The sequence below is a fragment of the Pituophis catenifer genome, unplaced genomic scaffold (assembly GCF_029215685.1).
Source record: "Pituophis catenifer annectens isolate HBS135680 unplaced genomic scaffold, rPitCat1.0.hap2 SCAF_1, whole genome shotgun sequence".
In the NCBI taxonomy this organism is placed as follows: Eukaryota; Metazoa; Chordata; class Lepidosauria; order Squamata; family Colubridae; genus Pituophis; species Pituophis catenifer.
This window is the reverse complement of record NW_027256881.1, coordinates 341,660,765-341,770,701: the sequence shown is the minus strand read 5'-3', so window position 1 is coordinate 341,770,701 and position 109,937 is coordinate 341,660,765. Positions and strand designations below refer to the sequence as shown.

At 45.5% G+C, this 109,937-nt stretch overlaps 1 protein-coding gene across 1 annotated transcript; it reads right to left on the bottom strand.

Annotated features, from left to right (window-relative positions):
• Positions 1-39,971: 39,971 nt before the first annotated feature.
• LOC139312054 (granulocyte colony-stimulating factor receptor-like) lies at positions 39,972-99,478 on the bottom strand. Its single transcript, XM_070936580.1, has 16 exons — positions 99,380-99,478; positions 97,166-97,246; positions 89,653-89,731; positions 75,475-75,598; positions 72,922-73,103; positions 68,630-68,781; positions 66,229-66,409; positions 62,051-62,133; positions 60,220-60,442; positions 56,588-56,773; positions 54,280-54,381; positions 52,512-52,658; positions 49,577-49,720; positions 48,155-48,248; positions 44,514-44,595; positions 39,972-40,505 (listed from the first exon to the last, which is right to left on the bottom strand). The coding sequence occupies exons 1-16, from the start codon at positions 99,476-99,478 to the stop codon at positions 39,972-39,974; spliced, it is 2,493 nt and encodes an 830-aa protein (XP_070792681.1).
• Between the last annotated feature and the right edge of the window lie 10,459 nt (positions 99,479-109,937).

Below are 109,937 nucleotides of genomic sequence, written 5' to 3'. Positions count from 1 at the left end.
ACTCACCATCTCCTGGTGATGGGCCCTAAGTCACCCAACCAGCTTTCATGCCTAAGCTAGGACTAGAACTCACCATCTCCTGGTGATGGGCCCTAAGTCACCCAACCAGCTTTCATGCCTAAGCTAGGACTAGAACTCACCATCTCCTGGTGATGGGCCCTAAGTCACCCAACCAGCTTTCATGCCTAAGCTAGGACTAGAACTCACCATGTCCTGGTGATGGGCCCTAAGTCACCCAACCAGCTTTCATGCCTAAACTAGGACTAGAACTCACCATCTCCTGGTGATGGGTCCTAAGTCACCCAACCAGCTTTCATGCCTAAGATAGGACTAGAACTCACCATCTCCTGGTGATGGGCCCTAAATCACCCAACCAGCTTTCATGCCTAAACTAGGACTAGAACTCACCATCTCCTGGTGATGGGCCCTAAGTCACCCAACCAGCTTTCATGCTTAACTAGGACTAGGACTCACCATCTCCTGGTGATGGGCCCTAAGTCACCCAACCAGCTTTCATGCCTAAACTAGGACTAGAACTCACCATCTCCTGGTGATGGGCCCTAAGTCACCCAACCAGCTTTCATGCCTAAACTAGGACTAGAACTCACCATCTCCTGGTGATGGGTCCTAAGTCACCCAACCAGCTTTCATGCCTAAGCTAGGACTAGAACTCACCATCTCCTGGTGATGGGCCCTAAATCACCCAACCAGCTTTCATGCCTAAACTAGGACTGGAACTCACCATCTCCTGGTGATGGGTCCTAAGTCACCCAACCAGCTTTCATGCCTAAGCTAGGACTAGAACTCACCATGTCCTGGTGATGGGCCCTAAGTCACCCAACCAGCTTTCATGCCTAAACTAGGACTAGAACTCACCATCTCCTGGTGATGGGCCCTAAATCACCCAACCAGCTTTCATGCCTAAACTAGGACTAGAACTCGCCATCTCCTGGTGATGGGCCCTAAATCACCCAACCAGCTTTCATGCCTAAACTAGGACTAGAACTCGCCATCTCCTGGTGATGGGCCCTAAGTCACCCAACCACCTTTCATGCCTAAGCTAGGACTAGAACTCACCATCTCCTGGTGATGGGCCCTAAGTCACCCAACCAGCTTTCATGCCTAAGCTAGGACTAGAACTCACCATCTCCTGGTGATGGGCCCTAAATCACCCAACCAGCTTTCATGCCTAAGCTAGGACTAGAACTCACCATCTCCTGGTGATGGGCCCTAAGTCACCCAACCAGCTTTCATGCCTAAACTAGGACTAGAACTCACCATCTCCTGGTGATGGGCCCTAAATCACCCAACCAGCTTTCATGCCTAAGCTAGGACTAGAACTCACCATCTCCTGGTGATGGGCCCTAAGTCACCCAACCAGCTTTCATGCCTAAACTAGGACTAGAACTCACCATCTCCTGGTGATGGGCCCTAAGTCACCCAACCAGCTTTCATGCCTAAACTAGGACTGGAACTCACCATCTCCTGGTGATGGGTCCTAAGTCACCCAACCAGCTTTCATGCCTAAGCTAGGACTAGAACTCACCATGTCCTGGTGATGGGCCCTAAATCACCCAACCAGCTTTCATGTCTAAGCTAGGACTAGAACTCACCATGTCCTGGTGATGGGCCCTAAGTCACCCAACCAGCTTTCATGCCTAAACTAGGACTAGAACTCACCATCTCCTGGTGATGGGCCCTAAATCACCCAACCAGCTTTCATGCCTAAACTAGGACTAGAACTCGCCATCTCCTGGTGATGGGCCCTAAGTCACCCAACCACCTTTCATGCCTAAGCTAGGACTAGAACTCACCATCTCCTGGTGATGGGCCCTAAATCACCCAACCAGCTTTCATGCCTAAGCTAGGACTAGAACTCACCATCTCCTGGTGATGGGCCCTAAGTCACCCAACCAGCTTTCATGCCTAAACTAGGACTAGAACTCACCATCTCCTGGTGATGGGCCCTAAATCACCCAACCAGCTTTCATGCCTAAGCTAGGACTAGAACTCACCATCTCCTGGTGATGGGCCCTAAGTCACCCAACCAGCTTTCATGCCTAAGCTAGGACTAGAATTTACCATCTCCTGGTGATGGGCCCTAAATCACCCAACCAGCTTTCATGCCTAAACTAGGACTAGAACTCACCATCTCCTGGTGATGGGTCCTAAGTCATCCAACCAGCTTTCATGCCTAAACTAGGACTAGAACTCGCCATCTCCTGGTGATGGGCCCTAAGTCACCCAACCACCTTTCATGCCTAAGCTAGGACTAGAACTCACCATCTCCTGGTGATGGGCCCTAAGTCACCCAACCAGCTTTCATGCCTAAACTAGGACTAGAACTCACCATCTCCTGGTGATGGGCCCTAAATCACCCAACCAGCTTTCATGCCTAAACTAGGACTAGAACTCACCATCTCCTGGTGATGGGCCCTAAGTCACCCAACCAGCTTTCATGCCTAAGCTAGGACTAGAACTCACCATCTCCTGGTGATGGGCCCTAAATCACCCAACCAGCTTTCATGCCTAAACTAGGACTAGAACTCACCATCTCCTGGTGATGGGCCCTAAGTCACCCAACCAGCTTTCATGCCTAAGCTAGGACTAGAATTTACCATCTCCTGGTGATGGGCCCTAAATCACCCAACCAGCTTTCATGCCTAAACTAGGACTAGAACTCACCATCTCCTGGTGATGGGCCCTAAGTCACCCAACCAGCTTTCATGCCTAAACTAGGACTAGAACTCGCCATCTCCTGGTGATGGGCCCTAAGTCACCCAACCACCTTTCATGCCTAAGCTAGGACTAGAACTCACCATCTCCTGGTGATGGGCCCTAAGTCACCCAACCAGCTTTCATGCCTAAACTAGGACTAGAACTCACCATCTCCTGGTGATGGGCCCTAAATCACCCAACCAGCTTTCATGCCTAAGCTAGGACTAGAACTCACCATCTCCTGGTGATGGGCCCTAAGTCACCCAACCAGCTTTCATGTCTAAGCTAGGACTAGAACTCACCATGTCCTGGTGATGGGCCCTAAGTCACCCAACCAGCTTTCATGCCTAAACTAGGACTAGAACTCACCATCTCCTGGTGATGGGCCCTAAGTCACCCAACCAGCTTTCATGCCTAAGCTAGGACTAGAATTTACCATCTCCTGGTGATGGGCCCTAAATCACCCAACCAGCTTTCATGCCTAAGCTAGGACTAGAACTCACCATCTCCTGGTGATGGGCCCTAAGTCACCCAACCAGCTTTCATGCCTAAGCTAGGACTAGAATTTACCATCTCCTGGTGATGGGCCCTAAGTCACCCAACCACCTTTCATGCCTAAGCTAGGACTAGAACTCACCATCTCCTGGTGATGGGCCCTAAGTCACCCAACCAGCTTTCATGCCTAAACTAGGACTAGAACTCGCCATCTCCTGGTGATGGGCCCTAAGTCACCCAACCAGCTTTCATGCCTAAACTAGGACTAGAACTCACCATCTCCTGGTGATGGGCCCTAAGTCACCCAACCAGCTTTCATGCCTAAGCTAGGACTAGAACTCACCATCTCCTGGTGATGGGCCCTAAGTCACCCAACCAGCTTTCATGCCTAAACTAGGACTAGAACTCACCATCTCCTGGTGATGGGCCCCAAGTCACCCAACCAGCTTTCATGCCTAAGCTAGGACTAGAACTCACCATCTCCTGGTGATGGGCCCTAAGTCACCCAACTAGCATTCATGCCTAAGGCAGGACTAGAATTCACTGTCCCCTGGTTTTTGCCCTAATGCCCCTGAGCATTACACCAAACTGCCTTTCGGTTAATATAGCCTTATAATAAATTTATATTAGCACATCTGTATTTGCTTGAACTCTTTGTGGTCCACCTAAGAAGATTAAAAAGACACATTCATACTCTGTAATATTCTCCCTTCCTGACCTCACCTTTTCTTTCTGCCCTTTTTAAAAGGCGCTCCACCCAGTGAAAAATATTATCATTAAGCTGCTATTTGATGCAACCAAGGACTGCGTTGGCCTTTTTAGCTGCTGCAGCTCCCCGTTGACTCATATGAGATGGGAACGTCTGTCTGTAGAACCTCGCACAGCCATCCATCGAGGCCTGCGTCTCTCTTCCACTTTTCGAATGCAGAACTGATACTTGTCACAGCTGAACAGTCTCTGGTTTGATTTGGGCCAGGATTCAAGGCTGGCCCAAATTATCATTTTGGGTTGGGATTTCAGTCTTAAAACGGTCAGCCAATCTGTCCCACTTGGGAGTCCCCAGCAAAAAAAAACAACACATGAATTTAGCCCAGGAAAAAAAAGAAAGCGTGAGAAAGAAAACTCTTACGACCGGTTTTTCACACTTACGACCGTTGCAGCATGGCCACCTGATCAAAATTCAGATGCTTGGCACCTGGCATGTATTTATGACGGATGTAGTGTCCTGGGGTCATGTGATCCCCTTTTATGACTTTCCGACAAGCAAAGTCAATGGGGAAGCCAGATTCACTTAATAACGACGTTACTAATTTCATAACTGCAGTGATTCACTTAACAGCCGGGCCAAGAAAGGTTGCAAAATGGGGCAGAATTCACTCAGCTGTCTGGCTTAGCAATGGAAATTTGGAGCTCAATTGTAGTTGTAATTCGAGGACTATCTGTATTGCTTGCTGTTTCCTGGCCTGGCCTACCTTGCAGGGCTGACACCAGATCAAAGCAGAAGCATTTATACCAGGGGTGGGCAACTGTGGCCCTTTTACAACCTGTGGACTTCAACTCCCAGAATTTCTGAGACAGCCAAGCTGGCTCAGGAATTCTGGGAGTTGAAGTCCACAGGTCATAAAGGGGCCATATTTGCCCACCCCTGATTTATACAGAACCTGTGGATGTGGCTGTTCTATCATTTGCAAACTCTATGGATTTGCAATGTCCCCACATGTATCTGTCTCTCCCTTAAGAATATTGCTTTTAGCGAATCAAGATATACTGCATCCACAGCATTCCCTTGCTCTACTAAAGTACAAATAGCCCTTGACTTATAACAGTTCGTTTAGTGACTGTTTAAAGTTATAAGATCATTGAAAAAAGTGAGTTATGACTGTTTTTCACACTTAAGACCACTGTAGCATCCCCATGGTCACCTGATCAAAATCCAGACACTTGGCAACTGGATCATATTTATGAGCTTCGGTGGCGCAGTGGTTAGAGTGCAGTACTGCAGGCTACTTCTGCTGACTGCTGGCTGACTGCAATTTGGCAGTTCGAATCTCACCAGGTTCAAGGTTGACTCAGCCTTCTATCCTTCCGAGGTGGGTAAAATGAGGACCCAGATTGTTGGGGGCAAGAGGCTGACTCTGTAAACTGCTTAGAGAGGGCTGTAAAAGCACTATGAAACGGAATATAAGTCTAATTAAGTGTAAATAAGTGTATTTCGCTGTGCCCTCAAAACCTTGTTGTTCTGCCAGGCCGGGCTATCAATGTAAAGATTTTAATTGATTTTAAATATGGGATTTTAAATTTGGGGGTTTTATAATTGAGCCAATTATTTAATAATTTTAATTATTTTTAAACTTTGTCTGTCTTTGTGCTTTTAATCAGGCTGTACACCGCCCTGAGTCCTTCGGGAGAAGGGCGGTATAGAAATAAAATTAATAAATAAATAATAAAATAATAATTGCTATTGCTACTACTATGACAGCTGCAGTGTCCCGGGGTCACATGATCTCCTTTTGTGACCTTCTAACAAGCAAAGTCAACGGGGGAAGCCAGATTCACTTAACAACCATGTTGCCAACTTAACTATAGTAATTCACTTAACAACTGTGGCAAGAAAAGTCGTAAAATGGGGCAAAATTCACTCAATAAATATTTCATTCGGCAACAGAAACTTTGGGATCAATTGTGGTCGTAAGCCGAGGACTACCTGTAGCCCGTTTTATCACAGAAAAAGAATTGATAGCAAACAAGGACTGGAATGACATTAGAGTCTAAGAAGTTTAAGAATCCACTTTTGACTTGAATTGTTCCTGATAAATCCATATTGGCTTTGAGAAATGGCGGTTTTATGTGCTCCCAGACATGCTATTTAACAACCTGTTCCTGAATCTTAGTGTTGTGGTCCGCCAGCAGCCTGCGGAGCTGGCAGCGGAGTCGGACAGTGAGGAGGCCGAGGAAGAACATGGGCCAGTCCTGGAGGCTGGGGAAGGCCCGGATGAGGGCTCTGCGTTGGAGGCAGAGATGGGGCCAGGGCCATCTGGGAGTGATGTGCGGACTCCGGAGCCCCCAGAGTCAGACAGCAGAGAGGCAGAGGAACAGGAGGAGCCTGTTCCTAGTGCATGCATGCGCAGAGCTGCCAGAAGGCAGGAGCAGCTAAAGCAGAGAGGACGACTCAGGAGTAAGGCCAAGAGATGATTGGCCCCTCCCATAAGGCTTAAAAGACCAGCAACGACTCTTGGGCTCTTTGTCAGAAAACAACGTTGATGGATTTGTTTCTTGTCTTGCTGCATTTATTTCTTGTCGGCGTCTTCTGCCTCTGAACTTTTGCCAAGAAAAGCCTTTGGCAGTTTGCCACAGTAGACCAAGGTTGGTGATAAGGCCTCCAGAAGAATTGTGTTATGAATAATTTGATTTGAATTAGCTTGGACTACGCTGAGAATGAGTTAATTCTCAGCTATTCTGGGTCACAACACTTAGCACAGAAATTGTCTACCGTTTCTAAGGTCCTCCGTTACCTCTTTTTGAATACTGGGACTGTGTTTGCTCTTCACTGGTCTTCCAGGATTTCATTTGAGTTTATTCGTGCTTAAATCCATTGCTTCAAAATAACTTCATTAACAACTGTGTCTTGCCAGCCTCCAACAGCATAACAACTATTGTCAACCACCCAGAGAATACACAATAGTGTCAGAGGCCAAGTACATTTGAGAACAGCAGCTAAGAAAGCTTTATTCTATGCGCAGGTGTAGAATACGTGGCACCTGACTCAATAGTAGTAACTGTCAGAAGGGTGTTCGAGTCTTTAGTGGACAATCATTTAAATACGAGCCAGCCATGTGCTGCAGCAGCCAAAAAAGCTAACGCAGTTCTAGGCTGCATTAACAGAGGGAGAGAATCAAGATCATGTGAAGTGTTAATACCACTTTATAATGCCTTGGTAAGGCCACACTTGGAATATTGCATCCAGTTTTGGATGGCACCGTATTTGGATGGCACATGGACTGATGGGGTTTTAATTCTAATTTAATTTTAACTTGTTTAGTCTTAATTATACTTTTAACTTATGAGCTTTGGATTTAATTTTTTAACTTTTTATTAGATGTTTCTTAACTGTTGTGAGCCGCCCTTAGTCCGGCTGGAGATAGGGCGGCATATAAATCTAATTAATAAATAAATACATAAATAAATAATAATAAAAAGATGTTGAGACTCTAAAAGGAGTGCAGAGAAGAGCAACAAAGATGATTAGGGGACTTGAGGCTAAAACATATGAAGAATTGCTGGAACTGGGAATGTCTACTTTGATAAAAAGAAGGACTAGAAGAGACATGATAGCAGTCTTCCAATATTTGAGGGGCTGCCCCAAACAAGAGGGAGTCAAACTATTCTCCAAAGCACCCAAAGGCAGGACAAGAAGTGATGGATCGAAACTAATCGAGGAGAGAAGCAATCTAGAACTAAGGAGGAATTTCCTGACAGTTAGAACAATTAACCAGTGGAACAACTTGCCTCCAGAAGTTGTGAATGCTCCAATACTGGAAGTTTTGAAGAAGAGATTGGACAACCATCTTCTTAAATGGTATAGGGTTTCCTGCTTAAGCAGGAGGTTGGACTAGAAAACCTTCAATTCCCTTCCAACTCTGTTATTCTGTTATTCCTGCACAGGAGCAGTCTACCTTAAAGTTCTCAAGATCCATCAATGCGGGGGTAGGAGAAGCAATGTTTAGGCCCTGTTTGGGGGCTTGCTTAAGCATCTGACTGGACACATGGCACACTACAGTGGACGATTGTTTGGACTGATTCAATCAGCTTAAGGATACTGATTGATGTCAATTACACTATCAATCAATTACATTGATCAATCAATCTCCCAACCGCTCCAAGGAACTTTGGATTATAGTGACAAAGCAGGAAAGCTCAGTTCAAATATTTGCTCAGATAGCATCAGATTAGGCAACCCTACATTGGGGTTAAATAAATCACTTTTTTAAAAAGAAGCCATTTCTTTTTAAACTCTGCAAATTCCAACACTCCTCAGATTGCAATTTGCATTTCGAGAGTTATTTGCCTGAACAAGCCAGCGAAGAAGAGATGAGGGTTCAGACATTCAGAAGTGACCTGCTATATAGGTAGTCTTTCACTTACGACTGCAACTGAGCCCAAAATTTCTGTGGCTAAGTGAGACAGTGGTGAAGTGAGCTTTGCCCCACGTTACGACTTTTGATATCACAGTTGTTAAGTGAGTCGAGTGGTGCGGTGGCCCAGAGGTGGAGCCCTCAGCCTCACAATCGGGAGGCTGTGAGTTCAAACCTAGGTAGAGGCAGATATTTCTCTCTCTGGGCACAAAATGAGAATGTATCTGCTGAACAAAACTCCGCATTGGCGACAGGAAGGGCAGTAAACACTCAGCTCCATTCAGTTGCTGAGACCCAGTGGTGAAATGCTACCGGTTCGCACCGGTTCAGGCGAACCAGTAGTAAAAAAAAAAAAGCTACCAGTTTGTCTGAACCGGTATTTCCGATGATCAGCTGTGCCGCGCGATTTATATCCGCTAGAAAGCAGGAAATCTTGCTTTCTAGCGAATCTAAATCACGCGGCACAGCTGGTTCCCCCCCCCACACTGTTCTACTTACCTTCCCAAGCCTCCTTTTTCCATGCAGAGCATGTGTTTGGCGTGCAGTGTGCATGCGCCGGCAGCGACCCGGTGGCAATCCGTGGAGGATTTCACCACTGCTCAGACTCCACTCCGCAAGGGATTATGGGGTCAATTAAAAGAAGACGAGTTGCTAAGCGAATCACTGCTCTTCTTAGTCGAGCAGTAACATAGCTGTAGATTGAACCACTGCAGTTGTGACGAATAGTAGCATGGTTGTTAAGTGGATCTGGCTTCCCCATTGATTCTGCTCATCAAAAGGAGATCACACAAGAGCCTTGGTGGCGCAGCGGACTAAACTGCTGTGAAAGTAGCACTTAGCTGCCAGCTGCCTGCAATTTGTGCGAGTTCAAATCTCACCAGGCTCAAGGTTGACTCAGCCTTCCATCCTTCCGAGGTAGGTAAATTGAGGACCCGGATTGTGGGGGCAATAAGCTGATTTTGTAGAAACACCGCTTATGGGGGGGGGGGGGGGCAAAAGCCCTAAATAAGCAGGTATATACAAAAGAATGAAGGCTATTGCTATAAGTGCATTGTAAGCCACCCTGAGTCTTCGGAGAAGGGCGGCATATAAATTGAACTAATAAATAAAATCCGAGGATGTTGCAACCGTCATAAATACGAGGCAAGTGCTGAGCGCCTGAGCTTTGATCACGCGACCGCGAGGATGCTGCGACGGTTGTTAAATGTGAATAAATGGTCAGAAGTCACTGTTCTCAATGCTGTTTGAACTTCAAGCGGTCACTAAGTGAACGGTCGTAAATCCAGGACCGCCTGTAAAGAAACGGGAAGGAGCCAGCAATTTCCTGAGCCGAACATCTTCAAACATGGGACCCTTCTGCAATTACAGTTGTGTACTTTAAACCTTCCAACACACCTTTATTGAAGTGCGCCCTTAGCCTTTGTGCTAAAGTTCCTGCTGACCTCACTGAAAGTCACCTAACCGGTTTTACAGGCAAGATGGAAGAATTGCAACACAGGGGAAGAATTAATTTCCCTTTGATGTCCGACCAGAGAGAGTGAGAGAGAGAGAGAGAGAAAAAAATAGGTATTTATTTCTAATTTTCTGAGAGGCCTGCATGTGTGGGGCAGACAAACAGGATTTTAATCAGTTGCAATGAACAGCGCCAATATCAGAACGGGCCTTTCTTGCCTGAACCCCTAAATTTATGCCCTGCTTTGCGAAGTGTTGGAAGAGAGCCGAAATACACATTTTATACTGGGACAAAATTCAGCCTCCCCTCCTGAATGTTAAAAATGTATTCTTAGCTTTCCTGTATAAAATTTCATGTTGTTACTTGTTGTTTCTCAACCTTGGCCAATTTAAGAGGTGTGGACTTCAACTCCCAGAATTCCCCAACCAGTAGTGTTTCTCAATCTTGGCCATCTTAACATGTGAGGACTTCAACTCCCAGAATTCCCTGGTCAGCAGTGCTTCTCAACCTTGGCCATCTTAACATGCGAGGACTTCAACTCCCAGAATTCCCTGTTCAGCAGTGCTTCTCAACCTTGGCCATCTTAACATGTGAGGACTTCAACTCCCAGAATTCCCTGGTCAGCAGTGCTTCTCAATCTTGGCCATCTTAACATGTGAGGACTTCAACTCCCAGAATTCCCTGGTCAGCAGTGCTTCTCAACCTTGGCCATCTTAACATGTGAGGACTTCAACTCCCAGAATTCCCTGGTCAGCAGTGCTTCTCAACCTTGGCCATCTTAACATGTGAGGACTTCAACTCCCAGAATTCCCTGGTCAGCAGTGCTTCTCAATCTTGGCCATCTGAGGACTTCAACTCCCAGAATTCCCCAACCAGCAGTGCTTCTCAACCTTGGCCGTCTTAACATGTGAGGACTTCAACTCCCAGAATTCCCCAACCAGCAGTGCTTCTCAATCTTGGCCATCTTAACATGTGAGGACTTCAACTCCCAGAATTCCTTGGTCAGCAGCTTTTCTTAACTTTGGCTACCTTAAGACATGTGGATTTCAACTCCCAGAATTCCCCAGTGGGAATCCTAGTCCAATATTCTCTGTGGCTTCTCTCCATGCTGACCCAAAATGGAGGCTGAATGCAGGGATCTTTGGCCACTCTGCTATGGACTTAAGAGAACTCCAGATCTTGTGGCGAGAAGTTCCATAAGCTAAACTACAATCCCATGTATGCTTCCCAGATCTGTGGACGTGATGGGGTTTTATTCCCAAGACACCCCAAGAATATTTTCTGTTCTGGTTCTGTGCTGTGAAGTACAGGTATTTCTCGACTCTGGATCTCCAAACTCGACATTAAACTTTGAAATGTTATCTCTGTTTTCCTTTTAGGTTTTCTTACTGTTTTTTTATTGTTTTAATTGTTTTTAACCTGTAAAAATGAAGTGTTTTAATACTGTGTGTGACCAACCATACGCTAAATAAATAAGTTCTCGACTTACGACCACAATTGAGCCCAACATTTTTGTTTGCAAAATGGAACATTTATTAAGTGAGTTTTGGGCCGTTTTATAACATTTCTTGCTACAGTCCCTAAGCAAATCACTGCAGTTGTTAATTTAGTAACCCGGTTGTTAAGTGAATCCGGTTTCCCCGTTGACTTTGCTTGTCAGGAGGTCGCAAAAAGCCCTACTAAGCAGGTATATATAAAAGTATGACGGCTATTGCTTAACGCATTGTAAGCCGCCCTGAGTCTCCGCAGAAGGGCGGCATATAAATTGAACCAATAAATAAATAAATTAATTAATTAATTAATTAATTAATTAATTAAAAAAAAAAGAGTGATCACTTGACCCCTGGATGCTGCAATCGTCATAAATACGAATCAGTTGCCAAGCGTCTGTATATTTTGATCGCAGGACCACGGGGATGCAGGCAACGGTCCTAAATGTGAAAAATGATCAGAAGTCCCTTTTCCCAGTGCTGCTGTAAATTTTAAATAGTCACTAAATGAACTGTTGTAAGTCGAGGACTATCTGCCTCTTGATTCTCAGAAGTTGGCCACAAAAAGATATTTATAATTTCTTTCTCTCCCACAGAGAACCTCTGTGATTTGCTCTGCCCTGCAGGTGATTCCAAAATAGATGCCTCTTTCCTAAAGTGTGTATTTATATTTAGAGCCTGCATACGCATCGCACACAGGAAAACAAAGGAAATTCTAAGTTACAGGGCCATTTTAAGCTCTCCTTGGTGTACTAATCTGTTCCCTGACTAAAAATACAGATGTTCCAGATGTGGGTCTAAACCAAAACACTGTAATGTCACCCTTCACCCCTGATTGGAACCCAATTTTAGGTGGCAGGGGTGAGAAGTCCAGGACAAATGTGCAGCGGAGGTGGCCACTGCTGAAAATTAAAACCTTGGTGCTCTTTTTTAAAGGGCACTCTTAAAATTACGGAGTCGGAAACCACTATTTTGGACACAAGGCTGTTGGCTCTTTCCATTTTTTCCCCTGGGCGGAGCAGGTCAAAATTGGATTGTTTATGTGCGTGAAAGGGGTGGGGAAGAAAGAAAGAAAAAGGGAAAAAAAAGAAACAAAGAGAAAAAGAAACAAAGAAAAACAGAGAGGGAAAGAGAAAGAGACAGAAAGAATAAAAGACAGGAAAAAAAGAAGAAAAAGAAAAAAGGAGAAAAGGAGACAGCAAGTGAGAGGAAGGGAAAGGAAAAAGAAAAGAAAAAGAAAGAAATAGGGAGAGGAATGGAAAAAGAAAGGAAAGCGAGAGATAAAAGAAAGAGCGCGAGAGAAAGAAAGGAAAAAAGAAAAAGAAACAAAGAGAAAGAGAAACAGAGAGGGAAAGAGAAAGAGAAAGAATAAAAGACAGGAAAAAAGAAGATGAAAAAGGAGAAAGGAGACAGAAAATGAGAGAAAGGGAAAGGAAATAGGGAAAAGAAAGAAATAGGGAGAGGAATAGAAAAAGAAAGGAAAGCGAGAGATAAAAGAAAGAGCGCGAGAGAAAGAAAGAAAAAAAGAAAAAGAAACAAAGAGAAAGAGAAACAGAAGGAGAGAGAGAGAGAAAGAATAAAAGACAGGAAAAAAGAAAAAGAAAAAGGAGAAAAGGAGACAGAAAGGGAAAGGAAATAGGGAAAAGAAAGAAATAGGGAGAGGAATAGAATAGGGAAAAAAGGAAAGAGAGACAAAAGAAAGGGAGCACGAGAGAAAGAAAGGAAAACAGAGAAATAGAAAAAAAAAAGAAATAAAGTAAAACAAATAGAGAGACAAAAAGAAACAAAGGAAAAAAGAGAAATAGAAAAAAAGAAAGCAAGAGTGAAAGAAAAAAGAAAAAGAAATTAAAGAAAAAATATAAAATGACAGATGAGAGTGAACAAACAGCAAGCAAGCAAGCAAGCAAGAATCCAAGGATGCTTATAGCAAAAGAGGCTCTAAAAAGGCTATTTATGGTATCCAGGATGAGTTACCATTCTGGGCATCTCCAGCTGTGCAAAGAAAGATCCAATCAACTTGATGCATTAAAGGCAAAGGAGAAGAGACAGGAAGCAGCTTTAAAATACGAGCTGGATGCTAAATCAAGAAAGAGAAGAAGGACAGGAGCAAAGAAAGAAGGAAAGTATAGAGAAAGTAAAAAAAAAAACACCACCACCCAGGTTTGTTCATACATTTTAATGCGAGCATCTCCTCCCCACCCCAAAACCAGTATGTTCAATTTTTGGGGGGTCTCCTTGCTGTTGAAATGAACTGCAATACCGCCATTTATTTCATGAATGGATATCTTATGAACCTAATAATGTCTTCATGTTATTCCCTTTTTTAAAGTTTTGGGGACTTTACATACCCCTTTACGTAACTTCTCTTACATCTATAATTCTTAGGATCTTTAATTCTTTAGAGTTAAATAATGGAATGAATTATTTCATATACACACGTCTCCTAACACTGATGAGGTTACCTAGTTGGGTCATGAAATGTCTGCAAGAAAGCAGCCAAACGCAAAAAGCACCAAGAACCTTACAGTCCTCTTCCTCCTCTAACCCCGCTCCCACCTGACACTGATGCGGTTACCAAGTTGGGTCATGAAACGTCTTCAAAACAACCACCAGGACCAGAGAGCATCAAGGATCCTCCAATCCTTTTCCTTATCCACTCTACAAACCCCACTCCCTTCTATGTATTATTTCACATATCCACACCTTCTAGCACTGATGAGATTACCTAGCTGGGTCATGAAATGTCTACAGGAAAATAACCCAGCTCAGAGAGCACCTTAGGACCCCACCGTTCAACCTGGAGCTACAAATATTCTCTATCAGCAACACATTAATTGTATGTGCTGGTCCCACTTATATTATGTCTGAGGCATTCCAAGTGCAGTATTTTATTGATTTTTTTCCCCCCTCCAGCTCTCTTGGACAAAGAGGCAGCCGAAATTGGGTCTGGAATTGCTTACAATAAAAGTCTCCTTTACCACCGATTTTTCTTCCTCTGCTGAGAAATGATTCGGCTGCAACTCAGAGGTTGCTCCGAAGCCACGGTGGGTTTGCAGATCTGCCTTTTAAGAGGTTGGAAAAGGATTTCTTCTCAAAGCTGGGGAAGAATTTGTTTGCCTTTTCTCATTCAAATATGACTCATCCAACCTCACTCAAAGAAACCGAAGAGGGGCTAAAGAAAAAGAGAGAGAGAGAGCGCGGCTGATATACAGGAAGCCCTCGACTTACGACCACAACTGAGCCCAACATTTCTGTTGCTAAGCGTCTCGCTTAGTGAGTTTTGTTAAGTTAAGTGAGTTTCGGCCCATTCTACGACCTTTCTTGCCACCGTTGGTAAGTGAATCCCCGCAGTTGTTAAGTTAGCAACACGGCCGTTAAATGAATCTGGTCTTCCCCATGGACTTTGTTTGTCAGAAGGTCGCAAAAGGGGATCGTGTCATGTGACCCTGGGACACTGCAACCGTCATAAACAGGGGTGGGCTGCTGGTGGTTTATAGGGGTTCGGGAGAACCTCTAGCTAAGTTTCTGTGAAGTTCGGAGAACCCACAAATCCCATTCCTGGCTGGCCCCGCCCACCCTGCCCCGCCCTTCCCAGGAGTCTCCATGCGGCCTCTTTTGGATGCAGGTAAGTGCAGGGCACGTGCGGAGGCTCGGGAAGGCTGAAAAACGGGCCTACTGAAAGTTTCCATTTCTCCATTTCTGGCCTCCAGAGGGCCTCTGGAGCCTGGGGAGGCCGTTTTCGCCTTCTCGGAGGTTTGAGGAAAGCCTCCGGAGCCTGGGGAGGGCAAAATCCCCCACCCCCCCCGTGGTGCAGGAGGCCAACTAGGCCACGCCCACCATGATCACACCTACCCAGCAACCAGGCAGAGAACCCCTTGCTAAAATTTTTGAAGCCCACCCCTGGTCACAAGTATGAGTCAGTTGCCAAGCATCTGAATTCTGATCACATGATCATGGATGGATGCTACAAAGGTGGTTACTGTCACAAACGGCCATAACTCACTATTTTCAGTGCCGTTGTAACTTTGAACGGTCACTAAATGAACTGTTGCAAGTAGAGGACTACCGGTATACAGGCCTTTCAAAAGCAGCCACATTGCCAATCCAGATAGGGTGGACCTTGGCTAAGCTGTTATCAATGAATTAAACCTGGTTAGCTAAATCAAATGATGCCTTGGACCAATTCCAGTCTCTGGGCTGCCAATCCCGGAGACCAATTCACTGGCTGGCAATTCACTTAACCACGGTGGCAAAAAAAGGTCACAAAATGGGGCAAATGGTCGTAAGTTGAGGACCAGGCGTATTACGTTCCTTTCCTCTTAAGAATCAGTGCCTGGAGAAATCTAGAAAGTGCGACAACTTTCACCAACTTCAAAACAAAACCAAAATACCAAAAAAAATAATAATAATAATAAAAAAAAAAATGACATGATTGACAAGGAGGAAAAAAGGTTGCTCAATCCAGGTGGAATTTCTCCATTCCAAAGCTGCTCCATCAAGTGTCTACAAGAGCCTCTTAAATGGCATTTTCCGCAGCGTTATAAACAAGCCGCACCCCAACCCTGACCAGCTTTGACCCCCGCTCAACAAGCAAGATTTTCGACTGGAAGTTTTCTCTCCAAAGCTCACGTGGGGACGATGGGTTATACAGGTGGTCCTCAACTTACGACCACAATTGAGCCACACATTTATGTTGCTTAAGCGACAAATCGGTTAAGTAAGTTTGGTCCCGTTTTACGATTTTTCTTGCCGCCTTCGTCAAGCATTGGTTAAGTTAGTAACCTGGTTAAGTGAATCTGGGTTACAGCGGCACCGCAAAAAGTGACTTAGGACCGTTTTTCCACACTTACGACCGTTGCAGCATCTCCATGGTCACGCAATCAAAATACAGACGCTCAGCAACTGACTCATATTTATCACGGTTATTGTGTCCTGGAGACATGTGCAGAAATAGTATTCAGCCGGTTTGTGCCAGTTCATACCAGTTCGAGTGAATCGGTAGCGGAGATCATTGGTGGGCCCGCCCATCCGGTTCGTACCGGTTCGAGTGAACCGGTAGCGGAGATCATTGGTGGGCCCGCCCACCCGGTTCGTACCGGTTCAAGTGAACTGGTAGCGGAGATCATTGGTGGGCCCGCCCATCCGGTTCGTACCGGTTCGAGTGAACCGGTAGCGGAGATCATTGGTGGGCCTGCCCAGGTGCTATGCCATCCTATTTGGGCACGTTTGATGCCGGGGGCATGCATGGAAGGTGCGCACATGCACGAAGCGTGCGCGCGGCAAACCGGTGGTAACAAAATGTGAAACCCACCGCTGGTCACGTGATCCCCTTTTGTGACCTTCTGACAAGCAAAGCCAATGGGAGAAACCAGATTCGCTTAACGTCCATGGGATTCACTTAACAACAGCAGTGCTTCGCTTAGTGAGAGAGGGCAAATGGTTTGTAAAATTGGGCCTTGCTCGCTGAACAATTTCCCTCGTTTAGCAAGAGAAATCCTTGGCCCCAATCGTGGCCGTAAGTCGAGGACTCCCTGTACAAAAAGTGAAGGGATCAAACCTCAGGGCTCTGCCACCCATGTTCCCGAGTCTGTTGCCAAGGCTCAACGGCTCAAAGGTCAGTGGCTTCTGAGTCACCAGGCCCAGAGAGGCAGGATGAGATACGGTAATTAAATGGATGATATTAAATGGACAAAATACATTTACGCGCCTGAAAGGATCATTTTGAAAAGAGCTGGATGAGTGGCTTGAGAAGAGATCTCTCTGGTGCTACTTCAGGAGAAGATTTATTCTATGTTGTGACACTTTTTGGGGGAGACTTTGGGGCCCCAAATGACAACCCCCCCCATATTTTCCGTTGCTGAACGAGACAGTGGTGAAGTCAGTTTTGCTCCATTTTATAACCTTTCTTGCCACGGTTGTAAAGCGAATGGCTGCAGTTCTTAAGTTAGCGATATTGGTAGTTAAGTGAATCTGGTTTCCCCATGGACTTGGCTTGTCAGACGGTCGCAAAAGGGGATCACCTGATCCCAGGAGATTCCAACCGTCGCAAATAGGAACCGGTTGCCGAGCCGCCGATATTTTGATCACGTGATCACAGGGGTGCTGCAAATGGTTGTTAAGCGTGAAAAACGGCACTGCCGCTGTAACTTCAAACGGTCACTGAATGAATGGTTATAAATTGAAGATTACCTAAACTGTAGAACAAAGCTTAAGTTCAACCAATAAATCAGAATAGCGCTGGAAGGGACCTTAGAGGTCTTCTAATCCAGCCCCCTGTTCAAGCAGGATGCCATATACCATTTCAGACAAATAGTTGTTGAGTCTCTTCTTAAAAATCTCCAGTGATGGAGGCACCCACAACTTCTGGTGGCAGGTTGTTCCCCTGGTTAATTGTCCTCACTGTTAGGAAATATCTCCTTAATTCCAGGTTGCTTCTCTCCTGGATTAATTTCCATCCACAATATTCAGCCGTTAAAAATCAGCATTTAAGAAATTCAAAAACACAGTCAGCAGCCAATTCAATTGAAACGGCAAATACCGATGGAGTACAGGTACTCCTCGACATACGACAGTTCATTTAGTGACCATTCAAAGTTCAAAGTCACTTGAAAAAAGTGACTCATCATCGTTTTTCACATTTATGACCACCGCAGCATCCCCACGATTAGGTGATCAAAATTGGGAGGCTTGACAACCGACTCACATTTATGACGCTTGCCGTGTCCTGGAGCAATGTGATCCCCTTTTACGACCTTCTGACAAGCAAAGTCCAGGGGGAAAACCAGATTCACTTAACAACCGCGTTACTAATTGAAGAACCACAGCGATTCACTTAACAGACGTGGCGAGGAAATGTCGTAAAACGGGGCCAAACTCACTTAACAAATTTCCTCGTTTGGCAACAGAAATTGTGGGCTCAATTGTGGTCGTAAATTGAGGACTACCTGTTAAAAAAAAAATCCCTTGGATTGCCGATGGCAGGAGTAGAAAAACTGCTTGGCCTCCTTTAGCAGGGTCTAGGCACAGCCGTCGAGAAATTCTGCCAAAAATCTCAAAAGCTGGATGAGAACCGAACGAAAACTTCCTGGAACTGGGATGAGGAGCTTCAGTTCCTGGCATAATCCTTTTGTCCTTCGCATTAACCAGCCAAAGGGGAATAAATTAAGCTTTTTGCCAATGGCTGCTTGGTTAATCTTGTTCCCTTCTCGTCAACCCTTGTCCCAAAATACAGACGAACCCACTTCCAAATACAAGTTGTGCAGAAAAACCACTTTACCCGCGCATCCATTCTTTTAATGGATCGCCTCAAAGCCTTCCAATTCTGGAGCACTCTACCTTAACGGCCCACGCAACCCTAGGTATTTATAGAAGAATGTCTCCTCCGGAGTCAAAAATGTCTTAACTTTCCAAAATATATTTAACCCCAAAGTCATTTCCACCCCCACCCCCATTTCTCTCTCTATCCTGCCTCTGGTTAAAAGCAACTTAAGAAACTTAGTTGTGCAGCTCCAGATGTGTGGGAAACACAAATTTAATTCCAATGACGTGCCATTCAACGCTGGCAGGTTTTTGCCCCCCCCAAAAAAAACATCTGCACTATAGAAAATTGGGGGGGGGGAAAGTATTGTAACCGAATCAACAAATGTCCTGGAAAAAAGCTGGGCCAAGTTTACACTACCTAATACAAGCTGAGCGACAAGCACCAACATGCAAATTCACAAAATAAATAAATAAATAAATAAATATATTTATGGTTAGTGTCGGTTCACCTATTAATTTCCTTCTTCTCGTGCTATAGGGCAAAGATGCAAATCTAAAATCTCAAAGCCATCGTCTCCAGGAAGCTGAAAACAACACGGGCAATTAAAAACAAAGAAAAAAAAATCTGCCTTTGCCAAAGCACGTATTTTAATTTTGTGTTTCCTCTTTAAATATTTATATATATATATATATATTTGGAAAGGGGAAAATATTTTTACGTTTCTTTTGTGCAGTCCTCTTGTAAAGGAGGAGAGGAAAACTTTTGAGGAAGGAGATCCGAAGCTAGAAAAATTGGATCCCACGCACCGATTTGTTCGGTGCCAAGGTTTGAAATTTTTTTTCTTCGTTGAGTCGAATTAGCCATGTTGAGATGACTCATCGGCTGGCACCAGAAGGGCGTGGAAATTCAACTTTTATAACTGCCAGGTGAGGCCTGCGTGGCTGTGGCTTTCCTTCCTTTTTAGGGCCATAGTCAAACCCAGTTTTCTGAAAAACCAAGTTCTCCCTAGAACTAAGAGTTGGAAGGGACCTTGGAGGTCTTCTAGTCCAACCCCTTGCTCAGGCAGGAGACCCTATAACTGTGATGGCGAACCTATGGCACATGTGCCACAGGTGGCACACGGAGCCATAGCGGTGAGCACGCGAGCATTGCCCTAGCTCAGCTCCGCCGTGCACGCGTACGCCAGCCAGTTGATTTTTGGGCCTTCTGGGCCCACCGGAAGTCGGGAAACAGTCTGTTTCCAGCCTCCGGAGGCCCTCTGAGGGATGGGTGGGGAAGGCCTGTTTTTCGCTCTCCCCAAGCTCCAGAGGCTTTCTAGGAGCCTGGGGACTGTGGAAATGGCCTTCCCCACCCTCCCGGAGACCCTCTGGAGGCCGAAAATGGCCCATTTCTGGCCTCCGGGGGGTGGGGAAGGCCGTTTTCACCCTCCCCAGGCTCCAAGAAAGCCTCTAGAGCCTGGGGAGGGCAAAAAACGGGCCTACCATGCCATCATGTGCCAAAAGCGTGGGGAGCATGGGGGGGTTGAGCGCACATGTGTGGGGGGGCGGTGCAGATTGAATTATGGGTATGTGCACGACCGCCCCACGCTCCCCACGCTTTTGGCACACGACGGCAAAAAGGTTAGCGATCACTGCCCTATAACATTTCAGACAAATGGCTGAATGGCAATTTGAGCACTACCAGATGACTTACAACTTGTTGCTTAGCAACAAGTTACCGTAGACACACCTTGAGTAGAATGGAATGGAATATGGAATTGGATGGAATATGGAATAGAATAGAATAGAATAGAATAGAATAGAATAGAATAGAATAGAATAGAATAGAATAGATCATTGTCACTTTAAATGTACACTAATCAGCATACATTAAAATGAAATGATCCTAAAAAGGTTGTAAAATCAGGTCAGTCATGTTATTGACTTGCTTTATGACAATAGTGAGCAGGCTCCGTTACGGTCATAAGTCGTGGTGCACCCACAGAGAGGAGAAAAGCAATGCAACTTATTTTTTACGTTTTATCTGACATTTGTGGAGTTTGGGGAGGTGAAGATAAAAATGGGCTTCTCCTCGTCATCCCTGAATGGTTCAAGACCCCTGACCACTATCTCCATTCTGACATTTACAGGTAATTGATTTACGACAATTGAGCCTGAAATTCCCGTTGCTCAGCGAGACCTTTGTTAAGTGAGTTCTGCCCCATTTTGCGACTTTTCTTGCCACCGTTGTTAAGTGAATCACTGCAGTTGTGAAGTTAGTAACCCGGTTGTTAAGTGAATCTGGCTTCCCCCGTTGATCACATGACCATGGGAATGCTGCAAGGGTCGTAAGTGTGAAAAACGGTCATAAATCACTTGTTTTAATGCCGTTGTGATTTTGAAAGGTCACCAAACAAATTTGTTGTAAATCAAGGACTACCTGTATTCTACAAGGGAGACCAAATGTTTGCCACTTGTTTGGGACCAAATCACCAATTCAACAGAATCAAATCAGCATCTCTACCCAACTAAGACCCCTACAATGCCCAGGAATATTTCTGCAGGGATGGTCAAACAAGCCAAGATGGCGGCTTCAACCACATAATCCCAGGCCTCCTGCTTTGCACATGCAGGTATAAAGGCAATTGGGCTTCCCTCACGTACCGGTAGTGGCACGGACATTTTGACCTTTTTTGTTTTTTAAAAAATAGTTTTTATTGAATATTTTACATTTTAAAAACCAAAAACGTAATAGAAAAAGACAAAAAAAGAAAAAAGAAGAAAACATACACATACGCCAAATGGTAAAATACAAAACATGTATCACAATATTATATAATATTTTACAACTTTCTGCATTGACAATTATCTTTACTTTTAAATTCAATCTTCCTAATCATTCTCTTATTCTTGTAATAACTATACCGAGCATTCTTATAAACTAAATTGTTATATATACTTGCATCCTATTTATTAACATAGCATTTTGACTTTTTTGAGGCCCCTGAGGACAATTCCTGCAAATATAGAAGATATATTTAAGATGCGTGGACCACAACTTCCAGAATTCACCAGTCAATTCCTTCCTTCTTCCCTCTCTCCCTCCCTCTTTTCCTTCTCCCTTTCCATCCTACCTTCCTTCCTTCCCTCTCTCCCTCCCCTTCCCCTTTTTTCCTTCCTTCCTTCCCTGTCCTTCCCTTCTTTCTTTCCTTCCTTTCCTTCCTTCCTCCCTCCCTGCTTCATTTCTTCCTCTCTCCCTCCCTTTTCCTTGCTTCCCTCTCTCCCTCTTCTTTCTTTCTTTCTTTCTCTCTTTTTCTTTCTTTCTTTTTCCTTCCTTCTCCTCTCCCTCTCTCCTTTCCTCCCTTCCTTCCCCCTCCACTTCCTTCCTTCTTTCTACTCCATCCTGCTTCCCTCTCTCCCCTGCTTCCTTCTTTCCCATCCATCCACCTATCCATCCATCCCTGCCCAGGATGGAATATGTTTCCCGTGTTTGCCTGGGCTGCCCAGTTTTCATCCTACAGAACAAACAGATGTTGAACCTTCACACCAATGCATAATTGGACATCTGGAACTCACTGCCACAAGTATTAAAGGCGGGGATCAAAATGCTCAAGAAAAGGAATTTCAATCTCTAGTCGAATGAAATTGTCTATCAATGGGCCATTAGTCAGTTTAGTCAACAGAGCCATACTTAATAAGATGCTGGCCTTCCCACTCACATATTGATTAGGAGAGTCAAACACCCCCTTCCCATTTATATTGGGGCTATTATTTATATCAGCACTAGCTGCATTCACATCTCATTTCAGGCCAGTCTGTTTAGAAACCGTCAGGGTGAAACATTTCAAATTAGGAAGAAATTGGAGCTAGCATTCTGAACTAAATGCATAGTTTTAAAAAAAAATTAAACATACTCCGTGCCTTTTTTAAAAAGTCCTTTCTAGAATTTGGGTACCACTTGGGGTGGGGGGTGACACACCGAAAAGGGGCAGGGTTTGTGGCTGCCATCTTGACTTTTTTGACCTCAACACCCCTGGATTCAAAGTCACACTTGTTTAATAGAGGGCCCATCCTAATTTTCTCCACACCTGGACTTACTCCGTGTTCCAGTTCAGATGCCTAAGAATTTTGCTGAGTTTGGAGTGCAGGACAAACTCCCGCTGAAAATGATGCACGCCAAATCCAGAACCACAGAGCTTCCCATTGAAAATTCTGGGTGTGCACCAGTGATGGGTTTCAAAATATTTTACTACCGGTTCTGTGGGTGTGGCTTGTTGGGCGTGGCAGGGGAAGGTTACTGCAAAATCCCCATTTCCTCCCAATCAGCTGGGACTTGGGAGGCAGAGAATAGATGGGGCAAGTCAGAATTTTTACTACTGGTTTTCCGAACCACTCAAAATTTCTAATACCAGTTCTCGAGAACTGGTCAGAACCTGCTGAAACCCACCTCTGGTGTGCACCCCAAAACAAACCAGGTTCAAAACTCCACCCATATCTGTCACAATATCCTGCTTGTTCTGGCTAAAATGGCCCATCACACAAGATAATTCTAGAACAGTTCTTCCCAAATCTTGGTAAATTATTCCAAATTGGGTACAGGTAGTCCTTGAATTACAACCATTCGTTTAGTGACCATTGCAAGTTACAGCAGCATTGAAAAAAGTGGCTTATGTCCATTTTTCACACTGGTCATATAATTATAATTTAGGTGTTTGGCAACTGACTCGTATTTATGACGGTTGCACTGTCCTGGGATCATGTGACAAGCATTTGTGACCTTTTCCAGCCAGTTTCCAACAAGCAAAGTCAACTTAACTTAACAACCGTGTGATTCGCTTAACAACTGTGGCAAAAAAGTTTTAAAATGAGGCACAACAATCTGTTGTGAAATTTGTTAAGTTGCTGTTTTGTTGCTAATTGTCACTTAACAATTAGCAACAAAAATGTGGGGCTCATTTGTGGTCATAAACCAAGGACCACCTGCCAAAGTAGTTTTAACCCACAATTCCCATCACAACAGGGACATTAAAACTGACTTAAAGGTTGCCATGTAAGCTATGTTTGAAAATCTCCCAAAATATTCCTGCTTAAGACAAAAATCAACAAAATGACCAATGCTAATTCTCATTCAATGAGATTTGTTTTTATAATACAGTACAGGTAATCCTCGATTTACAACCACAATTGAGCCCAAAGTTTCTGTTGTTAAGTAAGACAGTCATTAAGTGAGTTTTGCCCCATTTTACTACCTTTCTTGCCACAGTTGTTAAGTGAGTCCCTGCAGCTGTTAATAACATGGTTGTTAAGTGAATCCAGCCTCCCCATTGACTTTGCTTGTCAGAAGGTCGCAAAAGGGAATCACATGACCCTGGGACGCTGCAACCGTCATAAATATGGGTCAGTTGCCAAGCGTCTGAATTTTGATTACATGACCGTAGGGATGCCACAATGGTTATAAGTCTGAAAAAGAGTTGTAAGTCACTTTTTTTCAGTGCCATTATGACTTCAAACAGTCACTAAATGTAAATGGACTGAAGGGGTTTTTAAGGGGAGTTTTAATGGTTTTTAACACTTAATATTGATTTTATCTGTTTTTATTGCTGTGAGCCACCCTGAATCCTTTCCGGAGAGAGGGCGGCATATAAGCTTAATTAATTAATTAATTAATTAATTAAGTAACTTGAGGACTACCTCAAGTTACAACCATTCGTTCAGCGACTGTCCAAAATTAAAACATTACTGAAGGAAGTGACTTACGACCGGTCCTTGAAGTTTGTTCTGAGCATGAAGGAAAAAAAATGGGGACTTTTAAAGACTGAAGCAACAGCTGGCTTCATGTAACCAAGCCATAGCTGGTCCAATAGTGGTTTATAAACAATGCACATTTGGCAAGGTTCACGGAACAAGCCAAAATCCAAATAACGCTGCTTGGATGTTGAAATGTTGCCTATGAGGTTCAAATCACACATAATATTTCAAACAGCCAACGTAGTCTAAAGAAAGATAGGCAGTCTGTTTTGGGGGGGCTGCAAATGCAGAAAAGTTGATTTTCTCACTAAACCATGATTCAATCAATTATGATTAAGCTTGTTGGGCTCCAAAACTGCGCTGGCTATTTCTTGAAAGAATGTCTATCGGGAAAGCCATTAAAATGGTGTTTGTTTTTTTTCCCCAGCCTTTTAAGATGGGTGGACATCAACATCAAGTCCACTTATCTTAAAAGTTCCTAAGATCGATATAAATGCTACCACAAAACTTTTTTCCAAATGTCTACAGTTCAGCCCCGAGTTCAGATCTTTTCCTCTGCCTGGCTGAGCATTCCCACAACCCACATGCCGTCCCTTCCCTGCAAAAGACAACTGCCCTTTGCACTAAGACAATTGCGACTTAAAGCTGGTTAGTCTTTCACCCAGGTTGCCAGTTCTGCATTGTCCCACATGCACAAATTCCCAAATGCACAAATTCACCCAGCCTGGGTCTTGGGTGAAGTCAGAAAAGGGGGTTCCTTCGGGAAAGCAGGTTAAGCGTGTCCTGTGAATGCAGCCCTTGGGATAAGGGGGGGGGGAGAGAAAGGGGTTTTGTTTTGTTAAAAAGGGATATCAAAGGGGGGACCGGACGGACACCGGACGGACATGAAGCAGCTTTCAAACCAGAAGAGCAGGGATGCTGAGTTTGTTTGCCCCCAATGCAAGGGGGAGCATCCCCCACCCCCAGGCCCAGCTGGTATCAATAAAAGAGGCGGCAGCAATAGAAGAAAATGACGAATAAGGCTCCACGGCAAATTGGTAAAGTATGAGTTTCTCAGAAGTTTTCCCAGGAGTTTTCTTGCAAAGTAAGGACCAAAGAGACAGGGAGTGGGGCAAAAAAACACATTTTACCAGGAAGAAAACTTTCCAATTCTGCAGAGGGGGGGGGCTCCCCAAAAGACAGGAAGGAAGGAAGGAAGGAAGGAAGGAAGGAAGGGAGAAAGAAGAAAGGAAGGAAGGAAAGGAAAGGAAAGGAACGAACGAAAGAAGAAAGAAAGGAAGGAAGGAAAGGAAGGAAAGGAAGGAAAGAAGAAAGAAAGAAAGGAAGGAAGGAAGGAAGGAAGGAAGGAAGGAAGTGGGGGGCTCAGAACAACTTTAAAAGGGAGTGGAAGGAAGGAAGGAAGAAAGGAAGGAAAGAAGAAAGAAAGGAAGGAAGGAAGGAAGAAAGAAAAAAGAAAGGAAGGAAGGAAGGAAGGAAAGAAGAAAGAAGAAGAAAGGAAGGAAGGAAAGAAGAAAGAAAGGTAGGAAGGAAGGAAGGAAGGAAGGAAGTGGGGGGCTTACAACAACTTTAAAAGGGAGTGGAAGGAAGGAAGGAAGAAAAGAAGGAAAGAAGAAAGGAAGGAAGGAAAGGAAGGAAGGAAAGAAGAAAGAAGAAAGGAAGGAAGGAAGAAAGAAAGTGGGGGGCTTAGAACAACTTTAAAAGGGAGCGGAAGAAAAGTGTTTAAACTTTTCCCACCCAAAGGTAAAGAAAAAAAGGCAAAGAAAAAAAAAGCAGGACAAACGATGGCTAAAATGGACCCAGACGGAAATCAGTTAATCAGGCCCATCAATCCATCCATCTGCCCATCAATCACCGAACCAACCAATCAGTCAGTCAATCAATCAATCCAATCAATTAGTCAGTCAGTCAGTCAGTCAATCAATCAATCAGACAGTCAATCAATCAATCAATGATCCGTCTTTTGGAGGAGACAGGCAAAGTAAGGAAGGGGAGGGGGATCTGCGTGGATCCCCCTTTCCTTCCCCCCCTCCAAAGATAAAGGCATTCAGGGAAGGTCCGAATTCGGAGCCAGGTGGGGGGGGGGGGCTGGTCCCGCGTGGAGGGGAAGAGGGAGTGGGGGGGGGTCCTTACCGACCACCAGGCACAGCACATCCAGCGCCACGAACAGCTTGGTGCGCTCCATCGCGCTGCGCCCGCCGCTTCTGCGATCCAGAGGCTCACATCGCGCAAGCAGCCGGACGAAAGGCGAGACCCAGCGCCGCCGCCGCCGCTGCAGCTTTGGAAGGGAGGAAGCCGAGAGGAGGAGCCGGCCGGGGGTTGGGTGAGATGGGCCGGCTGGAAAAGCACCGCCCTCGCCTCGCCTCGCCTGGCTCGCTTCTCTCCTTCGGGGCGAGGCGCAGGGCCGGGCTTAAGCGGGCTCTCCGAGCATGTGCAGAGTGCTTCGGTCTTTTTTTTACGACCCGCAGCTCAGGAGGGATCATCAGCTGACAGGCAGCCCCCACCTGTTGGAAAAAGACCGGGGAGGGGGGGGGGAGCGGAAGGAGCTTGAAGAAGCAGGATTCCTGAGCATGTCAAGAGTGAGGTGGATTTCAAGGAGGAGGAGAACGGAAGGATGGTTGTTTTTTGCACCCCCACCCCCCACCAGCAGCCTGATAGACCTGGCGGTCGTAGAGCGAGGACGGAGACCTGGCTAGGTGGCTCAGGGGCTAAGACACTGAGCTTGTCGATCAGAAAAGTCGGGGGTTCAATTGAATTCCCTAGTACAGTAGCAGGGGGTTGGGCTAGATGACCTCCAAGGTCCCTTGCAACTCTGTTGCTGTTACACTGAGGCAGTGGTGGGATTCAAATAATTTAACAACCGGTTCTCTGCCCTAATGACCAGCTGGGTAGATGTGTGTTGGCATGGCCAACTCAACTCACTCACTGTTACAATGTAATAAGGGTTAACCAGAGAGGCAGTTTCTGTAAGCAGGGCAATAAAGATTAGGCTAGAAACACCAGCAGAACGTTTCCTTCCTGCCTTCCTTACAGGATTAGCCCTGTAAAGTGGGAGAAAAACAAAATAAGATTTCTTCCAACAACCGGTTCTCCGAACTGCTTAGAAAGTTAACAACCGGTTCTCCCGAATAGGTGCAAACTGGCTGAATCCCACCACTGCACTGAGGCTTTCTCGTTCTCCCTTTCTCTCTTCTGCTTGGATTGTCGATTTTATTACAGGTAGTCCTCGACCTACAACCACAACGGAGCCCCGACATCTCAGTGGCGAAGCGAGACGTCGTGAATTTGGCCCTAGTTTTCGATCTTTCTTGCCACAGTGGTTAAGTGAATCGCTGCAGTTGTTCAGGTTGTAAAACGGTTGTTGAGTGAGTCTGGCTTTCCCCCTTGACTTTGCTTGTTAGAAAGTCGCAAAAAAGGGGTTTGTGTGAGACCCCGGGATACTGCAACCGTCATAAATATGAATCGATTGCTCGTCGGAAGGTCACAAAAGGGGAATTGTGTAACCCCGGGACACTGCAACCGTCATAAATTTGAGTCAGTCACTAACCATTCAAAGGACGTCAGTGTTTCTCAACCTTGAGAGTGCCGTTGTAATTTTGAACGGTCACTAAATGAACTCTTGTTAAGTCGAGGACCGCCTGTAAATTGAGAACGATGAGCTTTGAAGAAAAAGCTTCCCGCCTCCTTTCCCAAAAACATAAAATATAAATACAGAGCACCTATAACTGTGATGGTGAACCTCGGTGTGCCAGGGATGGCATGTGGAGCCCTCTCTGTGGGCACGCGCACCAGCCAGCTGGTCTTTGCGGGTGCCGGAAAATACCCTGAAAATGGCAAAAAAACCCAGCCAAAAAACAGGCATGCATGCGCCAGCCAGCTGGTCTTTGGGATTCCGGTGCTCCAGCGCACACGAAGACTAGCTGACTGGCACGGTCATGCACACCAGCCAGCTGGTTTTTGGATTTCCAGCGCTCCTGTGCCTGCATATGCCCCAGTGGTGGGTTCCTCCCGGTTTGGTCCGGTTCGCCCGAGCCAGTAGCGGTGACGATATGACATCACCGAACCGGTTCTCCCCCCCGCCCTCCTACCCCCCACCCCCCCCCATGTTATTCTTACCTTTTATTTGGTCCCACCCCCAATCTGTTGCTGCCTCCTGAGTCCCAGCTGATGACTAGAGGGAAAAAAACTGTTTAAACTCTTGCCGCGGGGCTTCAAAGGGCCGTCCTACAGCTGATCAGTGTTAAAAGCAAACAAATGAGTCGGGTCGTAAGTGCGAGTACTGGTTGTAAGTGCGAGGACCTTCCAGAAATGACTGACCGGATAGCCACGCCCACTTAGTCACATGACCTCCAAGCCACACCCACAAAATAAGCCACGCCCACAGAACCGGTAGTAAAAAAAATTAGAACCCACCCCTGATATGCGCACACATGCACACGCATTCCGGTTTGGGCATTCCGTGCCGAAAAGATTGGCCATCACTGGCCTATAACTTGGTGTGGGAATTAATTGTGTTTCCCTATTTCTTTAAAACAAAATGCACAACAATGCAAAAAACCTGCTTTCGGGGCCGCCTGCTTTGTGTGGGAAATAACAGTGAAAATAGCAGGTCAGGATTATTGCAGAGACAAAGGGGCCTGTGCGATTGGCAGGCAAGCTCAGAGCGCAGGCCATTCATATTGCATTTAATTGGTGGCCACCCAACCTCTCTGGCATGAGCCCATTTAGCTGGACGCTTTGGGCTTCCAAAACCCTTCTGATTACAGGCAGTCCTCGATTTACGACCAAAATTGAGCCCAACGTGTCTGTTGTTCAGTGAGACATTTGTTAAGCGAGTTTTGCTTAACATTTTTAGGACTTTTTTAGCCACCGTTGTTAAGTGAAATCACTGCAGTTGTTCAGTTAGTAACCTGGTCATTAAGGGAATCTGGCTTCCCCATTGACTTCGCTCGTCAGAAGCAGAATTCTGTTGCCAAGCACCTGAATTCTGATCACGGGACTGTGGGGATGCTGCAATGGTCATAAGTGTGGGAAAGTGTGAGGACACTTTTTTCAATGCTTTGCCCATTCACTAAATGAATGACTGTAAGTCGAGAGCTACCTGTAGTTCTTTATGGTTCCCAATTTGGCACCCGGTAAATGGGTGAAACTATAAATCCCATTCTGTCCAGCTAGCGAGGCTATGCTCTTTACCCAGTTTGTGTCCAATACTGATAGTCATCAACTTATGACTGTATTTTTTTTTTTAATTTGATTTATATGCCGCCCTTCTCCAGAGACTCAGGTCGGCTTACAATGCGTTAAGCAATAGCCTTCATACTTTTGTATATTTATACAAAGTCAGCTTATTGCCCCCACAATCCGGGTCCTCATTTTTATTTTTATTTTTCATTTTTAAATATTTTATTGTTAAGAAATTATAATAATACAGTTTTTGTCCATCCGGTTACATAGTATAGGAAAAGGAAATAAATAAGAATACAGATGTATGTACATATAGGTAATCTTTGCTACTCAATTACATAGTATATAAATATGTACTTATACTGATATGTGCTTATATCATTCTTAATGTATATATGTATATAATAGGCTGGGTCCTCATTTTACCTACCTTTGAAAGGATGGAAGGCTGAGTCAATCTTGAGCCTGGTGAGATTTGAACTTGCAGTAATTGCAGGCAGCAGATGTGAGTGGATGTTAATAACAGTGCTTTAGCCTGCTGAGCCATCAGAGCTCAGAATTATGGTTGTAAGTCATTAAAGGGTCGTCCTGTAATTGACCTGATTATATGGCATTTTTCTGGAGGATATTTAGTGACTCTGGCAGTCATTGAGCAAATACCATAGTCATTAAATGAATCCATTGTTTACCATGGGGCATTTTTTTGCAGAACCTGTAAATAAATACCAGTTTCCAGCAAAGATACATAATAAATATCACGGTCATGTGTCTGTGGGACTCCATGCCAGAAATCCTATTTTTCCCCCCCTGAAGACTAGAAAAATCCTTAAAGGTTGAGTAAATCATTTGGAGTTTCTTCCCTCCCCCCCTTCTCTTGGAAAATAAGTCACTTTGAACTGTAATTCAGCTTCAAAAAAAGAAAAAAAAAGTACACGCAAACCCATATTACAGGTAGTCCTCGATTTACGACCACAACGGAGCCCAACATTTCTGTTGCTCAGTGAGACATTGGTGAAGTGAGTTTTGCCCTATTTTCTTACTTGCCACAGTTGTTCAGTGAATCACTGCAGTGGATAAGTTAGTGATGCGGTTGTTAAGCGATTCTGGCTTCCCCCGTGGACTTTGCTTGTCAGACGGTCGCAAAAGGGGATCACGTCTCCTGGGGACGTTGCAAAGGTCATAAATATGAACCACCCAAATAATATGCAGAACCTTCCAGCCAAGCAATTATTGTCCATCTCAGCTTCCTCATGTCCAGGTAGTCCTCAACTTACAACCACCATTGTCCATCTCAGCTTCCCCATGTACAGGTAGTCCTCAACTTACAACGGCACTGAAAAAAAGTGACATGATCGATTTTTCATACTTATGACCGTTGTGGCGTCTCCATGATCACGTGACCAAAATTCAGATGTTTGGCAACTGGTTCATATTTATGACGGTTGCAGAGTCCCGGTGGAGTCATGCGATCCCCTTTTGCGACCTTCTCACGAGCCAAGTCAAAGGGAAAGCCAGATTCGCTTCATGACTACGTTACTAAATTAACGGCGCGGATTCACTTAACAACTTAACAAGAAAAGTCGTCAACTCACTTCATAACTGCCTTTACTTAGCAACAAAAATGTTGGCTCGGTTGTGGTCGCAAGTCAAGGACTCCCTATACTGGGCTAACTGGCTCACTGTTCTTACAGGCTTAACCACTTTATAATCAGGGCCTAACAAAGAAATGCACATCCTTAGATATGCATCTATACGTTAGATTCAAGTTTGCGGCAGTTTTGTTTGGTTTCAGCTTCTTGGCATATGCAAATCGATGCGGTGAGGTTTGCAAACCACAAGTTATGACTTAGTGGCATGCTAGACTCGGTTAAAGCTGGGTTGATCTCTGCAGGAAGAGATAATGATAAGGCACAACATGGTTTCTGCCTTTAGGCAATGTGGGCGATGGAGCAGAAGAATCCTGCTTTGTTATCCTGGCTTAAATCAGCAAAAATTTAGTTTCCAAAACATGGGAAGTCATTATTCTGTCTTCTACTATGGCCAGAATCCATCACAGGACCTCCTAATAATGCAGTGTGGTGGGATTCACCAGTTGGAACAACCGGTTCGCTTCGTGCGTCCTCCAGAGGCGAGAAAAACAGGCCTACTTCCGGTAGGCCTGTTTTTTGCCCTCCCCAGTCTCCGGAGGCTTTCCTGGAGCCTCCAGGAGGGCGAAAAAGGCCACCCCCAGGCACCGGAGGCCCTCCAGAGGCTGGAATCAGGCACATTTCCAGACTTCTGGTAGGCCCGGTTTTCACCCTCCCAGAGCCTTCACGTGCGCCCTGCACTTAGCTGGCATTCAAAATAGGCCGCGTGGGGATTCCTGGGAGGGTCGGGGCAGGGTTGGCGTTTGTCAGCCAGTCCTTGGAACAACCGGTTCGCCAAATCAGATTAACATTAACATCTCGTTTGCCCGAACCGGTGGAATCCCACCCCTGAATGTTTCTCAACCTGAGCCATTTTAAGATGTGTGGACTTCAACTCCCAGAACACCCCAGGCAGCAAGGTATTCTGGGAGTTGAAGTCTTAGCGATCTTAAAATCGTTAAGATTAGGCAAACATTGTCTAATGTGGCCAAGCTCCCACTTGAAGAAAGACTTAGAAAAATTGAAGGGGATTCAGAAGAGGGCAGTGTAGATCAATATTTCTGGACGGACCTCAATGACTTTAAGATGCGTGGACTTCAACTCCCAGGATTCCCCAGGCTGTCTGAGGAATCCTGGGAGTTGAAGTCCACGCATCTTAAAAGCTACTGAGGTTCAGAAATGTCGATCTACATGGCTGACTGGGGAATCCTGGGAGTTGAAGTCCACCATTGAGAAACACTGACATGAATAAGGAGAACAGCGGAAATTAAAAGCCATGAAAAAAGATTGGGAGGAGTAAAATTATTTAGCTCTGAGAAGAAAAGATGGACTTAACGCCCGAGAACATTCCTGAAGTGTCTGGAAGTTTAGCGCAAATTCAAGAGCTGATTTCTCTCATTCCAGACATGGAATAATGAAGTTAAAGGAAGATCCCAAAACATCAAGAACATTTCAATCTTTGGAAGCCACAAGCTCACAGAGATGGCAGGTTCTCCTTCGTTGGGTGCTTTCACACAACCATTTGTCAGCAATGCTTTAATATGGATCCCTGAACTAAGTGACCTCGTGGTCCTCACCTCTAGCATCTTATTTGTGTGGAAAGTGCTCAACAAGTTGGAGAATCCTAGACAGTGTTCAGAAAAACCTTGCTTGAAGGAAACTGTGGTTTGTGTGAACTCAGTCAAATACTGGAACGGGAAGAATGCAGAACCCAGGAATTCCTTCTGAACAGCTGACTTGAACTGACATCCATCTATGGAAAAAGCCATTTCTGTTTACTTCAACATTACACAGCAGTATAATTTTGGGCAGCGATCAGAGTTAAGTTGCTGGCTCTTTTCCCACGGATGTTAAACAATCAAGAGTCATCATACTTTGCAGAACTATAAATCCATGAAATATCTAAAGTTACCTATCCTCCGTTTTTGAAATAAAAGAACATCATTTCCTCTCCCACTCTTGATATTGTACTGGCTGGGTAGCAATTTCACTAATATTTACCTCAGCAGTGCTTTTATTATTATTGTTGTTGTAGTTTCTACAAATTAAACTTTGCTACCCAACGTTTACTTGTGTTGTGGTTCACCAACAGCCTGCGGAGCTGGTAGCGGAGTCGGACAGTGAGGAGGCTGGGGAGGAACATGGGCCAGTCCTGGAGTCTGGGGAAGACTTGGACGAGGGCTCTGCGTCGGAGGCAGAGATGGGGCCAGGGCCATCTGGAAGTGATGCACAGACTCCGGAGCCTCCAGAGTCAGACAGCAGAGAGACAGAGGAACAGGAGGAGCCTGTTCCTAGTGCGCGTATGGGCAGAGCTGCCAGAAGGCACGAACAGTTAAAACTAAAGGGACAACTCGGGAGTAAGGCCTGGAGATGATTAGCCCCTTCCATAAGGCTTAAAAGAGGAGCAAAGGCACATGGGCCCTTTGAAGGAAAGCAGCGTTGTTAATTCTGTTCCCAGTCGGCATCTCTGTTTGATTCTGGACTCGGTGTGGCTTTGCCAAGTAGGTCTTTGGCAGCGTGTCAAGGGAGATAAAGATTGGTGATTCTCCCGAAGGACTTCTCCCAAAGGACTTTTTGCAACTAATTGGGACTCAGCTGTGAATGAACGTAATTCACAGCTGTTGCAATAAAAGAGGTTTTTGGGACTACTCGTGTGTTTTAATGACTCAGGAAGCCGAGGTCACAACAACATGTTCCCCTTTTGTGACCTTCTGACAAGCAAAGTTAATGGGGAAGCCAGGTTCACTTAACGACCCTGTTCCTCATTTAACAGCTGCAATGATTCACATAACAACTGTGCCGAGAAAGGTTGTAAAAGGGGGCAAAACTCACTTAACAACGGCCTTGTTTAGCATTTGTGGTCAGCAGTGGGTTTCACATTATGTTACGACCGGTTTGCCCCATGTGCGCACTCTCACTTCGTGTGCAAGCGCCCGGTTCGCACATCTGCCTGCCTTCCACCCAGTGGTAGGATTCAAGTAATTTAACAACCGGGTCTCTGCCCTAATGATTTCTTCCAAAAACCAGTTTGCCAAACTGTTCAGAAAGTTAACAACCGGTTCTCCCGAAGTGGTGCGAACCGGCTGAATCCCACCGCTGCTTCCACTCATGCGCCCGGCCTTTCACGCATGCACTTTGCTTGTGTGCATGTCTTCCGCACCTATGCATGGCCTCAAAAAGTGCCTAAATAGGATGGCATAGAGCCGGGGGTGGGGGGGGTGGGCGGTGGGGGCCCCACCTGCAATTTCCATCTGAATACCACCTCTTATTGTATTCCTACGTCAAGGACTGCTTGTAGATGTTTTCCTTATAAATCAGGGGAGGATGGAAATTAAGATAGCTACAGACTTTCTGCATTGGCTTCCGGTGGTCTTCCGGGTGCGCTTCAAGGTGTTGGTCACCACCTTTAAAGCGCTCCATGGCATCGGACCTGGGTATTTGCGAGACCGCCTTCTGCCGCCGATAGCCTCCCACCGACCAGTACGCTCCCACAGAGAGGGACTCCTCAGGGTGCCGTCAGCCAGGCAATGTCGGCTGGCGACCCCCAGGGGGAGGGCCTTCTCTGTGGCAGCTCCTGCCCTCTGGAACGATTTGCCCCTGGAGATACAAAGGATACCAGATCTCCGGGCCTTTTGCCGTGCCCTAAAAACTTTTCTTTTCCATCAAGCACATTGTAAGCCGCCCTGAGTCTCCGGAGAAGGGCGGCATATAAATCAAAATTAAAAAAAAAAAAAAAAAAAAAAGCAGGGCTGGCGTGGAAACCCCCCCCCCTTTAGCTCTTTTTAAGCTCTTTTTAGCTTTTAAGTGTAAATTGGGTTTTAATTGGATTGTTTTAAATTGTGGGCCACAGCTGTATAATTCTTTTAATTGATTTTAAATTTTGTATTGGTATGTTTTTTATCCTTGGCTGTGCACCGCCCTGAGTCCAATAGGAGAAGGGCGGTATATAAATTGAATAAATAATAATAATAAAATAATAATAATATCCCTGAATTTTTCATGGCACTAAGCAAAAAGTTCCAGGAAGGTTAAAACAGCCAACCTTTGACAACAGGAATAATAATCATTTCATTGCTTCTAAATAAATAAAAAAAAAATGTAGGAGAATTAGGGGGAACCTGCCACGTTTCATTAGAGCAGGAGTCTCCAACCTTGGCAACTTTAAGCCTGGAGGACTTCAACTCCCAGAATTCCCCAGCCAGCTTTGCTCTGGGACTTGAAGTCTGCCAGGGTTAAAGTTGCCAAGGTTGGAGATCCTTGGATTAAAGTTTGGGATTTGGGGATTCCTTCAAAGAGGCAAGCTCGGGAAAAGCGATGGAACCACTTTGCCCTCTAGTGTTTAAAATGTACAATTGCAGCGTCAAACACTGGGTGAGTGGGAAGGAAGGAGGCAGAATAACAGAAAGTCCTTGATTTACAACCACAATTGAGCCCCGAATTTAGGTTGCTAAGTGAGAAATCTGTTAAGTGAATTTTGCCCCATTTTTCTTTTTTTTAATTTGATTTATATGCCGCCCTTCTCCGGAGACTCAGGGCGGCTTACAATGCGTTTAAGCAATAGCCTTCATACTTTTGTATATTTTTACAAAGTCAGCTTATTGCCCCCACAAACTGGGTCCTCAATTTACCTACCTTAGAAAGGATGGAAGGCTGAGTCAACCTTGAGCCTGGCGAGATTCGAACTTACTAATTGCAGACAGCTGGAGTTAAATTACAATGCATTAGTCTGCTGAGCTATCCGGCTTATCATTTATGATAAATGAATGAATAATAAATAAATGCCAGACTTGAACAATGAGCCTTATTCAACAAAATGAAATTGAAAGTGGAGAAAAGCTAGGTTTTACATCTGGGCAGGAAAAACCACAAAAGAGACAAGTACAGATCAGATGAAACCTGGCTCAGAAACAGTGACTGTGAGAGGGACCTTGGAGTCTTAGTGGATGATCACAGCAGCTAAAAAAGCTAATGCAATCCTTGGTTGTATAAACAGAGGCACAGAATCAAAATCACGTGAAGTCTTAGTACCGCTTTATAAATCCTTAGTAAGGCCACACCTGGAATGCTGCATCCAGTTTTGGTCACCACATGACAAAAAAGATGTTGAGACTTTGGAAAAAGTGCAAACTTAAGATGATTAAAAGGCCTGGAGACTAAAACATATGAAGAACGGTTGGAGGAATTGGGTATGACCAGTCTAGAGAAAAGAAGGACTAGGGGGGGACATGACAGCAGGATTCCAGGATTTGAGGGGCTGCCACAAAGAAGAGGGGGTCAATTTATTCTACAAAGCAACAGGAGGCAAGATGAGAAGCAATGGATGGAAACTAACCAAGGAGAGAAGCAACCTGGAATTGAGGAGAAACTTCCTAACAGTGAGGACATTTAATCAGTGGAACAGCTTGCCACCAGAAGTTCTGGACGCTCCATCACTGGAGGATTTTAAGGACAGCCACTTGTCTGAAATGGTAAAGGATCTCCTGCTTGAGCAGGAGCAGACGAGGAGATCTCCAAAGTCTCTTTCAGCTCTATTCTGATTTGTTAAGTGAATCACTGTAGTTATAGTAGTAACATGGTGGCTTGTCAGAAGCTCACAAAAGGCTTAGGGTTAGGCCCCCTGGGATACTGCAACTGTCATGAGTACATGCCAGTTGCCAAGCACCTGAATTCTGATCACGGGACTGGGGGGATTCTGCAATGGTCATAAGCAGGGGTGGGTTCTAAATTTTTTTACTACCGGTTCTGTGGGCGTGGCTTATTTTGTGGGTGTGGCTTGGAGGTCATGTGACTAGGTGGGCGTGGCTAGCTGGTCAGAGTCATTTCTGGAAGGTCCTCACACTTACAACCAGTCCTCGCACTTACGACCCAACTCATTTGTTTGCTTTTAACACTGATCAGCTGTAGGGCGGCCCTTTGAAGCCCCACGACAAGAGTGTAAACAGTTTTTTTCCCTCTAGCCATCAGCTGGGACTCAGGAGGCAGCAATAGATTGGGGGTGGGACCAAATAAAAGGTAAGAATAACGTGGGGGGTGGGGGGGGTGGGAGAACCGGTTCGGTGACGTCATATCGTCACCGCTACCGGCTTGGCCAAACCGGACCGAACCGGGAGGAACCCACCACTGGTCATAAGTGTGGGAAAGTATGAGGACACTTTTTTCAGTCCTGTCGTAACTTTGCCCATTCACTAAATGAATGGCTGTAAATCGAGGGCTACCTGTAGTTCTTTATGGTTCCCAATCTGGCACCCGGTAAATGGGTGACATTATAAATCCCATTCTGTCCAGCTAGCAAGGCTATGCTCTTTACCCAGTTTGTGTCCAATACAGACAGTCCTTAACGTATGACTGTAATTGAGCCCAGAATTATGGTTTTAAGTCATTAAGTGGGTCGTCACGTAATTGACCTGATTATATGGCATTTTTGCAGCGGATATTTAGTGAATCTGGCAGTCATTGAGCAAACACTATAGCTATTAAATGAAACCATTGTCTACCATGGGGCATTTTTTTGCAGAAACTGTAAATGAACACCAGTTTCCAGCAAAGATACATAATAAATATCATGGTCATGTATCTGTGGGACTCCCCTGAAGACTAGAAAAATCCTTAAAGGTTGAGTAAATCATTTGGAGTTTCTTTTTCCCTCCCACCCCCTCTTTCTCTTGAAAAATAAGTCACTTTGAACCATAATTCAGCTTCAAAAAAAGACAAAAAAAGTGCACACAAACCCATATTACAGTAGTCCTCGACTTATGACCACAACGGAGCCCAACATTTCTGTTGCTCAGTGTGTCAGCACTTCAAGCTGCGTTTACTCTAGTGCTGACATAAGAAGGAGAAGCGGAGGTGTCTGGAAAGGGACGTTTGACTTTTCACCTACTTATTTTCCCTGGAGATAATATCCCCTAGGAGATGGGATGGGAGGGGGGAAATTCCTTTGAGCTGGAGCAGTAGATTAGGGGTAGAGTGACTTGGAAGATGGCCAATGAGTGCAGGGGAGTGGGGAACGGAAAGGGAGGGTTTTGGGTCTGGAAGTCAGTGTTGGCTTCAATGAGTCGGAGGTAGAATGTCGTGCTTAATAAATGGGAATTTTTCTTCAAAGACTTTGTTTGAAATGCAATTTATTTGAGACGACCTTGAAACCTGACACAGTGAGACATTGGTGAAGCGAGTGTTGCCACATTTTACGACCTTTCTTGCCACAGTTGTTCAGTGAATCACTGCAGTGGATAAAGTTAGTGATGCAGTTGTTAAGCGAATCTGGCTTTCCCCGTGGACTTTGCTTGTCAGACGGTCGCAAAAGGGGATCACGTGACCCCTGGGGGACACCACAGCCATCATAAATATGAGTCAGTTGACATTCCTCTGAATTTTGATCACATGACCACGGGAATGCTGCAATGGTCGCAAGTGTGAAAAACGGTCGTAAGTCCCTTTTATCAGTGATGCTCTTAAGTTAAAGACTACCTGTACTTTGTCTGATATTCACGCTCGTCCCGCCCCCACCATGTCAATTAAATCTTGACCAGCTAAAGTTGGCTAGCAGAATGCCTTTTTAAAACTTTGCTCTTTATTCGAATATTTATTTATTTATACTGTTCACATGGCGATATTGGCAATGAACACCAGCAAACTCCAAAGCTGACATGCTAAACGAAAATGACAGATATAGATATATATATTTTGCAAATCTTAAAAAGAGGTGAGCTTTTTAGCAGCTCCGGTCAGCCAAAAAGGTTCTCTTAAAACTTCCCAAACGGTGAATTCTTGCCGTGTTGAAATTCTTCCCGCCGGCTGAAAATGGTCCATTGTGAGAATCCCCCGAAGAAGGATTTTTGTACAAGTCAACTTCTGAGTTGGCGGAGATCCAGGGGTGAAATCCAGCAGGTTCTGGAGAACCGGTAGCGGAAATTTTGAGCAGTTCAGAGAGACGGTAGCGGAAAGTTTGAGTAGTTCGGTGAACTGGCAAATACCACCTCTGGCTGGCCCCAGAGTGGGGTGGGAATGGAGATTTTGCAATATCCTTCCCCCTGGAGTGGGGTGGGAATGGGGACTTTGCAGTATCCTTCTCCCTGGAGTGGGGTGGGAATGGAGATTTTGCAATATCCTTCCCCCAGGAGTGGAGTGGGAATGGGGATTTTGAGTATCCTTTCCGCTAGAGTGGGGTGGGAATGGAGATTTTGCAATATCCTTCCCCCAGGAGTGGGGTGGGAATGGGGATTTTGCAATATCCTTCCCCCTGGAGTGGAGTGGGAATGGAGATTTTGCAGTATCCTTCCCCCAGGAGTAGGGTGGGAATGGGGATTTTGCAATATCCTTCCCCCTGGAGTGGAGTGGGAATGGAGATTTTGCAGTATCCTTCCCCCAGGAGTAGGGTGGGAATGGGGATTTTGCAATATCCTTCCCCCCGGAGTGAGGTGGGAATGGAGATTTTGCAATATCCTTCCCGCTGGAGTGGGGTGGAAATGGGGATTTTGCAGTATCCTTCCCGCTGGAGTGAGGTGGGAATGGAGATTCTGCAGTACCCTTGCCCTGCCACGCCCACCAAGCCACGCCTACAGAACCAGTAGTAAAAAAAATTGGATTTCACCACTGGTGAGACCTAAAGTCTTACGAGATCTGTTTAGGGCAGCGATGGGTTGCTACCGGTTCTCCCCGGTTCGGGAGAGCCGGGTAGCGGAAATGTTGATGTGAGAGTGAACCGGTTCGCTCCTACCGTCAGCTGGGCCCTCCCGCCCCACCCCTACGGTATTCCTACCTTTATTCCTTCGTTTTTCGCCCAGCTGAAAGGCCCGGCAGAGCGGATTGCCCTGCCTCTGCTGTTTAGCTAAATCAATGCGCGTCCGCGAAGTGAACCGGGTGGTAACACCGGTTAGAACCCACCCCTGGTTTAGGGATGTGACTTCTCCGCAGACTGTAGCTCTCCTCCATCCCTGGTCACCAGACTAACCAAGAGTGGAAATTCACCCACGGATCCAATGGTTGCCCTTTTATAGGACGCGACATCTAATAAAGTCTCGTAGGTCAAATTCTGAACCCAGAATTGTTGCTTAAAGGGCGATTCGGGGCGTGTTTTGGCCAGATCCCAGCAACTGGACCAGATACAAGGAGGAGGGCTCCAGGTTTCGCCTGGTCCTTGGCTGTTTTTGATCACCAACACCCGGGAGTATTCCACCTCGTTGCAAGTGGCCAGAGGTTTCTGGAGCTGCTGGTCTTCAGGTTCCTGGGATGATGCTATCCCGTTTTTGGTCATGGGGACGACCTTCTGCAAAGCCTTGGGAGACTCCACCGGCCATGGCGGCTTTCCCAGGAAGAGTTCCGGATCTGCATCCTCGGGTTGAGAAGGAAACACCTGGATGAGGTCACTGATGGTCACTCCAAGGTAAGCCTGGCTCCATTTCTCATTGCCATGAGAAGTGAAGTCCTAAGAGGTGGAGAAGAGGAGGGGAGGGGAGAGGGGGAGGGAAGGAGGGGAGGGGAGGAGAAGAGAAGAGAGGAGAAGGGAGGGGGGAAAGGAATGGGATGGGAGAAGGGGAGGGGGAGGGGAGAGAAGAAAGGAGAGGAGGGGAGAGGAGAGAAGGGAAGGGAAGGGAAAGGAAAGGAAAGGAAAGGAAAGGAAGAGAGAGGAAAGGAAGAGAGAGGAAAGAAGAGGAGAGGAGAAGAGAAGAGAAGAGAAGGGAATGGAAGGGAAGGGAAGGGAAAGGAAGGGAAGGGAAGGGAAAGGAAGAGAGAAGAGAAGAGGAGAAGGGAAGAGAAGAGAAGAGAAGAGAAGAGAAGAGAGAGAATGGAAAGGAAGGGAAAGGAAAGGAAAGGAAGGGAAGGGAAGGGAAAGGAAGAGAGAAGAGAAGAGAAGAAAAGAGAAGAGAAGAGAATGGAAAGGAAGGGAAAGGAAAGGAAAGGAAAGGAAAGGAAGAGAAGGGAAGGGAAGGGAAGGGAAGGGAAAGGAAAGGAAAGGAAAGGAAAGGAAAAGAAGAGAGAAGAGAAGAGAAGAAGAGAGAATGGAAAGGAAGGGAAAGGAAAAGAAAGGAAGAGAAGGGAAGGGAAAGGAAAGGAAAAGAAGAGAGAAGAAGAGAAGAGAAGAGAAGAGAAGAGAAGAGAAGAGAAGAGAAGAGAATGGAAAGGAAGGGAAAGGAAAGGAAAGGAAGAGAAGGGAAGGGAAGGGAAAGGAAAGGAAAAGAAGAGAAGAGAAGAGAAGAGAAGAGAAGAGAAGAGAAGAGAAGAGAAGAGAAGAGAAGAGAAGAGAAGAGAGAATGGAAAGGAAGGGAAAGGAAAGGAAAGGAAGAGAAGGGAAGGGAAGGGAAAGGAAAGGAAAAGAAGAGAGAAGAGAAGAGGAGAAGAGAAGAGAAGAGAAGAGAAGAGAAGAGAAGAGAAGAGAGAATGGAAAGGAAGGGAAAGGAAAGGAAAGGAAGAGAAGAGAAGGGAAGGGAAGGGAAGGGAAAGGAAAGGAAAGGAAGGGAAGAGAAGAGAAGAGAAGAGAAGAGAAGAGAAGAGAAGAGAAGAGAAGAGAAGAGAAGAGAAGAGAATGGAAAGGAAGGGAAAGGAAAGGAAAGGAAGAGAAGGGAAGGGAAAGGAAAGGAAAAGAAGAGAGAAGAAGAGAAGAGAAGAGAAGAGAAGAGAAGAGAAGAGAAGAGAAGAGAAGAGAAGAGAAGAGAGAATGGAAAGGAAGGGAAAGGAAAGGAAAGGAAGAGAAGGGAAGGGAAGGGAAAGGAAAGGAAAGGAAAAGAAGAGAGAAGAGAAGAGAGGAGAAGAGAGGAGAAGAGAAGAAGATCATGTTTAAGATAGATGTACAGGTAGTTCCACAATTGAGCCCAAAATTTCTGTTGTTAAGCGAGACATTTGTTAAGTGAGTTTTGCCCCATTTTTACAACTTTTCTTGCCACAGTTGTTAAGCAAATCACTGCAGTTGATAAGTTAATTACACTCTTGTAAAGTTGTGAAGACGCCAAAGGGAATCACATGACCTGGGACGCTGCAATGGTCATAAGTGTGAACCAGTTGCCAAGCATCCGAATGCAAATCATGTGACCATGGGAGAATGCTGCGAGTCATTGGTGTGAAAAACAGTCCTAAGTCACTTTTTTTCAGGGCCATTGTAACTTTGAACGGTCACTAAATGAACGGTTGTAAGTCGAGGACTGCCTGTATCTGCACCAACAACGAATACAGCTAGTCCTCAACTTACGACCGCAATTGAGCCCAACATTTCTGCCGCTAAGTGAGACAATTGTTTAAGAGAGCTGTGACCCATTTTACGATCTTTATTGCCACATTTGTTAAATGAATCATCGCAGTTATTAAGTTAGTAACATGGTTGTTAAGTGAATCTGGTTTCCCCGTTGACTTTGCCCGTCAGAAGGTCGCAAAAGCTAATTACGGGTAGTCCTCAACTTACAACAGCTCATTGAGTGCCTGTCCAAAATTACAATGGCACCAAAAAAAAGAGAGTCGTGACAATTTTTCACATTTATGACCTTTGCAGCATCCTCTAGTCACGGGATCAAAATTCAGTCGCTTGATAACTGACTCATATTTATGACGGTTGCAGTGTCCCAGAGTCACGGGATCCCCCTTTGCGACTTTCTGACCAGCAAAGTCAATGGGGAAGCCGGATTCACTTAACAACCGTGTCATTAACTTAACAACTGCAGTGAGTCACTTAACAACTGGGGCAAGAAAAATCGTACACAAGTCAAAATTCACTGAACAACTGTTGCATTTAGCAATGAAAATTTTGGGCTCATTGGTGGTCATAAGTTGAGGACTATCTGTACATGACCCTGGGACACTGCAACCATCATAAATACACGCTGTTTTGCCAAGCATCTGAATTTTGATCATGTAAATCATGTAACCAGTGATGGGATTCACCGGTTGTAACAACCGGTTCGCTTCGCGGGCCCGTTTCCGGACTTCCAGTACTTTTGGTAGGCCCATTTTTCGCCCTCCCCAGGCTCCAGAGGCTTTCCTGGAACCTCCAGGAGGGTGAAAACGGCTTCCCCTGGGCACCGGAGGCCCTCCGGAGGCTGGAAAGGGCCCCGTTTCCAGACTTTTTGGTAGGCTCTTTTTTCACCCTCCCAGAGCCTTGGCGCGCACCCTGCACTTACCCGGCATCCAAAATGGGCCACGTGGAGACTCCTGGGAGGGGGGGGGGTCAGCCAGTCCTTGGAACAACTGGTTCAGTGGACCAGATTAAAATCAACATCCGGTTTAACCGGATGCCTGGTGGCGCAGCAGATTAATAGCCTGTTATTATCATCCAGCTGCCTGCAATTGTTTGACCTCATATTCATGAGAGATTTAAGGAGCCTGTATAGCTCAACAGACAGAAGCACTGTAATTTAACACCAGCTGTCTGCAATTACTGCAGGTTCAAATCTCCCCAGGCTCAAGGTTGACTCAGCCTTCCATCCTTTCTAAGGTAGGTAAATTGAGGACCCAGTTTGTGGGGGCAATAAACTGACTTTGTATAAATATACAAAAGTATGAAGGCTATTGCTTAACGCATTGTAAATATAAATCATATAAATCAAATTAAAAAAAAAAAAACCGAACTGGTCCGAACCGGCTGAATCCCACCGCTGCATGTAACCATGACAATCCTATACTAGTTGGAAGTGTGAAAAAGGATCATACGCCCCTTTTTTCGATGCCACTATAACTTCAAATGATGGCTGTCAGTCAAGGACTCCCTATAATTTTCCATCTGATGGGTGGACCTGGGTCAAAATTGTCTCTCGTTATTAAGAGAGGTGATGGTTTTAGGGTCATTCAGCCAAACTGACACCATCCCTGGATAAAAGTTGGCAAGCTCAGGCCAAGATCTTAATGTGATGGAATTTCTTAAAGAAACAAAAGAAAACTGAGCATGCCCAGTAGCTGTAGAATTGGGGAGGCAGAAAAACACGCTGGCTGAGGCATTCTGGGAGTTGAAGTCCACAAATGACGCCGAAGGCATTCTGGGAGTTGAAGTCCACAAATGCCAGTTGAGAAATTTTAAAGTCCACAAATGTCAACTGAGGCATTCTGGGAGTTGAAGTCCACAGATGCCAGCTGAGGCATTCTGGGAGTTGAAGTCCACAAATGCCAGTTGAGAAATTTTAAAGTCCACAAATGTCAACTGAGGCATTCTGGGAGTTGAAGTCCACAGATGCCAGCTGAGGCATTCTGGGAGTTGAAGTCCACAAATGCCAGTTGAGAAATTTTAAAGTCCACAAATGTCAACTGAGGCATTCTGGGAGTTGAAGTCCACAAATGCCAGTTGAGGAATTTTGAAGTCCAGAAATGACGCTTGAGGCATTCTGGGAGTTGAAGTCCACAGATGCCAGCTGAGGCATTCTGGGAGTTGAAGTCTACCCATTTTAAAATTGCATTCCGGGTTGTCTTTTTTCCTGGGGAAAATACCCAACTGCCCCTTCCCCTGAGGCTCACTTACCAGGCACATGTTCTGTGGTATCCAAGTAGCCAAATTGCTTTTTCTTGGATCTGGAATCTGTGGCCATAGATACTTCCGAAGTCTGAAAATTAAACGGAAAACCACAACCTGTAAATAATAAGAACCCAGCAATCCTTTTGCGTTTTGTAAAAACAGCAAGAAGCTCTCAGTTATCCGTTTGAAAAATGAAACCAAATGAGTTTCAAAAGAACCAAGATGATATTTTGAGAGACCAAAATACAGCAGTGTCATCAATGTCTTAGTCTTTCTTCTACAGGTAGCCCTCGATTTACGACCGCTTGCTTAGCAACCGTTCAAAGTGATTGTGCATACTTATTTTAAAAAAAGCCAACACAGTTCTAGACTGCATCAACAGAGGGATAGAATCAAGATCACGTGAAGTGTTAAGACCACTTTATAATGCCTTGGTAAGGCCACACTTGGAATACGACATCCAATTTTGGTCACCACAATGTAAAAAAGATGTTGAGACTCTAGAAAGAGTGCAGAAAAGAGCAACAGAGATGATGAGGGGACTGGAGGCTAAAACATATGAAGAATTGCACGAACTGGGTATGTCTAGTTTAATGAAAAGAAAGACTATTGAGGACCCAGTTGTGGGGGCAATAAGCTGACTTTGTATAAATATACAAAAGGATGAAGGCTATTGCTGAGCACATTGTAAGCCGCCCTGAGTCTTCGGAGAAGGGCGGCATATAAATCAAATTTAAAATAAATAAATAAATAAAAAAAGACTAGGGGAGACATGATAGGAGTCTTCCAATATCTCAGGGGCTGCCACAAAGAAGAGGGAGTCAAGCTATTCTCCAAAGCACCTGAGGGCAGGACAAGAAGCAACAGGTGGAAACTAATCAAGGAGAGAAGCAACTGAGAACTAAGGAGAAATTTCCTGACAGTTAGAACAATTAATCAGTGGAACAATTTGCCTCCAGAAGTTGTGAATGCTCCAACCCTGGATGCTTTTAAGAAGAGATTGGGCAGCCATTTGTCTGAAGGTTTCCTGTCTAAGCAGGGGGTTGGACTAGAAGACCTCCAAGGTCCCTTCCAACTCTTTTATTCTATTCTATCCTATCAAATCTTTTGTCCACAATGGTACTTAATGGTATGACTTTATTTATTTATTTATTTATTTATTTATTCATTTATTTATTTAATTTATTCAATTTGTATCCCGCCCTTCTCCTAGTGGACTCAGGGCCGTGCACAGCCAGATGTAAAACACATATCAATACAAAATTTAAAATTTTTAAAAGAATTATATGACTTTGGCCCAAAATTTAAAACATTCAAACTAAAACCCATTGATAATTTAAAAGGCTAAAAAAAAAGGGGGTGTGTGTTTCACGCCAGCCCTGCTTGACTATAACTATAACTGTTTTACAATAATCATTTACAGATTAAAAATTAGTCCCCTAAGGGAGGTTTTGAGGATGCTTATGGTTGCATTTTCTCAAATGGGCTCCTTATAAAAGGATTGGATTACAACTCCCATCTCCCCCAGGTGGATGAGGAGAATTGGAGTTCATCCTTGAGTAGAAATGGGCTTGTTATTTGTAGTCCTCGACTTACAACCATTCATTTAGTCCTCAACTTTCAGCCATTCGTTTAGTGACCGTTCAAAGTTGCAACGGCACTGAAAAAAGTGACTTATGACCGATTTTCACACCTACGACCATCCCCATGGTCATGTGATCAAAATTCGGGGTATTTTGCAATCTTCTGACACATAAAAGTCAAATGGGAAGCCAGATTTCCTTAATAACCGGGTTACTAACTTTACAAGTGCAGCGATTCATTTAACAACTGTGGCAAGAAAGATCGTAAAATGGGTCAGAGTTCACTGAAGAACTATCTCGCTTAGCGACAGAAATTTTAGGGTCAATTGCAGTCGTAATTGCGCTTCCCATCAGCACGTCCTTTGAACAGAAACATGAACTGCTGATAAGATTTATAAAGAGAATGTCCTTATTATAATCTGCTTCTTTTCCTGTTTAAAAATCTTTTGCTTGTGCTTTCTGGATTATCGAACATCTCCTGCAGAAATTCATTAACAGTTCTGTTTATAACAATTTTCGGGCCAATTTTCTCTTTCTTTTGTGTTTCTTCTCCTCGTCCCCTTCCCATTTTCTGAGGTCATGTTGTTGACCATTTAACCCTGTTGCATAGATTTGCAGCTTTCATCCAACTCCTTCCCCCTTCCAAATAATGATTTTGCACTATTTTTGGAAATATTAAGAAACACGAATAAGTCAATAGGCTTCGTACACAGGTTTAAATCCTTCCAACCCTTCAATCTTCATTAAAAGAGCTGAAATTATTGTCTAATCCTATCCTGGGGATGCTAAATTTTCTGCTCTGGGGGGGCCAGGACTTGAAATATCACCCCAATTTTTTTTAAAAAAAGAAAGGTATACATACAGGCTGCAAGTGCATTTTGTCCTAATATATTTTTGTTACATATTTGTGCCGGTTCCCAATTCCTGAATCCTAAAAAGAATCCAATGCAGAATCTGCAGATACGAATTTGAGCACACTACAAAATTTTTCCTTAGTAGCGCCATCCACAAAGAGAAAGACCCCGCCTCAGAACCCAATAAGCCCCACCCCCTGACTCCTCCCTTTCTCCTGTTAAAGATCTACTTGATGGATAGATGATGATAGGTAGGTTATAGATAGAGACATACAGAGAGAGAGTTGATAGATGTTAGATAGATAGATATGTAGATGATATAGAAGATAGATATACAGATGATAAATAGATACATGATAGATAATAGAAAAAATGATAGATGAAAAAGATATATATATAAATAGATAGACTGATAGATCAGATGATAGATGATAGATACATGAGAGAGAGAGAGAGAGAGAGAGAGAGAGAGAGAGAGAGAGAGAGAGAGAGATATGGATGAATGGATGGATGGATGGATGGATGGATGGATGGATAGGCGGGTGGATGGATGGATGGATGGATGGACAGACAGACAGGCAGAGATGCAGGCAGGCAGGCAGACAGACAGATAGATGAGAGAGAAAGAGAGATGATAGAGACGGATGGATGGATGGATGGATGGATGGATGGATGGATGGATGGGCAGGCGGGCGGGTGGGCAGACAGATGGACAGACAGACGGACGGACAGACAGACAGAGAGGGAGGCAGGCAGGCAGACAGACAGATAGATAGATGAGAGAGAAAGAGAGATGATAGAGATGGATGGATGGATAGATGGATGGATAGATGGATGGATGGATGGATGGATGGATGGATGGATGGATAGGCGGGCGGGCGGGCGGACAGATGGACAGACAGAGAGGCAGGCAGCAGATAGATAAATAGATAGATGAGAGAGAAAGAGAGAGGGATGGATGGATGGGCAGGCGGGTGGACGGACAAGACGGACGGATGGACAGACAGACAGAGAGGGAGGCAGGCAGGCAGACAGGCAGACAGATAGATAGATGAGAGGAAAGAGAGAGAGATGATAGAGATAGATAGATAGATAGATAGATAGATAGATAGATAGATAGATAGATAGATAGACAGATAGATAGATAGATAGGCAGGCAGACATAGGGAATGACAATGATAAATTGAAAACACAGTACTTATTGACATACGATCGATGTCTGGAAACGCAGACCAGAGTTCCTGCAAGGAGAATGATGAACCCTATGCAAAAAACTGAGATCAGGATTTCAACTTCCCCGTAGTCTGGATTAAAAGAGAAAAGAAGGTTTAAGCGAAAGAGGATTTCAACAACTCACTTTAAAAAAAAAAAAAAAGGTACAGGTTTTCATTCACACAACACACTCAAACCAGGCTAAAATAGAGATGGTTGGATTTTTGTCTCAGCAGGCTATGCGAACAGGCCCACTGTTACGCCATCATTGGGCTGTAGATGATGGATGTTTGACAATTCAGGTTTGTTTATCTGGCTTGGGGTAAAACGTTTTGTGTGAATGTCACCAAGCTGGAGGATTGCAGAGTGGCCAGAAAAATTGCTTCTGGCTCATTCTTACATTGCCATTTTGTGCAGTGTTTTCCCAATCTTGGCAACTTTTAAGATATGTGGACTCCAACTCTCAGAATTGGTCTGTCTGTCTGACTATTTATTTATCTTTCTTATCTATCTGTCATCTATGCCTGCCTGCCTGCCTATGTCTGTCTATCTATCATCTATATCTATCTATCTATCTATCTATCTATCTATCTATCTATCTATCTATCTATCTACTTACCTACCTATCATCTTATCTGTCATCTATGCCTGCCTGCCTATGTCTGTCTATTTATCTATCATCTATCATCTATCTATCTATCTATCTATCTATCTATCTATCTATCTATCTATCATCTATCTATCTATCTATCTATCTATCTATCTATCTATCTATCTATCATCTTATCTGTCATCTATGTCTCCCTGTCTGTATATCTGTCTGTCTGTCTATTTATCTTTCTTATCTATCTGTCTTATCTGTCATCTATGCCTGCCTGCCTCTATCTATCCATCCATCCATCCATCCATCCATCCATCCATCCATCCATCCTTCCTGTCATCTATGCCTGCCTGCCTGCCTACCTGCCTATCTGTCTATCCATACATCTATCTATCCATACCTATCTATCATCTATCATCTATCTATATCTATCTATTTGTCTGTCTACCTATCTGATTTATATAGCTGCCCATGTCATAAATATATATATATATAACTCTGCGGGCTTGCAGAAATGACACATTATAAACATGTTCTCCAGATCATATTAAGTACCGGGCTGTAACTCAGGAGGGCCCGCGTGCCCACCACTCGCACAAATGGAGCTGTGTGTGCTCGCCCGCTGAGCGCCTAAGTGGACCTGCACTTGCGCCCCCCCCGTCCCCCACTGCTTCCAGAGCCCAGTTCTGAATGGGCCATGGTCCGGTAGGGAGCCACAGTCCCAGAATTGGGAACCCCTGACATAAAAGGATGCATTCATGGTCTCTCATCCAGTCTGAGCTGCCTTGAACCATCCTGCCTGTAGTCAACAATCCTTACCGTAGTTCTTGGTACGGATGGACAGCACGGATCCTCTGGTGTTTCCACCTTCATTGGCTGTCACCATGTACACCCTCACGGTTGAGCCGGGCGCCAAGCCGTTGATGACGTAGCGATGCACCAAGCCATCGAGCACCACGGCCCCTGGAAAAGAAGAAGCAGGGAAAGAGGCCAGACCGACAGTTGCAAAGACTCCGTTGACTTTGGCACTTCGGGCCTTTTCCACAGACAGTCCTCGACTTACGACCACCACGGAGCCCAAAGTTTCCACCGCTAAGCGAGACAGGTGGTTCCGCGAGTTTCGCCCCATCTTACAAGCTTTTCTGCCACTAAGTGGATCACTGCAACAGTTAAGCTAGTAACAACGGTTTTAAAGCGAATCTGGCTCCCCCCTAATGATTTTGCATGTCAGAAAGTCACAAAAAGGAGATTGTGTGACTCCGGGAACACTGCAACCGTCATAAATACCGTGTTTTCCCAAAAATAAGACATCCCCTGATAATAAGCCAAATCGGCCTTTTAAGCCCGCCCCAAAATAAGCCCCCTGAAAATAAGCCCTCCCCGAAAATATTTAACCGCACGTGCAATCGGTCCCTGCCATTTCCCCTGGTTAGAGTTAGGGAGACAGAGCTGGAAATCAGGTAAAATGGCAAGAGGATCCCCATCTTGCTCCATGCACCCCAAAATAATAAGATCTCCCCGAAAATAAGGCCAAGCGCTTATTTCGGGGTTCAAAAAAATATAAGACAGGGTCTTATTTTCGGGGAAACACGGTATGAGTCCGTTGCCAAGCATCTGAATTTTAATCATGTGACTGTAGGGATGCTGCAAAAGTCATAAGAGTAAAAAAACCGGTCCTAAATCACTTTTTTTCAGTGCAGTTGTAACTTGGTCACTAAATGAACTGTTGTAAATCGAGGACCACCTGGGCTTAGGTCACCCTTTCGGGTGCAGGTTTCAAGAATGAACTGCAGGCTCGGGACAGTCTGGCAGTGAAGGTGCTGGATTAGAAGTGGGGTGTGTGAGAGAAAGACCTTGAGAGACGGGGCAAAGCAATGTGGTCAGATAAGCGAGGACGTAGCCCAGACCTGCATAACGGATGGAGAAAGAGGCTCAGAAGGGACCATGCGTAGGTTTTTTTTTTGGGCTGTCAAAGGAGACAGTGGGGATATTTGCACTGTCAGGCTTGCAAGAATCTGTTGATGGAGCTTTACAATAGAGTAGATTTAGCTTATCTAGGTGGAGCTAGCTCGCCCCCTGTTGGGCACCAGAGGGCAGAACAAGAAACTGTTAAGAAATGATTTTACCTAACTTGTTGGGTTGGCAATATATAAACCATAAATATAGCTTTAAGATTGCTGTATTGCATCATACTGTGTCCTGATTGGTTAGCTTTGTAGCCAATGTTCTTAACAGGGAGCTAGAAACATGGTTTGTTTCTCTTTGATATTTTTGCTTCTCTTTGCTGATCTTTGCTCTTTGCTGTGTTTGCTACTGTTTGCAAATACAGAAGAACTGTTATTGTGTATGACTACAACAACTGGTAAGAAGACTTTGTTATTGGATTATCCCTGGACTATTGTTTGATATCTACTGCTTTATACGTGTATGACCCGGACTGTTTATTGGACTGTGCCTTATTACTATTTCCTGAAAGTAAACACAACTCAGTGTATCTGTGTGTTGGCTGTGTTATTGTTGTGGCTACGTTGCCTGAGCTTGGGCTATCGACAGATGCAGACTCTGAGAGTGAGGGAGAGGAGTTGGCAAGGCCTCCCTCTCCAGGACCCTCCTCTCTGGCAATGCCTCAGGAGGACACAGAAGGCCAAAAGATAGGCTCAGAGCCAAGCACGTCCCCGCAGCCACAGGTGGACAGCGACGAAGAAGATAAATGCTGGCTGGACCTTCGGCAGAGGCGCAGGGAGACGCGTGCACAGCAAAGGGGAAGGCGTGCCAGAGATTAGCTGAGTCATTGGACCGCACCCCACAGGGTATAAATGTGGGTGTGGTGGCCGGTTCAGTTTGTGACGAGCAAAAACTGGAAATAATCCATGATCTCTGCGTTACTGGACTTTGCCTGCTTTATCGGACTGCATTTGGATTAATCCTTGTATTGTTGAAACTCTGCCTGTTTTATCGGAATGCTTGCAGTCTAATCTTAGTTTTGTGTGAGTAAAGTCTGAATTGGCAGCTAGCCACTGGGTTGCTGCCAGCTTTATCTTCAAAGAGTTTTGTCGTGTGGCTTATTAACTCTGGGCTGTCTGTTGGGGTGCGTGTGTGGTATGGGGACAGAACAGTGCCTCCCCTGTGCTGTGTGAGCTGTGATTTGCTGCCTCCTGTGCTGGCCACGCCTACCCCCCTTCACTAGTGGTTATTTTGAGGGTAGGGCTTATATTAGGCACACACGTAAAAATCGGGCTAGGTCTTATTTTCGGGAAAACACGGTATATATTTGTGCCTTGCCTTCCACATTCTGCCCCTTACCTCTTTCCCATCATGTTCGTGGTTTAGCTAATTCGAGATGGGCGGCACATAAATTTACTAAAGAAATAAAAACGATGAGAGGGATAAAATTACAGGAGCCCCACAATTTGTCTCAACGGATTTCTGAGACCTTCAAGAGCATCCATCCCAGATTCCACAGCTGGAACTCACCTCCGAATGAGCTAGTTGGCAACTTGAAGATGGGTGGACTTCAAACTCCCAGAATTCCCCAGCCAGCAAAGAATTCTGGGAGTTGAAGTCCACGCATCTTCAAACTGCCAAGATTGAGAAACACTCGATTCTAGAAGCTTAAAAAACACACAAAAAAGGAAGGGAAAAGTTTCTGAAAGAATTAAATGAAACCTCTACTTCAACCCCAGGTGCTTTCCTGAGGCCTCCTTGCAAATTTCAAACCTAACTCTTTGCTAAGAAGCATAAGCTTTCTCCTTACGATAGTCATCCTTCTTCTCTTCCTTGTAGTAAAGGGTGTAGTTCTGGATCTCGCCACCCCTTTCTTCCAAAGGAAGCCTCTCCCACTCCAGCTCCACCCAAGATTTCCAGACTTGAGTGGGATACAAAGCCGGGGCCCGAAGTGGAGCTGGAAAATAGAAAGGAGAGATCTAAGCATCAACCTTGCCACCAAAAGTGGCAGAAGAGCATAACTCCAGAATAGGATGCCAATCACTTAGGTCTTTTAATGGAACTATCACTGCATCCAGAGAAGAGCAACAAAGATGATTAGGGGACTGGAGGATAAAACATGAAGAACGGTAGCAGGAACTGGGTATGTCTAGTTTAATGAAAAGAAGGACTAGGGGAGACATGATAGCAGTCTTCCAATATCTCAGGGGCTGCCACAAAGAAGAGGGCGTCAAGCTATTCTCCAAAGCACCTGAGGGCAGGACAAGAAGCAACGGGTGGAAACTAATCAAGAGAGAAACAACTTAGAACTAAGGAGAAATTTCCTGACAGTTAGAACAATTAATCAGTGGAACAACTTGCCTCCAGAAGTTGTGAATGCTCCAACACTGGAAGTTAAAAAACTGTTTTTATGCTTTTAATATTTTATTGTACCCCACACAGAATTCCTCTGAGAGAGAGATAGACGGTTCTTAAATGTTATCTATCTATCTATCTATCTATCTATCTATCTATCTATCTATCTATCTATCTAGGCAGCATCTCCCAAAGTCATTCTCACATTCCTTTAGAACAAGGGAGGGTCTCCAACTTTGGCCCTTAAGACTTGTGGACTTCAACTCCCAGAATTCCTCCGCCAGCCCATTCCTCCGCTAGCCGATATATTACAATGAAAACACTAAAACTGTTTTAAAACTCTAAAAATGAATCGAAAGTAAATACCCACAGCAGTCAAGATACTCCATGCTGGCTGGGGAATTGTGGGAGCTGAAGTCTACCACTCTTAAAGTCGCCAAGTTTGGAAACCCCTGCCTCACAATATGGTAGCAAATAAAATATATTTATACATGTACATCTCCATAATTGAGGTCACTCCAAGCCTACTGATACTTCCTTTTTCTGTATGAGTGGTGCAATAGCAAATAGCAATAGCACTTAGACTTATATACCGCTTTTCAGTGCTTTTTCAGCCCTCTCTAAGTGGTTTACAGAGTCAACCTCTTACCCCCAACAATCTTGGGTCCTCATTTTAGCCGCCTCGGAAGGATGGAAGGCTGAGTCAACCTTGAGCCTGGTGAGATTTGAGACTGTCAAATTGCAGGCAGCCGGCAGGCAGCAGAAGTAGCCTGCAGTACTGCACTCTAACCACTGCGCCATCGTGCACTTTCTTACTAAATAATAAGGTAAAGGTTCCCCCGCATATATGTGCTAGTCATTCCCGACTCTAGGGGGCGGTGCTCATCTCCGTTTCTAAGCCAAAGAGCCAGCGCTGTCCGAAGACGTCTCCATGGTCATATGGCCGACATGACTCAACGCCAAAGGCACACCTTCCCACCAAAGGTGGTCCCTATTTTTCTACTTGCATTTTTTACCTGCTTTCGAACTGCTAGGTTGGCAGAAGCTGGAACAAGTCACGGGAGCTCACCCCGTTACGTGGCACCAGGGATTCGAACTGCTGACCTTCTGATCGACAAGCTCAGTGTCTTAGCCACTGAGCCACCACGTCCCTCTACTAAACAATAGCCAGCCCCCAAATCCAGGAATATCAACCCCCAGGAGGTCTCACAGGTTCCGCTTACCGATTTGCTTGGAGTAACCCTGAGCCGAACCAAAGGCCCCGAGACGTCCATCTAAGAGTCCAAAGATCTTCACGGCATAAAGATGCCCAGGCTCGATGGCTTCTAGAGGAGGAGGAGGAGGAGGAAGAGGAGGAGGAAGAAGCGAGCGATTACAGAAACGATTTGCGTCCCTGAGGTTTGGTTTTTCTATCTCCCCCCCCACCCCCCGTTTGTTTGGCTCTGATAATTCTGGCACCTTCACAGCGAAGTTTTTGCCTGCAGGAAATCTCCCTTCGATTGAGCCCCCTCGGTTCTGGCCAAACTGATTTTCACAACGGAGGGGGGGCCTTGTGGGTGTGATTCCGAAGAGCATTCTCTGAGGATGCGCCGTGTAAGCAGAGGATCAATAAGTAATTTCCTGGCTGCCTTGGAAAGGCTGGGTGCAAAATCCGAAGGGTTGTTGTTTTTGTCGTTGTTGGAAGTTCACGGTGTGTGTGTGTGTTTGTGTGTCGACTTCAGTCTTGCAAGCCAGGCAAGGCAGCTGCCCAGATATGCCATTCCCATTTCCTCTTCATGAGAGGAGGCTGGTCCGTGCGACCTGGAGACCCGCTCTACGCCAGTTGCTGCAGCAAAGACATCCAAGCAGCTGCTTTTCCTCACCAAAGGGGCCTTGCAAAGAGTTGACGGTGCTAAAATCCCCGTAGGATCGTGATTCGTGCCTTATTCATTCTTTCTAGCCCATCCTTCTCTCTTATTCTTTTTTTTCCACCTTCCTTTTTCCTCTCTTCTGTCTTTCTTTGTGGCAACTCTTTCTTTCTGATATTTCCCCAGAAATATCCCCTTTTGTCTTTGAACTTCCTCTCATTCCTTTCCTTCCCACCCTTCTCTCTCCTTCCTTCCTTCCTTCCTCTTCCTTCCCTTCCTTCTTCCTTCTTTCCACCTTTCCTTCTTACTTCCGCCCTCCGTCCCTCTGTCCCTCTGTCCCTTCCATCCTTCTCTTTCCTTCCTTCCTTCTTTCCCTCCTCCCTCCCTCCCTTCTCTCCTTCCTTCCTTCCTTCTTTCCACCTTTCAACACTTTCTCCCTCCCTCCTTCCCACCCTTCCCTCCTTCCTTCCTCCCCTTCCTTCTTCCTTCTTTCCTCCTTTCCTCCTTACCTTCTCCCTTCCTCCCTCTATCCCTCCCTCCTTCCCATCCTTCTCTCTCCTTCCTTCCTCCCTCCCTCCCTCCCTTCCCTCTCTTCTTTCTTCTTTCCTCCTTTCCTTCTTACTTCCACCCTTAGTCCCTGTCCCTTCCACCCTTCTCTCCTTCCTTCCTTCCTTCCTTTTTTTTTTTTTAAATTTATTTTTATATGCCGCCCTTCTCCGAAGACTCAGGGCAGTTTACAATGTGTTAAGCAATAGCCTTCATACTTTTGTATATTTTATACAAATTCAGCTTATTGCCCCCACAAACCGGGTCCTCATTTTACCTACCTTAGAAAGGATGGAAGGCTGAGTCGACCTTGAGCCTGGTGAGAATTGAACTCGCAGTAATTGCAGGCAGCTGGATGTTAAATGCTGCCTTAGTAGGAGGCATAAGCCTCCTACGCCACTCAGGCTCCTTCCTTCCTTCCTTCCTTCCTTCCTTCCTTCCTTCCTTCCTTCCTTCCTTCCTTCCTTCCTTCCTCCCTCCCTCCCTCCCTCCCTCCCTCCCTCCCTCCTTCTTTCCTCCTTCCCTCCCACCTTCCCTATCTCCTTGTCTCCCTCTTCTTTCTCCCTTCTGTCAGCTTTGGAAGCCATATTAACCCTGGAAGCTTCTACGCTGCCACTTTCTTGTGCTTGGGAAAGTAGGAGCGGGGATTTAGTTGAGAGATTTTAGTTAGACATAATAGCATTCTTCTCTTCGGTCAAGGTCATGGCAATCCTGCATCTGGAGGAGGAGTGGTTGCAGAGGGGTCTCAAGTTGGGACGGATGGTGATTGGGCCACGTGATGGACTGATGGGTGCAGGGGCTGGATATGGGGTTTTGATTTATTGAGGGAAAACCCGGAACTCTCAGATTCGGGTTTTCCCAGATGTGCCAGTATACCTATTCCGATAAATGAAGATTTTGAGATGAAGATTGTCTTGGAGTTTTTAATTGGAGTTGGGTGGTTCTGGAATGCTGACACCTTCCTCCCTTCATTCTTCTCCCTCTCTCTTCTTCCTCCTCCCCCTCCACTCCCTCCCTCCCTTTCCTCCTCCTCCCTCCTCTCTCCCTCCCTTTTTCTCTCACTATGCCCCTTGTTGCTTTAGCAACTCTTTTTCCTGCCTCTATTCTCTCCATCCTCACCATTATCAACCACACTCACCCTTAATGACCGTACGGTTGACGTGTTCCGGCTGATATTGCCAGTGTGGGTCTCCCACTTCCTTCTCAGGCAGTTTGTTCCACTCCAGAACAAAGTCCATCTTGGGGTTGCTGGGAAGAGACCACTGTAAGAGGAGGGAGTGGTCCCCTGCCGAAGACACCAGGATGGACAGAGGGGAAGGCGGGACTAGAGACAAAAAAGAGAGGCAATTTATAGAGTTTCTCAACCTTGGCAGCTTTAAGTTGCCTGGACTTCAACTCCCAGAATTCCCCAGCCAGGATGTGTGAGGTCCATGCATCTTAATGTTCCCAAGGTTGAGAAATATGGATTTTGTATAATTTTAATGTTGCCATCTGCTTCTCATGTCCCAAAGGTGCTTTTTTCAAGAGGTAACTGGACTTTCTGGTTTTTCTTTGAAGGCGTTTCACTTCTCATCCAAGAAGCTTCTTCAGCTCTGACTGGATAGTGGGGAATGGAAGGATTTATGCTTCTTGCAGACAGCTGGTCATTTGCATCCTTTTTAGAGAGTCATTGAGGTTACTTGGAGGTTTATCTAAAATTGCAGGAACCATTTGCTCTTCTGTTTGAGATGCAGACAACACAGACTCATTGTTGTGGCCCGTTCGCAGCTAGTAGCTGATTCAGACAGTGAGGAGGCTGGTGTGGTGCTGCGTCAGCAGCCTTTGCAGCTGGCGCTCGAGTCGGACAATGAGGAGGCTGGAGAAGATGTGGTGCTAGAGGCGGGGATTCATCCAGGGCCTTCAGAACCTCCAGAAGCTCCCTTAAGTGAAGAGGACGAAGAGGAGGCGCCTCTTCTCGATGCACGGGTGCGCAGAGCTGCCAAAAGGCAGTAGTGGCTCCTTAGGAGGAGGTCTCCTTGAGAGTAAGGCTGGGGACTAATTGGCCACTTCCTTAGCCTATTTAAGGAGGAACGCCAACTGAAGCAATTTGCAGGGAACAACTTAGTTCACATACCTTCGTGTCTTGTCTTGCTTATCAGCTTCCTGCAAATTGCTTCTGGGCATTCTGCCAACCATAGTAAGCTTTCAGTTATTATTTTTTGAATTCTTTGGTGGCTGTTAATGCAATTAATTAACAGCCGTTGTTGTAAAAGACTGGTTTATTCAGTAAACTAAGGTTTGAACGGACTTTCTGTGTGTGCTGCGTTCTTTGGGGTCCGTAGCTGGGGCAGAACACTCATCCCCATCAGCCTGCGTCTGTCTTCAACAAGGAAGGGACCCAGGGCAGAAAACATCCTGCAGCCAAGAAGGCTCCACACCCATTTGTACCACTCAGGTGACTCTGAGGACACAGTAGTCCTGACTGTACTACTGTAATGCTCTCTACATGGGGCTCCCCTTGAAAAGCACCCGGAGGCTCCAACTGGTCCAGAATGTGGCCGTGCGGGTGGTTATGGGCGCAACTTGTTGTGCCCACGTGACACCCCTCCTGTGCGAGCTGCACTGGCTTCCAGTGGTCTTCCGGGTGCGATTCAAGGTGTTGGTTACCACCTTTAAAGCGCTCCATGGCATTGGACCTGGGTACCTTCGAGACCGTCTTCTGCCACCAGTAGCCTCCCACCGGCCAGTCCGCTCCCACAGAGAGGGCCTCCTCCGGATGCCATCGGCCAAATTATGTCGGCTGGCGACACCCAGGGGGAGGGCCTTCTCTGTGGGAGCCCCAGCCCTTTGGAATGAACTGCCCCCGGAAATGCATAAGATTTCCGATCTCCGTCTATTTCGCTGTGCCCTAAAAACCTTGTTGTTCCGCCAGGCCGGGCTATCAATGTAAAGATTTTAATTGGTTTTAAATGTGGGATTTTAAATTTGGGGGTTTTATAATTGAGCCAATTATTTAATAATTTTAATTATTTTTAAATTTTGTCTGTCTTTGTGCTTTTAATCAGGCTGTACACCGCCCTGAGTCCTTCGGGAGAAGGGCGGTATAGAAATAAAATTAATAATAATAATAATAATAATAATAATAATAATAATAATAATAATAATAATAATCCTCCAAGTGGCCTCAACAACTCTCCAGAAGAATGCAAATGACCAGCTGTCTGCAAGGAATATAGTATTGTGGCCTGCTGGTGGCCAGTGGAGCTGGCCAGTGGAGAGTCAGACAGTGAGGAGGTTGGGGAGGAACATGGGCCAGTCGTGGAGTCTGGGAAAGGCTCTGATGAGGGCTCTGCGTCGGAGGCAGAGATGGGACCAAGGCTGTCTGACAGTTATCAGCTGCCTTCGGAGTCAGACATCAATGAGGCAGACAAATAGCTGGAGCCTGTTCCCAGTGTGACGCAGAGTTTCCAGACAAAGGGAACAGCTAAGGCAGAGAGGGAGGTAGACAGCAGTGAGGCAGAGGAACAGCTGGAGCCCGTTCCCAGTGTGCACATGCACAGAGCTGCCAGAAGATAAGAACAACTCAGATAGCAGGGTCGACTTGGGAGTAAAGCCACACCTTGGAGGTGATCGGCCCCTCCCATAGGAAACAAAAGAGGAGAGAACGGGGAGTGGGCTTTTGCAGGAAACAATTTCTTCATTCATTCGTTTCAAGAGTGGAAAGTTCTGTTCGTGACTCTCAGAGACTCTGTGCCAAGTTTTGCCTTACTCTGCGTTTGGAACCAAGTTACGTGGCAGCTTGCCAAGCGAGATAAGGTGTGCTGATAAATATTCCTTTGGAAAATTGTTTGAACAAGCCTTGCTAACGGTGAATGGATGTAATTCACAGTCGTGTAAATAAAAGAGGTTTTGCCAGGACCAAGACTCAGCTTCCTGCTTTTTAAGGGAGCCTAGGTCAGAACACAAAAATCCTTCCATTCCCCACTATCCTGTCAGAGCTGAAGAAGCTTCTTGAATGAGAAGGGAAACGTCTTCGAAGAAAAACAAGAAAGTCCAGTTGCCTCTTGTAAAATAAAAGCACCTTTGGGACAACCATGGATGATTGAGAATCTCCATAGACCAGTGGTGGGTTCCTCCCGGTTCGGCCCGGTTCGGCCGAGCCAGTAGCGGTGACGATATGACATCACCGAACCGGTTCTCTTCGTTCAGGAGCTGGGCTCTCCCGCCCCCCGCCCCCATGTTATTCTTACCTTTTATTTGGCCCTGCCCCCAATCTATTCGCTGACCCCCCGAGTCCCAGCTGATTGGCTAGAAGGAAAAAGCTGTTTAAATTCTTGCCGCGGGGCTTCAAAAGGCCACCCTACAGCTGATCAGTGTTAAAAGACAGTGTGGGGGTAGACCGGTGCCTCCAAAAACAAATGGGTAGACCGGAACACTCCAAGAACAAATGAGTAGACTGGTACAGCTCTGCAAGCAGTTAAAAGCCTGGTAGACCAGTACCTCTGCTAAATCCTAAAGAATTGTCACATGACCATCAAACCACGCCCACAAAATAAGCCACGCCCACAGAACCTGTAGTAAAAAATGTTAGAACCCACCCCTGCCATAGACATTCTGCTTCTTACGTTGATCAAGGAGAGAACAAGATGGACCAACACAATTTCCCTTCCTCCCCAAATTTAGTTTGCAGAAACTTCTCTTCCTATTTTTGCCATCCGCCAAAAAGGGGTGGCGAAACATTTAAGCCAGTTTTTTTCCCCCCCCTTTTATAACGACTCTTGCAAATCTTACCTTCTGCGTTACGGAAGGCTGGAATCACCAGCCTGGTTGGAGGTGAGATGCCAACCGTGTTTCTGGCGGTGAGATAAAAGGTGAATTCTTCGCCAGCCGGGAGGAGCAGACGACAATTCAGGTGGTGAGAGGTGACGCACGCGGGCACCGTGAGCTCCCCTTTCCTCTGAGAGCGGAGGCTGTATCCCAAAATCTCGCCGTTGGCATCCTTGGGCTTCAAGGGCTAGCAGGATAAATGAAAAGGCGAGGCCTGTGATCAGGTTTCAGGGAGAGAAGAAGGCTAAGACAAGGAATGACAAAGGAAAAGGCAATCGACTGCATACTAGGGCCTGGTGGCTCAGCAGACTGATAGCATTGTGGTTAACACCAGCTGTCTGCAATTACTGTAAGTTCGAATCTAACCAGGCTCAAGGTCGACTCAGCCTTCCATCCTTTCTAAGGTAGGTAAATTGAGGACTCAGTTTGTGGGGGCAATAAGCTGACTTTGTATAAATATACAAAAGTATGAAGGCTATTGCTTAATGCATTGTAAGCCGCCCTAAGTCTCCGGAGAAGGGCGGCATATAAATCAAATTAAAAAAAAAAAAAAAAACTACGCAAAAGTCCACCACTAAGGAAACCTTATACATATATAGGGTTATATATAATATAATAGGGATACAACAGAGATACGGTGGCTCAGTGGCTAAGACGCTGATCTTGTCGATCAAAAGGTCGGCAGTTCAGCAGTTCGAATCCCTAGTGCTGCGTAACGGGGTGAGCTCCCGTGACTTGTCCCAGCTTCTGCCAACCGAGCAGTTCGAAAGCAGGTAGAAAATGCAGGTAGAAAAATAGGGACCAACTTTGGTGGGAAGGAAACAGCGTTCCGTGTGCCTTTGGCGTTGAGTCATGCCGGCCACAGGACCACGGAGACGTCTTCGGACAGCGCTGGCTCCTCGGCTTTGAAACGGAGATGAGCACCGCCCCCTAGAGTCGGGAATGACTAGCACATATGTGCGAGGGGAACCTTTACCTTTAAAAGGAAAGCTATGCAACCTGTGTTTGCCTATCTTAGATATTTCAGTTTCATCAAGGTTTATCCTAGTACTGTGTTTCTTAACCTTGGCAACATTAAGATGGGGGGAGGGGGGAACGGGACATGGACGGACGGACTTCAACTCCCAGAATTCCTCAGCCAGCTCTGGAAAGTTGAAGTCCACCCGTCTTAAAGTTGACAACGTTGAAAAAAATACTAAGCTAGTATGTTAAGAACTGCTCTCCTCAAAGGGACGGGGCTAAGCCTTCATGGCCTGGGAGAGGGATCCTGAAAAGTCAGGATATGGGTAGATCCTTGACTTACAGCCACAATTAGGATCAGAATTTCTGTTGTTAAACAAGACGGTGGTTAAGTTAGTCATGCTTGATTTTATGACTTTTTTTTTTTAATGATGGTGGCACAGTGGTTAGAGTGCAGTACTGCAGGCTACTTCTCCCGACTGCCAGCTGCCTGCAATTTGGCAGTTTGAATCTCACCAGGCTCAAGGTTGACTCAGCCGTCCATCCTTCCGAGGTTGGTAAAATGAGGACCCAGATTGTTGGGAGCAATAAGGCTGACTCTGTAAACTGCTTAGAAAGGGCTGTAAAAAGCACTGTAAGTCTAAGTGCTAACTGGGAAGGGAAGGAAGGAAGGAAGGAAGGAAGGAAGGAAGGAAGGAAGGAAGGAAGGAAGGAAGGAAGGAAGGAAGGAAGGGACAGTGATGGCACAATGGTGAGAATGCAGTACTGATCCCTCTTTTTACTCCATCCCCAGCTTCTGCCAGACCTTCTCCTATAGCTTGGTGTCTTCTCCTACCTTCCACATCAGGACAACCGCTCTCTCTTTGTCAGCAGTGGGGCTTCCTAGTTTTCTCCAGAACGCTGGCCCTCTGGAAGGAACTTCAGCATCAGCCACCATTCCAGGTAGAAGAAGGAGGAGGAGGAGGAGAAGGAGAAGGAGAAGGAAAAGGAAAAAGAGAAGGAGAAAGAGAAGGAGAAGGAGAAGGGGAAGGAGAAGGAGACGGAGAAGGGGAAGGGGAAGGGGAAGGGGAAGGAGAAGTAGGAGAAGGAGAAGGAGGAGGAGAAGGAGAAGGAAAAGGAGAAGGAGAAATAGGAGAAGTAGAAGTAGAAGTAGAAGGAGAAGGAGAAGTAGGAGGAGAAGGGGAAGAGGAAGGAGAAGGAGAAATAGGAGAAGGAGAAGGAGAAGGAGAAGGAGAAGAAAGAGGAGAAATAGGAGAAGTAGAAGGAGGAGGAGAAGGAGAAGGAAAAGGAGAAATAGGAGAAGGAGAAGGAGAAGTAGGAGGAAAAGGAGAAGGAGAAATAGGAGAAGGAGAAGGAGAAGTAGGAGGAGAAGGGGAAGGGGAAGGGGAAGGGGAAGGGGAAGGAGAAGGAGAAGGAGATGGAGAAGGAGAAGGAGAAGGAGAAATAGGAGAAGGAGAAGGAGAAGTAGGAGGAGAAATAGGAGAAGTAGAAGTAGAAGGAGAAGGAGAAGGAGAAGGAGAAGTAGGAGGAGAAGGGGAAGGGGAAGGAGAAGGAGAAATAGGAGAAGGAGAAGGAGAAGGAGAAGAAGGAGGAGAAATAGGAGAAGTAGAAGGAGAAGGAGGAGGAGAAGGAAAAGGAAAAGGAGAAGGAGAAATAGGAGAAGTAGAAGTAGAAGTAGAAGGAGAAGTAGAAGGAGAAGTAGGAGGAGAAGGGGAAGAGGAAGGAGAAGGAGAAATAGGAGAAGGAGAAGGAGAAGGAGAAGGAGAAGGAGAAGAAAGAGGAGAAATAGGAGAAGTAGAAGGAGGAGGAGAAGGAGAAGGAAAAGGAGAAGGAGAAATAGGAGAAGGAGAAGGAGAAGTAGGAGGAGAAGGGGAAGGGGAAGGGGAAGGAGAAGGAGAAGGAGAAGGAGAAGGAGAAGGAGAAGGAGAAGGAAAAGGAGAAATAGGAGAAGGAGAAGGAGAAGTAGGAGGAGAAGGGGAAGGGGAAGGAGAAGGAGAAGGAGATGGAGAAGGAGAAGGAGAAGGGGAAGGGGAAGGGGAAGGAGAAAGAAGCAAATCAATTGCAAGGTCGTGGAGCGAGAAACATCTCTAGAACTTGTGCCTGTGAACATCTCCACCATGAATGCAAGTTGGCATTTTTTGTAGGGGGTGGAGAAAAACCTGGACTATATTCCCTTTGTGTTTCAGACACAAAGACCAAGAGGTTTTAGTTAAACTGATTCCTGTGCCAATACGCAGGAATCTACATAACTAACAGCACTATTTTGGTGCTGGATAGAAACAATGGAATTCACCATTGGACTTAATTCATTTGTGGCTACTGTTTTTCAGAGTATAAGATGCACTTTTCCACCCCTAAAAGAGGGTGAAAATTTGGGTGTGTCTTATACACCAAATGTAGCCCCGCCCATCCGCTGCCCCCCTCCCCTTTTAGCCTCTGCCTCCCAGAAATTTACCTCCTTGCAGCAAACAGCCCGTTTCAGCTTTTGCACAGTCTGATTAACACAAGCAGCTGATTGTCGGTTGGATCAGCCTCCCGACCCTCAGCTGTTTCAGGCTGCAGGGATTGCCGCGCAGGACTCCGCTGTTTGCTGCAAGGAGGAAAATTGCTGGGAGGCAGATTTTTTTTTTCTTGTGCTAATCAGGCTGTGCTGAAAATGAAAATGAAACTAAAGCAGGCTGTTTGCTGTTTGCTGCAAGGAGGAAAATTGCTGGAAGGCAGAGGCAGAGGCAGATTTTTTTTCTTGCTTTCTTCCCCCAAAAAGGTAGGTGTGTCTTATAGTGCGAAGTGTTTTATACTCCAAAAAATAAGGTACGTAAGGATTCTAGGCTGATTCCTCATTTGACTCCGCCCCTGATTCTGCCACTCCTTCTCCTACAGGCGGCTTTAAGAGAGGACAATTGTATGCACATATTCTAACACAATCAAGCATGGTGACTTGCAAAAAAAATAGCCAGCTTTCTCTAGGGTCCCTAGGACAGAATATATCTTCTTTGTCTTCATAAAGTCTTACAGGTAGTCCTTGACTTATGACCATTCATTTAGTGACTCTTCAAAGTTACAAAGGCACGGGAAAAAGTGGCTTACAACCGGTGCTTGCATTTACGACCCCTTGTGGCATCCCTACAATCCCTGTAATCAAGACACTTGGCAACGGCATATATTTATGATAGTTGCTGTGTTCCAGGTCACGTGATCCCTGATCACAGTAAGAATAATTAACCAGTGGAACAGCTGGCCACAAGAAGTTGTGGATGCTCCAACACTGGAGGCTTTTAAGAAAAGATTGGATAACCATTTGTTTGAAATGGTATAGGGCAGGGCCCACGGGCCAGATATAGCCAGCGGGGTTCTTAGATCTGGCCTGTGGGGCTATCCTGGAAATAAGAAAGGACTGGCACATGATGCCTCTGCCAGTGAAAATGGAGCTCAGGAGTCCATGCACGGACCTCCCAGATTCCGTTTTCGCTGGCAGATGGCTGCAGGAGGATCCCCCCCCCAATCCTGCCTGGGCCACCACAGCTGCCCCCGACATGAGTGATGTTGAGCTGGCCACACCACCCCGGCCATGCCCCCCCAGGCCATGCCCCCTCCCGGCCCCCAAGGTCAAACACAACCCTGATAAGGCCCTCAATGAAATCAAGTTTGACACCCCTGGTACAGGCTCTCCTGTCTGAGCAGGGGGTTGGACTAGTAGACCTCTAAGGTTCCTTCCAATCGGTTAGTCTGTTATTCTGTCCTTCTCAGCCAGCTTCTGGCAAGCAGACTCAATGGGGTGAGCTGGATTCCTTTAACGACAGCATTGTTCATTTAACAACTGAAGGGATTTGCCTAACCACACTAGCCGAAAAAGCCATAAAATGAGGGTTGACTGCCTTAAAAACGGCCTTGCTTAGCAAATGGAAAACCTGGTCCAATTGTGGTCGTAAGGCGAGGACTATTTGAAGTTCCTTGCTGAGACAACATCTCGTGGTCCTGCCTAATGAAAGCAAATGCTCCAGCGGAGCTCTCCAAGGTGCTGATTTCATGATGAACATGACTGTGCATCCAGATTAGGTCATTCTTGATGGCTGCGGCCACCGCGGTGGGCCACATTCTAGGAAAAGCTAAGAGCTTCTTGAAGCTGTCAATGAAATCGTTGAAACAGGGGGAGAAAAATTCATTCAGCATTTCAAGCGGGGAGGATTTCAGAGAACAATTAATCAGTGGAACAGGTTGCTGCCACACGTTATGGGTACTCCATCACTCCATCAGGATAGGGTTGGGGGTCTGCAACCTTAAACACTCAAAGAGCCATTTGGACCCGTTTCCCAGAGAAAAGAAAACACCGGGAGCCACAAAAAACCCTTCCCGTGCCTGACTATTTCTTGAGCGGCCACAAAACTAGCATATGTAGTTAAATTAAACGTTCTCTTTTCTTCTGAAACTTTTCTTTTCTTGGGTTTATCCATGGTTGGCCTATCGGGGACTGAAAAGCTCAGTAAATTGTGTGCCGATGGGTGTCGCACATTGGCAGTTGTGACGCATATTTTGAGTGACAGGGAGCCGCAGCAGAGGGCTGAAAGAGCCACATGCGGCTCCAGAGCCACAGGTTGCTGACCCGTGGTATAGTGTCTCCTGCTTGAGCAAGGGGGTTGGACTAGAAGACCTCCAAGGTCCCTTCCAACTCTGTTATTCTGTTATTCTGATGTCTTTAAACTTTGGAAATGTTTTGGCATTTAATTATCCTGGAGAGGAAAATCAGCCCAAATTAAGGGCTGAATCCAGATGAATTTCAGAGCTTAAACCTGTTTTGTAAATCACTTAAAATACAGCTAGCCCCTCTTTAAAAAAAAAAAAAGAAAAAACCCGCCAAGTCTAAATTTTTGATGTTGTCCATTCTGGCCATACTTTGAAGTTCTTGATGAGTTGCAGAACTAATGAATAAGGTTCCGCGGCATGAAATCCCAGCCTCTTGCAAGACAGAAATGCGTAGCACAATCACATCAGCTAAAAACAGCTGAATTCCCCTACCTGCCGGAAGGGTCCTTGCAAATGTCTCCAAACTCCAGTCGCTCCAAAAGGGATCACCATCACTTTGGAAAGCAGAACTCTGCAGATATTTTGCCCGTACTTGCATAGAGTAGTTGGTGAAGGGGAACAGGCCACAGATGTTTGCGGAAAGTGGTGCATTCTCCAGTGCTGTAAAATTCACCTGTGAGTGTGTGCAGCCGGGTTAAGTGTTTGATCTCATATTCATGAGAGATTTAAGGAGCCTGGATAGCTCAACAGACAGAGCTCTGTAATTTAACACCAGCTGTCTGCAATTAAAGTAAGATCGAATCTCGCCAGGCTCAAGGTTGACTCAGCCTTCCATCCTTTCTAAGGTAGGTAAATTGAGGACTTTGTATAAAATATACAAAAGTATGAAGGCTATTGCTTAACGCACTGTAAGCCGCCCTGAGTCTCCGAAGAAGGGCGGCATATAAAATCAAAATTAAAAAAAAAAAAAGTTAGACCTGCCAGTGGAAACTGATCTAAATACAGGTAGTCCTTGACTTGCAACCGTTCATTTAGGGACCATTCAAAGTTACAATGACACTGAACAAAGGGACTGATGATCCTTTTTTCACACTTACGACCGTTGTGGTATCCCCATGGTCCCGTGATCAAAATTTAGAGGCTTGGCCAACTGGCATGGATAGGTAGTCCTCGAGTTACGACTGCCATTGAGTCCAAAATTTACGTTGTTACGTGTTACGTGAGCCTTGGTAGTACAGTGGTTTAAATCACCCTGTTATTAATACAGCTGCCTGCAATTACTGCAGGTTCGAATCTTACCAGGCTCAAGGTTGACTCAGCCTTCCATCCTTTCTAAGATAGGTTAAATGAGGACCCAGTTTGTGGGGGCAATAAGCTGACTTTGTATAAAATATACAAAAGGATGAAGGTTATTGCTTAACGCATTGTAAGCCGCCCTGAGTCTCCGGAGAAGGGCGGCATATAAATCAAATTAAAAAAAAATAAAAAATAAAAAACACTTCTTAAGTGCAGAAGAGAAGGTTAGAAAGGGAGGAAGGAATGGAGGAGGAGGGGAAGGAAGGGGAAGTAGAGGAGGAGTAGGAGAGGAGGAAAGAGGAAAGTAGAAAAAGATAGAAGAAGGGAGAAAGAGAGGAGAGGACAAGAAGAATTGTTGCAAAACAAGGGAGAAGAGCCTTGGTAGTACAGGGGTTTAAGGTACCCTGTTATTAAGCTGGTTATTAAGACCAGCTGCCTGCAATTACTGCAGGGTTCGAATCTCGCCAAGGCTCAAGGTTGACTCAGCCTTCCATCCTTTCTAAGGTAGGTGAAATGAGGACCCAGTTTGTGGGGGCAATAAGCTGACTTTGTATAAATATATATACAAAAAAGGATGAAGGCTATTGCTGAGCACATTGTAAGCCGCCCTGAGTCTTCGGAGAAGGGCGGCATATAAATCAAATTAAAAATAATTAAATAAATAAAAAAAAATGGTAGAAAGGCAATCCCGAGAATGTGCACATTTATTAGGATGCCAAACGAATTAATATGAAAGTTAAAAGGGATTATATATGATAAGGTAAGATAACTAACTGAAATAATGTTAAGAAGCTAGGATTTGAGGGCAGATGGTGATGCTGTTTATATAATAAGTATAGAAGTATTAAGATAGGATCAAAAGGTATGGAAAAAGAATATTTTGGCAAAAATAGTAACTACGTAAAATGAAATTGGATTTGATAAATTGTATCAGATATGATACGGTCAATACTCTATTCATAAAATATGTGTGTGTGAAAGAAAAAAAATTAATAAAACTTGATTAAAAAAAGTTTTGTGAGTTCGCCCCATTTTACGACTTTCCTTGCCAACCTAAGTGGTTAAGTGAATTAAGTTAGCAACATGGTTGTTAAGGGAATCTGGGTTTCCCATTGACTTTGTTTGTCAGACGGTCGCAAACAGGGATCACATGACCGCAGGGCACGGCAACCGTCGTAAATATGAGTCAGTGGCCAAGCACCTGAATTTTGAGCACGTGACTGCGGGGATGCTGCAACGGTCGTAAGTGTGAAAAACGGTCATAGCTCACTTTTTTCGGTGCCCTTGTAACTTTGAATGGTCACTAAATGAACTGTTGTAAGTTGAGGACTACCTGTATTTATGCATCCCGGGGTCAGGCGTTCCCCTTTTGCGACCTTCTGACAGGCAAGGTCTATGGGGAAGCCAGATTCACTTAACAACCGTGTTCCCAACTTAACAACTGCAGTGATTCGCTTAACAACTGTGGCAAGAAAAATTATAAAATGGGGCAAAACTCACTTAATGACTGTCTCAGTTAGGGAAATTCGGGGCTCAATTGTGGTTGTTAAGTCGAGCCCCTGCAACCCATTTGGGACTGGAAAAGCTTGGCACCTACCTGCAGGCAAGACGACTCTACCAGGTCACAATGCTGGATCTCGTACTGGGCCTCCGTTGCCGATATCAGCTCGTCCCCAGGCAGGTTCCATTGCAGCTGGAGGCAGCGGCTTTGGGGTGCAACCACATTCAATACTGGTGGACTCAGTTTCACTAGGGTGAGCAATGGGAAGAAGGCACACAGGTTATAGGGCAGCACTGAGGTCTTTTATACCTCATAACATGGAATAGAATAGAATAGAATAGAATAGAATAGAATAGAATAGAATAGAATATAGGGAATGGAAGGAATGGAATGGAATGGAATGGAATGGAATGGAATAGAATAGAATAGAATAGAATAGAATAGAATAGAATAGAATAGAATAGAATAGAATAGAATAGAATAGAATAGAATAGAATGAATGGAATGGAATGGAATGGAATGGAATGGAATAGAATAGAATAGAATAGAATAGAATAGAAGGAATGGAATGGAATGGAATGGAATGGAATGGAATGGAATGGAATAGAGTAGAGTAGAGTAGAGTAGAGTAGAGTAGAGTAGAGTAGAGTAGAGTAGAGTAGAATAGAATAGAATAGAATAGAATAGAATAGAATAGAATAGAATAGAATAGAATAGAATAGAATATAGGGAATGGAATGGAATGGAATGGAATGGAATGGAATAGAATAGAATAGAATAGAATAGAATAGAATAGAATAGAATAGAATAGAATAGAATAGAATAGAATAGAATAGAATGACAGAGTTGGAAGGGCCGCCAAGCTGGAAAAGTTGGGGACCACTGGTATAGGGTCTCCTGCTCGAACAAGTGTGTGTGTGTGTGTCTGACTAGAAGACCTCCAAGGTCCTTTCCACCTCTTTTTCTTTATTTTATATTCACTGCCTCTTCTTCCTCTGGAATGCAGCCCCTCCCTTCTGGGAATCCAGACTGCATTCCACTACAGCAGCATCTCGCCCTCTGTCTTCCAAGGTCATGCTCACGTATGGATTTCTTCAATGGAGAGGCTGTTGAGTCAGCAAGCAAGAAACGTAGGGATTAAGGGCGAGTTGGGAGGGAATAATAATTTAACAAAGTTGGAAGGGACCTTGGAGGTCTTCTAGTCTAACCTCCTGCTTGCTTAGGCAGGAAAGCCTACACCACTTCACACAAATGGTTATCTAATCTCTTCTTAAAAACTTCCAGTGTTGGAGCATTCACAACTTCTGGAGGCAAGTTGTTCCACTGGTTAATTGTTCTAACTGTCAGGAAATTTCTCCTTACTTCTCAGTTGCTTCTCTCCTTGATTAGTTTCCACCTGTTGCTTCTTGTCCTGCCCTCTGGTGCTTTGGAGAATAGCTTGACTCCCTCTTCTTTGGGGCAGCCCCTGAGATATTGGAAGACTGCTATCATGTCTCCCCTAGTCCTTCTTTTCATTAAACTAGACATACCCAGTTCCTGCAACCGTTCTGCAACAGTTCAATGCGGTTATAGTGATTTCACCCATCTTCCTAGGAACCCCGTGGTTACAGGTACTGTGTTTCCCCCAAAGTAAGACCCTCTCTGTCAGAGCAGCAATCAGCCCCGTTACCATCCTGGGGTAACTGCCTGAATTAGAGGTGAATCGTGGCATTTTCCTTGTGCATACTTTTGCAAGAAAATAAACCTGAAGATATATTTTTAAAGAAAAAACTCATTTATTTGTTATAAAGAAAATAAAACATCTCACTAGCCTAATTAGTTACATATTGGCAATGTTCCTGCCGGACCTCTCCTGGCAGGAGAACAAAGGAAGTTTTAGAAGAAAGGTGAAGGAATGTGGACATGCGCAGTTAGCTTACTGATAAGAAACTTGGCAAGCTACGGAAAGTCTGAAAATCCAAAAATATCATCTGGTAAATACAAAAATGCAGTGACACTCTCTTATATTTATTTTGCCACCAAAAAAAGGCACCAGGTCTTATTTTCGGAGGGGGGGATGTTATCCACTGACTCACCTCGCTTGCATGCATCGTCCCCAGCCTCTTTTTCGCTATCAGAGGCCTTCAGGAACTTCTTCGGCCATCTAGGCCAGCCGATAACAGATCTCCAGATCGATCTAGAGCTCTGTTATCGGCTACAGAGGCCTTCCAGAAAGCCTTGCCAGCTGCAACAGAAGAAATGGGCCGAGGTGCGCGAGGCCTGGCTGCAACTATCCAAAGGTAAGTAGCAGGGCAGCTCCACCCCCACTATCCCCACCCGAGCTTAATTTTTAACCCGTGCACCCTGGAGTTGGGGTGGGATCTTAACTAGGGTTTATTTTGGGGGTAGAGCTTATATTGGGTGCACGTGTAAAAAAATCAAGCTAGGGCTTACTTTCTGAGTAGGTCGTATTTTCGGGGAAACACGGTAGTCCTCAACTGACAAAAGTGACCATTTTTCACACTTAACGACCATTGCAGTATCCCCCTGGTCTCGGGATCAAAATTCAGATGCTGGGCAACTGACTTGTATTTACAACGGTTGCAGTGTCCCCGGCAGAGGTGGGTTTCAGCTGGTTCTGACCAGTTCTGGAGAACCTGTAGCGGAAATTTTGAGTAGTTCGGAGAACTGGTAGTAAAAATTCTGACTGGCCCCGCCCCCATTTATTCTCTGCCTCCCGAGTCCCAGCTGATCAGGAGGAAATGGGGATTTTGCAGTAACCTTCCCCTGGAGTGGGGACGGAATGGGGATTTTACAGTATCCTTTCCCTGGAGTGGGGACGGAATGGGGATTTTGCAGTAACCTCCCCCTGGAGTGGGGACGGAATGGAGATTTTACAGTATCCTTCCCCTGCCATGCCCACCAAGCCACGCCCACCAAGCCATGCCACGCCCACAGAACCAGTAGTAAACATTTTTTAAACCCACCACTGGTCCACGGAGCTCATCAACTTTTGTGACCTTCTGACAAAGTCAACAGGGAAGCCAGATTCACTTAACAACTGGGTTACTAACCACCGTAGTGATTCACTTAACAAGTTTGGCATGAAAGGTCATAAAATGGGGCAAAACTCACTGAACACCTGTCTTTGCTCATCAGCAGAAATTTTGGCTCAATTGTGGTTGTAAGATGAGGACTCCTTATATTTCAAACTATAACTCAGTTTGTCCTGCTGGGTACAGCAGCTGAAACTGAAGAATTGTCATTCATTTGATTTATATTTTGGCCTGGCACACTTGGGAGGTTCTTGATTTGATAAGCGGGCAGAGGGAGCATTAAAGTGCCAGGTTCAAAGCACTGAGAAGGAGGAGGAGAAAAGGACTAGGAGCTAGAGGTGGAGAAGGAGCCAGAAGAGGAGCAATAGAAAGAGAAGGAGAAGAAGGAGAAGAAGCAGGAGGAGAAGGAAAAGGAAGAAGAAGGAGGAGAAGGAGAAGGAGAAGGAGAAGGAGAAGAAGAAGAAGAAGAAGAAGAAGAAGAAGAAGAAGAAGAAGAAGAAGAGAAGGAGAAGGAGAAGGAAAAAGAGAGAAGAAGAGGAGGAGGAGGAGGAGGAGGGGGAAAGGAGGAGGAGGAAGACAAGAAGGAGGAAAAAGAGAAGGAGAAGGAGAAAAGAAGAAGGAGGTTATAGAAGGAGGAGGAAGGAGAAAGAGGAAGAAGAGGAGGAGGAGGAGGAGGGGGAAAGGAGGAGAAGGAAGACGAGGAGGAGGAAAAAGAGAAGGAGAAGGAGAAAAGAAGAAGGAAGTTATAGAAGGAGGAGGAAGGAGAAAGAGGAAGAAGAGGAAGAAGAGGAGGAGGAGGAGGAGGGGGAAAGGAGGAGAAGGAAGACGAGGAGGAGGAAAAAGAGAAGGAAAAGGAGAAAAGAAGAAGGAGGTTATAGAAGGAGGAGGAAGGAGAAAGAGGAGAAGGAGAAGGAGGAAGAAGAGGAGGAGAAGTCATAGAAGGAGAAGGAAAAGAAGAAGGAGAAGCTATGGAGGCAAAAGGAGAAGCTAGAGGAGGAGGAGGAGGAGGAGGAGGAGGAGGAAGAAGAAGAAGAAGAAGAAGAAGAAGAAGAAGAAGAAGAAGAAGAAGAAGAAGAAGAAGAAGAAGAAGAGGAGGAGGAGGAGGAGGAGGAGGAGGAGGAGGAGGAGGAGGAGGAGGAGGAGGAGGAGGAGGAGGAGGAGGAGGAGGAGAACAGAAGGAGGTTATTGAAGGAGGAAGAGGAGAAGGAGAAGAAAGAGAAGGACAAACTATAGAAGCAGAAGGAGAAGCTAGAGGAGGAGGAGGAGGAGTCATAAGGGCCAGGACCAGTCATGGGTCTATTAGGATTACCTGTACCAGGTGAGTCCAATTTCTCTCCCGTCCCCTTGGCTTACCGATGCTCATTCCACGGAGGCACTTCTCCGAGGAGTCAGCCCGCAGCTGCTGGTTCTGTGCAGTTAATTTGATCTTGTAGAAAGCAAAGAGGTTCTCTACCGGAACACCACACCAATGTTCTCCTGGATCAGCCACACAATTCTTGAGGAGGCCAAAGTCTCTTTGGCAGCGTCCAGCTTCCCTGGAGAAAAGAAACCAGCCGTGATAGGATCTAAAAGTCCTGTTGGTTACTTGGCACCAGGAACATCAGAAGGGGCACTAAGCAGGTGTTGGAGGCAGTAAGTGATGGAGAGAGCCTTTGATGCATTTAAAACACAATTCGGGTGCTTGGCAACTGGCCTGCATTTACACCATCCTGCATTCACCTGGTCACATTTTATGATTTATAAGTCTTTTGCCAAAAACTTGTGGGTTTTGGTAAGACCAGCGGTCTATGACAATTTGCCACCGCCAATTTACCATGGCCAACTCACCATGGCCAACTCGCCATGGCCAACTCACCACAGCCAATTCGCCACCGCCAACTCATCATAACCAATTCACCATGGGCAACTCATCACAATCAACTCACCAAGGCCAACTCATCACGGTCAACTCATCACGGTCAACTCATCACAACCAACTCATCACAACCAATTCATCATGGGCAACTCATCACAACCAACTCACCATGGCCAACTCTCCACGGCCAACTCATCACAACCAACTCATCACAACCAACTCAGAACAACCAACTCATCACGACCAACTCATCACAACCAAGTCATCACAACCAACTCACCACGGCCAACTCAGCATGGCCAACTCAGCACGGCCAACTCAGCACGACCAAATCATCACAACCAACTCATCACAACCATCTCATCACAATCAACTCACCAAGGCCAACTCTCCACGGCCAACTCACCACAACCAACTCATCACAACCAACTCATTACAACCAACTCATCACAACCAACTCATCACAACCAACTCTCCACGGCCAACTCATAACAACCAACTCACCATGGCCAACTCTCCACGGCCAACTCATCACAACCAACTCATTACAACCAACTCATCACAGCCAACTCATCACAACCAACTCATCACAATCAACTCACCAAGGCCAACTCTCCACGGCCAACTCATCACAACCAACTCATCACAACCAACTCATCACAACCAACTCTCCACGGCCAACTCATCACAACCAACTCATCACAACCAACTCATTACAACCAACTCATCACAACCAAGTCATCACAAGAAACTCAGCATGGCCAACTCAGCACAGCCAACTCAGCACGACCAAATCATCACAACCAACTCATCACGGCCAACTCATCACAACCAACTCATCACGGCCAACTCACTACGGCCAACTCATCACAACCAAGTCATCACAAGAAACTCAGCATGGCCAACTCAGCACAGCCAACTCAGCACGACCAAATCATCACAACCAACTCATCACGGCCAACTCATCACAACCAACTCATCACGGCCAACTCATCACAACCAACTCATCACGGCCAACTCACTACGGCCAACTCACCACGGCCAACTCATCACAACCAACGCATCACGACCAACTCACCACGGCCAACTCACCACGGCCAACTCATCACAACCAACTCATCACGACCAACTCACCACGGCCAACTCACCACGGCCAACTCATCACAACCAACTCACCCCGGCCAACTCATCACAACCAACTCATCACGACCAACTCACCACGGCCAACTCACCACGGCCAACTCATCACAACCAACTCACCAAAGCCAACTCATCACGGCCAACTCGCCACGGCCAACTCTCTGTGGGACAAGAGTTACACTAGTATCAAAGAAATGGTGGAATAGATCACTGCTTGTGTGAGTTGAGCTGCACACACATGCATGTGCCCACTAGACTTCCGCGCAGGGGTAGGCTTCAAAAATTTTAGCAAGGGGTTTTCTGCCTGGTTGCTGTGTGGGTGTGGCCATGGTGGGCGTGGCCTAATTGGCCTCCTGCACCACGGCAGGGGGTGGGGGTGTTTTTGCTCTCCCCAGGCTCCGGAGGCCCTCTGGAGGCCCTCTTCCCAAACTTCCAGTAGACCCATTTTTCACCCTCCCCGAGCCTCCGCGTGCACTCTGCACTTACCTGCATCCAAAATGGGCGGCGTGGGGACTCTTGGGAGGGGCGGGGGGGAGTGGGTGGGCCAGCCAGGAGTGGGATTTGGGGCTTCTCCGAACTGCACAGAATCTTAGCTAGAGGTTCTCCCGAACCCTTGCAAACCTCAGCAGCCTACCCCTACTCCCGTGGTCCGGTTCCCCTCTCCCCCACTCCTCAGCTGGGCAGAGGTTGGGGACTGCTGATTTAGAACATAGAGCATAAAACATAGAATGACAGAATTGGAAGGAACTTTGGAGGTCTTGTAGTCCAACCCGCTGCTCAGACACGGGTGTCAAACTTGGGCTGTATCAGAGTTGGAAAAAGCTTTGGTTGTCCTCTTTGCACAACACAACTGCACTTCGCCAGGAACGCACACCAATACCTTCTGCAAGGGACCCATGAGGAAAGCTTACTCCGTGACCTGGAGGGTGTAGGTGATTGGAGAATCCATCTCTGGCAGAAGATCCCAGTAGCACGTGATGTTTTTCCCCCAGAAGCTGACACAATACTTAATCTCAAGAGTCTTGGGCATCACTCCTTAAAAAAGAAACCGAGACAGAAAACCCAGTTATATGAGCTGAAAGGGAGTTTAAGGCTAGAATAAACAAAGCAGAGATGTCACTGGGTCTTTGTGCCTCAAAGTCACCAGGAGACCATGAGTTCAAGTCCTGCCTTAGGCAGGAAGAAAGCTGAATAGTTTGGGGCCTGTCCCTCTCTCATAACTCTAAGAAGAAGAAGGTGACAGCACACCACTTCTGAAAAAGAGGCCAAGAAAACGACAATCTTTGTCCAAAGGGCGGATTTTGGTTCGTATGATTGTAAAGGCCATCTTGAATTTCTTCACCTCTTCCCTGTGGACAGCCCTGCCTTCAGATAATCCATCTCTCAGCCTTTTAAGGCTTGTAAATTTGAAGATGGATGGACTTCAACCCCCAGAAATCCTCAGCCAGCACTTGTGGATTTCAAGTTCCAGAATCCCCCAGCCGGCATTTGTGGACTTTGACTCCCAGAATTCCCCAGCCGGCATTTGTAGACTTCGACTCCCAGAAATCCCCAGCTGGCATTTGTGGAGTTTAACTCCCAGAAATCCCCAGCCGGCATTTGTGGACTTCGACTCCCAAAAATCCCCAGCTGGCATTTGTGGAGTTCAACTCCCAGAAATCCCCAGCAGGCATTTGTGGACTTCGACTCCCAGAATTCTCCAGTCAGAATTTTGGAGTTTGACTCCCAGAAATCCCCAGCTGGCATTTGTGGAGTTCAACTCCCAGAATTCCCCATCTGGCATTTGTGGACTTCGAATCCCAGAATTCCCCAACCGGCATTTGTGGACTTCGACTCCCAGAATTCTCCAGTCAGAATTTTGGAGTTTGACTCCCAGAATTCCCCAGCCGGCATTTGTGGAGTTCAACTCCCAGAATTCCCCAGTCGGCATTTGTGGACTTCGACTCCCAGAATTCTCCAGCCGGCATTTGTGGATTTAGACTCCCAGAAATCCCCAGCTGGCATTTGTGGACTTCGACTCCCAGAATTCCCCAGTCGGCATTTGTGGACTTCGACTCCCAGAATTCTCCAGTCAGAATTTTGGAGTTTGACTCCCAGAATTCCCCAGCCGGCATTTGTGGAGTTCAACTCCCAGAATTCCCCAGCCGGCATTTGTGGACTTCGACTCCCAGAAATTCCCAGCCAGCATTTGTGGACTTCGAATCCCAGAATTCTCCAGTCAGAATTTTGGAGTTTGACTCCCAGAATTCTGGGAGTCGAAGTCCACAGACTTCTTAATGTTGCCCAGGTTGAAAAACACCAAGTTAGTCCAAAAGTTTATCTCATTGAAATAAATTTGGGAGGAAGGGGACTGTGGCACCCCTCCCCTTGAAGAGGCCCACAGTTTACGCTGTGTTTTGACTTCAGATTCCTGCTTATTACAGTAAACACACATATGTTCATACTACGAATCCTAATCACCTTCTGCCTAAGCTTAATCTGATAATTACTATAAAGTGTACACATTAAAAACAACCATCACAGACCAGTTACCAGAATGATTAATAATCAATTTCAGAGGGGAGAAAAGAGATTTCCTGTGGCACGTCTACCCCTTTGAAACCGCACCGGAACAGATGGGAGAGATTAGCAGTGATTCACTCTGGGGGCAGAATCAGAACGTGGACGGATGAGTTTCGGGCCAGAAACAAAGGGTGAAATTGGAAAATTAGAGCCCCCCCGCAGAAACAACCGTCTCCGAGAATAGTAGAGCGCCTAGCAAAGCATTCGAGGCGCTGATTCCAGCTCATGCAAAACCTCTTGCCACAAGTTTCCAAACAACTCCATGCTGCGAGGAGCGCGCTTGGCGCATCGCAGGGGAAAAGATTGGCATGACTTCAGGACAGCATGAATGCCAGATCAGCGAGCCTGGGCGCATGGAGTGATTACAAGAGAAGGTTCAATTGCTTCGCAAGCAGGCTGAGAGCAATTGATTTTTGATGAAGGGCCATCGAGCGTTGGATTCTTTGCAAACACCCAGGAGGGAAGAAGTTCGGCCCACATAAACGCCGGCTGTCATCTGCTTCTCATCAGTCCAGCCGTGGAGTCCGAAAAAGGATCGCGGAGAGGAAACGGGTCCGATGAGAAATCTGGGCTCGATTTTGGGAGGGCAGAGAGAGAGAGAGAGAGAGAGGGAGGGAAGACAATCCCCCAACAATTACCCAAACTGGGTAACATCATGAGTGACAGTGGGGTTTGCAGGGAGGAGGAGGAGGAGGAGGGGGAGGAAGAGGAGGAGGAGGAGGAGGAGGAGGAGGAGGAGGAGGACTGTGAGGTCCTTGGTGTTTCTCTGAGCTTGGTTGTTTTGTTGCTCTGAGCTTGTTTCTCTGAGGTTGGACGTTTCATTACCCAACTAGGTAACATCCTCAGTGCTAGTATTGATGATATTACCTAGTTTGGGTAATGAAATAAAGGTATCCAGATCTGCTTACGTCACATCCATCCACATCTTTAAAAAAATCCTGAAAGTTTTTCAATGGTTTGGGATTGCAAAGTTGTAAAGTTGATTCTTCTCCCTCCTTTTCTTCTCCCTCCTTTCCCTCTTCTCTTCCTCTTCTTTTTCCTCTTCCTTCTTTTCTTCTCTCTTCTCCCTCTTCTCCCTTCTTTTCTTCCTCTTCTCCTTCTCCTTTTCCTCTTCCTTTCCTTCTTCTTCCTCCCCTTCGATTTTCCTTCTTCATCTTCCTCCTCTTCCTTACCTTCCTCCTCTTACTAATCCAGGAGAAAAGCAACCTAGAACTAAGGAGAAATTTCCCGACAGTGAGGATAATTAACCAATGGAACAGCTTTCCTTTCGGAAATCATGGGCCCTCCATCACTGGAGGCTTTTAAGAAGAGACTGGACAGCCATTTGTCTGAAATGGTATAGGACAGTGGTGGCTAACCTTTTTGCCATCGCGTGCCAAAAGCGTGGGGAGCGTGTGGGGGTCACGTGCGTGCGTGCCCACACCCATAATTCTATGTGCCCCGCCCCCACGCATGTGTGCGCGACCCTCCCGCACTTCCCCTGCTTTTGGCACGCGATGGCACGGTGGGAATGGTAGGCCCATTTTTCGCCCTCTTTAGGCTCCAGAGCCTTTCTAGGAGCCTGGGGAGGGCAAAAACGGCCTTCCCCACCCCCCGGAGGCCCTCTGGAGGCCGGAAACGGCCTGTTTGTTGACTTCCAGCAGGCCCAGAAGGCCCGAAAATCAGCTGGCCGGCACGCGCATGTGCGCTGGAGCTGATCTCGCGTGCCCACCGATATGGCTCCGTGTGCCACCTGTGGCACGCGTGCCATAGGTTCGCCATCATGGGTATAGGATCTCCTGCTTGAGCAGGGGGTTCAACTCCAAGATCCCTTCCAACTCTGTTATTCTGGTCCAAGTCTTGCCCAATGCAGGATTTCATCATTTATTTTAGAGCATCCTCAATGGTGGGTTATTTAAAGATATTTTCAGAGTCCAATCTTTCTGTTCTGCTCTTAAACCAATCTTGTTTGATCGATTATGTGCCATCAACTTGGCCTTGACTCTTAGCGACCACAGAGTTAGATTGATCTCCATGGAAACCTGATTTAACCTGTTGGAATTTCTTCTAGTGCAGAAAGATTGAAAGGGTACCTGGAGATCACTTATTCCAACCCCTTATTCCCCACCCAGAATCTGAATCCATTGCTATACAGCCCGTCCTCGACTTACAACTGCAATTGGGATTGGAATTTCCACGGCTAAGATCGTTAAGTGCGCCGTGTCTAATTTTATCACCTTTTTCGCCATAGTTATTAAGCGAATCCCTGCATTTGTTAAGTGGCTCATGCGGTTGTTAAGCGAATCTGGCTTCCCCCCCTTGACTTGGCTTGTCGGAAGCTGGCTGGGAAGGTTGTAAATGGTGATCATGTGATCAGGATACCGCAACCGTCGTAAGTATGTGCTGGTTTCCAGACGCCTGAATTTTGATCACACGATGGACGCTGCAACCGTTGTAGGTGCGCGAACCGGTTGTAAGTCCCTTTTTTCAGTGCCGTTGTAACTTTGAACGGTCGCTAAAGAAATGGTTGTAAGTCGAGGACTACCATTGTGTCAACTCTCAATTCAAGCACACCCAGGACATGGCCAGTGGTGGTGTGCATGCTTTTTTAGAAGTGAGAAGAGATGGCTAAATTGACCGTTTTGATCAAAGGGAAGAATATAAGTACTTTTGTTTCTACTTGGAAACCGCTTCTGGACTTTCTGCCTGAGGTGGGAAAAAAAATGAAACTTTGATTTTACTGATTAGATTGATTTGTTGTTTATAGAAATGGCTAGTTTATAATATTATGGAAAAGTAAAACGTTGAGGTTTGATGTTAATGCCTTATCCTACTGCAACAGAGGGAGTCGGAAGTCAAAGCCTTTTTTTTTTCTTTCCTTCCCTCTCTTCTTCTGCACTCCTCCCCTCTGGGTCCTACTATTTGCTTTTGTATTTTTGTATTTTATACTATAAACTAATAAAAAAATTAGAAGTGAGAATGCTTTCTTTCTTTCTTTCTTTCCCATCTTTTTTTCTTCCTTTCTCTTTTTGTCTCTTATTCCCTCTTTCTCTTTTCTCTTTCTTTCTTTTCTTTCTCTTTCTCTCTCTCTTCCCTTTCTTTCTCTTTTTTCATCTTTTTCTTTCTCCCTTTCTTTTTCTTTCTCTCACTCTTTCTCTCTTCTCTTTCTTTCTTTTTTCTCCTTTTCTTCCTTCTTCTTTCTTCCTCTCTTTCTTTCTCTCTTTGCTTTCTTTTATTTCTTTAATTCTTTCTCTTTCCCTCTTTTTTCTTTCTCTTTCCCCCTCTCTCTATCTCTTACTGTCACTCTCTTTCTCCATGTTTCTCTCTCTCCCTTACTGTCACTCTTTCTTTCTCCATGTTTCTCTCTCTCTCTCTCTCTTACTGTCACTCTCTTTCTTTCTCCATGTTTCCCTCTCTCTCTCTTCTAGTGTTACTCTCTTTCTTTCTCCATGTTTCTCTCTCTCTTACTGTCACTCTCTTTCTTTCTCCATGTTTCTCTCTTTCTCTCTTACCGTCACTCTTTCTTTCTCCATGTTTCTCTCTCTCTCTCTCTCTTACTGTCACTCTTTCTTTCTCCATATTTCTCTCTTTCTCTCTCTCTCTCACTGTCACTCTCTTTCTTTCTCCATGTTTCTCTCTTTCTCTCTTACTGTCACTCTTTCTTTCTCCATGTTTCTTTCTCTCTTACCGTCACTCTCTTTCTTTCTCCATGTTTCTCTCTCTCTCTCTGACTGTCACTCTCTTTCTTTCTCCATGTTTCTCTCTCTCTCTCTCTTACTGTCACTCTCTTTCTTTCTCCATGTTTCCCTCTCTCTCTCTTCTAGTGTTACTCTCTTTCTTTCTCCATGTTTCCCTCTCTCTCTCTTCTAGTGTTACTCTCTTTCTTTCTCCATGTTTCTCTCTCTCTCTTACTGTCACTCTCTTTCTTTCTCCATCTTTCTCTCTTTCTCTCTTACTGTCACTCTCTTTCTCCATGTTTCTCTCTCTCTCTTACTGTCACTCTTTCTTTCTCCATGTTTCTCTCTCTCTCTCTTACTGTCACTCTCTTTCTTTCTCCATGTTTCTCTCTCTCTCTCTTACTGTCACTCTCTTTCTTTCTCCATATTTCTCTCTCTCTCTCTCCCTCCCTCTCTCTCTCTCTCTCTCTCTCTCCCACACACACACACACACACACACACACACACTGGGCAGACGCAGGACAACCCCCACATTAAATTTAACAGATTTGGGATCCCAACAAAAAAGAATATTTGGAGTTCAGGATTGAATTGTGGGATCCCTGATGCTCTCTGAGCTTGGCTCTTTCCTTGCAAGCGTTTTATCAGACCTGCCCTGATGATGTTACCTAGTTGGGTAGTGAAACGTCTTCAAAAAGACCACAGATTTGGGATCAAAAGGGGCATTCTGTTGATGTGCCGACTCCCCGCGTGTCACACCAAACATGACAATTCAAAGGTGGCTTTTTTGACGGACTCGAGAGACAACACCTGGGGTTTAAAGGGGCTGTGGAAAGGTTGGGTGGGGGGGAGTGAGAGAGACGCTGGGATTTGCACACCCCATGATCTAATTAATTCATAATGGAGGGATGAACTAAAATTGGATTCATAATTGCAGCGCTAACTGCACGAGACCCCTGGAGGGAGGATCAGCAGCTACCAGGATTTTTCACCACTCACCCATAATCCCTTACGCCTGCAAAGCCACTCGGAATCCCCTTTCCCTGTCCTGGGGGGGCTAGTGCCGATGAAAAAAAAAACTCCCGAGCGCTTGTCTGGCTTTCTTTCAACCATTTGCAGCCCTGGACACAATGTTCCCTCCACTTCCACGAAGCCGGCACAGAAAGAAAGAAAGAAAGAAAAGGAGAGGAAAAAAATAATAATAATGCAGCTATTGAATATGGAGAGAACGTGGCTCGGAGAGGAACAGAGGGAAACAGCAAGCGGAAGGCAGGAAATCCAAAACTGTCCAAGCAGAGGAAGACAATTCGCCCACGAGATGCACCTTGCATGGTCCAGAAAGGATGTACAGTATGTGTGAGGAGGATTAAGGTCGATTAAAGCCCCCCCCCACCCTCAATTCCAGTTCCCAGTTCATTGGACAGAATAACAGAGTTGGAAGGGATCTTGGAGGTCTTCTAGTCCAACCCCGTTGCTCAATGACTGGGATGGTATAAGGCCGTGTGTCAGCACTTCAAGCTGCATTTACTCTAGTGCTGACATAAGGAGGAGAGGCGGAGGCGTCTGGAAAGGGACGTTTGACTTTTCCCCTACTTATTTTCCCTGGAGATAATATCCTCTAGGATAGACGTTGAGGAGACGACCTCGAAACCTGACACCGTGATGGCGAACCTATGGCACGCAGGTGCCACATGCACCTGTGGCACGCGGGGCCATATCGGTGGGCATACAGCGTTGCCCTAGCCCAGCTGCAGTGCACATGTGCACACCGTCCTGCTGGTTTTCAGGCCTTCCGGCCCACTGGAAGTCGGCAAACAGGCCGTTTCCAACCTCCGGGGGTAGGGTTGGGAAGGCCGTTTTCACCCTCCCCAGGCTCCAAGAAAGCCCCTGGAGCCTGGGGAGGGCGAAAAACAAGCCTACCAGGCCCACTGCGCCATCGCGTGCCAAAAGCGGGGGGAGTGTGGGGGGATCATGCATGGGGGGAGGCGGGGTGCATTGAATTATAGGTGTGGGTATGCGCGCGCACGACCCCCCGCGCTCCCCCCCTGCTTTTGGCACGCGACGGCAAAAAGGTTAGCCATCACTGGTATAAGGTGTCCAACTTCCTTGAGCAGGAAGTTGGATTAGATAGAAGAAGCTGCCAAAATGAGGTAAAGCAGTCCTAAACTGCATTAACAGAGAGATAGAATCAAGGTCAGGTGAAGAATTAACTCCACTTTACAATGCTTTGGAAAGGCCACACTTGGAATATTGCATCTGGGTTTTGGTCACATAATATAAAAAGGATGCGACGACTCTAGAAAGTATGCAGGGAAGAGCAACAAAGACGATCCGGGGGCTGGAGGCTAAAACATATGAAGAACGGTTGCAGGAACTGGGTATGTCTAGTTTAAGAGCCTTAGTGGCGCAGCAGACTAAAGCACTGTTAAGTAACACCAGCTGCCTGCAATTATTGCAAGTTCAAATCTCACCAGGCTCAAGGTTGACTCAGCCTTCCATCCTTTCGAAGGTAGGTAAAATGAAGACCCGGATTGTGGGGGCAATAAGCTGACTTTGTATAAAAAAGAACACCGCTTTTGGGGGGGCGGCGGCGAAAGCCCTACTAAGCAGGTATATACAAGAGTATGAAGGCTATTGCTTAACGAATTGTAAGCCGCCCTGAGTCTCCGGAAAAGGGTGGCATATAAATTGAACCAATAAATAAATAAATAAATAAATGGCAAGAAGGACTAGGGGAGACATGATAGCAGTGTTCCAGTATCTCAGGGGCTGCCACAAAGAAGAGGGAGTCCAACTATTCTCCAAAGCACACAAAGGCAGGACAAGAAGCAATGGGTGGAAACGAATCAAGGAGAGAAGCAATTTAGAACTAAGGAGAAATTTCTTGACAGTTAGAACAATTAACCAGTGGAACAACTTGCCTCCAGAAGTTGTGAATGCTCCAACACTGGAAGTTTTTAAGAAGAGATTGGACAACCATTTGTCTGAAATAGTATAGGGCCATGATGGCAAACCTATGGCACACGTGCCACAGATGGCACGTGGAGCCATATCGGTAGGCACGCGAGCGTTGCCCTAGCTCAGCTCCGGTGCGCATGCGCACGCCGGCCAGCTGATTTTCGGGCCTTCCAGGCCCACCAGAAATCAGCAAACGGGCCGTTTCCAGCCTCCGGAGAGCCTTCACAGGGGGGGGGAGGCTGTTTTCACCCTCCCCAGGCTCCAAGAAAGCCTCTGGAGCCTGGGGAGGGCGAAAAACGGGCCTACCAGGCCCACCGTGCCATCGCGTGCCAAAAGCGCGGGGTTCACAAGCGCATGCACGGGGCACATTGAATTATGGGTGTGGGCACATGCGTATGCGACCCCTCCACGCTCCCCCCGCTTTTGGCACGCGACGGCAAAAAGGTTAGCCATCACTCATCCCTCTGCTTAAGCAGAGGGTTGGATTAGAAGACCTCTAGGGTGCTTTTCCAATTCTGTTATCCTTTTATTCTGTTAAGATCTCTGAAGTCCCTTCTAGCCTTATCCCAAAGGTGTTTTTTTTTTTTAATTTCCAAGAGGCAACTGGACTTTCTGGTTTTTCTTTGAAGATGTTTCGCTCCTCATCCAAGAAGCTTCTTCAGCTCTGACTGGATGGTCGGGAACGGAAGGATTTATGCTCCTTGCAGACAGCTGGTCATTTGCATCCTTTTTAGAGAGTCATGGAGGCCACCTGGAGGTTTGTCTGAGTCCTTAGAGTCACCTGAGTGGTGCAAATGGGTGTGGAGCCTTCTTGGCTGCAGGATGTTTTCTGCCCTGGGTCTCTTCCCTGTTGAAGTCAGGCGCAGGCTGCTGGAGAAAAGCCGCACCTGGGTGAAAGGCCGACAAGCGGTGAGAGGCAGGGAGCGCGAAAAACTCCACTAACAGTTATGCGGCTGGCAGTGACAAAATGGCTGCCCAAAGACCGTGGGGAGTGCAAGACTCCGCAAAGAGAAGCCGCTGTTTAAAACGCAGGGCTCCACCGGCAAAGCCGGTGATTTTGAGCCACCCACGGGAGCGGAAAGCTCCACCAACGTACAGAAACTTACCAGTTCGATGAAAGGATGGAATGGCAGAATGGCTTCAACGAGACCTCAGAATTGTAATCTGAGGCTTCCTGAGGTAAAAAGGTTCACAGAATGTCCAGCAAACAAAAGAGTAGCCAAGTACAACATCCAAGGTCAAATACGAAGAATCAGGTATGAAAGAAAACAGACTAACTCTGAAAGCTGTCGGAGCTAGCTATCCACAAACTGTGCCACCATAAGGGTGGAAGCGCTAGACTCCACATTATTGTTACTCCGAACCGGAGGAGGAGATCCCCATAAATCAGATGACTCAACAATAGTGGGGATGAGTGTTCTTCCCCAGCTACAGACCCCAAAGAACGCAGCACACAGAAAGTCTGTTCAAACCTTAGTTTACTGAATAAACCAGTCTTTTACAACAACGGCTGTTAATTAATTGCATTAACAGCCGCCAAAGAATTCAAAAAATAATAGCAGAAAGCTTACTATGGTTGGCAGAATGCCCAGAAGCAATTCGCAGGAAGCTGATAAGATAAGCAAGACAAGACACGAAGGTATGTGAACGAAGTTGTTCCCTGCAAATTGCTTCAGTCGGCGTTCCTCCTTCAATAGGCTAAGGAAGTGGCCAATTAGCCCCAAGCCTTACTCTCAAGGAGATCTCCTCCTAAGGACTGCTGAAAGGACTGTGTTGTAAAGAGGAGACAGATGATCTCGTATCCCTCCCCCTTTGTTGAGAGAGGGCTGTTCAATTTTGACATAAATGGCCTCTTTGACCCCTCTTTCAAATCAAGTGGCCTCAACGATTCTCTAAAAGGATGCAAATGACCATCTGTCTGCAAGGAGTATAAATCTTTCCGTTCACCACCATCTAGTCAGAGCTGAAGAAGCTTCTTGGATGAGAAGTGAAACATCTTCAAAGAAAAACCAGAAAGTCCAGTTGCCTCTTGAAAAAGCACCTTTGGGACAACCATGACCTGGATGGCTGAGAATCTCCATAGACTGAGGATTTGATGGTCTTCGTTCTAAATGTCTTCCTCGGATTCTTAGCGGGGTGGAAGACTTACTTTGATTTCCACCTGCGCATCGGGTGCAATCTTCATCGGAAGAGATGGAGCCCCAGGCTCTGAATCTATTGCAAGACAGGAAATTGCTTTTCCCCTTCTTTACACTATTTTTAAATTAAAAAGAAAAGGAAAAAAAAGAAAAGAAAAAGAACCGTAGGGAGAGGGAAACTAGCCAACGGGAATCTGGAGGAAATGTCATGAGGCTGGTGGTTGTTGTAGGTTAGATTCAGAGGTGGGTTTCAGCAGGTTCTGACCAGTTCTGACGAACCGGTAGTGGAAATTTTGAGTAGTTCAGAGAACCGGTAGTAAAAATGCTGACTGGCCCCGCCCCCATCTATTCTCCCGAGTCCCAGCTGATCAGGAAGAAATGGGGATTTTACAGTATCCTTCCCCTGCCACGCCCACCAAGCCAGCCACGCCCACCAAGCCAGCCACGCCCACCAAGCCACGCCCACAGAACCAGTAGTAAAAAATTTTGAAACCCACCACTGGTTAGATTGGGAGATTTATGCTGGTCGTTCTCACTTAGCGATCCCAATTGCTATCAGTGATTTGGTGACTAAGCATTATGGTCGTTAAACAAATCATGTGACCACAATGGGTTTATAACCTTGCTTCTTCTCTGATTATTAAACGAATATACCCACAATCATTAAGTGGGACATATATGATTCATTTAACAACGGCAATGATTCACTTAATGACTGTGGCAAACGGGATGTAAAAATGGGGCCAAGCTCCCTTAACAACTGCCTTGCTTAACATCCGGGGTGGAGGTGGAGCTTCAAAATTGGTAATATAAGGTTGTCTTCGACGTATGACCAAAATTGAGCCCAAAATTTCTGTCGCTAAGTGAGACATTTGTTAAGTGAGTTTTGCCCCACTTTATGACCTTTCTTGTCACAGTTGTTAAATGAATCATCACAGTTGTTAAATTAGTTAACAGGGTTGTTAAGTGAACCTGGCTTCCCCCTTGACTTTGGTTGTCAGAAGGTCGCAAAAGGAGATTGTATGACCCAGGACATTATGACCGTCATAAATATGAGCCAGTTGTCAAGCATCCGAATGACGGTCATAAGTGTGAAATGACGGTCATAAGTGTGAAAAATGGTTATAGGTCACTTTTTCAGTGCCATTGTAACTTCAAATGGTCCCTGAATGAACTGTTGTAAATTGAGGACTACCTGTACAAACCCAGTATGAGTCAGTTGCCAAGCATCTGACTGTTGATCACCTGACCACCGTCATAACAGGGGTGGGTTCTAATTTTTTTTACTACCGGTTCTGTGGGCATGGCTTATTTTGTGGGTGTGGCTTGGAGGTCATGTGACTAGGTGGGCGTGGCTAGCTGGTCAGAGTCATTTCTGGAAGGTCCTTGCACGTACGACCAGTCCTCGCACTTACGACCCGACTCATTTGTTCGCTTTTAACACTGATCAGCTGTAGGACGGCCCTTTGAAGCCCTGCGGCAAGAGTTTAAACAGTTTTTTCCCTCTAGTCATCAGCTGGGACTCAGGAGGCATCAATAGATTGGGGGTGGGACCAAATAAAAGGTAAGAATAACATGGGAGGGCGGGGAGGGGGGAGAACCGGTTCGGTGACATCATATCGTCACCGCTTCTGGCTCGGCCGAACCGGACCGAACCGGGAGGAACCCACCACTTCGTCATAATCTTTTAACAATCCCATAATCCCTTGCGGGGTGGAGTCAAGGCAACTGAATTAAGCTAGCAGAGCGTTTACTGGCCGGATGCCCTTCCTGTTGCCAATGAGGAGTTTTGCTCAGCATATATATTCTCATTGTGCCTAGAGAGAGAGGGAAATATCTGCCTCTGCCTAGGACCGAACTCACAGCCTCCTGATTGTGAGGCGAGAGCTCCACCTCTAGGCCACCGCACCGCTCCTTGATCACGTGACCACGGGGAGGCCTAAAAGGTCATAAGTGTGAAAAAAACCGTTACGCCACTTTTTCTCAGTGCCGTTGTAACTTTGAACCGTCACTGAACACTGTTATAAATCGAGGGCTTTCGGTATATTTATCTTTTGGGAAGTCTGCTTCAAAGGGTTGCTAAGCAACCGGTCGTAAGTCGAGGACTGCCTGCGCTTCAAAATGAGCAAGTGCTTGTATTTAGACTGGAGGACTACGTCAGTGCTCTGCGGTTTATTTCCTGGAGCATTTAATTGTAGAGAAGGCAAGATAACAGCTTCAACGGGGGGTGTTATTGATTTGACATCTGCTAATGATCTGATGGACAGAGAAAGACACTTGTTTTGAAAATGAGGAACTCAAGCTAAGTTTATGGGCAGTCCTTCACTTACAACAGTTCCATTTAGTGACCGAACTTACACCGGCACTGAAAAAAAAGTGACTTATTTTTCACACTTATGACTGTTGCAGCATCCCCAGGATCACGTGGTCAAAACTCAGGATTGTTGGCAACTGGTTCGTATTTATGACGGTTGCCGTCTCCCAGGATCTCATGTGATCCCCTTTTACAACCTTCCTGCAGGCAGAGTCAATGGGGAAGCCAGCTTCACTTAACAACTGCATTCTTACAGGTAGTCTTCGACTTACAACCACAATGGAGGCCAACATTTCTTTCGTTAAGCGGGACATTTTTTTTCAGTGAGCTTTGCCCTGTTTTACGACCTTTTTTGCCACAGTTGTTAAGTGAATCACTGCAGTTTCATAAGTGAGTCACATGGTTGTTAAGTGAATCTGGCTTCCTCCTTGACTTTGCTTGCCGGAAGGTTGCAAAAAAAGGATTTGCGTGACCTGGAGACACTGCGAACGTCATAAATGCGAGCCAGTGGCCAAGCATCTGAATTTTGATCGCGTGATCATGGAGATGTTACAAAGGTTGTAAGCAGGGGTGAAATCCAAAATTTTTCCCTACCCGTTCTGTGGGCGTGGCTTGGTGGGCATGGCAGGGGAAGGATATTGCAAAATCTCCATTCCCATCCCACTCCAGGGGAAGGATACTGCAAAATCTCTATTCCCTTCCCTCCTGGGGGAAGGATATTGCAAAATCTCCATTCCCACCCCACTCTGGGGCCAGCCAGAGGTGGTGTTTCCCGGTTCTCTGAACTACTCAAAATTTCCGCTACCGGTTCTCCAGAACCTGTTAGAACCTGCTGGATTTCACCCCTAGTCATAAGTGTGAAAAATGGGCATAGGTCACTTTTTTCAGTGCAGTTGTAACTTTGAACGGTCACTAAGTGAACGGTTCTGAGTCGAGGACTACCTGTAATTTAATAAATGCAGTCATTCGCTTTACACCTGGTGCAAGGAAGATCCTAGAATGGAGCAAAACTCCCTTAACAAATGTCTCTGTCAGCGTCCCAGCACTGACATATATAAAGAGAGGAGAAGTTTGAACTTTTGCCTACTAAATCCTTTTGAAGATTCTGTCTCCTCGGAGATGGAAGAGGGGGGAGACATTCCTGTGATCTGATGAAGAAGAGATCAGGAAAGTGACTTGGAAGATAGCCAATGAGAAGCAGAGAATTGGGGATCGGAAAGGGAGGGATTGGGGGGCAAAGGTCAGTACTGACCGCGAAAGAGCCAGGATCAGATCACTGTGCTCAAATAAAGAGAAAATTTCCTTAATGATCGGCAGTTTGGAAATTCATTTATTTTGAGATAGCATCGAAACCTGACAGTCTTGTTTAGCGACAGAAGTGTTGGGGGCTTGACTACGGTTGTACGTCGAGGACCGCCCATAACGAACCCACCAAAAACTCTTTTGGACCTCCGTTCTTACCTAAGCAGGAGAGACAGGCGAGAAGAACCACGATCCACGCTAGCGTGAGGGACATCCTGAAGCTCACAGCGCACGGCAGCTGCAAAGAGATGACAATGGCAGGCATTTAAAATCCCTCTTCTCTTTTATTCCCCCTTTTATGAAAATCAAATCGGTGTGCCTGAGGCACATTTTAAATTATGCAGGTACACGCTTCGAGCGAACTCCCCCTGCTCGGTCGCTCCACAAAGCTGGCAACCAGGAAGAGATGACTTAGAGAGCGAGAAGGATTCAGCTGTTGCTTTTTGGCTCCACTGAATTAAGAAAGAGGGCTGTGAAAAGGGATAATCGTCTGGGATGGACATATGATACAGAAGGATCTTGACAGACTTGAATATTGGGCCCTATCTAACAAAATGAAATTCAACGGTTGAAAATAGTAAAGTTCTGCATTTAGGCAAGGAAAACAAAAATGCACAGGTACGAACCTTTTTATCAGGTTCGCCTGATTTCCCAGTTGCATCCTTTTCTGGATCGGGACACCCTGCGCACGGTCACTCACGCCCTCGTCACTTCCCGGCTGGACTATTGTAATGCTCTCTACATGGGGCTCCCCTTGAGGAGCACCCGGAGGCTCCAGCTGGTCCAGAATGCAGCCGCGCGAGTAATAATGGGGGCGACTTGTCGCTCCCATGTAACACCCATCTTGCGCGAGCTGCACTGGCTCCCGGTAGTCTTCCGGGTGCGCTTCAAGGTGTTCGTTACCACCTTTAAAGCGCTCCATGGCTTAGGACCTGGTTACCTACAGGACCGCATTCTGCCACCGATTGCCTCCCACCGACCAATACGCTCCCACAGAGAGGGCCTCCTCAGGGTGCCGTCAGCCAAACAGTGTAGGCTGGCGACCCCCAGGGGGAGAGCCTTCTCTGTGGGGGCCCCGGCCCTATGGAACGAACTGCCCCCGGACATACGAAGGATCCCCGACCTCCATGCCTTCCGTCGCGCTCTGAAGACCCTATTATTCCAGCAAGCTGGTCTGACAGGATAAAGGTTTTTTTAAATTGGGTTTTGATAGGGGTTTTAAAATGATTTTAGTTGGATGTTTTAAATTTGGCTGAATGATTGAATTATTTTAATAAGCTTTTAATTTTTGTTGTATATTGTTTTTACCATGGCTGTTCACCGCCTTGAGTCCCTCGGGAGAAGGGAGGTATATAAATATAATAAACTAACTAGCTAGCTAGCTAACTAACTAACTAACTAACAGTCTAGGTGGAACCTCGCTCAATAGTAGTAACTGTGAGGGGGATCTTGGAGTCCTAGTAGACAACCATTTAAATATGGAAAAGTTTTTCAGTTTTATTTCTTATACACATAATATAAAATGTACATTTTCTTATACATAATTAATCCTACATATACATGTTTTCCTTAAAGAAAGCATTAAAATAAGGCATTTTAATTACATTCGGAGTTACTCTTCTACTCTTTCTTCCCTCATTTTGCAACAACCCTTCTTCTTCTTTTCCTCTTTTCCTTCCCTCCCTCCTTTCCTACTTTCTCTTCCCTCCTCTCCTACCTCATCCTACTTTCCCTTCCTGTCCCCCACTCCTCTTTTCCCCCTACTCACCTTCTCTCCTACTCCTATCCCCTACCCTTCCTTCCTCTCCTTTTCCCTTCCTTCCATTCGACAACCATTTAAATATGAGCCAGCTGTGTGCAGCAGCTGCCAAAAAAGCCAACACAGTTCTAGGCTGCATCACCAGAGGGATAGAATGAAGACCACGTGAAGTCTTAATACCAGGGGTGAAATCCAGCAGGTTCTGAAGAACCGGTAGTGAAAATTTTGAGTAGTTCGGAGAACCGGTAAATACCACCTGGGTGGAAATGGAGATTTTGCAGTATCCTTCCCCTGCCACATCCACCAAGCCATGCCCACCAAGCCATACCACACAGAACCGGTAGTAAAAATATTTGAATTTCACCACTGCTTAATACTATTTTATAAAGCCTTGGTAAGGCCACACTTGGAATCCTGCATCCAGTTTTGGTCGCCACGATGTAAAAAAAGTTTTGAGACTCTAGAAGGAGTGCAGAGAAGAGCAGCAAAGATGATTAGGGGACTGGAGGCTAAAACATATAAAGAACGGTTGCTGGAATTGGGTATGTCTAGTTTAATGGAAAAAAGGACTAGGAGTGGGTAGCTGGGGAATTCTGGGAGTTGAAGTCCACCCATCTTAAAGCTGCAGAGGTTGAAAAACACTGATCTAATCGCTGTCATTAGGTTAGATTAGAAAGATACCCCTTGAAGAGAGGATGCCATCTCAAGAAAGATTACATAATTGTCTGATTTCAAGGTCCCACAGGATTATTGGACTATGTAAACGGGTATTCCTCAATTTACGACCACAATTTTAGCCCCCAAAATTTCCATTGCTAAAGAAGATAATGGTTGAGTTTCGCACCATTTTTTGGGCCAAAGTTGTTAAGCAAATTGCTGCAGTTGTTAAACGAATCATGCAGTTATTCACTGAATCTGGCTACACCTCCCCCTTCCCCCTGGAGTTTGCTTGTCCGGAGCTGCCTGGGAAGGTTACAAAATAGTGATCACATTTTTTTTATTTATTAATTCAACTTATATACCGCCCTTCTCCCCAGGGGGACTCAGGGCGGTGACCCTGAGGATAATGCAACTGTCCTAAATACCTTCTAGTTGCAAATTTTATTGTGTGATTGTGGGGATGCTGTAAAACTGGTCATCGGTCATTTTTTATCAGTGCTTTTGAAACTTCAAATGGTCACTAAACGAACTGTTGTAAGTCGAGGACTAGCTATAAGGAGAACAGTGTTCTCTACTTCTGATTGTTTGTGTATCAAAATGCAAAGAGGAAAGCGTGATGACATGAATGATGATGATGGAGGTATTGATTGGGTTTCTACACCATGTTAAGGATCAAACCCAGGTTATCAAAGCCCAAGAAACTTTATGTATCCATCCATCCATCCATCCATCCATCCATCCATCCATCCATCTCTCTAATCTATCCATCCATCTCTCTAATCTATCCATGCAAATATTTTATTTCTGTTTCTGTATCTCTCCATCTTCTATCTACTTTGTATATCCACCCACATCTACCATATTTCCCTGAAAATAAGACCATGTCTTATATTTTTTTGAACCCCGAAATAAGAGCTTGGCCTTATTTTCGGGGCGGTCTTATTATTTTGGGGCCCGTGGAGCAAGACAGGGATCGTCTTGCTGTCTTATCTGATTTCCAGCTCTGTCTCCCTAACTCTAACCAGAGGAAATGGCGGGGACTGGCTGCACATTTATTTATTTTATTTTATTTTATTTATTTTGTCGAGTAATATTTAATATTAAATATTTTCGGGAAGGGCTTATTATCCAGGGAGGTCTTATTTTCGGGGAAACACGGTAATCTATCCATCCATTTATCTTTCTCTCTCTTTTTCTTTCTTTCTCTTTCTCTCTCTCTCTCTCTCTCCCTCTATTTATCCTTCTCTTTTTCTCTTTCTCTCTCTCTAATCTATCTATCTATCCCTCTATCTCTCACTATCTATCCCTGTGATGGCGAATGCAGAGCCCTCTCTGCTGGCATGCGCACCATCGTCCTAGGTCAAATCTTTGTGGCGTTTGTTTCGTGAGCTTCTGTTTCCCTGAAAACGGCAAAACAGAAGTTCATGAAAGAAAAAGATCTTACCTCTTGCTAGGCTGCCGGTGTTGGGATGCCCCGCCTCCCATTGGCCAGCTCGTCTTTGGGTCTCTGCTGAGCATGTGTACATATCTGCGCATGCGTGCTTGCATGATCGCGCATGCGCATGTCTGCGCACGCACACACCTTTCAGTTTGGGTAGGTGCGCGCGTGCAGTTTGGGCACTCGGTGTCTAAAAGATTCACTATCACTGATCTATCCTATATCTACTTTAAAATCCATCCATCCATCCATCCATCCATCCATCCATCCATCCATCCATCCATCCAATCTATCCATTCCTCCAACTATTCTCTCTTTCTCTCTTTCTGTTTCTCATCTTCTTCCCCAATCTTCAAAGTAAGCGCTCCCTCCCCCATTTTAATTACTTTTTGTTAAAGAAACATTAATTTAATTACTTTGGTAAAGGAAAGGGCTTTGGGATGTCCAGGTGAAATTCCAATCAGCCATCTTGAAAACCATGTCCATAAGACAGACAACCTCCAATTACCTCACGAATTGGGTAAGACTTGTCCTGGTGTACTGATGGAATGGCTCCTGCTTGGTGACGGTCAGCAAGCCACCTTGGTTGTATTATTATTATTATTATTATTATTATTATTATTATTATTATTATTATTATTTAATCTTTGGTGAGATTCACAGCCTTTGAGGCTGGTTAATAGCTCAGCAGCTCGAGTCCTAACCAAGGGCCTAGGAACTGTTAAGGTATCGTCAGAGGATGTAAGCTGTTCCGCGTAAGGTGGTTTTTTGTAGAGTCAAAATGTTCAAGTCCGGCAAATTTAGAATTTATTATTTATAAATTCTAAATATATTATTAAATATATTATTTATATATATCATATATATATATATATAATAAATTTAGAAATTATTATTATTATTATTATTATTATTATTATTATTATTATTATTATTAAATTTGATTTATATGCCGCCCTTCTCCAGTGACTCAGGGCAGCTTACAATGCGTTAAGCAATAGCCTTCATTCTTTTGTATATTTATACAAAGTCAGCTTATTGCCCCCACAATTGGGTCCTCAATTTACCTACCTTAGAAAGGATGGAAGGCTGAGTCAACCTTGAGCCTGGCGAAATTCGAACCTGCAGTAATTGCAGGTAGCTGGTCTTAATGACAGGGTGCTTTAGACCACTGTACTACCAAGGCTCTATTATTATTCTTATTTCATTTATTAAATTTATATGCCGCCCATCTCACTGCGAAGCAGTCTTTAGGCTCGTTATTGATGTTACCTAGTTTGGGTCATGAAACGGCTACAAGAAAACCACCAAGCTTGGAGACCCCGAATTTCAACCCACAGCTACAAATATTCTCCTTTATTGATACATTTCACCTCTGAGATTGCCTCTGTGTCTCACACTGGCTGGGTATCTTCCTATCCTTATTTTTGGATACCCACCTGCTTCTCTCCCCTCCTTCTTCCCTGCCCGTCTTCTATCCCCTTAAACGTTTTCATCGGAGTAAAAAAACAAATTCGAAAAAACAACAACAAATAGACAATTTTTCACTTCCTGCAAATCTGCCTACTTTCCTGAGAGCTGAATTTCCAGACAGTCAAAGAACTGGATGGTCCTGTTCGCCTTGGTTGTTCTGGAGAGCAAAGCTAGAGTTGAACGTTTCAGGGCAACTAAGATTTTATGAGAAATAGAATAGAATAGAATAGAATAGAATAGAATAGAATAGAATGGAATGGAATGGAATGGAATGGAATGGAATGGAATATGGAATATGGAATATGGAATATGGAATATGGAATATGGAATATGGAATATGGAATATGATAGGGTAGTGTAGAGTACAATGGAATAGAATATGGAATAGGATGGAATATGGAGAATAGAATAAAATAGAATATTGAATAGATTAGAAGAGAATAGAATATAAAATTAATTATTAATTAGAATTGGAATTGGAATTGGAATTAGAATAGAATTAGAATAGAATTAGAACAGAACAGAACAGAACAGAACAGAACAGAACAGAACAGAACAGAACAGAACAGAATAACAGAGTTGGAAGGGATCTTGGAGGTCTAACTTCTGGAGGGAAGTCATTCCACTGATTAATTTTTCTCTCTGTCAGGAAATTTCTCCTTAGTTCTAAGTTGCTTCTCTCCTTGATTAGTTTCCACCCATTGCTTCTTGTCCTGCCCTCAGGTGCTTTGGAAAATAGCTTTGACCAGTGGTGTGATTCAAATAATTTAACAACCGGTTCTGTGCCCTAATAATTTCTTCCAACAACCAGTTCACGATAATGCTCAGAAAGTTAACAACTGGTTCTCCCGAAGTGGTGCGAACCGGCTGAATCCCACCACCTTGACTCCCTCTTCTTTGAGGCAGCCCCTGAGATATTGGAACACTGCTATCATGTCACCCCTAGTCCTTCTTTTCATTAAGCTAGACATTAAATGAGACGCTAAACTAAACAGTTAGTTGTATCTCGCCTTTATTATTTTTACAAATAGCTCAAGGCAGCGAATATATCTAAACATAGCTTCCCTCTCCTATTTTCCACACCACAACAACCCTGTGAGGTCGGTTGGCCTGAGAGACGGAGAGGGACTGGCCCATATTGGTCATTTAAGAACAGGAGTTTGGACACAAACTGTGCAATTGAAAGATTTCGGCCTTGAATAGATAAAGGTTCCCCTCACACATATAGTCGTTCCCAACTCTAGGGGGCGGTGCTCATTTATGTTTCAAAGCCGAAGAGCCAGCACTGTCCGAAGACGTCTCCGTGGTCCTGTGGCCGACATGACTAAACGCCAAAGGCGCACAGAACGCTGTTACCTTCCCACCAAAGGTGGTCCCTATTTTTCTACTTGCATTTTTTACGTGCTTTCGAACTGCTAGGTTGGCAGAAGCTGGGACGAGTCACGGGAGCTCACCCCGTTATGCGGCACTAGGGATTCGAACCGCTGAACTGCCGACCTTTCAATCGACAAGCTCAGTGTCTTAGCCACTGAGCCACCATGTTGAATAACTGCCCTCTAATGCACCCTTCTAAGGCAGGGCTGTATTCCCCATACTGGCTGGGGAATTCTGGGAGTTGAAGTCCACCTGTCTTAAAGTTGCTGAAAGTTGGATACCTCCTGCTCTAAAGCTACTATTCTCTCAATGAGAATGAATTCTTTTTAAAAACAGAAATAGGTGTTTTGACCGCAGATTCTTACACCCTCATGCATTCCTGATTAAAATCCCTTTCTCTTCATAGTCAAAGGAGAGTTATTTTAGTTTACGGTGCCCTAAAAGAACCAGGAGATGTCCGATAGCACCTTTTTCTGCTTAAACCGATTTTATCCCAAAGCAGAAACTTTTGTGATCTGGAGCTCCCCTCATCAGATGCATTTCTCTTCTCTCAATTCTTCTCTCCATCTAACAGACTCTTTGCTTCTTTTAACAACATTCTTCATGGGGGGAAAAAAAACAACCCTCACATCCTTTGTCTCTATGACCCCGCGTGCAGGACATTAACCGGTGGGTTTGGAAAGTGTCAGGAGGGATTGTAAGAGAGCGGTTGGTTTATGACTGCAAATACGGCCTTGGCCAGCTCTTCAAAACAGGAGTTTGGCGAAGTCTTGTCTGTCGCATCCCTCAGCCCTTGAACCCCCAGCCCCACCTCTTCGCTCAGGACCTAAAAAAAAATGGGCCATAGCAATTAATCTCCCTGTTGCTCTCCGACGTCAGAAAAAGCCTTATCAGTCCCTTCTGCAGCTTCTAACTCGGTCTTGTTGTTCCTTCTCTGCTAAATGACACTTTGAAAGACTGGTACTTACCTCCGAGCGAAGCTGTGGCTGCCGCCGTTTTGGGAACTCATCGCTTCTCACACACCGATGCAAATGGGGCGTGCTGGGTTTCTAGACAAAAGGCAAGCAACAGGGAAACAAAAATCATCAGGACTTTCTGCTTTCATTCTGGACGTTGGAGATCTCGGCGTTTCTTGCCAGCCACAGAAATGTATGCGGTCTCTCTGCTTTTGAAAAGAGTCCCCCCAAAAAACCCTCTAACTGGTTCTAGAATAAAGGGCCCTCCCTCCCTCCCTCCCGTGGGTTAAAAGAGAGAGAGAGAGAGAGAATGAGAGAGGAAGAGAGAAAGAGGAACATATATAGAGAGAGAGAGAGAAAGAGGAAGAAAAAGTGGGAGAGATAAAGTAAGAGAGAGAGAAAGAGAGAGAGAGAAAGAAGAGGAGAGAGAAAAAGAGAAAGAGAAAGAGAGAAAGAAAGATAGAAAGAGAGAGAGAGAGAAAGTGAGAGAGAGAAAGAAGAGGAGAGAGAAAAAGAAAAAGAGAAAGAGAGAAAGAAAGATAGAAAGAGAAAGAGAGAGAGAAAGTGAGAGAAAGAAAGAGACAAAAACAGAAGAGATGTTTGTGTGTGTGAGAGAGAGAGAAGAAAAGAGAAAACCAAGAGAGAAAGAGAGAAAGAAAGATAGAAAGGGAAAGAGAGAGAGAAAGGGAGAGAAAGAAAGAGAAAGAGACAAAAACAGAGAGAGAGATGTATGTGTGTGTGAGAGAGAGAGAAGGAAAGAGAAAAACAAGAGAGAAAGAGAGAAAGGTCTCAACCCTAGCATAAAATCCACTTCCTTACTGGTTAAGACAGAAAGCTCACTTTCAAATTGGAAACTGGAGGTCCATCTCATATAGATAAAAGCTGAGAAGCCTCCAGAGGCTGAGAGAAACAGGTGAGGAGGGAGAGCAAAGCTTTGTACAAGCTGCCTGTTATGAAGGGGTGTGGCCTATGCTCCCTGGCCAATCAGCAGAAAGCCCTAGGGAGGAGTCCGAAGAGTCCAGCCTGAAGATGCCAGAGGAGAAAATGGGACAACCTGCGAGGTTGGGACTGGACTTCAGGACACCTAATGGTTTTTCTTAATATTATTTTCCTTTCTTATTATGTCAACAAATCAAGTCAGGTTTCTTCCTCAAAGCACTGATGACCAGGTTCAAATGATCCTACTTTGGACACATGGTGTGAAGACTCATCTCTCTGAAAAAGGTTCTGAGGCTGGGAAAGATGGAAGAGAAGAGAAGGGAAAACAAGGGAAGAGAAGACTAGGGAAGGGAAGGGAAGAGAAGAGAAGAGAAGGCAGGGGAGGGCAGGAGAAGAGAGGGGAGGGGAGAGGAGAAGAAAAGGGAGAGGAGAGGAAAGGAGAGAAGGCAGGAGAGGAGGGGAGGGAGAGAGGAGGGAGAGAGGAGAGGAGAGGAAGAGAAGAGAAGAGAAGAGAAGAGCCTTGGTGGCGCAGCAGACTAAAGTGCTGTTAAGTAGCACCAGCTGCCTGCAATTACTGCAAGTTCAAATCTCACCAGACTCAAGGTTGACTCAGCCTTCCATCCTTTCGAGGTAGGTAAAATGAGGACCCGGATTGTGGGGGCAATAAGCTGACTTTGTATAAAAAAAGAACACCGCTTAGGGGGGCCCAAAAGCCCTAAGTACAAAAGTATGAAGGCTATTGCTTAAACTCATCGTAAGCCGCCCTGAGTCTCCGGAGAAGGGCGCCATATAAATCGAACCAATAAATAAATAAATAAAGAGAAGAGAAGAGAAGAGAAGAAGAGAGGGACTGCTTCACTCCTTCATAAGTTTCCATCCGTTGCTTCTTGTCCTGCCTTCAGGTGCTTTGGAGAATAGCTTGACCCCCTTCTTCTTTTTGGCAGCCCCTCAAATATTGGAACATTTTTCTCAGCACTGTCATAAATCTGAACCATCCTTTAACGAATGGCCATATGTTGAGACTTCCTGTGTCTATCCCAGCAGTCTGCTTTGCAAACAGCTATTCTACCCTCGGTGGAATCTATCTTGCTCTTCCCCGCTTCCAGTTTGGGGGCAATGAGAAAGGGGTTGTCCCGCCCAATATTGGCTTTTGCTCTGCCCACTTCCAGTGTACCATCTTCTGGAGGCAAGTCGTTCCACCGATTAATTGTCCTGTCAGGAAATTTCTCCTTAGTTCTAGGTTGCTTCTCTCCTTGATTAGTTTCCATTCATTCCTTCTTGACCTACCCTCAGGTGCTTGGAGAAGATGTTGTACCCCTCTTCTCTGTGACAGTCCCTCAAATATTGGAAGGTTGCTATGGTGTCAGTCCTTGTTCTTCTCTTCATTAGATTAGACCAGGGGTCTGCAACCTTAAACACTCAAAGAGTCATTTGGACCCGTTTCCCACAGAAAAGAAAACACCGGGAGCCACAAAACCCTTCCCATGCCTGACTATTTATTGAGTGTCCACAAAACTAGCATATGTAGTTGAATTAAACATTCTGTTTTCTTCTGAAACTTTTCTTTTCTTGGATTTATCCATGGTTGGCCTATCAGGGGTTGAAAAGCTCAATACAGGAAGGAGAATGAAGAGGGAAGGAAAAAGAAGAAAAGGAAGGAAGGAAGGAAGGAAGGAAGGAAGGAAGGAAGGAAGGAAGGAAGGAAGGAAGAGAATGAAAGATGGGAAGAGAGCAAGGAAAGAAAAATAAGGAAAGAGCGGAAGGAAGAAGAAAGAATGAAGAGGGAAGGAAAAAGAAGAAAAGGAAGGAAGGAAGGAAGGAAGGAAGGAAGGAAGGAAAAGAATGAAAGATGGGAAGGGAGCAAAGAAGGAAAAATAAGGAAAGAGCAGAAGGAAGAAGAAAGGAGAATGAAGAGGGAAGGAAAAAGAAGAAAAGGAAGGAAGGAAGGAAAAGAATGAAAGATGGGAAGGGAGCAAGGAAGGAAAAATAAGGAAAGAGTGGAAGGAAGAAGAAAGGAGAATGAAGAGGGAAGGAAAAAGAAGAAAAGGAAGGAAGGAAGGAAAAGAATGAAAGATGGGAAGAGAGCAAGGAGGGGAAAATAAGGAAAGAGTGGAAGGAAGAAGAAAGGAGAATGAAGAGGGAAGGAAAAAGAAGAGAAGAGAAGAGAAGAGAAGAGAAGAGAAGAGAAGAGAAGAGAAGAGAAGAGAAGAGAAGAGAAGGAAGGAAGATGGGAAGAGAGCAAGGAAGGGAAAATAAGGAAAGAGTGGAAGGAGGAAGAAAGGAGAATGAAGAGGGAAGGAAAAAAGAGAAGAGAAGAGAAGAGAAGAGAAGAGAAGGAAGGAAGGAAGGAAGGAAGGAAGGAAGGAAGGAAGGAAGGAAGGAAGGAAGGAAGGAGATTATAATGAGAGTGAGGGAGGGTCTCAGGGAAGTCTTGCCTTAGTACTTGGCCACCACAGGAGGCCCCGACACGAGTCCTGTGTCATGCCCACCCCGCCCACGCCCACCCGGCCACCCGAGGTCAAACACAACCCCGATGCGGCCCTCTATGAAATTGAGTTTCACACTCCTGTTCCAGGGTCTCAACGTCTTTTTTGCATTGTGGTGACCAGAACTGGATGCAGTATTCCAACGGTGGCCTCACAATGTGAAAGGTGCCATCATGTCATGCTATTATCACTTCACATTATGCCCTGGCTGACTGAAGACTCAGTCCGTCGTAGGACTGAAACTGTGATCCGGCAATCTGAAGTCTAGAGATAAATTGGGATCCTGTGCAGAAGATAAAAGAGGATTAAAAGAGCCTTGATAGTACAGTGGTCTAAGCACCCTGTTATTAACACAGCTGCTTGCAATTACTGCTGGTTCGAATCTCGCCAAGGCTCAAGGTTGACTCAGCCTTCCATCTTTCTAAGGTAGGTAAATTGAGGACCCAGTTTGTGGGGGCAATAAGCTGACTTTGTATAAATATACAAAAAAAGTATGAAGGCTATTGCTTAACGCATTGTAAGCCGCCCTGAGTCTCCGGAGAAGGGTGGCATATAAATCAAATTAAAAAAAAATAAAAATAAAAAATAAAAAAAAAATTAAAGAGCCGAGAAGCCGGTGACATTCAAGAGATCTCAATGTTCAGTCATAAGAAGAAGCTACTTTGGATCTCGATAAGTTGGGCCTGCAGGAGAGATGACTGACAAGAGATAGAGGAGCTGGTTTTGATTTACTTTAAATATAAGGAAAAGCTTTCTGTTGGCAAGAGGTGAATATCCATGAAAGATTCAACATCTAGTGGTTGTAAGTTGTTCGCCTTTGGAGATTTTTAAGAGGCTGGGCAGTTTAATATTCAGAATGGCTGAAATTCCAACTTCAGTCTGGCATTATTTACCAGATCTGGCACCTACCAGGCTGGATTTAGGTCCAATAATCTCTAAACCAGTGTTTTTCAACCTTGGCAACTTTAAATTCTGTGGACTTCAATTCCCAGAATTTTCCAGCCAGCCATGATTTTAAAGTTCCCAAGGTTGAAAAACTCTAGTATAAACAGCCACCTAATAGTAAGATAATAAGAGCACAGCTTGGCCAAGTGGTTAAGGCACCAGGGTAGAACCTGGGAGGCTGGGAGTTCTAGTCCCACCTTAGCCATGAAAGCCAGCTGGGTGACTTTGGGCCAATCACCGGGAGACGGTGAGTTCTCCCTCCACCTTAGGCACGAAAGCCAGTTGGGCAGTGGTGAAATGCTACCGGTTCGCACTGGTTCAGGTGAACTGGTAGTAATAAAATCTACCGGTTCGGCGAACTGGTAGTAAAAAAAAAAAGCTACCGGCTGATCCGAACTGGTATTTCCGACGATCAGCTGTGCCGCGCGATTTATAAATTGTGCGGCACAGCTGTTCCCCCCCCTTGCTGTTCTACTTACCTTCAAATGGTTTCTTTTTCTGCGCGAAGCGCACATTTGGTGTGCACTGTGCATGCGCACAGTGTGTGTTCATTGTACATGCATGCGCAGCGTGCACTTGGTGCGCACTGCACATGCGTGCACGTGACCGGTGGCGACCAGAGGAGGATTTCACCACTGCAGTTGGGTGACTTTGGGCTAATCACCAGGAGACAGTGAATTGTAGTCCTACCTTAACTTTAGGCATAAAAGCTGGGTGACTTTGAGCCAGTAACTCTCTTTCAATCTAATCCACCTCACAGGATTGTTGTTGTGAGGAAAATAGGGGAGAAAGGAAGGAGTATTAGGTGTGTTTGCCATTTTGAGCTACTTACAAAGTACCGTGTTTCCCCGAAAATAAGACCCTGTCTTATATTTTTTTGAACCCTGAAATAAGCGCTTGGCCTTATTGCCATGCGCTCAAAAGCCCAATTGGGCTTATTATCAGGGGATGTCTTATTTTGGGGGAATCAGGGTAGTAATGGTAGGATAAAAAGAGAGAGGGGGGGAGAGGGAGGGAGGGAGGGAGAGAGAGAGAGAGAGGATATGTTGAGTAAAAGTCTTATCAATCACAGGCTTTTACTGATGGAAAATACCTTTATAGGGTTTTTTTGGGGGAAAAAACTTTTTCCTTCCCGCAAGAGAAAGATTTCCATCCTGCTCCTGACCCCCACCCCTTCCATTTCAGGTTTCAGGGAACTTCAAAGGGCCCCCCGAATGTACTTTGAAAAAGGTAGGTTTACGTTTGTGTGTATTTTCTCTTCAGGGAGACCGGTACGTGTGTCTCCGTGACGGAGAGATCAGCTTGTTCCCAGGGACAGCAGCGATCAAATATGCAAGAGTAAAACAGCTTTGAGTCAGGTTGTTGGTTGTGGTGGGGGAGGCAACTAAGCACCTGCAAACAACAATCTCTGCCCCCCCCTCTCCTCTTGTTCTCAAGGGTCTTTGCAAATCCAATCAGCTGAGGAAATAAACCTGTTCGACTTCTGTGCCCAAAGCAGCCCTCAAAACTTTTCGGTGACATGTTCCCGAGAGGGGAAGGGAACCGCAGGCAATGAAAAAATAAAAGAAAAATAAAAATCAACGCCGGCTCCTTTAGCTGTGCTGCTAAAGTTTCGTGCGTTCAGGTAACAGGTAGATTATTCTGTGCAACTGGAGGGGATGGAATGTCACGATCTAAATTCGGGTTCATATAAGGGGAGAGAAGTGGAGGCAAAATGGAAGCGTGAGGGAGGGGAAAGGGAATAGGGGACTTTTTAAAAATTCATGTTAGGCATGAAAGCTGACTGGGTGACTTTGGGCCAATCACCAGGAGATTGGGAATTCTAGGCCCACTTTAGGCACCAAAGTTGATTGGGTGACTTTGGGCCAATCACCAGGAGATTGGGAATTCTAGGCCCACTTTAGTCATGAAAGCTGATTGGGTGACTTTGGGCCAATCACCAGGAGATTGGGAATTCTAGGCCCACTTTAGGCACCAAAGTTGATTGGGTGACTTTGGGCCAATCACCAGGCGATTGGGAATTCTAGGCCCACTTTAGGCACGAAAGCTGACTGGGTGACTTTGGGCCAATCACCAGGAGATTGGAAATTCTAGGCCCACTTTAGGTATAAAAGTTGGATGGGTGACTTTGGGCCAATCACTAGGAGACTGGGAGTTCTAGTCTCACCTTAGGCGTGAAAGCTGGCTGGGTGACTTTGGGCCAATCACCAGGAAAGTGGGAGTTCTAGTCCCGCTTTTGGCCTAGAGCCACAAGAAGGGCAGCAAATAAATCTGATAAATAATAATTGAACTTCACGCTACAGGCAGTTCTCAAGTTCAGGAGTGATGGTGGTAGGGGTGTTGGATTTCCTTCCGGGGGGGCTTTACCAGACAGGACATTTAAGCCATTAAGTAGGCATCAAAACATAGAAAACTGAACAGGAAATCAACCCGGAAACAGTAGTACAGGGAGTCCTCAACTTATGACCACAATTGAGCCCCAAATTTTTTGTTGCTGAGCGAGACCGTTAGTAAGTGAGTTTTGCCCCATTTTACAATCTTCCTTGCCACGGTCATTAAGTGGATCACTGCGGTTGTTAAGTTAATAACACAGTTGCTAAGGGAATCTGGCTTCCCCATCGACTTTGCTTGTCAGAAGGTCGCAAAAGGGGATCACATGACCCGGGGACACTGCCAGGGTGCCAAGCTTCTGAATTTTGATCATGTGATCACAGGGGATGCTGCAAAAACGGTCGTAAGTCACTTTTTTCAATGCTGTTGTGACTTTGAATGGTCACTAAACAAGTCTGTGTTGTAAGTTGAGGATAGCTTGTATGGCCTCAGTTGCCTGAGACTAGTTCAAAGTTGCCAGATAAATCCACAAAAACGACACCCAAAAATGCACAGATACAGTATATGTGGTACCTGGCTCAATAGGTAGTAGTAACTGTGAAGGGGATCTTGGGAGTCCTAGTGGATAATCACTTAAAAATGAGCCAGCCGTGTGCAGCAGCTGCCAAAAAAGCCAACACAGTTGTAGGCTGCATAAACAGAGGGATAGAATCAAGATCACGCGAAGTGTTAAGACCACTTTATAAAGCCTTGGTAAGGCCACACTTGGAATATTGCATCCAGTTTTGGTCGCCACGATGTAAAAAGGATGTTGAGACTCTAGAAAGAGTGCAGAGAAGAGCAACAAAGAGGATTAGGGGACTGGAGGCTAAAACATATGAAGAATGGTTGCTGGAATTGGGTATGTCTAGTTTAATGGAAAAAAGGACCAGGAGTGACATGATAGCAGTCTTCCAATATTTGTGGGGCTGCCACAAAGAAGAGGGAGTCACGCTATTCTCCAAAGCACCTGAAAGCAGGACATGAAGCAATGGGTGGAAACTCATCAAGGAGAGAAGCAACCTAGAACTAAGGAGAAATTTCCTGACAGTGAGGACAATTAATCTGTGGAACAACTTGCCTCCAGAAGTTGTGAATGCTCCAGCACTGGATGCTTTTAAGAAGAGACTGGGCAGCCATTTTCTGAAGGTTTCCTGCCTAAGCAGGGGGTTGGACTAGAAGAACTCCAAGGTCCCTTCCAACTATTCTATTCTATTCTATTCTATTCTATTCTATTCTATTCTATTCTATTCTATTCTATTCTATTCTATTCTATTCTATTCTATTCTATTCTCTTCTATTCTATTCTATTCTATTCTATTCTACTGCTACTCTACTGCTACTCTACTCTACTCTAATCTAAGCAGCCTCTTTTGATGTGGAAAAAATAGTTTGCAGGCATCACAATAAATTGGTATGATATTAGATCGATATTTGAGGATATTATGTCAGGGGCTGGTGGCAAGGGGAGAAGTCAGGCCAGCCAGCTAGCATTGGGATCCGGTTCCCCCAGTCTCGTCTTTTTCAAAAATTCGGAGAATATGCAGCTTTTTTAGCTCGCTGGTTCTAAGCCCTTGACCTTGGATGGTGGTAGAAGTGTGAATTCCTTTTGAAAGGGCAGAGTCAATGGAACCAGGAAAATCTAAATTAAGCTCAGTGTGGCCTCAGGGATCATGCTATTCAAAAAAGCAGCAACAAATGCATTTGTGTGTGTGTGTGTGTGTGTGTGTTTTTGTGTGTGTACACAAAAAGAAAATGTTGAATTCGGAAATTTGAATGGTATATAATAGGCAAAGTCCCATTCGAATATGAATTTAATTTGGATTTATTGTTTGGTTCTAACTGTTCCATCTCATTCAGAAAATGTATGGACATCAGCTCCTTGAATCGCAATATTTCTTGTATCGATTGAGGGGGAAATTTTTGTGTGTGCGTGCACAGCAATCACCCCAAATATGGAGAATCCAGTTTAAATGGTATAGGGACTCCTACTTGAGTAGGAGGCTGGACTAGAAGACCTCTAAGGTCCCTTCCAGCTTTATTCTGATTGATTGATCGAATGAATATTTGATAACATTAAAGGTGATTTTCAGTTTCCGGTAGGTGGGTTTTGATTTGTTCTTAAGGCCAAAGCTTTCCCCAGCTGTACGTCCATTGGAAGCTTTTGACCAGAGGTGAGTTTCAGCAGGTTCTGACCAGTTCTGGAGAACCTGTAGCGGAAATTTTGAGTAGTTCGGAGAACCGGCAGTAAAAATTCTGACTGGCCCCGCCCCCATCTATTCTCTGCCTCCCAAGTCCCAGCTGATCTGGAGGAAATGGGGATTTTACAGTATCCTTCCCCTGCCACACCCACCAAGCCATGCCACGCCCATCAAGCCACGCCCACAGAACCGGTAGTAAAAAATTTTGAAACCCACCCCTGCTTTTGACATATCTGCAATAGTGCCAAAATATCTTTGCAATCTGAGGCTCAAATTTGGAACATTTTTACTGGTAGTCCTAGACTTACGACTATTCGTTTAGTGACCAGGTACACCAGCACTGAGAAGCGACCTGTGAGCGGTCCTCACACTTACGACTGTTGCAGCACCCCCTCCCCCATGGTACCACATGATCGAAGTTCGGGCATATGGCCACTGGTGTATATATAGGTAGTCCTCGACTTACGACCACAACGGAGCCCAAAATTTATGTTGTTCAGTGAAACATTTGTTAAGTGAGTTTTGCCCCATTTTGTGACCTTTCTTGCAACTTGCTATCTTTCTTTAGATACTGAGCTGAATAAACGTATTGGTAAAGCGGCCACCACATTTTCCAGACTTACAAAGAGAGTATGGCTTAATAAGAAGCTGACGGAACGTACAAAGATCCAGGTCTACAGAGCCTGCGTCCTGAGCACACTCTTGTATTGCAGTGAGTCTTGCGGCCTCTACGCACGGCAGGAGAGAAAGTTGAACATCTTTCCTATGCGCTGTCTCCGACGTATCCTTGGCATGACCTGGCAGGACAAAGTTCCAAGTAGCGCAGTCTTGGAACGTGTTGGAATTTCTAGCATGTATACCAGTGGTGGGTTCCTCCTGGTTCAGTCCGGTTCGGCCGAGCCGGTAGCGGTGACGATATGACGTCACCGAACCGGTTCTCCCTCCCCCGCCCTCCCACCCTCACCCCCCCCACGTTATTCTTACCTTTTATTTGGTCCCACCCCCAATCTATTGCTGCCTCCTGAGTCCCAGCTGATGACTAGAGGGAAAAAAAACTGTTTAAAGTCTTGCCGCGGGGCTTCAAAGGGCCGTCCTACAGCTGATCAGTGTTAAAAGCAAACAAATGAGTCGGGTCGTAAGTGCGAGGACTGGTCGTAAGTGCCAGGACCTTCCAGAAATGACTCTGACCAGCTAGCCACGCCCACCTAGTCACATGACCTCCAAGCCACACCCACAAAATAAGCCACGCCCACCCCTGATGTATACACTATTGAAACAGCGACGTCTACGCTGCCTGGGGCATGTCGTGAGAATGGCTGATGGTCGGATTCTGAAAGACCTCCTGTATGGAGAATTAGTGCAGGGAAAGCGCCTCAGAGGGAGACCACAGCTGCGATATAAGGATATCTGCAAGAGGGACCTAAAGGCCCTGGGAATGGACATTAACAACTGGGAAACCTTGACCTCCGATTGTTCATCTTGGAGGCTAAAGGCGCAGCACGGCCTTCTCCAATTCGAAGAGACACTTGTTCGGCAGGCTGAGGCAAAGAGGCAGTCCCGGAACCAGCGAAATCTGGGAGCTGGGCAGGGGACAGAATGTATCTGCCCTCAGTGTGGAAGGGATGGCCACTCTCGAATTGGCCTTTTTAGTCACACTAGATCCGTGATGGCGAACCTATGGCACGCATGCCACAGATGGCACGTGGAGCCATATTGGTGGTGACGCGAGCGCAGTTTGCCGACTTCTGTTTCCAGCCTCCGGAGGGCCTCCGGGGGGTTGGGGAAGGCCGTTTTCGTCCTCCCCAGGCTCCTAGAAAGGCTCCGGAGCGTGGGGAGAGCAAAAAATGGGTCTTTTGGTCCCATCGGAAGTCGGCAAACAGGCCATTTCCAGCCTGCGGAGGGCCTCCAGGGGGGTAGGGAAGGCCTTTTTCACCCTCCCCAGGCTCGTAGAAACTCTCTGGAGCCTGGGGAAGGTGAAAAACGGGGCCACAGTGCCATTGCGTGCCAAAAGTCGGGGGGGGACGTGCACATGTGCAGGAGGGCGGGGCACATAGAATTATGGGTGAGGGCGTGTGCACAACCCCCCCCCCCACTCCCACGCTTTTGGCACGCGAAGGTTAGCCATCACTGCACTAGAAGCTGTTTTAGGACTCTTTCCAGAGCACAATACCATAGTCTCTTGAGAAGGAAGGATGCCAATGATGATGCTTGCCACCGTTGTTAGGTGAATCATTTCAGTTGATAAGTTAGTAACATAGTTGTTAAGTGAATCTGTCTTCCCCATTGGTTTTGGTTGTCAAAAGGTCGCGAAAGGGGAATCACATGACCTTGCGACGCAGCGACGGTCGTAAGTATGAACCAGTAGCCGAGCATCTGAATTTTGATCACGTGATCCTCGGGATGCTACAAAGATTGTCAGCTTGAAAAAATGGCCCTGCGTCACTTTTTTCAGTGCCGTTGTAACTTGGAACGGCTGTTGTAAGTCGAGGACTACCTGTATTTACAATGGTGGCAGGGTCATGTGATCAGGCATTGCAACCTTCCCAGCCAGCATTGGATAAGCCAAAATCAACAGAGAAGCTAGGTTTACTTAATGGCTGCATGATTCACTTAACAACTCCTGTGATTCATTTAACAACAAAAAGTCTGGATTTTTTTTTTAAAAAGTGATATATATACACATATATATATTGTTAGAAAGCTTTAGATTAGTTTTGTATGTATAAAATGAGTATGTATACGCAGGTATACCTGTTTAAGTAATGCTGAACAATATTTTAAAGGTGGTAAAATATAGAATAGAATAACAGATTTGGGAGAGACCTTAGAGGTCTTCTAGTCCAACCCCCTGCCCAGGCAGGAAACCCTACACCACTTCAGACAAATGGTTATCCAACATCTTCTTAAAAATTTGCAGTGTTGGAGCATTTACAACTTCTGGAGGCAAGTTGTTCCACTGATTAATTGTCCTCACTGTCAGGAAATTTCTCCTTAGTTCTAAGTTGCTTCTCTCCTTGATTAGTTTCCATCCGTTGCTTCTTGTCCTGCCTTCAGGTGCTTTGGAGAATAGCTTGACTCCCTCTTCTTTGTGGCAACCCCTGAGATATTGGAAGACTCCTATCATGTCTCCCTTAGTCCTTCTCTTCATTAAACTAGACATTCCCAGTTCCTGCAACCGTTCTTCATATGTTTTATCCTCCAGTCCCCTCATCATCTTTGTTGCTCTTCTCTGCACTCTTTCTAGAGTCTTTTTTCATATTATGGACTAAATTTGAAAATATGAGAATGAATGATGAATGATCTATCATACCCCACAGCAAGGGAAGCTGAGATGGTTAAAATGTTTCTTTCATCCCAAATAAGAGATTATATTTAATTTTGCCTCTAGTTCAAAATCGTTTCCGGATTTTGTGTTTGCAATGAGAGAGAGAGAGAAAAAAAGAAACTTCGATTCTAAATTAGACAGATTTATTGTTATAGAAAGGGCTTGTACATATTGCTGTGTAAAAGCAAAAAGGTGAAGTTGTGTAACGTTGTTATCTTTGACTGTGCCAAAGAGTGTCAGAAGTTGGTGCCTTTTCCTTTTTTTTTTTTTCTCCCATTACACTATACCCCTCTTTTCCCTTCCTCTCTTCTTACTTTTCCATGGGTTTTTTTTTCTTTGCATTTTATACTTCGATAAACTAATAAAAAAGTTTTAATTGTGAACAACAAAAAAAGGTCGTAGTCAAGCGCCATTCATTTAACAACCACCAGAGGAAATTCTGGTCCCAATTGTAGTCATAAGTCAAGGACTTACCTTACCTGTAGTGATTCATTGGTATCTCCATTCCCGCCGACTGG

What these genes read in the sequence shown, in the direction of transcription:
- LOC139312054 (XM_070936580.1), bottom strand. Translation starts at nt 99,478, where the DNA reads ATGAAGAGAAGAACAAGGACTGACACCATAGCAACCTTCCAATATTTG. An exon ending in AGCCACAGCTTCGCTCGGAG is followed by an intron (nt 89,732 to 97,165) that starts GTAAGTACCAGT and finishes ATCTCTTTGCAG; the next exon opens with CTGCCGTGCGCTGTGAGCTT. An exon ending in TACCACAGAACATGTGCCTG is followed by an intron (nt 40,506 to 44,513) that starts GTAAGTGAGCCT and finishes TCCACCTCTTAG; the next exon opens with GACTTCACTTCTCATGGCAA.